The 135,432-nt window shown below is 38.8% G+C and overlaps 2 protein-coding genes across 2 annotated transcripts; one reads left to right on the top strand and one right to left on the bottom strand.

Annotated features, from left to right (window-relative positions):
- The first annotated feature begins 2,402 nt into the window (after nt 1-2,402).
- Nucleotides 2,403-16,955, top strand: LOC139722495 (tyrosine--tRNA ligase, mitochondrial-like). Its single transcript, XM_071633784.1, has 13 exons — nt 2,403-2,443; nt 3,634-3,789; nt 4,615-4,762; nt 5,748-5,923; nt 6,665-6,766; nt 7,561-7,675; nt 8,604-8,682; nt 9,854-9,963; nt 10,535-10,633; nt 11,973-12,039; nt 13,350-13,535; nt 14,229-14,354; nt 16,197-16,955. The coding sequence occupies exons 1-13, from the start codon at nt 2,403-2,405 to the stop codon at nt 16,229-16,231; spliced, it is 1,440 nt and encodes a 479-aa protein (XP_071489885.1). The 3' UTR covers nt 16,232-16,955.
- Nucleotides 16,956-22,837: 5,882 nt separating this feature from the next.
- LOC139722494 (sorting nexin-14-like) lies at nt 22,838-93,384 on the bottom strand. Its single transcript, XM_071633783.1, has 32 exons — nt 93,247-93,384; nt 89,815-90,018; nt 87,538-87,616; nt 86,498-86,541; nt 84,094-84,184; nt 82,191-82,275; nt 80,980-81,136; nt 80,283-80,358; nt 77,918-77,962; nt 76,618-76,701; nt 75,852-75,966; nt 74,039-74,194; nt 71,897-71,954; nt 70,913-70,979; nt 69,920-69,975; nt 67,169-67,234; nt 58,764-58,849; nt 58,299-58,351; nt 56,999-57,207; nt 55,130-55,179; nt 54,202-54,302; nt 53,512-53,614; nt 53,063-53,103; nt 38,360-38,430; nt 34,879-34,924; nt 33,570-33,699; nt 32,696-32,789; nt 31,823-31,893; nt 30,572-30,667; nt 29,929-30,020; nt 23,629-23,685; nt 22,838-22,882 (listed from the first exon to the last, which is right to left on the bottom strand). The coding sequence occupies exons 1-32, from the start codon at nt 93,354-93,356 to the stop codon at nt 22,838-22,840; spliced, it is 2,838 nt and encodes a 945-aa protein (XP_071489884.1). The 5' UTR covers nt 93,357-93,384.
- Between the last annotated feature and the right edge of the window lie 42,048 nt (nt 93,385-135,432).

Genomic DNA, 135,432 nt, shown 5'->3' with positions numbered 1-135,432 from the left:
TAAGCTTAGAGTAACGATTAGGGTTAGGGTTAGGGTAAGGGTTAGGAGTTTGAGTTAGGGATAGGATTAGGTTCAGGATTAGGATTAGGATTAGGGCCAGGGGAAGGGTGCGGGGTAATTGCCCAGGGGGTAATTGCCCTAGACCCGGCCTCCCCCCACCCCCACTTATTTTGAAAACTCTCCGCCGGCCCGGCCCTACTATACAAATGCCAAGAAGAATTTAATAGAAGCTTTGGATTTTCTAGAGGACAGGCTTACCGATATAGTTTATGGTGCAGTGTCTTGTAATAGTTTATGCATTCTCGGAATCGACATCTAAATAGTGATTACTCGGGTTTCTTCAGCTGACAAGCAGGACTGGTCAGCGCAAAAACAAAGCCTTACCGCGCTCACACTTCAAGGTCTCTAATCTATTTCTTTCTAGTGCCACTTACGCACTTCCGGGGGTTTAAAAAAAAAAGTGTGAGTGTGTGTGTGTGTGGGGGGGGGGGGGGAGGGGGCAAAGTGGTGACACCTTATGTATTCCTTTGTATGGTGTAAAAAAAGAAGGGGGGGTGGGGGAGGGAGCCCCCCGCCCCCAGTTCCGCCGGCCATGCATAAGTGTTGCTTTTGATCGTTTGAGATATGACTAAGTTAGAAAGGGATGGTAGTAAACATCGCACTGGTGTTTATAGGCCTGATTATTTAGAAAAAAACAAAAACAAAAAACAAAAACAGTAGGAATTACAGTAATAAATCGCACTCCGGCATAGCGTGGTGGGGAACATGAATAAAAATGGAAGTTTGATCTGCGATTTGATATCAAAATAAATGTTGCCATATCACACAGAAACTATCTGTCCTAAACTGCAGATTCTAATTACCTCTTTATCTCAGCAAATCATATAAAAAATGAAACCAAACAACATGCAGTGTTCGCTCAGTCAGCACCGAGGTCGCTGAGTTAGGAAGTTGGGGGGGGGGGGGGGGGAGGAGGCTGGAGGCTGCAGTCCGCTCGCCCATACCCCAACAACAACAACAACAAAGAAACGGAAAAAATCACAACAAATCATATTACTTTGTTCCGTCTGGAGATTCATTCCCACGGCAAACTTGGGTGGGCATAGCCATTTTTATAGTTGACCCTTTGGAAGAAGAAGAAGAAACAACAACAACAGCAACCAGGGGCGGATCGGAATTCGGGAAAGGGGCGGGGGCGCCAAAAATATTTCTGGTGCCACTTCCGGGGGTTTCATCGGCTGACAAGCAATAAAAAAAAAAAAGGGGGGGGGGAGCTTCAGCGCAATTTTCTGCTCCCACTACAATCGGCTGACAAAGATGGTATCTTAAAAGGTGATGGGGCGCCCACCCCTTTCATCTTTTTCTTTTTATTTCTTCTGTTTCAACAAAAAATATGGGGGCGCGCCCGCCCCCCCCCCCCCGTGGATCCTCTTCTGACAACAATAAGAGAGAATGAGGAGAAAAGGAAAAGACGGTGCCGTTGAGGAGTCACTAATGCAGTGTCACACGTGCTTTTAACGTGCAAAAGATGGTTTATTATAAAATTCAGTCAATGTGGCCTATTTTTCATTTCAGAAGAGATGGTTCCCTATCCTTTCCAGCATCTTGACTGCTATTCACTGATTGGATGGACATCAGTAAAATCAAGTCTTGACAGACCAAGAAGGTACTAGCAAAGAGGGTAGTATACTAGTACCTCCTTTGACAGACCTCCATGAATGTTTCTAATGCGTAGCGCCATGCAGATCCAGCAGGAGGACCCTTTCTCATTCTTCTTCTCCTTTATTTTCTTTGCTTGTCCAGGGATGTCGATACATATCGTTGTTATGCTTTTTGTTTTGTATCTGTAAATAGGAGTTTCTGCAATTTACAAGCTTTGCTTCTCAGCAGGACTCCTATCTTTTCCACCTCATGTACTAGTATAAAGTTAACTCTTTTTAGCTATCTGTCATGCTTGTGTAATCATTGATTTCTTGTCTTCACCCAATACCGAGGTATTACAATTTCTGTAATTTGTTTTCTTGGTGGAATTGAGCAAATAAATTGAATTGAATTGAAGTAGTAATACACTACTATTTTCGTCCAGTGATGGCTGCAACAAAACTTTAAAGATCATAACTTTTCAACGGAATGTCCGATTTTCCAGCGCTATAGACTTGCCGCATATAATAATAACTCTATCCACACTTCGGTTTCATTCCAAGCATTTTTTTTCGGGGGGGGGGGGGTCTTTATTTGGAATTAACTAATTGAAATTCAAAAAGAAATTTAAGAGGACTACGTTCTGGCTAGAGTTTCTTCACACAAAATATTACGGTATTCCTAAAACATTTTTTTTTTTTTTTTTTTTCAATGCAGACAACAAACCAAAGAGGGCGACATTTAGTTGTTGACTTGGAAAGATGTCAGCCTTCCTAGCACGAGAGTCGGCGGTCCTCAGCAGGTATCTAAATAGAATATACATATTTTATTTTCTTATTCGAATGACGCAAACTAACTAGTTTATGCTGCATCTATCCACTCTGATTCTGATCTAATAAACTGCATATTTTTGTGCTGTACTGGACCAGCAACGCTGTCCTTGTTCTGACACTCGTTGTGTCAGCCTCGGTTCGGACGACCTGCCCGCGAGCTACGGCGCTAGCTCTCGCCCGAGTTCTGGGGAAGAGAAGGGACCGAACGGGGTCTATGTATTGTACCAGTTGCACGTGGGCTGCCCACCCACACTGCACTGTGTGCGTGTGCACGGGATCACCCATTCATTCTGCAATGTTCTGTGCTCTCTGGTATAGTGTGCCCTCGTTATAAACGGTGAATGAAGGTGTGTGAGCCCAGTTTTCTCTGTAATAAATGATTAAGGAATTAGAAATAGATTCTTTTTGAACAGTGGTATTAGAGTCTGATGGGACACAGTGCAGTGTAGAATCTAATCATTTAGATGCGTTAGATCTAACGTTAGAATGAGAAATAGAATCTGTGCTAGATCTATAGAAAGTGGAAAAGATTTGAAAATTTCAAAGGAGTTCAGTTTTAGAGCGTATGACTGGGTTCTCTGTTTGTTTTGTTTAATGAGTGAAACATATTGAATGCATTGGCAATGAGGCTAGCCTTTTCATTTGGTGATGATTTTGATAACATTGCCATTTTGTTTCTTACAGGAAAGTCCTCACAAGTCATAGAATTACATCGTGTAGAATCTACACAATGTAGGCCCGAAGTCACTTCTTCGCTTCCGTCGATTTTGTCGACGAAATGTACATTTCGTTACGAAATGTTAACATTACGTTGACGAAATGGTCATTTTGTAGACGAATTGACTGATTTCGTAACGAAATAGGCCGTGTGACACTTGGCGCCCCATACAAAACTACGGTCTTTGTCCATGGTTTAAACCATATATATGATTTCAATTGGATTTGGACCACCTTTGTGAATTGGGGCCTATGTTTCAGGACTGTGCCATTCACTGTCAGTGAACTGACAACTGAGACTGGTGAGAGCAAAAATTTTAATCATCTTGTTTCTAAAGCAGAATATATTAAAAATACCAGGTATATTATTACCACCTGCGATTTGTAGGTTCACATTTATGATTGTTAATAAGCCTTTCATGGTATTTTCTCTTTTCTCCAGACTGATTTTAAGCAATTCTTGTGGCCATGCTCTGAGTTTGAGAGTTATCCCAAGATGCCATCTTCAGAGGAGACAAGCCTACAGTTCGACAGCAAGTAGCAACATACTGAGTCTCCATGAAAGAGGTATATTCAGTGATGTCTTTCCTTCACATAGGTGAGTTTATCAATAAAACTTGGACATCTTTTTGAAGCACAGTCCACTTTAAAAGTTTTGATAGTGTTTGCTGTAGATACGGAGCTGTCGTGAATCCCGTCATGTCTTTCGATATTTGTTAAATATGAATCATTGCAAAGTATTCATAATAAATCGGTATAATGTATTTTCAAGGCTTTTGTAATTTAACGTCAAGTTGGCATTTAGTACTCCTGAAGCTGAAATGTCATGTTCCTATAGAGATTAGTTAAATGTTGATAACAGATCTTTTACTGTGTGATTGTACAAAGACATGGTTTAAAGATATACAGGGTTTGTGTATTTACACTTGTTATGTGATTTCCTTTTTTTTTCATTTTGATGATTTGGCTTGATGCTGACACTCTGGTTTTGTTTTAACTGTAAAGTTTCTTAGTGCTGTCACAAGGTTTCATCAGGTGTGAAAAATTTGAATTCTGCTTACTGTATGAGAAAATTCGTAATTTCTTTTAGTAAAGCCAATATTTTTTCAGTGTTTTATCTTTGGTGTTTCTTCACAAGGAGTCACAGTTCTCTACACCTTATTCAGTTGTATTATCTTCTTCAGTGGTGGATCCAGGGGGCGCGCAACCGACGCACGCCCCCCTTTATTTTTCGCTAAAAACAAAAGAAATAAAAAGAAAAATAATGAAATGAAACCCGGAAGTGGCACCAGAAATATTAGTCACGCCCCCCCCCCCTTTACAGAATTCCTGGATCTGCCCCTGTTCTTCTTAATTTATCTTTTCCCATTATGTGTTGAGAAATGAGTACGTTGGATTACAATTGTACCTCCTGATCCTTTAGTGATGGTCTCCAGAAACTCCTGACGTCAAGCCCACAATGCATCTACTGCGGTGTGGACCCGACGGCTGATAGTCTCCACATTGGGAATCTACTGGCCCTTGTAGCTCTCCTTCACTGCCAGCGAGGCGGTCACAACTGCATAGCGCTGGTGAGCCCCAGACCTGGTTTGTCTTATTAATCTCTTCTGTCATGGTTTAATCTGTTCCTTTTTTGATCCGAATGATTTGATTCAAACTCTGTTTTATATTACTATTATATGGTGTTTGACCGAAAGAAAAAACAAATTTATTTAATAGCAAACAAACAAAACTTTGTTGCCATTAAATTTTTTTCAGTAGTCTAAGACACTTAAATATGATTTCTGACTATCAGGTTATAGACAATCAACTTCAAATATCATGAATCTAAATCTCTTTAAGAAGTGATGCACTTGTCACATCAAGCTCTGTGTCAATGATAGCATTAAATGACTACACAGATCTCTGATTTAGTATTACTTAACCCAGTGAGGATGTGCTGATTTTGCTGCAACATGCATTTCCCATAGACACTTGTGCGAGTATACTCGGGACTCGTCCTCAACGGGTTAATGTAATGCTGGCCACTGATATTACTGCTGTCGTCCTTATTTTTCATGTAATACCCATTGTTCACATTGATGAGGATGCAGCTGGGAATTATTGTATGCTGGATGTCAAATGACAAAATGCCTACAGGAAATTTTGTCAAGTAGAATTTGTGTGAGAAGAGAATCTTACCATGTTAAACAAATTTTTTTATTTGAATCTGTGTTTCCTTTGACTTTGTTGTGCGTTGCACTCCTTCTATAATGAACACAGTTATAACAAAATTCTGGATACAACACAGTGAAAATTCAGGTCCCAAAGTGATCATCTACATATCTTTACATACTTTGATGTATGGCCACGGCAAAACTTAATTTCAATATAATGAGAGGAAACTGGCAGTCCCGAGGACTTAATCACAACTTGAGTCCCCTGAAGTAGAAATTGATGATTCAAAGCCATGCTGTTGCCTATAAGTGATATTTGTTAGCAGGAGTTCTCATAATTTCATGACTGTCTGATCCTGCACATCATGTAATAGTTGTCATGGCAACCATTGCCCCCTAGATTGGTGGTGCCACTGCCCTGATTGGTGATCCCAGTGGCAAGGCTCAAGAGAGAGAAGCGCTGCAGTCCAGCACCGTAGAAGGGAATGCTGCCTCCATCCACCAGTCTCTTCAGAGGGTCTTCACCAACCACGAGAGGTTTTTATGGCGGCAGCAAAAGACATTGCCAGAGATTAGGTGTGTTTGCCTGTTAGGCCATCTCATGTATTTCCACGATGTCAGTGGAGTACTAAAGGATGGTCCCATAGCCGTTCATCGCCATAGAGCTTGTCCTTAACAATCTTACCTGGCTCAAATATCTGTGAATGCTATTGTTGCTATCCATGCTTGCACCTTTGTTCCAACCCGAGCTATAACAAAAGACTGTGATGTAATTACTTCTGTACTCTACATATGGAGAAATCTAACAACCATCCATTTCATGAATGATGCAAATATGAATTGCTGTTTTGCTTCAGAATACATCATCATATGCAAACTTATGAACCTTTTGCACATAATCACAGTGTAAATTACAAAGCTTTACAAAGAAGGAATTATCATGTGCTAGGCAGTTTCTTAGAAACCTCAAACAAGCTTTTATGTCGTCTATAGAAAAATTTCCAAGCATCATGTCATTGTTATGAATCTGTTGAAATCTGTACACCCTATATATATGAAGACTTTGTTCCACATGTTGAGGCATCAATTTGTAAAGTCCTGTTTTAATCCTTAAATAAGTTCATTTTGTGTTCCCAAATTTAAAGTAATATTTAACATGTCATGGCTGTTAGTGGTCATGCTGGATTCTTTGTAATTAAAGTTATGAAAAAAATGATGTAAATTGTGTTAGAGGTAGTAGCTTTCTTTGCACTTTCACCAAGTGCACCATACGAAGGGCTTATGCATAGTTATTTTTTTGCTCTTCCTTCAATTCAGAATCCTGAACAACCGTGATTGGTATCAGGACAAGAATGTTGTGCAGTTTCTTGGATCTTTTGGCAGATTTTTCAGGATGGGGACCATGCTGTCCAGACACAGGTATGCTACCATGGCAATATTCCAGCTGTGGAATCTGTCCATAACTTTACCATTTTGTTCATGACATATATCTATGTATATTTTCATATCTTGCATCGGTCATAAATTCTTTGAATCATCTTTGATCTCCAAAACATGCAGACATTATCTCTATCCGTGAACATCACTGTGAAAAACAAAAATTAAAGTTAGCCTAACATGAAATGATTCACAGAAAAGAAAAGTTCATTGTCATACCTAGTCGTCTTTTTTATGGAGGAGTGCTGGGATGTATGTATGTACTGTCTTGAGAGTCATCATACAATGTCACCAAATCTTCCATATTGCATGGGTGATGTTGCCTGACAAGCTGATGAAGCATTTTTTTTTTTCAAAGAAAGAAAGTAGAAAGGAAAGAAATAAAGAAAACAAGAAAACAAGGAAGGAAAAAGAAAAAAGGAGTAAAGAAAGAAAGAAAAAAAAAATGAAAGAAGGAGGATAGAAAGGAAGAAAGAAAAGAATATGAAAGGAGAAGAGGAAACTAAGAGAGAAGTACAATAAACCATGGAGATTTGTCCTTGAATATATGTGCAGCTTTTATGTAGTTTTCAATTTGTATTTTATCAATGATCTGTATACTTGTTTTATTGCATGGGTTAACAGAAGGCATTCATGTCTGATAATATACATGTACCTTGAATAGATAAAATGAATGAGTGAATGAAGGAATGAATGTGTATTATCCATCACACTGTGGACTTTTTGACCAGTCCAGACTTGTAAACCTTGACCTTTACTGGTTTAACCTCCCCCAGTGTCCAGACCAGACTGGCCAGTCCAGAGGGAATGAACTTCTCAGAATTTACCTACCAAGTCTTCCAGGCTTACGACTTCTTCCACCTCCACCAACAATACAAGTGCAATATTCAGGTCTGTCTCAGGATGCGGGGTTGTGTTGCCATGGAAACCTCAGATTAGGACGTGCAATCAAGAAAAAAACCCAAAAGCAAAGCAAGTTATTGTTTCTGTGAATATTATGGCCCAAAATCATGAGATATCTGACTTGTGTTTTCACCTAGAATATATTTTTAAAAAAAATTGCGTTTACAGAGAACATTGTGTAAGAAAGATAAGATCCAGTTGAGCCTTTGTCTAAGCATGAGAAGGGATTGATGTTGAAAATATGAATGATGGCATTTATTTGTATACAATATTGGGTCACTTTAAAATCACAAAGATAATCACAAAGTAGTCACAAAGATAATCAAGAATGGTATAATTGATTGATTCAATGATTGATTTGAACTCATTTCCACTTTATTTTCTTTTTTTTTAGTTTCTTCTTCACAAAGAAGAAACAGACATAACTGAATTATAGTGATTATTACAATCCAATGACATTTTGTGTTTTGTGATGTAAATGTAAATTGTCTTAATGTATACTTTAGCCGCAAATGGTAATACAAAATAGTGATAAGAACAAAAGTAGGGGACCTGGATTAAAAGCACAGCTTGAATTACTTAGATCCCCAATATGATGGATAGTCAGTGGACTCTACATGATCAAGGCTGTGTTAGACTGTTAGAATGTGCAATGACTTACCCTTCATGCGCATACACAGTGCACTCCCATAACAAACACTGTTAAAACAAAATTCTTGTTACAAATGAAGGAATAATCCAGGTTCCCAAATTATCAGCTATGTATATTCATATACTCTTCTGTTCAGCTCTAACAAAATTTCAATATAAGTTTATAAGGAAAGAAAACTGCCAGTCCTGAGGGCTTTGTTATGATGCGAGTTGCCTGTAGTAAGATACACTGTATTTTATTCATTGTTCTCTATGACTGACACAGGTAGGAGGGACGGACCAGTTAGGAAATATCATGTCTGGCCATGATGTCATCAAGAAGGTGACAGGGAAAGATGTCTATGGTAAGTAGGTCAGGTCAGGTCAGGTCAGGTCAGGTCAGGTCAGGTCAGGTTATATGTGTCTGTGTTACACTGTGTACAACACTGTTGAGTTTTTTTCAAAATTGATGAAATTTGTCAGGTTTTGTCGGGTTATTATTATTGCAACTGATTAACAAATTGCCCTCCATCGACGTAAATAAGCAGTGAATTGATCTGTGTTTTCAGTAGTAGCCACAACAAAAGAAATCATAGGCATACATACTTGAGCAAAATTCGAACCTACGAGGTCATGGGTTCAAATCTTGCTTGAGTATTGATTTCTTTTGTCAGGTCTGCTACTAAAACACTGATCAATTCAATGCTTATTTAAAGGGACGCAGTCCTCACGAAATCTAAAAAAATATGTTGTTTTTGGTACCTCCAATGAACTACTTTCATCAAAAACAAACTTTCAAATCACCAAATAAGCTCGTACATTTCGGTAAAAAAAGTGTGACTCTGCAAATGAGCAAGTCTTGGCGGAGAGTCATATGTCATCGATGCACAACTCTTTCCAGCGGTGTTCTGCTCGTCATCCCTAGTTATTTATAAATACATGTTTACTATTTATTTTTATATTAATTGTATATATAAATATGCTTGAAATATTTTGTTTGAAATAATAAAACCACATATTGTCACATTTTATGAAAAAATCAGATATGATCATTTTGAACACTTAAATTGGTTTTCTGAGGCACGGCTGTCAACTTGAGAGTAGGGCATCAATGACGTTGCACCTTTTGGCAGGCTCTTACACGATCGCTTGCAGGAATTATTTTTTAAAAATCGCGTACGGAGACAATTTTTGATGTCCACGCGTATAAATTGGTGAAAGGTTATATTTTTTACTCTTCTTAATTATCAGTACAGTGAAAATCTCAGGACTGCTTCCCTTTAAGTCGATGGAGGGCAATTTGTTAATCAGTTGCTACATAGGAGTTTTCTGTGCATGTTGCAATGCAGTCTGACTCTGATCCAGTTTCCATCATTTGTTTGTTGCTAGGCTGTACAAGGTGGGACAAGTCTTCTGGTTTCCTAGAAAGATCTGGCGTTTTCAGGTCATGCATGAGACTAGAATGCATTAGAATATCCCATGTTGTGTTTGCTCACTTTAATGATGTATTATTATGCTACATGCATCGATGCCCAGGTCTGACCATACCCCTGGTTACAAGTTCCTCTGGAGACAAGCTTGGCAAGTCAGCTGGGAACGCCATCTGGATCAACAGTAACAAGACCTCAGAGTTTGACCTGTACCAGGTTAGTCAAACTGCATCTTACTGATGACTAATCTTGGAATCACCTCAAGAATGCTACAGCTGAGACTTCAAATGGCCGGGGCAAATGATTACCACTTGTAGATATTGTTGAACATTTTTATGTGCAAACTAGAGAAGGCAGAGCTCGGAAAACAGAATGTAGGACCCCTGATGCTGCTGATTGATATGGTTCTGGCATCCAGATATTTCTCCTTTGTGTCATCATTTCTTACAGAAAGTGGCAACACTGAAGGAATGGAAACTTCTCTCAACATTTCTAGTTCTGATTGCTTCCAACCTGTAGTCAAATGTAGAATGGATAAGAAATGATAGATAGCACATGTGGGATTATCCCTAATGTTATTTCGTTGTAGTTTTGTCATTTGTGTTTTTTCTTTCGATGTGCTTACTTGTTTTCAAAATGTAGCAGAGATAGAAATGGTTGCATATGTTCCACCTAACCAAGATGCATAGTGAAAATTTGCACATATCCAATACGATATGTGAGTAAGAAGAGAGATGTATGCCAGATATTAACAGTTCACAACATGTGACCTTTGACCCCTGTGCAGTACTTCATCCGTCTGGCTGATGCTGATGTAGAGAGATACCTGAAGTTGTTCACCTTCCTGTCTCTACCGGAGATAGCTCAGCTGATGAAGGCTCATCAGGTAAGATAGACGAGTTTTCTTGCTGTACAAGGCCGACTCTCACCAAAGACTCTTATCAAAATTTGATGAATTTAAATGAAAATGTCTGATGCTTAGTCAAACTTACCCCTGGGGATTACTTTAAAAGTGGATATTTTCGTGTGACTTATTTTTCGCACTTGGCCAGGTAAGAAGAGTTTTGCGTGTTTTTAATTTCGCAGAATCAAGACATCACGCACAGGAATATATGGCAGGCAAAAATATTCGCATGCTTTTATTTTTGTGCTAGTTTCTGGTTGTGCGAAATGCGCAAAAATTTCAACACCACGAAAATTTCCACTTTTACAATATAATAACCTCTTCAAAGGTAGGTTGTGAAAACAGCTGCACCTTTGTCAGATTGAATTAGGGATCATTAAATGACAAGTCCACCTTCATATACATAAGGATTGAGAGAATGCAGCAATATAAGTAGAACACATCAGTGAAAGTTTGAGGAAAATTGGGCAATCTGTTCAAAAGTTCCGAATATTTTAAGTATCTGCGCAGTCACTGCTGGAAGAGAAGACTACTACAGTGTATGATGTCACATGCGTACAACTATATAAGGAAAATACAAGGAGAATTTCACAAAACTTTACTTTTTGAATAAAGTGCACATTTCTTCGACTTGCTACTGACGTATGTTAAGGGTAATATTATTCCCCCTGCCTTCTGAAAGAGAGAAGTCAAGTGTTCTTTTGTTATGTGAGAAAAATGGAAATATGTTGAATTTTATTTATTCTTTCTTTATATCGCTGTACTCATGTGACATCACAGGCTATAGTAGTCTTTTCATCTAGCCCTGACTGAGCAGAAATTTCAAAAATGCATAACTTTTTAAGGATTGTTCGATTTTGCTCAAGCTCTCACTGATGTGTTCTACTAATATTGCTGCATTCACTCAACCCACATGTCTATGAAGGTGAACTTGTCCTTTAATGGCCAGCTCAACCTTTCCTAGTTATGCAGCAAAAACAATGTCCAGGGCACCTTTTCATGAAAGTTGTCAGCCCTGACAAGTTGTCAGTTTCTGGCAATCATCATAGTAACAGTCAGTGACCAAAGCTTCTCAGCCAAGCAAAACCCAAGGATTTTACTGAAAATGACAGAGACTGACAACTTGTGCAGGCCAACATCTTTCATGAAATGGTGCACAGAGCACATGGATCAAGTAATATTGCATGCTTGTGTCGTCATTGAGTTGTCTCATATAAAACAAATTATTTCAAAATTACCCGAGTATGTTTGATGACATGTGTCTTGAGTTCCTGGTCCTAAGATGTAGTCCAATTTTGTTCTTACTGTTTGATTGGTACAGGCCAAGCCTGAGAAGAGGATGGCCCAAAGGAAACTGGCTGAACAGGTGCTTCTCTTGGTCCATGGAGGTAAACTTTCCTTCTTACTTCTTGATTAAGAGGTCATTGTTTCAGTTAAGAACGTTTTAATTTCTCAGTAACTGTTTATTGTAGCTGCTAGCCGGCTGTGGTTTGCTTTTTTTTTTGTCGTTGTTGTCTTTGTTGTCTAGCCCACTGGAGGTGAGGGGAGACTAAGGGATCGCCTGCGGCGTTTGTCCGTCCGTCCGTCCGTTGTCCGTCTGTAATGCTTATAAAACTTGAATAACTCTCTACTAAGGACTTCAATTTCACTCAAACTTGGAGGGAAGAGTGGCTATACAAAGTTACACATTTTACCAAACATAAAGGTCATCTCAAGGTTAAAGGTCACACACAGGGGTCAACGAACTTTTAGGGCCCAATGTTAAGTTTTTACGGCGCGTTTCGATTATGGCTCATAACTTTTGATGTACAATGTATATGTCCGTTTGTGACCAAACTTGGATGGTAAATGTGCCGTGGGAGTTGAAGGTCACCACAAGGTCAAAGGTCACAGACAGCGGTCAATGAACTTTTAGGGCCCAATGTTAAGTTTTTACACTGTGTTTTGATTATGGCTCATAACTTTTTGATCCCTATGTCCGTTTGTGACCAAACTTGGCTGGTAGATGTCCCTTGGGGAATTGAAGTTCATCACAAGGTCAAAGGTCACAGACAGGGGTCAACAAACTTTTTGGGAGCAATGTTATGTTTTTACGGCGTGTTTCAATTATGGCTCATAACTTTTGATCCATATGTTTGGTTGTGACCAAACTTGGCTGGTAAATGTCCCTTGGGGAGTTGAAGGTCACCACAAGGTCAAAGGTCATAGGTGGGGTCAATGAACTTCCGAGAGTTAGAAAAACATTAATTTCTTCTACGTGGATGGGCGAGACACATTTTGGCACTTGCCTTGTTTTGTTATGAAGAGCTATTCAAAAGAGAGTGTGTCATTTTGTAATCTAAATTGTGACTGTTGTAGATTATTTGTTGTGTATCTTTCAGTTCCTCATTCATTCACCCATATGATCTTAATATGTGGAAGAGCATTCATATTTTTCTCTTCTGCTTATCAAATTTATCATTATCATTGGAGAAATGTCATTATGATTGAAATGTTTGCACCTACTTATAAAGTTTAGTTTGGACAGATAAAGCATCATAGTGCAAGATTTGATGGAAAATGGTCACAAAGTCTGAGGGACTTCAAATGTAAAGTGTTCCTCTTTGAGGCCTTCTTGAAGAAGATGACCGACAGGTTGCATGACCCAAACTTCAAAACTATTCAAAGCTATTCAAACTTTCATATCAAATGCCAACAGAGGAAGGCTTGCTGAGAGCACAGAGGCAGACAGACGCCCTCTATAGTTCGGAGCCGGGTACACTGGACCAGCTGAGTGAGGAGGAGTTGATGCAGCTTTTCCAAGGGGCAGGGCTGGTAGAGATGATGCTGGAGCCAGGACTGACTGTGTATCAAGTGGGTGTGGCTGCAGGTGCCATACCAGAAGGTCAGTTACCATGGAAACTGACTTACAAGCTTGAATAGAGAAGATAAGGCACCTTTACCTGCTGGTGACAATAAATAAGCTCTGTATCTAGTGTACATGAAGAGTTCAGATATTTTTTTTTTTTAATTCAATAAATGAATGAAGTTTACCTTATATCAAGTGGACATTACCACGATATCCCTGCATATACTGACTGTATCTTTGCTTTGATTCACCTCTTTTTACCAATGAAGATTGTAGCAATACTTCCTTCTGAATTGCAATCTGTTGACTTTTTCCCCCTTCTCTTTACAGTAAATTCTTATTGTAAGTCCCATGTGGCTGACTGTGTTTGAACTATTCTCTTATGAAAATAAAATATCTAAATTTATCACATTTGAGCCATGATTTTTTGAATGAATTCAAGATGCAAAGTAAATGGGATTTTGGTTCTTTGTTTGAAAGGAATACAAGTTAAAGCTAGTCCTGAGAAGACAGAAAAGTGCCCCTCTGTTTCAAATATTAATGATGTAAAATCCCCTTCTCCCCTAAAAAAAAAGATAGAAAAGGAAACAGCAACACACTAAACAATTAAACAAAACTAGGTGGAGGGGTAGATATTTTACTGTAAGGCAAAATTTATTTGTGCTGTAGTGTTAGTGTTACAGATAAATTATAAGGAATCTTTACCAATTCTTTGCCAATGTCCTTCAGGTCGTGGTGTACGGATCATCGAGGAGGGAGGGTTCTATGTCAACCATGAGAGAATCACCAACCCAAGGGAGGTACTCCAGAGAGGAATCCATATCCTTGGCAACAACATCACTCTCATCAGGATAGGTGAGGGGGAGGAGGAGAAGTAATAGGAGGGAGGAGGAGGAGTAATAGGAGGGAGGAGGAGGAGGGGGAGGAGGGAGGAGGAGGTGGAAGAGGAGGAGGAGGAGGAGGAGGTGATGGTGGAAGAGGGGCAAGGGGAAGAAGAGGAGGAGGGGGAGGAGATGGAGGAGGTGGAAGAGGAGGAGGAGGAGGAGGAGGAGGAGGAGGAGGAGTAGACAATAGAACAGATGATGATGATAACAGCTTGAATTGTGTTTTTTCATTAAGAGACCTACCGTTGCAGATAACCATGATTATATCTACCACGTCACGAAATTATTAATACAGCTGATTGTCAGTGGCAATGGTCAGTGTGCAAAGCACATGTTTAGCATTTAAAACTGGGTTTGTTTGTTTTTTGTCAGTGAAAAGTTTGCTGTTGTTGCAGTGATGCTAAAAATAAAAATGCAAAATATCACTGACATGAAACTTGAGATAACATATTTGACACACAAACACAAAAGGCACAGATGTTGTGGTAATTTCCAAAATGCATTTTATGTCTAACAATGGAATTACAGTTCTATTTCATTTGTGAAATATGTATGCAATCTCTTCACAAAACAAAAAACTACTGTATAAGTTTTAATTTTATGGTAATGTTAGAATTGATGAAGGAGCTGGGATTATATGATTATAACTACAAAGCTGATTCAAGTTTACACCAGTTGCAGTCACAGGCAACTTTGCAATCCAGATACTAGACATTGATAGCTCAGCATCCTTTTGAAATGCAGCAAATAATTTTTTTTATTATGCCTCCGCAACGAAGTGGCCGGAGGCATTATGTTTTCGGGTCGTCCGTCCGTCCGTCCGTACGTCCGTACGTCCGTCCGTCCCGTTTTGTTTTTGTCGATATCTCAAGAACCGTGTGGTGGTTTTACATCAAACTTGGTATGAGGGTATATCCTTGGGGGATAATACTTTGTGTGGATTTTAGGGTCACAGGGTCAAAGGTCAAAGGTCACAGGTTATTTTGTGAAAAAAAAAATTGGAATTTCATGTTTTTCTCCATATCTCGCAAATGGTTCAAGGTATCTTCATGGAACTTAGTATATATGCTTGTACCGATGGGCAGTGATTATCTACGGAAGTTGGGGGTCATGGGTCAAAGGTCAGGGGTCAAAGGTCAAGGTCAACTCCTCAAAATATCACTACTTTCCTTATATTTATGCAATGAATGAAGGTTTTTTGTTTTTTTTAATTTGATGTATACATGTATTACCCAATATATATTCTGTGGGAAGTTTCTTGCCAAAAGGTCAAAGGTCAAAAGGTCAAAGGTCAAGTGAAAGTGCTGAATTGCACTTTTTCCTCCATATCTCAAAAGTAACTCACTTATAGGTATCATCATGAAACTTACATATTTATGCATGTTCAACCTAACAGTGATTCTCTTTGGAACTGTGAGGTCAAAGGTCAAAGGCCAGGTTTAGATAATGCTATTTTCCCATTTGATACTGAAATTATACTTTTTCTCAATACCTTGAAAACTTACTCAATGCATAAACTTATAAAAGGGTCAAAAGTCAAGTAAAAATCATCAGTTCCCCAAATACCTGCACTCTGACATTTTAATCATTCATCCAATTGAACCTAGTTCTAGTAAAGTGAACATTCAGCACATTTGTGTCAAACCTGTCATTTTAATATTTTGCCAATTGTTTGAAACTGTCATCACACATTGTCAAGACATTGTACTATAGACCTATTAGGAGAACCATGCATTATGGCGGAGGCATATCAGTCGCCGTAGCGATATATCTAGTTTTTTATTTTTTTGTGTCGTTTGATGTCACTTTTCAGGTAAACGCAACTACACTCTAGTAAGATGGGTATGACAGAATGCTGTATAATGTCTGGGACGTCAAAGATGGCAGACCCTACTCACAGCTGGTCCTATGATTGCAGAGCTGGAAGCTGGTGTCAAGTGGTTTTTGTCAAGAACTGGCCATGTGATCTGTCACATGATTCCATGTAACGAAGCTGACCACCTGATTGCACAGCGAGTGACAGCTGATTTCACTGATGGCAGACCAAGTTCAGATGTCGGGTCTTCAGATGAGCAGTATGCTCATCATTCTGCACATTGACCCTCAGTGAGCCAACAGCCTTGAACAGAGGCTACATCATAGAGTTGTTGTTTTATTAGAAAAGAAAAAGAAATGAAGAGAACAAAAATGGTACCTATTTAAAATATAAATTGCCCACAATACTGACATCAAATCAGACCATAATAAAAATCAAACATTCTTATTAGATAAGCATTGTTAGGATAATACAATTTCTCCACGAGGGATCAAAGCTCATACTAAATGTCTTCATGAGGGAGCTCATAATAAATGTCTTCACAAGGGAACTTATGATGAATGTCTTCACGAGGGAGCTCATAATAAATGTCTTCACGAGGGAGCTTATAATGAATGTCTCCACGAGGGAGCTCATAATAAATGTCTCCACGAGGGAGCTCATAATAAATGCTGCATGAGGGAGCTCATAATAAATGTCTCCACGAGGGAACTCATACTAAATGTCTCCACGAGGGAGCTCATAATAAATGTCTTCACGAGGGAGCACATAATAAATGTCTCCACGAGGGAACTCATACTAAATGTCTCCACGAGGGAGCTCATAATGAATGTCTCCACAAGGGAGCTCATAATAAATGTCTCCACGAGGGAGCTCATGATAAATGTCTCCACGAGGGAGCTCAAAATAAATGTCTCCACGAGGGAGCTCATAATAAATGTCTCCACGAGGGAGCTCATAATAAATGTCTCCACGAGGGAGCTCATAATAAATGTCTCCACAAGGGAACTCATACTAGATGTCTCCACGAGGGAGCTCATAATAAATGTCTCCATGAGGGAGCTCATTGTGAATGTCTCCATGAGGGAACTCATACTAAATGTCTCGAGGGAGCTCATAATAAATGTCTTCATGAGGGAGCTCATACTAAATGTCTCCACGAGGGAGCTCATAATGAATGTCTCCATGTCTCCATGAGGGAGCTCATGAATGTCTCCATGAGGGAGCTCGTAATGAATGTCTCCATGAGGGAGCTCGTAACGAATGTCTCCATGAGGGAGCTCCTAACGAATGTCTCCATGAGGGAGCTCGTAAAGAATGTCTCCATGAGGGAGCTCGTAACGAATGTCTCCATGAGGTAGCTCGTAATGAATGTCTCCATGAGGGAGCTCGTAACGAATGTCTCCATGAGGGAGCTCGTAATGAATGTCTCCATGATGGAGCTCGTAATGAATGTCTCCATGAGGGAGCTCGTAATGAATGTCTCCATGAGGGAGCTCATAATCGATGTCTCCACGAGGGAGCTCATAATAAATGTCTGCACGAGGGAACTCAAACTAAATGTCACCACGAGGGAGCTCATAATAAATGTCTCCACGAGGGAGCTCATTGTGAATGTCTCCATGAGGGAGCTCATAATGAATGTCTCCACGAGGGAGCTCATAATAAATGTCTCCACCATGGAGCTCATAATAAATGTCTCCATAAGGGAGCTCATAATAAATGTCTCCACGAGGGAGCTCATAATAAATGTCTCCACGAGGGAGCTCATGATAAATGTCTCCACGAGGGAGCTCATACTAAATGTCTCCACGAGGGAGCTCATACTGGATGTCTCCAGAAGGGAGCTCATAATGAATACATCAGAGCTTTAATGTTGTGAGGTTTGTGATGGGTGCTGTAAATAAGTAATAGAAATTTATCAAGATCTAATTCACATGCAAAGTGTACGTGATAAGATTCAGATCTAGGCCTTTCACTTATGATATAGTTCAGAGCATACCATTTTATGAGGAATTCAAAGTTTATTTGATGAAAATCGGGTTTGGAATGACTGAAACATCCAAAACCAAAGTAAAACAAAGCGATCGTAATAAAGTGTGGGTCCCACACTTTATTAGAATTGCTCTTTTTCGGATAGCTCAGCCATTTCAATATCAATTTTCATCAAATAAACGTTGAATTCCTCATAGACTTAATGTTCTTTGATATTTCATAAGAGGTTTTATCTCACCAAAAAATGTTAGAAATATGAAATTAGGTTTCAACCAAAACTATACGATCCCTTGAAGCATTAACCCATGCAGAGACGCTATACAGTATGTCCCAAAAAACATTACAACGGGGCCCTCCGCAATGATATCTGTAAAAGTAGCGAATCAATATATAAATACAAATTCAGGGTATGAAACTATAACTCATTGCCCACATCTTACAGAAAAACCCACTCGATTTGCTTCAATGGTCAAAGAGAAATACAGAATTTTGTAGAGGATATCGGGAATCTCTTCTGTCCAAATTCTGTCTATTATTCACACACAAGAGCATTGAATTGCTAAAATTGGAAGAATCTGATTCATGACATGCTTTACAACAATCCACTTTTCTCTGTGACCACTTAACCAAGTTGAATGGGGTTTTCTGCAAAATAGAGCTAAGATGTTATATTTTAAGACCCTGAAGTAGCACTTAGACAGGTTAATCATATTGGGTGTTATCAATTCGAATATCTGATTGTAATTTTGGGGGCGACTTACTGCACTTACTGCAGTATGTGGGCAACGAGTTATAGTTTCATACCCTGAATTTGTATTTAGATTGATTCACTATTTTTAAAGATATCACTACGGAGGGCCCCGTTGCAATTTTTTTTGGGACATACTGTATATGCTTGTTCCGCTACGTATTTTTGGAAGTGATCCGCATTTTGTTATAACGGAGCACATTTCTTTTGTTTTTCTTTGTCAGTGGCGCGCGGAAAAGACTTACAACGAAAATTTCGCTGTAACTGTGTTCGTTATAGCAAATTTTGTACCATAGACTTTAATGACGAAAATTTTGGGACCAGAAGTTTTGCTTCGTTATAACAAAATTTCGTTACAACCATGTTCGTTGTAATGGGAGTGCACTGTAATATGTTTACCGAGTACATGTATTAAATGATAAGCCAAATACCATGGTGACCTGGAACAACTTGAATAGGGCTTGTCATGACTTTATTGATTTATGAAAGCCACAGAAACAATCGGTGCACAGGTTGCATTACACACATTGTAAGAGCAAGTCTGTCATTATTAGAAACTACAAGACAAGTGTAATGGTGCTTGCAAATGTGTGTTCATCTGCATCTGCATGTACACAGGAATTCACACATTTTCACACACTTATATTGAACACATTTGTTGGCAGATGCTTAGAAAAGTGGTCCCTTGGTGTATATTTGTGCTACTCATTAATCAGGATGTGATGTATCGAAACATTAGGATTGTTTGTCATTGGTTAGTGTGCAGTACAGTATTGCTATCTTGCATGGAAATTGATCGTTGTATTGGCATCACTGTGCCCAGCCTCTTGCAATATATCTAACATCTACATTGAATGTGGAAAAAACCAACAACAAAAAGCACACAGAGATGTCGGATAAATGATTTACAGCCTATAAAATGTCAAAAATCCTTCATAAATTCCCCCAAAATTCTTGTATACCAAAAGTTAAATTCTCAACCTTTCCTGCAAGTATGATATAGTTATTTTGCACACGGACAAACTAACTAACGAACTAACGAACAAACCAACGGTAATGAAAACATAACCTCCTCTCTTGGCGGAGGTAAAAACAAACAACAAAAAGCCATATATTTCGTGAGGTCTTCATTTTCATGATCTTAATGAGTCAGGTGGCATTTGCAAATTTAACAACGTGCAAAAAATATCAACTCTGATTCTGACCATAGTGCAACATGCCTGCATACATTTCTCCGTTCATTCCGTACTCCTCGTTTGCGAGTTAACCACTCGCGAAATTGTCGGGAAGTCCCGATCTGCGAAAAATTAGACTCGCTAAATGTTTTATCAATTCAGAAAGTTTGATCCCGTAGGAATACAAAGCAATCAATGGGTAATACAGCCTGTAGTAACAGTTCTTCCTTGATGTACTGACAAATACACACTTTAAGTGGTAGATTCTCTGATCTTGTTTTCATTGTGCATGTAAAGACTATCCCAGCCTTTCTGTACTTGGCAAGAACAAAAGTTTATGATCATATCGTGACATTTTGTAACAAATTTGGTCTGTATGCTGAGGGATCTATATTAACAAAACTACATGGGAAATTATGAATGTCAATAAATGATCATCACTACTACCCAACATAATACTACATGTACATTGTATGTGTGATGCTTAATATGATTTTAAAATTGGTTTTTAAATGTTGGTTAATTGGTTGAATGGTTAAATGCTGCATGTGAAATACCACCATGAAAGCCAGATAAGATTGCTGATCATTGGTTACCCAATCAATAGGATTTCAATATTGTGTTTGTTTTTTGTTTTTAATTTAAGCTGTCACATTATTAGCTCCACTTTTACAAGAACTACTGTACCTATGATTTGCAGAGGAAAATATACTACACATACTTGTATATTAAAATAGTTTACAATTCTGCCAGCCTCTGTGTGTATTGAAAATGCATTATCTTGACTCACAGTGAAGTTCTTGATCTTATCTGTACCAAAGTGAACATATATTACTTTTATACTATAAAGTGAAGGACACTGCATTAATCCACTAAATGCCCTTTACATACATACCCGCACTAACAACACAAAGATTACCCATGATGCAATTCCCATGTGGGCAGCATCCAGGGACAAATATATTTCAGAACATCATATCTAATTTTTACTTGATAATATATGTACACAAATATATGACATTTCTTGGTCTCAAACCATGTACTAGATATCCATTTATCAATATACAAAAAGATACAACCTTAGGTCAAATGTCTTCAGTTTTCAATCATACTAATAAAGTAATACTCATAAAGTAGGTCAAATGTCTTCAGTTTTCAATCATACTAATAAAGTAATACTCATAAAGTAAATCACATGCAGTGACAAGCACACAATCTATCCAAAGTACAAATGTCTACATTTGATCTTGCACATATTTGAGAATTATCTGGTCCATTTTAATCACCGTTTGACACTAGAGTAACTTTGTTCAATATAATGATTCTCGCATCAAGCTGTTAATTGCAACTGATAGACAAATTGCCCCTCACAGACGTTAATCAATACATGTACAGACTATTCAGTGTTTTGAGTACAAATAGCCAGATGATAAAAATCGTGGGCATACATGTATACTTGGGTGGGACCCCATGGCCATTATTCAAAACGCTGAATAATTTGTGTTTTACGTCCATGAAGGGCAATCTGTCTATCACTTGCAAAAAGAGTAACTACAATAATGAGATACTGCAAGAGAAGTTATTTTCGTGCCAGTAATTATTCGCGCTCAGCTGGGTGAGATGAATTATGCGTGTATTCACTTCCACAGAATCAAGACATTTTATTACTGGAACATATGACCTGCAAAAATATTTGCATGTTTTAATCTTTATGCTGGCTTTTGGTCGTGCAAAATAAGTGAAAAAATTGACATCCCGAAGATTTCCACTTCTGCAGGAATTAATCCTACTGGACAGTAATGCTATACCATACAGTGTATAGCTGGCGATGTATATCCGTCTTTACCTTCTCTTTTCTAATTATCATAAAACAATACTCTCTCTCTCTCTCTCTCTCTCTCTCTCTGGACGGCTGGTAGAGGGATGACATGGCCAGACTCTTAGTGGCAGGTCTCAGGATATACCGTCAATATTTCACAAATTAGATTCATACATCAATTTGTGAGTGGTTGAATTCGCAATTGAGAACCACAGTAACTGAGTGTGAAATAAGTATTTTTCCCTTTTCAAAAGAAAACAAAGATTCATGAGATCAATTTTGGCAAGTTCAGATCATCTGTAAAAAAAATCAAAGCTTAACCCAGATCCATCATCACAAACCCTCACCAAACATTCCCATCTTTAAAAGAACAGAAGGAAAAAAGAAAAGAAAGGCGAGCCTAAAGGACCAAGTCTTTGGCTATGATGGGTTGAATTAGAGATTTGAGGATAAGCCCTGATATCATTCTGTGCATAATGGAGAGTGCCACAAAAAAATGTGAAGGGTTACAGTTCCGGAACCAAGTCTTGTCTATTAAGGTCCATCACAAATGATGCCAGTCCCAACTCCTCGGAACCAAAACTCATACAAACTAGGAGTTATCCAACCACAGGCCAAGCCCTGTGCTTTGAGGTATTCCAATGTGAGACACAAAGATTGTCGATCCCTGTAAATTAGCTCTTGTGAGAAATGAGATCCATCAGAGGTGGTAGATGTGCAAGAATCCCAGTGGGCCAGATCGTGGGTGCCAGGGTTTTTCAGACAGAATATGAGTGATGACCTTCTGGAATGGGTCTCCCGTATAATGAGTTCCAAGTCTAGTGGACCAAAGTCTGTGGCACAAGTTCCAACCGGCGATGGTCCTAGCTTGGGGCCTAGTCTTGTCTTCCAGCCTTTGGCATTAGTAGTGATCCTCCTGGTAGTCTTCCAGCCCGTCACTCTCAAACTGAAAAAAAACCCCCAGAAACATCAAAACATTGTGGCCAGACAGTTTTGATGATGATATTTCGCTTACCACTGATCGATTTAGATGCTAAGACACTTTGTATTAGGTGCGGTACAAATGTTAATTATTATTATTATTATAATCATCATTGAAAAAGTATTCTTGTCTCAATCTATACCTCTAGCACCATAATACATTAATACACCTCACCATCAAAAAAGTGAAAAATGGATATGAACACATAAGAACATAGCCTAATGCCTTTGAAATACAAAAAAAAAAAGAAGACTAGCAGACTTTTCTAATGATCTGCATGACACTATAGCATGTAAAATTTTTCAAACAGCAACAACAAAAGAACAAACAAAAACACACAAGAGCAACAGGCAGAAAGTGAAACTGTATGATCATTAACTATCATTAACATTGTAACATTGCCCTGCATATTACACTACAAGAAAATTCATTAAATGTAATTCAAATATACAATGCTTACCAAGTTTTGATAAATAATGGTCTAATGTATGACAAGGACTTACACTTGTACATAAAATTTGCCCCTTAATGTGAATAAAGAAGTTAATTATGCCCATACACACATACACTAGTCATAAACACAATTATTTGTTTGACAGAGGAATTGGTGAAAATTCAACTTTGATGCTTCATCATTTGGTTAAAAAGAAGCTTGAAACTTCAAATGGTACCACACGACACATATCTTACATAATATTGACATCACTTACATCTGATAACTCTGGAAAGACCTCTTTGATGATAATATCCAGTAGGGTGTAGGAAAGCTGAAGGGGAGGAGAAAAGGAAGTCACTAGACTGAACTCAGCTGATACGGTTGGCCTTTCCTGTCTTTTAAAATCATTTATGCCTCCGCCAACGAAGTAGATGGAGGCATTATGTTTTCGGGTCGTCCGTCCGTCCGTCCGTCCGTCCGTCCGTCCCGTTTTGTTTTTGTTGATATCTCAAGAACCGTGAGGTGGTTTTGCATCAAACTTGGTATGAGGGTATATCCTGGGGGGATAATACTTTGTTTGGATTTTAGGGTCACGGGGTCAAAGGTCAAAGGTCACGGGTTATTTTGTGAAAAAAAGGTTGAAATTTCATGTTTTTCTCCATATCTCGCAAGTGGTTCAAGGTATCTTCATGGAACTTAGTATATATGCATGTACCGATGGGCAGTGATTATCTAGGGAAGTTGGGGGTCATGGGTCAAAGGTCAGGGGGTCAAAGGTCAAGGTCAACTCCTCAAAATACATTGTATCACTGCTTTCCTTATATTTATGCAATGCCTGAAGGATTTTTTTAAAACTCGATGTATGCATGTATAACCCAATATATATTCTGTGGGAAGTTTCTTGCCAAAAGGTCAAAGGTCAAAAGGTCAAAGGTCAAGTGAAAGTGCTAAATTGCACTTCTTTCTCCATATCTCAAAAGTAACTCAAGGTATTATCATGAAACTTACATATTTATGCATGTTCAACCTAACAGTGATTCTCTTTGGAACTGTGAGGTCAAAGGTCAAAGGCCAGGTTTAGCTAATACTATTTTACCATTTGATACTGAAATTATACTTTTTCTCAATACCTTGAAAATTACTCAATGCATAAACTTATAAAAGGGTCAAAAGTTAAGTAAAAATCATCAGTTCCCCCAAATACCTGCACTCTGACGTTTTAATCATTCATCCAATTGAACCTAGTTCTAGGAAAGTGAACATTCAGCACATTTGTGGCAAACCTGTCATTTAAATATTTTGCCAATTGTGTGAAACTTTCATCACACATTGTCAAGACATTGTACTATAGACCTATTAGGAGAACCATGCATTATGGCGGAGGCATACACCAGTCGCCGTAGCGACATTTCTAGTTTTTCATAAATTGCCTTTGAACCGCGAAAATAATGCATGAATATAAAAAACATAACAGGCAAAAACAATGTACAGTGGAAACTCGATATAACGAGATGGTCGGGACCGAGTCATTTTCCTCGTTATAGCCGATATCTCGTTATATCAGTAGGCATAAAAGAAGGCATAAAATAATGACATTAATTTGCACATGTGGGACTACCCATCATATTTCAATCAATACTGAAAACTTGATATTGTGTGTGAGGGAATTACTCACCTTTATGGGTAAGAAGATGTTTTTGCACAGGAAATCCAATATGAAGAATGTGTTTCTTATTAATTGTAGATGTTTGAATTTGTGAATTTATATAGCTTGCGATTGTATCAAGATCGTCTGTGGATTGGTATGTGGTTATCGTATGGGTTTGTGTTGTGTGGAAAGCTTGAATATGGTCTGCACAATGCTGTGTGTGTGACACATTCTGTATGTACATTATGACTGTGTGTGTGTGAAGACGGGGAATTCCCTAAGTAGAAGGCCAATCACAGCATCAGATTGCCTCACACCTGCTAAACGTCATGATGATGTCATGTATGCATATGACCGTCCCACCACTATCTGCATGTACCAGTGTGCGTGCACACACACACTTCACACGTACAACATGCAGTGCTAGCTGGAGTGCATTGAAGAAAATGATTATGTGTGTACAAGACAGTTTTTGGCGCATCAAGCTTTACACTCTCGGAAGATGATAGCACATACAGGCGAAGTAAAGCTTTACCGAAGGCATTTTGCTTTACCTCGCTATAGCAGGTTTGATTTACTATGTTTTTCTTTGTTTGGAAGTCACAAAATTTATCTCGTTATAGCAGTTATTTCGTTATAGCCGATCTCGCTATAAGAGTAGCATTTTACATAGACTTGTGTGGAAGGAAATTTGGGACCGAGAAAATTTCCTCGTTATAACCGATATCTCGTTATAGCAGTGTTCGTTATACCGAGTTTCCCCTGTACCAAAATACTTCTCTCCAAAAAAAAAAAAAAAAAAAAAAAAAAAAAAAATCAAGCCATGCCAACATTGGATTGCATGCAACCAGTAATGATTGTAGGTCTAGCACGGGGTATAGGCCATAATGTAGTGATATCTGGGGCATGAAAACATGCTAGTATAGCACTTCAAATGCAAAACACACTACTTTTTGTCTCGCCCACCGGAGGTGAAGGCGAGACTAAGGGATCCAAATGGCGTCCGTCCGTCGTCCGTCACAAATGTTAAAGTTTACCTGCAAGACTCTCTTATGATGCATAACTTGGCAACTGTTACAGCAATGGCAGCCACACTTGGGTGATAGAAGCACTAGGGGTATCTTCATGTTATGGTGTTGTCGGAGGTCATGTGATGATGTCAAAGGTCATTTGAGGTCATATATTAAAGAGTATGTGCAAGACTCTCTTTTCTATGTTAAAGTTTACCTGCAAGACTCTCTTCTGACAAATAACTTCACATAAGTTACTTGGATTACAACCTAACTTGGGTCATAGATGCAATGGGGGTACCTTCATGTTATGGCGCCGTTGGAGGTCACAGGATAAGGTCAAAGGTCATTTGAGGTCATACGTTAAAGTTTATTTGCAAGACTCTCTTATCACACGTAGCTCGACACATGTTGCTACAATGGCAATCAAACTTGGGTGATGGATGCACTGGGGGTACCTTCATGTTATGGCGCCATAAGAGGTCACAGGATAAGGTCAAAGGTCATTTGAGGTCATACGTTAAAGTCTACTTGCAAGACTCTCTTATCACACGTAACTCAGCACATGTTGCTACAATGGCAATCAAACTTGGGTGATGGTAGATGTCTCTTGGGAAGTTGAAGGTAACCACAAGGTCAAAGGTTACAGACGGGGGTCAACGAACTTTTAGGGTCCAATGTTAAAGACCTAATAAAATGCTGGCAAAATGTTTTAATATGCAAAAGAAATGTAAAATATATGTCATGATTATCAATGTAAATATGTTGTCAGTGTCGTTCCGGTTTTTATCGCTTCTAGAAACTCCCCCAAATAACACATTTTTGGAGGACCCCGTTGCAGCTTTTGCGAAAAAGATAGTCACGTGACCAACACCCCTGAACCGATTGATGACGTATAAGCACGGAGTTGTGCTCAGTTAGCAGACGCCGCTCAGCACAAGCACTCAGATTACTAGCTTGGTACACGCGCGTACACGATAGCTAGCCCATCGTTTTTCCCATAGGTTTAACACGCGCCATGCCCCAATCTGTGCCGTCTTTAAAAAAAACGCCTCCCGGTCGACCCACTGACTGGTCGACATGTACGCATTACCACGTACATTATCACGAAGTTAGCTTGCACAGATACCTGGCACCTCGAGCATAATGTCTTCCCCTATATGGGTAAACTTCGACATTGATGATGATGATGAAGACTGCAGCTCTGACGATAGCGGAGAAGAAGAGGAGGCACATGAAGTTGAAGGGGAAGATGGGGAGGGAGAGGCAGCCGATGAACCAGAACGTTATCGTGGGGCTGCACCTTACCGATATGAACCAGCTGCATCTCCCCCGCTGCCAGTGCAAGAGCGTATGAACATGGCACCAAGCCCGAGAAGAGACCTCATTGAAACGATCGCCTGGGAAATACAGAGTGGTATGTCTGGTATGCCCCCATATAGTTTAACCTTAGAAAGGATAAACTGTATTCTACATGATTGACATTGTAAGTTGTAACTGTTTGTCTAGTAAGTAGATTAGAAGAACAGGCCCAGCTCGCTCACAAAGTGAGCGGCTACTTCGGCCGCAGCAAGCAAGCGGGAGCGTCCCGGCCGTGGCCTGGCCCGTCGGCCGGCGCTTACAAGTTGAATTACCAGTAGTAGTCTAGTAGTAGATCTAGTAGCAGTCTACTAGTAGTTATAGTAGTCTACTAGTAGTAGTAGTCTACTAGTACTACTACTAGTAGTAGTACTATTACCACTACGGCACTAGGTCTAGTAGACTAGTAAGTAGTAATAGCAGAATCTTTGGTAGTAGTACAGAGGCTACACTCTAACGCCTATAACGGTTAGGGGGATATGTTGTTACAGGGTGGGTCGTGGCTCAAAAAAAAAAAGGCCTAACCAGTTTCCCATAGTCAGTTTCTGCAATATTTGTTATCAGTAATTTAGATGCGCCATTTTCTAAGAAAAACGATACCAAGAATTATCGTCAATTTTGGTCGAGTAGTTTTTGTTTTATGCTAAAAATCATACTGTGGAAGGAAGCCCAAACGCCGTGCTTATATACCGATGAATGCCACGGTGGGGCTGGATTCACGAGTAGGTCTAGGCCTATAAGCAGGCGAGTCGCCGTAGTATAGTACAGACACGCAGTGGTGGTGGTGCTATCGTGAAATAGGCCCCACCGAAGTGCGCGTGCACCGTACCCGTGCATTTATAGCAAGCAAGGGTAGGTCCTCCTTGGGTTTAGGGTTAGGTAGGGTTGTATTTATGGTTGAATTGGCCGTTAAATTAGTCGAGGGCCATATTATGAAGTCATTTTCGCCGCATTCACGAGTATTCACTGTGGAAGGCAGCCCCACCGCCGTGCTTACCTACCGAGATGAACGCCACACGGTGGGGCTGAAACAGGCGAGTCGCCGTAGTATTACTATTAGTACAGACACGCAGTGGTGGGGCCTATTTCACGAGTTTGCCGAAAATAATGGATATCCAAGCGTACCACAGTTGTAATCTGTATTACTGGCAGTATCAAATCCGATACAGTTCATTAAATATTCTTTTGTCTAAAGGCTTAGCCAATGACAATAGTGCAGCGCAGCACCTGCTATGCGCTTGCTAGCTCGCTCCCCCGCCAGCGCTAGCCAGTGCAGTCGCCAGCCGGCTGTCGCTGCGCTGCGCTAGCATAGCCTTGCCAGCTCGCTGGCTACGGCTAGACTGGTCGTGAACGACTCCGTTCTTAGACGTCATCACAATTTAGAAGTGATAGTGCGCCGCATGCGGTGAAAGTATAGCAAGTTTTCCAAAACCGAGGAAATTGCATCCATTATGTTAACAAATATAGAACAAAATCCAGAACAGTAAAAAACCCCGCACAACCATAGAATTACTTAGAATTTGACATTTAATATTATTACATCATTGAGAAAAAAATGCCTAAATCATTTTATTAGGTCTTTAAGTTTTTAGGGCGCATTTCGTTTATGGCTCATAACTTTTGATTCCTTTGTTCGTTTGTGACCAAACTTGGATGGAAGATGTCCCTTGGGGAGGTGAAGGTCGTTACAAGGTCAAAGGTCACAGACAGGGGTCAACAAACTTTTAGGGCCCAATGTTATGTTTTTAGGGTGCGTTTTGATTTTTGCTCATAACTTTTGATCCCTATGTCCATTTGTGACCAAACTTGGACGGTAGATGTCCCTTGGGAAGTTAAAGGTCATCACAAGGTCAAAGGTCACAAAGGGGTCAACAAATTTTTAGGGCCCAATGTTAAGTTTTTATGGCACGTTTCGATTATGGCTCATTACTTTTGATCCCTTTGTCCGTTTGTGACCAAACTTGGATGGTAAATGTCCCTTAGGGTGTTGAAGGTCACCACAAGGTCAAAGGTCATAAGCAGGTCAATTAACTTCTGGGAGTTATAAAAAATATTAATTCCTTGTACGCGAATGGGCGAGACACAATTTGGCGATTGCCTTGTTTATGTACAGGTGAGAATCACCGAGTAAAAAACATTCACTACATATTAAGCAAAATGAACATCAGTAAAACTTTAACAAATGGAGAGTTTCTCAACTTTTAGGCCAAAAGTGTTGCCACTTTGTGGTACTCTCTTTCAAAACTTTTCAATACTACAACTTTTATTGTGTCTGATTTTTACCCCAAATTTTTACTGATCTACTCTGATTTTTTTTTCTCTGTTTTCATGCAATTCAACATGATAAGATGAAATTCCCCTTCCATATCAAATTATTATCATTACCCATTAATGCTTTTTTCTCATGATCTTGCTTGTTAAAGTGTCCAATATCATAGGGACTCCATAAGTTGTATGTACAATCACAAGAAACATAAAATTATTACAATTATCATTTCAATATCACTGACATCATCTATGTCATTTATCACGCAGACTGATGGACAGGTGAACTTACTTGTTTGTTGAGCTTTGGGTACTGCAGAGCATCAAACACCAGTTTGCAGCCATCATAGAATTTTTCCTCACCGAGGATCTTTGGTACCACGCCTGGAGTCAACCCGAAAGAACAGCATTTGACATAGCATGTATTTCAACTTAAAAATGACTTCTTCTTTTTTTTAATTCTCTTCACATTTTCCTAACCACTATGCGTGTGACATCACAAACTGTAGTAGTCTTCTCATCCATCCAGCAGTGACTGCACATAAACTTTACAAATTCATATCTTTTGAACGGATTGTCTGACTTTCCTCACAGTTTCCCCTGATTTGTTCTACTAACATTGCTGCATTCACTTAATCCATATGTACATGAAGATGAGCTCGTCCTTCAATGGCTGGTGAGCACTTCACAAATTATGCAGTCGTTACACTGTACGTCCAACACAGATAACCCTCTTGCTACAAACCCTGTTCCAAATGCTGTACAGAGTTATGATTATTGTCAAACTCTATACATCTCTGTGTCACATTACATTTCCAAGCTGTATCCTACTGAGTGTGAACACTGACATGAAGAAGCAATAGGGACATTGATGCAAAATAACTGAGGAGAGTTCACATCCGAATTTAGTTCCTCTATTCCTTTCTTGGTCTCACCTGGAAAGAATTTCAGCATCTCCTGGAAGGCAAAATCTTTCCGTTCCTGTTTCTGAGCGTCTGTCCTTGGAGGGTCCTCATCGAAGAAGAGAACATCTGGACAGAGAAGACATGTAGACTGGACATTAGGGGACTGACCAAACAGGACATCTAAAGTAATTCTATGAAACAATCAGCTTGGGATGATACACTATGTGTGTAGTATGTACAGTGTGGTACAATACTTCTCAGTGAATTTATAGCTGAATAACTATTTAAGGAATAACAGATTACTCTGACTTGGACTTCAATGTTGTATAATCAAATATGTATTTTATAGAAAGAAATATGATCTACATTATTCAAGTGAGGAGCTATTTCTGTAAGACATATTCATATATTATAATGCCTGTGTTACAGACTGTTGAAAATAACCCAAAACAATCATTTTATTTTTGCTATATGAACCATTTTTTTTTTTGAACAACACCATACTAAACTAAACTAAAATATGATATCAGATCTAACCAGCCAAGCTTTTCACACTCCTAAACTGAGCAATGAGATAATTTGCAGTAGAAAAGTGCTAAATAAAGACTTGAAGCAGGAAGGTAGGGAGGGTGCATTGGAGAGTTGTGTAGAGGACTGGAGATGAATAGGGAATGGAAGGCTGGATGGATGGATGGATGATGCATTGATACATAGATGGATGGATGGATGGATGGATGGATGGATGGATGGAGGGATGGAGGGATGGATGAAGGGCTGGACAGAGGACTGGACTAATGGATAGATAGTGGGATGGATGGATAGGGATGGAAAATGGGTGAAGGGTAGAATGGATGGTGGGTGGGCTGAATGGAGGAATGATGGAGGGATGATGAGTGGATGGACAGATAGATGAATAAAGGGATGGATGGATAAATGGATGTAAGGCTGGATATATGGAGATGGATGGTTGGATGGAGGGATGGCTGAAGGGAAGAATGGAAGGATGGATGGATAGATGGATGGATGGATGGATGGATGGATGGATGGATGGATGGACGGATGGATGGACAGATAGATGGATGGATGGGTGGATGGATAGAAGTAATGATGGAGGGATGGACGCATGCATGTATGGATGTAAAGATGTATGGAGGGAGGGCTTGAGGGCTGCTATGGATAGATTGATGGCTGAATGGAAGGATGTTGTGGTATTACAGGTGTGTTTTGGGGCAGGAAGGAGGCAAAGGATTTGACAGGGCAGGATGAGATGCAGTTTCTTACCTCTCAGGAGATGGATGAGGTGTTCCAGCATCTGTTCACTCTTCACCATGTTCACCTTGGTGTTCAGGTAGCTAGGAAAAAAAAACCACACCAAACAGGTAGAAAACAAGCTTGCAGATTTCTTATCCACTCATGTCAACTTTATTACATATACAAAATAAATCAAGAACTATCAGAGCAAGTTGTCTTTTACTGTGTCACTATGGGAACCTCACATCACCAGATTGAATTATTCAAAAGAATCAAAATACTTAAAAAGAGTATCGCTTTGTGGAGAAAGTGCTTCCATATTTATTTATACCTTTATTTATTTTTTGTCTGATTGTTATCGATGACTTTAGTTTGTGTTCTGTATTTTCTGCAGCAAGATATCCTGTTCAATCTTTATTTCAATAGGTCAAGCATGATCAAGGGCAGTTGGTGGTACCATTATGATAGCAGGTTACAGACTCAATACCATAGCAGGTTACAGACTCAAATTCCAGCCTGGTTCCTTCTTTCTCAGTTGTTTTATTGCATAAAGATCTGGCACATGACTTCACTTTGAATATGGAGAGAGGCAATAAAAACTCTAACATCTATAATCTGAATACACGTATATTTCACATTAAAAAGTCACTTTGTGTCCTTATCTGTTGGAGTAGAAAGGTAAGAGCACATGACTACTATTCTAGTCAACATAGATTTAATCAACTGCCTCATCATTATGGCTCCATTTATCAAAAGTCCCTACACCTTTAGCTAAACCATCTACCCACAATCCCTAATTGCTTCTGCTATACTACAAGGACCAAACACCATATTTGAATATCCACTTGCAAGTCCTTTACAAGCACTGGCCTGAGACTTTGACCCTGGCCTGATCTAACTCACTGGTCTAGATATGTTTCCAGAGTCTTTCCGAAGATCTTGGAGAAAGTCACGATGGCTTGATGGATCCAGACGGGAACCTCGAAAACAGAACGGGCTGAGGGAAAATTGTCATTAAAAACAGAACTTTATTAGCTTCCTATCGTCACAAACACATTCATTTCTGTACAATCATGGCAAAATGACATTTTATTATTATTATTTTTTTCAATCTGATCAAGACATTTTGCGTGCCTTCATAACAAGCCAGATCATTTCACACTGCCCAATCCTCCCAGTCATATATTCACAAAGAGAGGGATCACTGTCTAAAGATCTGTGATCATTGAGTGTTATTTCTTCAAACACACTATAGAAAAATTCTTAATAGTCATTATCAAGAACTACCACTCTCACATGAAAGTATACCTTCCGTTCTTTTAGCAACTACACTCCTGATGTACCACAGTAAATAATGTTCTAATCACAAAAGATTGGAATCATATCTGGGAAGTGAGTGGATGTGTCATGAGTGTTAAGTAGTTGGCAATAGGCTAATGAGAGACTGGAGACTTGGCAGGTTTTCCAATGGGTCAAACAGGACTACGGAGACTTATCCAAATAAAGGACAATTCCTGACCAATTAAAAGTCAGTCTAAAATGAGGAGAAAAATTGTATAAGCAAATTTGGATCAAAATCTGATAAAGATTATAATAAGAAATTAAAGATGAAATTGTGAAATTTTTTCCAACTTTTAAAATTGCGGAGTATTCTAACTTTTCACTGTTTTTACTTAATATCAAATATTACCCTTCCCTTTACAATTAACTTTGAACCGGCCCAGAAATTCCCCTTCAAGGGCAAACTCTGGAGGATTGGTTTTGAGTCAAGTCTTACCGATGTAAAGGATGTACTGGAGGATCCCACTGAGCTGTAGGTAGTGGGCCTCTGGGTTGGGCCAGGGCTCCTTGAGGCTAGGACGGTCCAGTTCCTGGCTTGCATTGTTCTCAAACAGTGGACTACCAAGCTGTGGGGGAAGGATGGCAGGAGAAACATAGGGTTAATATATTTGTGTAGGAAACTGAATAAGAATGGTAAAATTCAAAGATTAAAAAGATTTTTCTTTTTTTCATGAACCTTTTGTCTGTTTATTTGCCTTGTCTTCTTTCTTTTTTCTTTGTCAGTATTGCACTGTGTAAACATACAGGTGTATTTGTAATATTTCAATATTCTTAACAAAGTGTATACAGTGCACTCCCGTTACAACAAACACGGTAATAACGAAATTTTGTTATAACGAAGTAAAACTTATGGTCCTAAAATTATCGCCTAAAGTCTATGGTACAAAATTCGCTTATAACAAACACGGTTATAGCGAAATTTTCGTTATAACGAAGTCTTTTCTGAGCACCATTGACAAAGAAAAACAAAAGAAATATGCTCCACTATAATGAAATGCTAATAGCTATCAAAAATACGTAGCGGAACAAGGCATCTACAACGTCTCTGCATAGGCGAACACGTCACATCACTGTGTGTTCGCTTGGTGTGTCACGCACAGTTTCCGAGGGGAACTTGCGTTATTGAAATACAATAATCTGAAATTGATTAACTATTTGTTTTATTGTTCACATAGCTTTCCAGTGTATGACGAGTATTCAACAAACAGAATATCATATATGCGTGGCTTCCTTGTTTTCGTTATATATTGTATTTGTTCGGTTAATAATGAAATTTCGTTATAATGAAAGAAAACTGCCGGTCCCGAGCATTTCGTTATAACGGGAGTGCACTGTACATGTAAGTGTACTTTTTACTCATCACCATATCACTCTGGTTCTTGCTCATTGTTTTGCACATTTTGGTCACATGACTTATTCGGCCATGCATTTGATTATTTCTTACCGCTCTAATCTTTTATTTTAGTATCACTTTTTACTTATGTAGATATCACATCTTGTTTGTTTCTACATGTTCAATCACTTTCTCTTTTGTTGCTGTTGTATTATGTGATTTTTATTTGCAATATGTGCTATTTGTAACAGGGCTCACTTGAAAAGCAGGCCCTTGGACCATGAACGTGACTACACCTGTTCACTTTTTAAATAAAACTGAATCAATCAATCAATCAATCAATCAATCAATCAATCAATCCAATACAATAAATAAATAATTACCGCATGAACTGAGATATTGAATAGCTCACCATTTCAGTGACTGTTTGGTCTGGATCTTGATGCTCATCATCAGATCTGAAAATAAGCAAGTAAAGAAGGAATAGACCAGATATCTAATAGTGATAATGTTTTAAAACATAAGCAGAACATATGTGACCGGCGACAACGGTTTCAGGCAAAAGTCGGGAATTTTGAAAATTCATTTTTTCACTGAATCACATTGGCCATTTCCTAAGCTTTGCATTGATATAAAACACTTGTATTCTTCAGCACCATAAGTGGGCATACAAAGAGAAATAAAATGCACTTTTTAAGTTGTTAGCCTGACAAAATTGCGAGAAAACAGGCTTTGAAGATTCACCTCTTTCTCAAAGACAATGTCCGAGCGGCGATGCGAGGGGAGAATCACCCATCCGTACGATGGTGCCAATCGATGTTAAGCCCGGCCTCTAGCAACCACATCGCCTTCTGATTGGCTCACTGAGAGAGTCAAATTTCCCGGGCACCTTCCTCGGAGCTCAGCGTATGGAGCCGAAAAACAATGCATTTCGCTCGGTTTTGTTTACCAGTACGTCTTTCAAGATGGCGAATACGATAATTGCACATATGGTGTACATGTACATGACGTGCATGGTGCACGTATTACGCAATGGCATCCACACGCCATGACTGTGTGCATATGTAACAGGAGCGGTGGCGAATCCACACATTTACAAATCGCGTTTTCATTGTGGTTGATTTGTCTTTATCATTGGCGACCCTTTTGCTTAAATTAAAACAAAACAAAAAAAAACCAAACACGACTCGTTAGTTTGGTGCGATTTTGATGTGTAGTATTTGAATATACAATGTAATTGGTCACATGTGACCGCTCCTTTCCTCTTATCTGCCTTCCATTGAGTCAGTCTGCTGTCATAATCTTTACTACATGTACAAGTAGACAAATTGAGAATATTTAGTTTTCTTTTCACACGATTATGTCATGCTACACGATTTTTGTTTCACTTCCGTTGTCGAACATTGCGTTAGAATAGTTTGGACAGAAAGCCAAACGAAGAGCACGCACTACAGAGCGAGCGTATAAACCACTATAGCAAGAACAATGGAGCATGTAATCGTGCACGCGTGGACAAAGCATTCCCCACACGCTGCAACTGGTGTCTCCGAAAGCCGAATTATGTAAATGTATGCGACGCACCAGCCAATCGCATGCGAGACCATGCGCCGTAGCAACACTGGGGATATTGGCGCGGCATTCGAAAGAAGCTCAAAACTGACGAGTGTGATCCAACATAGGGTGCTTAAAATTCCATTTTTGATAGGAAAAACTTAGTCTTATGCTATGAAATTTAGTGTAGATGTAGAAAACATATCAAAGATTCGATTTCTGCAAAAAACCTAAATCGACAAAAACAATAGTCAAAATCTTTGTACCCCCTTAGAAGGGAATTCGCTCTTGCGACTTTTGCCTGAAACCGTTGTCGTGGGTCACATAGTGTAAATGTACAAATGTTTGTGGTGCATTAATTTTCACGCATTTCACGCTACTATTGGCTAGCACAAATTCTAAACCTGCGAAATTATCTCACAATTTCATCTGTACATTTTGAATGGGTTGACAACTGTGCAGTGCAAACTGGAGAACCTGCCAATATGTTGTTGTGCCACTCAGCGCAAAAAAAACCAAACAATCATTTGAAAATATGGATGTTTACAGTATCCAGAGTATTCACGCAAACAAAATAGCAAAGACTATGAAATGAGGGTAATATAATCTAAAATTCCCAATGCCCTTCTCAAGAGCCCTTACGATTATCAAAACAGTTGGTTTAAGTTGCTATGCAATGATGCTGGACTCATGTTTGCATCCAAATTTTCATCATTGTTTGGCTCATAAGGCCCACTAAACTTTCGACTACGTTTCTGTACACCCGAGGAAATATGAAGTAATGTTCAGGACAAGGAATGTAATGTCCACAATTTTTTTGTTAAATTTCCTTGCAGCTGTAAATGCTCATTAATGTAAACAAGAGACCCGGGGGTCACGCGCTCACCTGAGTATCGCAATTTCACCTTCCATGCATTCTTGCACACTCTTACCTGAGAACATTGGAAATCTAGGTCTGCATATGGATCCCCCCCCCCCCCCCTCAACTCCGGGGGGGGGGGGGGGAGGCAGCCCTGGATCTGCAATGAACAAACTTGGAACTAAAGTCATCAATGTACAAACTCATTGTATTAACTTTTCTTTATCATTTCTGGTTCTAGAGTAGAAAATTTTAAATATTCCTCAATGTGGGGGGGGGGGGGGGGCAGCCCTAGGGGCCCCCAAGAGGGACATGGTGCCCATTTGAAGGAATTGAGATTCTATTTCCCCTAGGGATGCTACCTGCTAAGTTTGGTCAAAGTTCATCATGAGGTTTTCAAGAAGAAGATGAACATGTACAATTCAAGCACCATTACAGCTGTAGGACTTCTCCCCATCCCCTCTCCTGGGTCCCAAGGGGGGGGGGGGGGGGGGGGGGGGCACCCCTGATTCCGCCAACCCCATGAACAAACTTAAAACTACAGTCATCAATGTACTAACTCATAGTATTATCTAAGCCCTATCACTTCTGGTTCTAGAGAAGATTTTCAAAGATTCCTTAATTTTAGGGGGTTTGGGCCCCCCTGGGGGGTCCCAGGTGGGCCATGGTGCCCATTTGAACAATTGAGATCCTATCCCCCTAGGGATGCTACCTACCAAGTTTGGTGAAAATCAGACATGGCGATCTCAAAGTGAAGATGAAAATGTACAATTTAGGCCCCATTAGGACCCCTCCCCACCCCCCTCCCCTGGGTCCCAAGGGGGGGGGGGCACCCCTGATTCCCCCATGAACAAACTTGAAACTACAGTCATCAATGTACTTACTCATAGTATCAACTAAGCCCTATCACTTCTGGTTCTAAAGAAGAAGATTTTTAAAGATTCCTTAATTTTAGGGTGTTTGGGGCCTCCTGGGGCCCCCCAGGTGGGCCATGGTGCCCATTTGAACAAATTGAGATCCTATCCCCCTAGGGATGCTACCTGCCAAGTTTGGTGAAAATCGGTCATGGGGTTCTCAAGAAGAAGATGAAAATGTAAAAAGTTTACGCACAACGCCCGACGGACGACGCATGACGGACGCCGGACAAAGAGCGATCGCAATAGCTCACTTGAGCCTTCGGCTCAGGTGAGCTAAAATCCTGCTATTTGGCAAACTTGCTACTAATTGCTGTGGAAAAAAAGGTCTTTTCATATTTTTTCCATAAATTCTAATTTTTTATCACATGACGGTGACTGCAATAACTGCGCATACAGCCTTTTCTTGTCTCCCCACTCCCCACTGAACTAGTGTTAGTATTACTGGCACATGAAGAACTTGCAGATGGTTTGTTCAACACCGTTTGACATGCACGCCATTGTAAAGTCCCTTGGCTCTTCAGAACGTCCAATTTTTTCTTGACACGATTTAAAGGCTAAAATCTCACCTGGGCTTTGGCTTTGGTGACTCCACTGAGGCAAGGAATGTGGCAAGGAAAGGTTCTAAATGCTGCCCTCTCTGTTGGGTGATGAACAGTAAAGGTAATAGAAATTGCAATGAATAAATCACAGCAGGAATCATGATCTTTACTCCCTGGAAAGTATGCAATAGTCTAGCGAAGAAGAAACATGCTTTTTCATCACACTTCATTTCAACAAGAAGCAAGCGATACATAAACCAGAGAGAGTCAATCTATTAAATACTCATGGACAAAGAGCATCACAATCCAACAATGAATTACTTCATAAAAGAACAAGCAGAACAGTTCTGTAATTACCCCACTGAGATGAGTCCAGAGAAGAGTATATGTGGGCAAGCATCTATGGGAAATGTGTGTTGTAGCAAAATCAAGCCACCCTCAATGGGTTAAACCTTATATTACAAATGCTCTGGGCCCTGTTTTATCAAAAGATAAATTTAACTTTAAGTCAAAATAATCTATAATTAACCTCTCAAATCAACTCTAAGTCCACTAATCTATGATTAACTTCCAAATCCACTTGAAGTCCGTCTTATCAAGACACCCAGAGTTGACATCAACTCCAACTTCTCAAAAAATCAACACATAAGTTTAGTAGGCCTGTAGGTCAATTCCAGCGTAACGGACATGACATTCAGACCACTTTTTTGTGATTCAAACCATCAGACAGTGAAATTGGGAGTCTCCAAAAGATTCTAATTGAGTTTATCAGACACATTTAAGTATATGTAATGTACACAGAAAATTTCATGGAAATTTATCAAGTGGTTGTTGAGAAATTGCATTTTTAGCGAGCGTAACGGACATGACACTAAATGGACAAGGCATTTTGATCTACTTACCATTATGAAAATTCCTGTGAATTTTTGGATAAGATGCAGCTGGTTTTGGTCTTGATTAAACCTTTAGGTCATGCTTTACTCATAAAGTCCTAATTTAGAGTAGTTTTACTGTTCATTCTTTTTTAATAGTTTAAAATATTGCGTAACGGACATGACACTTCGAGTGTAACGGACATGACAGTTTTGTCCACTTTTTGTAAGCTAAGAGAATTTTTTTATTACAAGGTATAGCATATATTCAATTGTTGGCATAGTAAGGTTAGAACATAGGGACACACATCATAACTGCAATCATGTAATATTTCTTATATTTATATCATTTTACGGGGGTTAGTCTTTGTATATATTTACAAAACAAAGAAATATAAAACAAATTCGCCCCTGCACCAGCTAGCTACAATTAGTGACAAATTTCCAGTTACTACCACCCACCATAGCAAAATAGGACATATTACTATCTTATACTATGGTTATTTTTTTCTTAGTGGCCTAATATTTGATACTTAGTATTATACACTAGCGTAACGGACATGACACTCTTGTAAGGTGAACCATATTTTCACTTCTTTGTTTCAAAATAAAAAGATTAAAATAATTGCACACTGCTAACTACATTATGTTCTTGAACAAAACATCAAAAAGTCCTTTTATTGCAGGTTTCAGTGATCTAACAGCTACTCTAAAGCACATGGAGTACAATGCCCAGAGTACCACAATGGCATACACAACAGAGAAGACCATGTCTCCATATCTGCGGATAGGCAAAGAAAACAGAACGAACCAGATCTGTATGAAATAAAAAGTTTGAATACAACATCATTAAAATGCACTCTGGATTGCATCAACTTTTATGCAATGAAACAGGACCACAAAACTGTTTGGTACCATTATCAAATTAGTGTTATCATCTGAAAGAAATAAGGTATGTAAATTTCATTTCTGCAAAGTTCTTTCATTTGGCATTAATGTCATCCTTGGAGTAGAATCATCCTCTGTTATCCAATCTTCAGTAGACTATTGTAAAAACTTCCACTGCTAGTACCAGTACTTGCTATCATTGTCAACAAATGCTTTCTTTTCTTGGCTAGAAGTGAATGATCAAGCCCCTTTTTTTCTGAGAATTTTCACAACATATAATCCATTTCCATGTAGAGTGGTCACCTGGGCAACAAAGTATTTCCTGTTTTCGTCACGGCAAATTCAACTCGTTCAAATTGTATAATCATCTTATTGCTTGCTTAGGCACTTCTTAGGCTTGCCAGAGTGGTGTACTGGTTACATTATTCTCATCAGCTTGTGAGTAGGACTTTTTGAAATACTGGATGCTTTCCATAACAACTGGTTGTAAATGATTATACAGTGTACCTTTCAGTGGATAAACATCTTCTCATAGCATCTCAAAATTGTGCTTTTTGTACGATGCTGTGTGCTGTCATATACACCGGTATATCCCTTGGCATAGAGGTACATCTAGTTTAGTTATTGATGAAATGTATAGGCAGCATTCAGACCGACTTTCTCTGACGATAGAGCTACATGTACTGTCAACACGCTTAATAAAGCAAACAATTCCATTCTCAGCCCTCTTGGCAAGTGATATCTCATTAACGTGCTACTGAAGGTGTGGATTTATAGAGTCATAGAGATGAGAGAGGTATGTATGGATGCAGCACAACCTTTAAAAAAAATTATGGGGCAACACCATCATTGAAGACATTGATGCTGGTGACATTTGGATTCTTTGCTGTTGTATCATCAGTGATCATGTTCATTGGATGCACGAGGATCCATTTGTGCAGGAGTTCCTAGCTGTTGTGTTGACTCCATGGCGGACAATGTACTTATAATGCAGAAAGTGCTCATTTTAAGTATTGAAGGGAAGGCCAACAGTGAAAACTTCATTGTCTAAATACTCCTTGGAATGACAGCTGCTGTTTATCAGTCAGGATTACAAGAGGTGGGAATGGATCAAACCAGTGTAACAGGGTAGCAAGATTATCTAAAATCAACAGTCTTCCAGTGGCAGAAAGCAAAGTCTGCTTGTTTTTGTTTTATTGAGTGATGTGCAGACTTAATTATTTACTCAAGTATAAAAATGTCCTACTATCCTCAAGCAATTAAAACTAATCACCACCCTGTTTCACTGGGCCACAGTGTTATTTCTGCCACTTGTCTAATATCAGGTGTCATGTCCGTTACGCAAAGTGTCATGTCCGTTACGTCATTTACAGGAAAACTAGAAGTGGTATAGAAAAGTGGTTTTCACACATGCAAGGGGATTCAATTCTAACATAGAAAATGAATTTGCAGCAACTTTACACTAATTTCCTCTTGGCTATGAAAACTTATAGTAAAAAACGTAACGGACATGACGCTTCAAATGTTATAGAAATCACACAACTTTGAGGATCGATGGGTCAAAAAATGATGAATGCTAAGGAAGTTGGTTGTGATTTTCCATTGATATATATACACTGGACTATAATTTAAAAGCTGAACAAGGCCTCTGGGACATATCTGGCCTTCTTGAGAGACAGGAACACTGAACTCTTTAAAAATAGCCAAATTTTTGCGTCATTGCAACACATCATACAGTATTTTCATTGACTGAGAAAAATACAAAATTTTGTAATGACAAAGATGCGACTAGTGAAAAATGAAAATATATATGTTACTTTCTTAGAATATTTGAGAACTAAAGTGAAACTCAAAACTTCATTTTTTCACCAAAGTGAACATTTCTCATGGAATTGCCCTGTACAGAAAATAAAGAGTTTAATTCTATAGCACCGAGTAAGACAGTAACTTGAGATCTATAAAGTTAGGCTAACCAGTAACAGGCCTATTCGTTCCGCGAGTCGATTGTACTTACCGTAAACACGTACTGCAGATTAGAGCGTCTATTAGAGTCTAGAATTTCGACATGTTGATGTATGCAGACTCGCGATCTATTCTTTACAAAGCCGATCTGCGCCGTAGAGGTAAAAACAAGCTACTGTAGTCACCACACTCTCACAAGTTTCCATAATCCTACACGTTAACACACAGGACTTCAGCCTATTGAATTAAGACTTGGACAGTCAGTTACTGTACGTTTGTAAATCCATGTCAATGAATACTCGAGTGTTTAATCGAATCCTAAGTAGTGTGCGGAAACTTTACGGTACGCGCATACACAGATTTTCGTTGAGCTCGAGATGTGCTAGATCTATCGACCTACTTTCTTCAATAACAATGCAAAACGGCGTATTTTGCGGTTCTGTTGCAAACTTAAATACTTCTAATTCAGCGGCTGTCTGTAGTGCTAATAATACTGCGTCGCACTAGCAGACTACGCTTCCGTGGCCATGGCAAACAATCATGTTTTTGTTGTTTGTTTTGCATAAAGTATTGTATTGTTTTTAAGCAGACAGTACCGGAAACCAGCCTCGTCCAGTGTTTTTTGTTTTGACTAAATCAATAAGTAAGTCATGGTGATCACCTATAACTGTAATCGACTGTTAAGTCTCTTCGTAAAACGGAAACTTGCAGTTGATTTAAAGTTATAGCGGACTTCAAGTTGGATAAAGTTAGCGTTGATTTCACAATCAACGCTAACTTTATCTTGATAAAACAGGGCCCTGGTCTGTCTACAAGTTACACAAAGCGAATATTCTTTCAGTTGGGAGTAGAAATTAACAACATGTATGTTTTCAATACCAATATGTTGACATTGATTCAAACTTGAAACATTTTGCTCTAATACTCGAAGGAGCAAATGCTGCTGTGCTTTTACCTTCTAGAGTGGAATTTAGAAACGTGACTTCAAGGATTTAAATGAGAATGAAACTTACATACATGTTTATGTGGATTGAAAGAATGCAGCAATGTTTATTACCCATTGAGTACAAGTCCCAAGTATACTCGGGAAGGTGTCTATGGGATATGTGTGTTGTAGCAAAATCAGTCTGTCCTCAACGAGTTAATGGTAAAACACATCCATGAAGTTTGAAGATAACTGGACACTCTGTTCAAAAGACATGAATTTTTAAAGTTCTTACCTCCTATGACGATAGGGAAACAATTATTCATTTGTCTCACGAAGAAGATCGTAGAAAGGTGTACGACGTTTCGCTCGCTACTGCTGAGCTTCGTCAGGTACAATAAGACACGTTGGTGCGTGCACGCAAGTTATAGCGTGTATGCGGACGTGGTAGTGGGCCCGTGGCCGCCGGAGCCGGGTCGGGCAGTGCGCCACACTGTGTCCGCTGTATGCTGCGTTCATGCGGACCTAGTTGGCAGCACGTTTCCTCCCCCAGCGGGGCGAGCAGTGCGCCATCCTGTGGCTGCTGTTTACAGTGTGTATGCGGACCTAGTTGGCAGCACGTCGCCCCCCGGGGCGGGCCGGGTAGTGAGTCCTCCTGCGTCCGTTGACTGCCGTCACGATTCGGTGGCTTTGGTTTGTGCATAGTGTGGTGGTGCATGCGAATGCAACGCATCCATGACTCGGGTAACTCTATGCCGACGTCCCTGTTGAGGTTGTCCTTACTGAGTCGTATATGGATGGCTTCCTTCACTCTACGAGTGTACCAGTGTCGTGCTGTGTCCATGCACTTCACGCCTTTCCAGTCTGGTTGGTGTTGGGCATTCCATGCATGCTCTGCTGCTGCAGATGCCTCTGTTTTGCAGTTAGTGACGTCTCGGCGGTGTCCGGATAACCTTTCCCCTACCGGTCTGCCGGTTTCCCCGATGTAGCTCATCCCACAGTCTCTGCAGCGTATACGGTAGATCACTCCGTCTTTCCTGAGGGGAGGTACCGGGTCTTTGGCTCGAACCAGGGGTAAATTGGCACCTCGTCTAAACCCACCCTGTCCACTGTCCACCTAGTCTAATGCCATCTCGTCTAAACCCACTTCGTCTACTACCAACTCGTCTACCAACCATTTTGTCTATATGCCAATTAGTCTAATTGTCATTTCGTCTACTAGCCATTTTATCTATAGTCCAATTTGTCTAAGTCACATTTCGTCTAACACCCATTATGTCTATTGACCATTTCGTCTATTAATCATTAGGTCTATGAATAAAATAGTCTACAGTTCATTTTGTCTAATAGCCAATTAGTCTACAACCACCTTGTCTAATAGTCAATTAGTCTAATAACCAGTCAGTCTACTCCCAACTCGTCTACTCCCAATTGGTCTACTCCCAACTCGTCTACACCCAACTCGTCTACTCCCAATTGGTCTACTCCCAACTCGTCTACTCCCAATTGGTCTACTCCCAACTCGTCTACTCCCAACTAGTCTACACCCAACTCGTCTACACCCAACTCGTCTACTGCCAACTCGTCTACTACCAACTAGTCTACTCCCAACTGGTCTACTACTAGTTATAGTTTTTTTTTTTTGTTATTTAAGTCTACTTCATCCAGTTTCTTTTTTCCCAGTGAAATAGGTTGAACACTCTTGGTGCCCCATTTGAATTTTAAATTTTTATGTTCTAATTATGACACTTTTTTTAGGAAAAAAGATAATGTCACAGTGTGAAAAACTTGCTGTGTTATTTTTGTGGTGGATGTGTAATTTATATCAGAAGCAATCATGCAGCATTTATATGTCCAAACTCCAACACTCCATCCATTCAACTTTGATACACAATCATAAGTATGGTAAAAATGAAAATGAACACTTTAGAAGTACATTATCAGTATTCTTTATTCTGTCTGCCACGTACTGATGTATGTAAACGGTTAAATGCACAAAAAAGGTTGAAACATATGCACAAAAATATGATTCATGTACAATATATAGCTACTACTGAGATGAATAATTTACTAGCCTGCAATGTACTCAATACACGTTTCGCGAGGAACCTAACGAAGTCCACGCGCATGCGTACAAAAACCAGCCAGCACACTGATAGTCTTTGCTCAAGTGACACAATTGGCAATTTAAAAAAAAAAAATCGCATCCCGCCAAGATCGCTGCATGCATGCATGCACGCGCATGGAGGTTAGTTTGCAGGCACAAACCCTTGTTGGTCGTAATAGGAGTCTGCATGTGCCAAGACTAATTATACACGTACCACTGCACTGCAGCCTCTCCCAACAAGGGTTTGTACAGACTTCTAAAATCAGTTTCTCACGGTGAAAATCAAACTCCACCCATGTGATTGGTTGCTTTCCAATGTCCATCACCATCTCTTGGGACTTGTCTGGCAGCACCCAGTAACTGGATAATTAGAAAGGCAGATTAGGCAGATATCACCAGTCCATGGGTGAAATAAAAACAACACTGGTCAGACCAGGGAGGTGACCTCCCTGGTCAGACAACCCTTATACCAGTGCACCAAATTCCAAGGGGTGTATCAGGTGACCTTTTCTTCCTACTCTGCACAGTAGTCCGTATTGTCATCTTTCCCCCTTAATCTGGCTCTTCTGTAAACCATGGAGTAACATATTATGCAGATATATGTGGATTCATTCACGTGTAAACCATGAAATGACTAAAATGTAATGAGATATTTTGGGGGCATTATTTACTATTCTGAACAAGATTTCAAGGCATGTTATAACTTTTTGCAACAATTCATGAGATTCCCCTTATCAAAAGAGCATACATATTATTCTAAGAGACGAAAATCAAATTTGAGATGGTCGAGATATCCCGAAACAGAGTGGTCCTAATGAAATGTGGGAAATTTCTTTTATATGGACCACCTTGCTTTACTTTGTTTTTGGATATTTCCAAATCCGACTTTCATCAAATAGAATTTTAACTTCTGTTTGATAATGATATCTCGACGACTCGAGTAGTTTCTATCTTGCAAAATGTCAAAAGCTGAATCATCATCTCAACCAAAATTACCATCCTTTAACATCTACTTGTTTTCTTTTTCTCGCTGGTATACTGTGTACTCATGGGCCCTAACACAAACCTAGGTTCATTGTAAGTGTATACCAACCTAGTGTATATGACAATCTAAAATTGATACCCTTGAATTTCATTATGTGTAGGTTCTGAATGAAACCTTAATTTTGAGAAAATCAATGCTGAAAAGCAAAGAACAGTTCTTGTGCCTATGCAGGAACCAGACCCAGAAAAACATTTTACTTCTAAGAGGTTTTCTACTTCCAGGAGGAATTTTTAATAAGTGGAGTCAGAGATGGTCTTCTGTATAACTTCTATCCCTAGTTTGATCTCTCTCCTAGTAAGTTCCGACAGTGTTTCAAATTCACTGTAAATTCCTCCCTATTCATTGGTCTGATAAAACAATACATTTCCAGAGTGAATGTATGTATCCATACATCTTTTAAAACTTGTGATACTGATAGATATCAATGTAAAATCTCCTGGATGCTGCAGTTGATCATAACTTGCAATTGATTGCAATTCTCTATTCTATACTAGTTAAAATCATTTGCTGGTTGCCATCAATTTTTTTCCATCTTTATTAATTGCAAAACACTGAAAGAGCTAATACTTAGTTGTTATGTGTTCACTCAAAATGAGTTGAATCTACTGTGTCATAGCTGTAATAATCTAATTAAGTGCTTTTTGGAAATGAACCTGCAGTATGTTGGCAACAACGTAATATTTGTCACTGTCGTCCAATGTTTTGCCATGATTTACAACATCACTCATATTTTTTTGAATCATTTACAATTTTGTGGATCAAACTTTTTGCTCAGTTGTATTTTTGGATTTGAGTTGCAATTTGGGAATTATGACCACTCTATAGTTGGCCTAATGTTATTTGTTTTGTTTGTTTGATAGATACTTTATTTTCTGCAAATCAATATACATAAACTGAATAATCGTGAACATGGGAAATATACAAAGTATATTTGAAACAGAGTCGTTTGACTTGCATAAACAATGATATAAAAGGAAATTAATGATATTACAGTATGCATGTCTATGCAGCTGGGATTACAATAACAATATTATATTTAGGAAATGATAATGCAGAGGGCCGCCATTGTAAGCATTGCTTGAAAAGATGGCCGGCCCGAGGAAAAGGTAGGTAGGTAAATTGGTAAACAATACAAATTCTGCTGCGAGGATAGCAGGGGAAAATAAACTCTGGTGTGTGAAGGTGGTGAATGTGCGTGCGAGTGCTTGAGAGTGCACAGGGGCAGATAGGCTGGGATTTGGAATGATAAAATTGGTTTGCTGGAAGAGGGAATGACTTACGATGTTGCTACTATCGGGAGACCAACATAAGTCATATAAATTATTCGGGCTTAATTCGTATTTGAAGTATACTGTGATAAAATATGCTTCTTTAAATTTGCTTTGAATGAAAACAAGGAGGCACACTGTTTCAACTCTTCAGGAAGAGTGTTCCATGTATCCGGACCGTGATGTCTAATCGACTTTTGACAACACTTAGATATGATACATATAGAATTTTCAATATGCCTCTTTCCATTAAACAATATTTTTATGGATAAATACAAAATCACATGAACTGACCTACACTTTGTATCTCCCTCGATTTTTGAGCATTAGACTTGAAATTTGGCACATGACATTGAGGCCGCCATTGTAGAATTTTAGCTTTTGTCATTGTCAACAGTGTTTGCCATGGTAGCAGCATTTTCATTAAAAAAAACATACAAAATTTTGTGGAACAAACTGCTCACTTTTTGAACAATTGATTTGCAAGTTGAGAGACTATAATGATCACTCTTGCTATTTCATTTTAGCAAGACAGTTGTGTGTGTGTGTGTGTGTGTGTGCGTGTGTGTGTGTGGTTTTCAGTCTGTCTGTTGCCATGACATGAGTATTATCTTACAATTACAGAATTATGTGGATTGATCTAACTCCCTCACTTATTGAGCATTAGAATTGAAATGTCGCATATATGTGGCCGCTACTGTAAAGTGAAGACATGCAAACTTCATCTCTTGTCATTGCTGGTCAATGTATTGACGTGATAACAGCATTTTTTTTAAATTAAACATCATACAAATTGTTAGTTGATTTTTAATAGCTAAACCCAGCAGTTTGTAGGATTTGACTTGAGATTTGACACATAATACCAATACAAATTCAATTGCTCAAAGTATTTCTTTCGTCAATATCAAACAATGGGATCCCATGGCAACATCCTTTTTCTATATCATAATTATATATAATTATATATATATATATAAAGAAAAGTAACAAAGCTGCAACAAAGTTCATGCTGTATTCACCAACGGTTTATTTCTTCACACAAATTTTCGAGCGTCTCGCCGCCCTTTCTCAAGTGTTGATACTGTTGAAGAAATAAACCGTTGGTGAATACAGCATGAACTTTGTTGCAGCTTTGTTACTTTTCTTTTTATCTTGCCAACACGTGGACTACCTTATCAACACACACACACATATATATATATATATATATATATATATATATATATATATATATATATATTAGAGCTTACTCCCTCAGTCTTTGAACATTTGATTTGATATTCGGTACATGTGACCACTATATAGCATGTTGATACTTAAATTCAATCTTTGGAGTATGGAAAATCCGTGTTGCCATTGTAACGGCATTTTTCATTAAAAAATATTCACTTCTTTCGTCAGGGACAGACAGTATTTGCCACAGAAATAATTAACTTTTTGAATAAAAATCAATCAAACAAAAACATTGCTTACGCTATTTTCCTCAGTTTTGAGAATGTTGTTATAGCTTTAGATTTAGCACATTTTGGTAAACCATTATAGATTTTAGATATGCATATTGAAAAACACATCTTTGTCAATGTTAAATAACGCATTGCCATGGTAGCAACTTTTTTATTTCTGATAAAAAGCATACAGAAGCATTGTGTATTGACCTAACTCCCTCAGTTTGAGGTCCATGGGGTATTAATCACATTTAGTGATAGTTCTAGTCTGTATTGCATGTATTGTTGCTGCCAGTCCTCTGTGGTACATTCTTATTATTTTCTGAGCAACACATTTTTGCTTGTTTGTTTACATTTCAATGAACTTCTGTTGTTGTTTTTGAAAGAAATGAAGGTAGGCTATTGTTCTTTAAACTGTAATATTCTCTGTTAAAAAAAAAAATGGGCGTATATTCCTTGGCAATGTAGCCCACATTATGTGTGGGACCTTGATATTTTGACCTGGCTATAGAAACTTCAAAAATTCATAACTTTTTCTTTTTCTAATTTTGCTCAAACTGTCACTGATATGTTCTAATAATGTTGCTGAATTCTCTCAATCCACATGATTTCAACGTGAACTTGCGCAGTACTTACTTTTACGATATCATCAAAACATATCTAATCTCTTTTCTGTTACTCCCCAAATTAGCCAAAAGCATTACAACATATATAATACTACAGTTATCAGGGTCATGGCTTTATGACAACATAAAACTGTTTAATTGAAATATCAAACAATCGCAAAAAATATTTTGATGATATCGTAAAAGTCAAGTTCACATTGAAATACATGTGGATTGAGAGAATTCAGCAACATTATTAGAACAATAAACACATCAGTGACCGTTTGAGGAAAGTTAGATAAAGAGCAAGTTATAACTTCAAAAATTCATAACTTTGTTATTAGGCTCTATAATATTATCCACATTATTCGTAAGATACATGAACGCGTATATTTATTGACTAATTCAGCTAAAACAGTTTGAATGCATGACAATTATAAATTTGACATTGGTGTCAGATTTTTACTTGAATGGATTGATCCAGGTTATAGCTAATCTTATATCTCAGCTCCTATGGGCCTATTGGCAAACTATTTCGTTGAGATTTTGCTTTGATACATGTACAACGCATTAGCAATAGCACGACAAGACATTACGTAGGCCTGAAGGGAAAAGTCACCAAATCATTAAGTATAGTAATCTATTACTGTAGATGAATAAGCCTTAGTAGATTTATCTCAAACTTCCAAGAAGGCGAATTTGATAAAATGCATGATAAGCAGGCACCATGCATAAATAGGTGAATTAACTTGGGTTTTTATATATATGTAAACTCGCATTCACAATTAAATCAGAATGTCACATACAATGTAAAAGCTTATTATAGCTATTATCTTTTTTTTTTTCTTAAACAGATAAAGGTTAGGCTCGTATAGACATATCAGTAGTTTTGTACAATCTTGTATAGCCCTTCATGAAATATTATAGAAATATGAAAGAAGGAGTTATATGACACATTGGATAAGTATGTCGGCCAGAGGCCAAGAAAACTATACATGTAAGGTAGACTGATATAAAAAAAAAACACAACAAAAACCTACAAACTTGTTCAGCTATTAATGCAAATGGGGAGTGAATTTTCAATGTACAAAAACAGAGAATGATTTAGGCCTTTTGTAGTATTTCTTTCATAAAGAGATTTATTGAGAGAAAGGTGAAAATAGAGGGAAAAATCATGTTGGTCTTGACATGATTCAGTAATTATGAAGAGTAGACAGACGGACAGAAAGAAAAAAGATCTAGTGAGAGCTTGAAAAGAGAGAAAAGAAGAAAACGAATAAACAGAAAGGGAATGGCTGGGATAGTTCCTTGGTTCCTCATGCAAGGAGGTCTCTCATTGCAGACAGAATGGAGCATTTCTTGCTCTAGAAAGTACATTCCGAGGTGTTACATAACAGTTCAAACCACCATCTGGCTTTCTACTCAGGTTGACCTTTATCTCAGTGGGGGTTAGCCAGACAGGCCCCCCATAGGACATGTCAATCACGGTTACCATGACAATCCTCTCAGAATGAAGCTCTGCCTAATAAACATGAAAAGGTGTTTCTGGACTCAAAGGCTGTTGGGAGAAGCTACAACACAGGGCCTATGGGACAGTGCCGAAGTGGTGCATATAGTAGTCTTGGCGCAGACTCCTCTACGACCAACAAGGGTTTGTGCCTGCAAACTACATGGAGGTACGGGTGGACTGGGGTGGTCGGTCGAAATGTAATTCTGTTACGTATGACTGACAATTCGTTTGTGATGGAGGATTGTAACTGAGCTAGTTTATCATTATTTAGTTATTTTACGGCCAGAATGTAGACTGGATAGTCATGTCTCACCATTGATTAGTATGTCTTTATATTCAGCATGTGCGGAATAATTAACAACTAGAATAGTCTAATAGTAATATTGATTTTTGTGCTAATCAAGGGCAGGTTTAATATGAATAGTTCATGACAGTGAGACGGTCTGGACACTAGACAAAGTGGTATATTCATTATAAGCATGACCAGATGGAAATGATCAGTTTGGGTAAATTGTTGAGAGTAAAACTATATCAGTTGGGAGTACACCAATTGGGAGTAGACGAGTTGCTGGGAGTAGACCAATTGGGAGGAGACGAGTTGGGAGTAGACGAGTTGGGAGTAGACCAATTGGGAGTAGACCAGTTGGGAGTAGACAAGTAGAGAGTAGACCAATTGGGAGTAGACCAGTTGGGAGTAGACCAATTGGGAGTAGACGAGTTGGGAGTAGACCAATTAGGAGTAGACCAGTTGGGAGTAGACCAGTTGGGAGTAGACCAGTTGGGAGTAGACCAATTGGGAGTAGACGAGTTAGGAGTAGACCAGATGGGTATAGACCATATTGGGTATGGACAAACTAGGGTTGGACGATATGATAACTAGACAAAGTGAATGTAGACTGAATGACTTGTAGACGAGGTGGGAGTAGACTAACTAGTAGTAGACAAAATAAATATTAGACGACATGGCAAATAGACATTGTGAGTGTAGACGATTTGGCTATTAGATCAATTGATTTGTAGACGAAATGCTCCTTAGACGAGTTGGGTATTAGACAATACGAGTAGTGGGCAAAGTGGCTATTAGACAATATGGGTACTGGACAAAACGAGATGCAGACCAAATGGGTATTAGACTAATCGGTAATAGACGATATGCCAGTAGACCAATTGGAAAATAGACAAAGTGGCTGTAGACGAGGTGACAATAAACCCGATCCAGGTGATTTCTGATAGTGGCGTCGGCTTTGTAGACGACTCGGATATTGTGTTTCGCCAGCCGGCGTCTCAGAACGGGAGCAATTGACTCCACATAGGGGAGGACAACCGTGGACTTGTATTCCTCCTTGTCCTGTTCAGGCTGAACTCTTACTGTTCGTGCCTTGTTGATGAAACACCTGGGATAGCCATTGGCCGACAATGCTGATCGCAAATGACGTTTCTCGCTTGCTGTGCCAGAGGGCTTGGTTATGATCTTGTTTGCTCGATCGTAGAGGCATCTGATCACTCCTCGTTTGGCGGAGGTAGGATGGTGTGAGTTGAAGGCCAGATATTGGTCTGTGTGTGTGGGCTTTCTGTATATGGTTGTGCTCAGTTTCCCCCCTGTGTCCCTGTGGACTAGGGTGTCCAGGAAGGCGATGCTTGCTTGTGTTTCTTGCTCTGAGGTGAACTTGATAGTAGGTTCTCTCGTATTCATGAATTCGAGTAGCTTGTCAGCGTGCCTCCTGTCGGCAACGATGAAGGTATCATCGACGTACCGCTTCCAAATCCTGGGTGCGGTTCCGGGGGGACACTCTTCCAAGGCTTGTTCTTCGAAGGCCTCCATATACATGTTGGCAACTACAGCAGACACAGGGCTGCCCATGGCGGCGCCCACATGCCGACAGGGACGTCGGCATAGAGTTACCCGAGTCATGGATGCGTTGCATTCGCATGCACCACCACACTATGCACAAACCAAAGCCACCGAATCGTGACGGCAGTCAACGGACGCAGGAGGACTCACTACCCGGCCCGCCCCGGGGGGCGACGTGCTGCCAACTAGGTCCGCATACACGCTGTAAACAGCGGCCACAGGATGGCGCACTGCCCGCCCCGCTTTCTTACCTCCTTTATGACTTTGGTGGAGACAGACCTCACAAATTTGCCTGTCAAAGAGAATGAAGTGAGAGAACAGATTGCATAAGAAGACTGCAACCATGGAAAAATAATAACTCCTTTATTCACAAGTTAGACTTTAAGATGTTGCTCAATGAAAATAAAGGCACTCATCTCACTGGTCAAATTAAACATTCCATAACCAGTCATGTCTTGCAAACAAGGTATAGACTAAATTCCATCTTGAGTTATCTTCTTCCTAAATAATACAATCAGATTTGTTAACACTTTGTATTAAATTATTATCATTACTAACATTATTTTTTAAACTCTTGTTTTTTTTCCTGGTAAGCTCAGTGCAAAGGCAAGTCATACGTAAATACAGAAGAAAAACTGCACATTTTCATCTGCTATCATGTGTTTCCAAAAGTTGTGACTGTCTTGTACAAAGTGCGCACCAATATTGACATCTCCAAGGAACTTGTTGACAAACTCTTCGCTGGTTGTCAGGAAGCTGTAGAGAAGTTGACTCCCTCGTAGGTTGGGTTTGGTCAGCAGAACCTGCAGTGATGAACCACAACAAGTAATGGACATTGATATAAACATGTAAATATTTCATCAGCAACTTGCATACACAAGTGATTAGACTTATAACTTTAGCTGAAAAAATGGGTCAGAAGAACCTGAAGTGATGAACCACAGCAAGTAATGGACGTTGATATAAATATGTAAATATTTCATCAGCAACTTGCATACACAAGTGATTAGACTTATAACTTTAGCTGAAAAAGAATGAAATTCTGCTGTTACTGATATAACATTCCTAAGTCTGAATGAAGAAAGTGTTAAATTCATGACATTTGTTCTTGTGACAATTACATATTGTACTCCCATGAAATATCTACACGATATCACCATAACCCTAACCGTAATCCTCATATCAAATAAACCTATAAAGACTCTATCAAAACCCTAACCTTAAGACCTTGCAGAAATAAGACCGAAGCATTGTCACAGGAGCAAATGTCATGTCAAAATTTCACACGGATGATGAAAATGAATTAGTGGTGCAATGTAATAGGATCCCTTTTACTCTTGAAAAAAAAAAAAAAAAAAAATATCGTATGATAGAACTGATTGTTACTTACACTGAGGTACTTCTCAAAGACCGGTCTCTTCTTCTCCATGTGGTCATGTGACTTGGACCCAAAGGGACGTCTGACGGGAAGCTGGGCATCCTCAAAACCACCTGGCAAAGACAGAAACACAAACTGGAGTTAAGAATAAGATGTGATCATCAGCCATCAATGACATTACAGAGATGTGGCTCAGTCTGTAGTACTTCTGCCTCGTAATCAAATAGCTCAGATTTCATTCTCATCGAGCATAGCTGAGCAATATTGTGTATAATCATGTCGTCCTCTCCAGTACTGAGGCAAAAACACGCAGATAGGATGTGCATTTACGGGGACCTGGTATACCAGGTTCCACAAGGTTCTCAAGGTGTCGACTCATAATTACACGGGAACCTGGTATACGGGAACCTGGTAAAAGTATGTTGTATACCAGAAAAATGTCACTTTGTTTGAACGCGTAGAGTTTCTTCTATCAATATCTCTTCCTTTCCTGTATCAAAACTGCATGCATTTTGTCTATTTTACCTTTGTTCACTGTAGTACCGTAGTTCTTTTTCTATAAAACTCATATGAAGACATATGTAGCTATCTAGGCTGAGCTCACTAGATTTTGACTTTTGCTGACCCCATATGGGTGCCCTTACAGTGTTTAAAGAGTTTGCAAGCCCATCAGCGCACTCTACTCATATCTCATGTCCGATCGATATTTCCCATTGTTGGATGGCACAAGTAGTTGACCATGGAAAGGCAAAACATTTATCACTTTAATTGCTTTCACACAGATGGACCAACCTGTCTGTTCTTTGTGAATGGGCAAAAAGAGTCTTGTTTGGGGGCATTCAATTGGAGGCTCTTGGAGAATTGCAGAATGAAAGGGTTAAGTGTTGTTGAATATGATAAAAGCCAATACATGGCACACACCTTTGAAACACATACTCACCATGGAATTCTTTCAGCTTTTGTTCCAGAGCATAGAATTCATGATACCGCCTGTAGTATGATAAAAATGCAAAGATATTGACTATATCAAGTGTCATCCCATTACTGGACAAACTCCAGTCTTTCTGCATGATTCTATATATCAAAATAGAAATGATCTATTCCCTCCATTGACTCATCACTCATCTTGTATCCAATTTTCATGACTGTAAAATGAAAGATTTGATAAAGATAAACTACACCTGACATTACAGAAAACGACAGGCTACATCCAACTTCATCGCAGTTTTCATGTAGCTGTTGTTAGATCAACATTTGCTGTGAAAAATGAATGCAGCAAAATAAATAGGATTTTTGCAGTAATATCAGGAGGGAAACAAAAGGCTGCACAGTCTTTAGAATTATTGCCTCCTGCCTCTTAACTTCTAATACCAAGTGTAACTAGAGAAGCACTCTGAGAGCGCAGACCTCCGCCAAGCATGCAGCCCATTTCCACCCGCACTGATCTTGTTCTTCCACAGAGATCAGTGATTTCCACCCATACGTACTGCATTGTGTGCTGAAAGCCGCCCGATTTCCCAATATAGAAGCCTTTGCTACGTCATAAACAATCAGCTGCACGGCGCGCCTCGCCCTAGCAGAAACTAGAGCACGGCGTCGCACTTTGGCGCGCGCATGGAAACCTCAAATACGCGCAGCCTGAACTCCCAAGTTTATTGACCCTACCTGCCAAAATATCAAAAATCCCTCATAAATTCCCCCAAAATTCTCGGATCACTACCAAAAGTTAATCATTTGTTACTTGTGTCATTCTCAACCTTTCCTGCAAGTTTCATCCCAATCCGTCAACTACTTTTTGAGTTATTTTGCACACGGACAAACTAATTAACTAACTAACTAACTAACTAACTAACTAACTAACAAACCAACGGTAACGAAAACATAACCTCCTCCCTTGGCGGAGGTAATAATGATAGATAAAAAAATTCCAACTTGACATGAAAGCAAAACAATTCACTTAAGTCCACAATTACATGTAGATGCAACTAACACCTGTTGTTGATGTGTGAAATCTACCGGAAGGAGGACATCTTTTTAGACACAGACTGCAGACATCACTCTACTATAATTCAATTCAGTCAAAATTTGAGCATGTGCAGAAGGTCATAGCAGACCTTCTCCTATTCTAATAAAAGAATAATCATCGTTCTGAAAATTCAATAGTTACATTCCCACGCAGTTGCCAAACTTGAAGTTTAGGCGGAAAACTTAACTGTTGATGATTAGCTCCACTCGTGAATTCACGACGTGCGTTCAAGCGTGCACCTAACTTTAAGTTACAACTTACGAGCCAGCCCCACTCGATGATTACAACGGAAGTGTAGAGTCTTTGCTAGATGACCTTGTGCCCATACAAAATAACGCAGCGAACGAGACTCGAGGTTCACGCTAACTCACAAGCTCATTGATTATTGTGTCCACACGGAGCGAAACTACGAGTGGGGACTCCCTGTGGCTCGTGGAGAGAACGTAAACCCTATTTAAATATGTCTCATGGTTCCAATCATCGACTAAACTTTACGATTGCTAACTTTTGAGTGCGTCTACACAATGCTAAACTACAAGCTAATCATAAAGAGTTAAGTTTTTGACTTAAACCTAGAGTTTAGGAACAGCGTGTGAACCTAACTAATGGTACAGAGGTAATTGCACACCACTGCTACTGTGAACTGGCTTATTCTGGAGCAAACATCACAAACTAACCCAATGTGGTATTTGTGAGTGACCCTCTTACAACACTACAAAACATCTGAATGATGGCCAAAGAGCAGAAGGAAGGAACATCTGGGTTCTTCAATTTTTTACCGACCTCTCCACCTGCCATGAGTTCTTCTCCCCATCTCCCTCCCGGACGTCGATGCGCTGGATGTTGATGACGAAGACGAAGCTCTCTTTCCCTCCCTCCTGCTTCTGCTGCACCGATGGGATACTGACCCGCCAGGCGCTGAGGTCATGCTGTGGGGACGCGATGCCAGCACGGTGGTGGTCGTCGTCATCTGATGCGATGTCCACGTCAGACTGACAGAAGAAAAAGGTCAATGTTAAGGTAAATACACAATGTGAAGTGTGGTGAAAATTGTTGAAGATAAAGGCTGTAGGAAATGGGGCTGGCTATTTTCTCTGGAGAAAACAAAGATCTTTGCAGAGATCTGCAAAATGCAATTTTCAAATCTTGCAACATATGACCTGTTAGAATGTAATACAACATGCATCCCAACAAATTTGGATGTTCTGTGGACATAGCATCACAGTTATTCAAATTCATTAAATTCTTCCGTCAAGATGTTTTTATGCAACTGATTGACAAATTGCACTACACCTACTATGTAATATATACTTAAAATTAGAACCAAAACTTGCTGTTGTGTGGAAGCTCAGAGGTCTGGTGGAGATGACGCCTGCCCGGAGATCAAGAGGTCATAGGTTCAAATTCTGCTTGAGTTCATACACACCTGATTTCTTTTATCATGGCCATTACTAAAACAGTAATCAATTCAGTGCTTATTTACATCGCTGTTACATTAGCATCACATTTCCATTGACAAAACAGTAAAGTGGATTCCAACATTTGAAACATAAACAATCAAATGAGGATTTCAAAACTGATATCATGCAATGAAATAATGAAGAAAACTGCCTTGTAAGTATCCCAAAGCTTGCAATCACTTGCCACATTCAAGGCTAGAAATGGAACTACATAAAAATAGGCATCCATTGGTATACAGGTAGGAATTTTCCCTTTTTTTGAGGGGGGGGGGGGATAGGACCCACCAGTAATTGAAAAATATACACACACAAAAAAAAAGTAGACTAAAAAAAAACAACAAACACACACACACAAATTTCCTCAGGTGAGGTCGAATAGGGTGCTGTCATTGCGTAAAGTACAACTCTGATTCATGATGCACCATAACTCTCATGGATTAAATTGCATCATATTAATTAAATGTTGATTTATAAAACACTTAACACCTTAGTCAACTTCTCTCTGACACATGCTTGCTGTGAAAAATTCTCTTGGGTGTGTTTCTATTAAAAAGTGGTACTGTACACAGGGCTACTTTAAAATTTACAATCGAGAATAAGGCAGCTCTGAATTCTATACTTACAGATGGTTGACTGGATTCTTCATACAGGTACAGGTGAGACAAACCTTCCCCATCTGTGGATTACCAAGTGAACATTAGATAAAACTTGATGACTGTTTCTGGCATTGCACGAGCAGGCTACATGTACATTGTAGTTGGACTAATTACCGGTACTGCATTAAAATATAATATTTCTAATAGTTTTTTTTTTTTTTTTTTTTTCTGAGGGCCTAGCAGCAAACTATGCTATCCACCCTTACATTAGCCAGCATTAGATCTGTGCTCTCTGACGACGCTAATTAGGACCAAAAAAAAAAAAAAGAAAAAAAAAAATGGTGTTCATGAGACGGCTGTTTCCATTGTCAAACTTAGGAGGAGCCGTCGGCTTTAATAGCATTTGCATTGTAGATCTAAAGCTCGCTTTTATTGAAGGTCTGAAGGACGGGAAAACACATAAATGGACAGGAGTCTTGGGATAAGACTAACCTGACTGTCCCTTGAAGACCTCTTTGATTCTACTCCCAAGCTTGCTCATGGCAGCAAATGTATCACTGGAACGCTTGCTGGCAACTCTGTCAACAAGAGAGGGCAGTATATAACATCATTAGTAGTCAGATATCAGGAAAAATAGCCATCACTCATCCAGTATTATATTAATCAAAGCTTTTCCAAACTCAATATTCTCTCCCCCCCCCCCCCCCCCCCAATGCTGTATTCCTTAGGTTTAGTACAATATGAAGATTTAACCCTATAAGAAAAATTTCTTCTCTGATATGCATGAACAGGAATGGTGTGTGTCTTTTGGCAATTCATGAGTCGATGAAATCAAAACATAGGTTGCAATCATACCCTCATTGTACATGCAAATCAATGCATAGGTATGCATCAATTTGGCTGTTGCGGATGCACTATTTTTATTTTTATTGTTTTTTTCATAGGATGAGTAAGAGCATTAACTGTACCCATTTTGCAAATGCCAGAAAAAGGTAAGTAACACTCTCCTCTGATCTTGTGTAGGAAGCCAACTTTGTGGTCCCTTATTCTTTTTCTTCTTTTTTTTTCACACGGGCATGAACTTAAGCCTTCATTTGATGTTTTCTTGTAATTGTTGTTAGCATACATCAGCCTCATCATCTTCATAGTAATAACCACTACACTAGCAATGGCAGCAGTGATAATTGAGAAAGTAATAATGATTATGATGATGATGATAATGATATGTATAATAACAACAATATCAATAATTATATCAATAATAATAATTAATAATCACAATTAGCAGATAATAATTGCCCTCTGGATAAGCTCCTCAAACTGCTTAAAAAATGCATTACAGAACAATCAGGATAAAATGGGGCTTTTTTAAAGCATTACATACACTAGTGTCCAGATATTAGGTATTTGTGAGTGTACACCACATGCACTGTAAATGACATCCCCTTTGATATGCCCTGGGTCCATGAATTGGACCCAGCAATAAAGTTGAGAACAGCAGAATCAAAGAGACATGAAGGAGATGATGATGATGATGATGATGATGATGATGATGATGATGATAATAATAGTAATAATAATAATGATAATGATGATGATGATGATAATGATAATAAATAATAATAATAATAATAATAATAATAATAATAATAATAATAACAATGATAATGATGATGATGATGATAATAATAATAATAATAATAATAATAATAATAATAATAATAATGAAATATAGTAATAATAACAACAACAATACAAGTAATAATGATAATAATGATAAAAAATAATAATAGAATAACAACAAAGGACTACAACATGTGAACTGTAACTTCCTGCTATAAAACAGACTATTCTAAGTGTGATAGCATTGTATACTCATGACAATGCAACTCTAAAATACTTCACAGGTCTCATACGCATACCACAACATATCATTACATTTAGCACCTCCAGAATGACATTTAACATAACCATCTACTTTTGATTGATCTACCACACTGTGTTACCACATGTACAAATCAATGAACAGAGTCACTTTTACCATGGTTACACACATAAATGTCCATGATGCTTTTTGCACAGAGCTCACACTGTAGGTACTACTCCACTATAACACTAAATCCTAGTGGGACATACTATAGTAATCACTATGACTTGCCTGATGTCTACAAGCACACTAGTGTGTATGTCAGTGTCATATTACTGTAAACGCCAATATTTTCGCGCGATTAATTTTTCGCGCTGAGCGGCTCGAAAACATATTCGCGGGTTCTTAAATTCGCGCTCCGCAGCGGGTTAATACACAGTCGCTGTTTTCATCCAGCGATGCCAGCGTATGAAAAGCGAGTGCGAGTACAAGCGCTCAACTACGTAGTACACTGTACATGTATTTTACTCGATACATGTACTGTAGTACTAGTACTGTAGTCGCGGGGATGTAGCACACAAATCGGCCGTGGGCTCGGTGCGTGCGGTGCGTGCGATGATACTGCTATATGCGTAAACATGTCTGTACTACGTAGCAGTATCATCGACGAAGCGCACACAATTCAGGCCGTTCAAAATGTGCGTAGAAAATTGCGAAGATATATTCGCGCGTTTTTGAATTCGCGCTAGCTGAACGTAGCGCGAAATCCGCGAAAATTAATGTACCGCGAAAATTTCCACGTTTACAGTAGTTGTCTAGTTCTATCTACAAATATACCATCTTCATATTTAAGGATGGCTTTAAAAATATACATGATTCTGTCTACACAGGATGTACAGTAAGCTGGAATACAAATTTATGTATACGATCCTACATCAGGCTCTCGATGATGATCAAATGTTTCTTGTATGAAAATGACATTGCATGATTGCACTGAAATAGAGGCAACAGACAGAAATAAAACTTAAAAGTGAATATGCATTTGACCATTTACATTTGACCATTTCATCACTACTACCATTAATAGATCCTTGAACGTGTGACATCCAAATCGTTGTATGATGATGTGAATTTGATGATTTTGCTGCAAACTGTTCTCATTTGTACTACTATTGAGAAGTAATTTCAGAGAAGGAAACAATGCACATGGGGTTTGGGATTACAATAACTGAGCGCTCATGAAAATAGGCAAACTATCCAATAATCAAGCAAATGCCATGCATTTGGTAACAGTTCATCTGACAGGAATGTCTTTATGCTCAATCAAATCTAAAATTATGAATGACTTTGGCATGCAAACGTGGACTGAAGTATCACTTAGAGAAAATGCATCAAAATGGGGTGGGGGGGTCCAGCAGCAATTTTCAACGCTGTTTAACACACAGCTACATAGGAAATCTAATGATATACTTAAGAATTAAAGATGCATCCATTCCTTGCTTTCTAGATGTATGATTTGATATGAGAGGACAACGGGGTGACACATTGATATTTCCTATCTTGTGTACAGTGTATGCTTGACTTCCACCTTCCATCATGATACTGATGACACTGCATCACAAAACCAACTAAAAGTCACACACACTGATTTGGAGTGAGGACTGAAAATAAGTGACATGGGTCAATGTAGCCAATGTTGAGTTCTTCTTATTTTCTAAAAGAGCTATTCTTCTTCTACATTATGCTAAAGCACTGCTTGAGATCATAAAACCAACAGGAAATTGTGTTTTCGCAGTTTTTCTCGAACACTTTTTTTGTGGGATGGTGTGATTAGGTGTGTCTTATGGAGTCCCCTTTTCATTTCTTAACCTGTTGGGATGGTTTGATTTTGCTACATCACGCATTTCCCATAGACATTAAGTCCTCAACGAGTTAAAAACCCTGTACACAGTTATTCTTTACTTTCAACTCTAACATCTTTAGAAAGGATGATGCCTTGGCTCTGAAAATTGGCATCAATCATGGAAAGAATGTGTGAATAGAGCATGCTTAATTCAGCCAAAGCTGATAATCCCTTCCTTGTTGTTGCTCTGATGGCTTGCATCATGTTTTTTGTCCCATTCATCACACAGCTAGCACGGATTGGTGAAGATTAAAGGCGCTTGAATAGACCCTTTACTTCAGAGCCTCTTTTCTCAATTCACACTATTCCAGCGTGTGTGCTTTCTGTCAAATATTTGGATAGATTAGGAGAGTCCATTTGAATTGAGTTACGCATCATTTTAAAGCTTACTAATAGAGTCTGCTCTTTCAGAATCTGCTCCAAGGACTAAAAATCCTTGTCTGGCGACTTTTTGTTGGTTTTGTGATGCAGGGTCACATATCCTATTTCTATAGATTAACCTTCTCCAGGCATGCACACAGCTAGTCTCATATCAAATACTTGTTCCTCTAGAACAGTCTTGCCTTCCTCTCCTCCCCTCCCCCCCCCCCAAAAAAAAAAACAAAAACAAAAACAAAAACAAAACAAACAAACAAAAAAACCCTGTAAAACCAGAAATGTTCATGTGCAGTTCAATTTTGGGAATATCACGAGAGACAAGATTTGCGAAATCAAAATGCACATGAAAGGTCTTGTCTACACTACACGTATATGTACTGAATGCCAGTGGCAATTCATGAAAAATTTCATGCTGTGAAAACAGCTGTTGGCTCTAATTTGCCAAATAGCTTGCATTACAGTACATTTATTTTTATTGCAGGTTCAAATAATCCACCCACATGAAAACAAAGCAACAACAACAACAACAACAACAACAACAACAACAACAACAACAACAACAACAACAACAACAACCTCCTAATACCAGACTGGCTATAGTATACAACTATAAACTGACATTGGGCTAAATATCAAATACACAATATAACCGTACTGTGAATCAATCACATACTACAAGTAGTGAACATACAACACACAACATACAACATAAGATTATATACACCGGACATTATGTTACATGATTACCATTCCAAGTAAGGTAGACATTTACACAATTTGACACCTACATGAATTTGGCACAACTAGGTGCTGTTATATTTAGCCACAGAACCCTGACCATATGAACCAAATGGAATGCCTTGAAATGAACACTTCATTCCTATCCAGGGAAATCACTCAACAACAGAAATGTACACCAGAAAGCGTTCAAATACACCTCGTGACAGATTCTACACATTAGCACTCATGGCACACAACACATATACTGTACACCACAGAATGTTCGCGTGCATTTTAATTTTGCGAATTACGCGAGAGCAAAGATTTAAGAGATTAAAATGCATGTGGAAGTTCTTGTCTACACTACGCGTTGAATGTCAGTGACAATTCCTGAAAATTTCATGCCGTACAAAATGTTGTCAGCTCCAATTTGCAAAAATGTCATGCCGCTAAAATATCTTGCTTTACTGTATGCAACATGATGTGAATAAATCTCTCACAAACCACTTTCTGATCTCAAAGAAATTATGACATCCTGCACAAATATTAACAAGAAGCTTAGTATCTCAGTGTTGTCCCATCTCCTTTATAGTAAAGTAAACAAAAACAAAAAAGGAAAGGTTACATGTACAAAACATAAACTAGAGAAGCACTCTGACAGCACAGTTCTCTGCCAAGCGGGATCATTTCTACCCATTATACTCGCATGCTGAAAATCGTCCACTTTCCCAACATAGAAGCCTTTTGTTTACATCATCAGCTTCCAGCTAGCAGCGCCTTGCCGAGCAAGAGCACATAAGGCTTTAAAGGGACTGTACAGTACTGGTTGATGTAGGGTTTCATGTTTTGAACATTCCTTAGCGAGATAATGAAAAGCCTCTTATGAAATATGAGAGAGCATGTAATTCTAAGAAGGATTCAACGTTTATTTGATGAAGATTGGTTTTCAAATGGCTGAGATTTCCAAAAAAGTGCTAATAATAAAAGGCAACATGCCACAACTTTATTAGAATCTCTTTGTTTCACCTTGTTTTTGGATATCTCAGCCATTTCAAAACCGATTTTCATCGAATAAACTTTTGATACCCATTAGAACTGCATGCTCTTTGACATCTCATAGAGTGGTTTCTAAAAGCTAAATCTTCACCTCAACCAGAACTGTACACACCCTTTAATACATACAACACAACTTCTTTAAAGGTCCACACCCATCGCCATACCTACACTATTAGGGGCAGATCCAAGAATTCCGTAAAGGGGAGGTGCCTTTACAAAATTAAAAGGGGGCACACGCGCTCCCCATTTTTTTTTTCCATTTCTTTTGTTTTATTATAACAAAAATAAAAAAAGGGGGCAAGGGCCAGGTGCACCCCCTCTGGATCCACGACTGACTATATCATTCTACAAAGAATCATTCTTAGTGGTGCCTACATTATAAAAGTTATGTGTTGTAGAACAAGACGAAGAAGAAAAAAATGTTAAAAATCCCCAAACCTTGCAAAGGTACAGTACGTACATTTATCTGTGGTATAATAGAGTCTGATCACAATAATTTGTGGTAAGTTATCCATACATTCATGCAACATACATGTAGGCCCCTACTATGATCACGATTTATAAACATAGATTAATTAGATGATAAAGAAAATATTATCCCAAATAATATACTTTAAGTTAATACACTGGAGTAAAATAAAGTAAAATGTTGTCATCGATATAAAATGGGTACATATGTAGACTGAATCAGAGATAAATTGCGTAGATAAGAGCCTAGAATTTGTTCTGATAGATTATGAATGATATATTGCCAATTTGAGGAATGTACACGAAGCATGCCTTTATACTCGTACACTGTACAATACAATGCAACTACTGATTCCACCACCAGCTTGCAGTAAAGGCCTTGATGATTGTACATGGCAAGAATATAGATCTCACATACTTGTAGGTTTCTTTTACCACTGCTTCTTATGTTTTTGAGTTAAATGATCAAATCAAATAGAATGTTTTCTTGAAGGTACAATTGTACGCCATTTAAAGCTTCAATCCAAATTGACTCTTTTTCCATTTATCTCAAGAGCTTCTGGTGTTACTCTATGGAAGTGTAATATATTTGTTTGAATTTATCTTCTGGGGTATTTTTATCTGGTATTTTTGTCTTTACCCAACTGATATTGCATTAAATAACACAGCATTATTTTACACATTTCTTATGCATAGGTCTTCATTTCAGAGCACATGATCTTACCTTAATGCCTTCATGAATACCACAGTGAAATATGAACTAAAGCATATAAAGCATACAGGGTACACACCCAGTACAAAAAAACTGTGGAATATTGCATTTGAGCTTAATGTACTCAGATATACACCAATATTCTCATTCCTTGAAATATCATATACCCATAGTTACATTCATATAGCTGTGTGACTACTGGTACTGCTGTGAATACCTAGTGCGCTATTGTGCATGCATACTGCTGTAATGAAGTACTAGGTAATACAAGGAGGGGAAAGGGGCAGGAAGGGGAAAGGGGCAGGGAGGGGGAAGGGGCAGGGCGGGGCGGGCAGGGCGGGGCGGGGCGGGAGAGGCAGAATTGCTCAGAGCAAAAGTTGAGCAATAGGGCCATAAATACCCTATACAGTCATACCCTATTATATGCAGGGTGGGAGAGCCTACTGCTATAATTTCTTGTGTTTTACAGGTTTTTGGGTGTGTGTAAGGTTTATTTTTTATTTCAAATCTAACTAGCAGCAAAGATTTCAGTGCAAGCAAGGAAAGCAAATACACAACTTGTCTGTTCATCGGTCAGCTATCTGTGAAGGTTGCTACCTCAATAAAAAACATAATTTACAGAGGGCAAATACCATCACACCTAATAGCTCATGTCATAAAAACCATCAGTGCATGGCACATAACAGTAAAAGCAATGCTACTGTAAAAGTGGTTTCTTTCGCGTACAGAAACTTCCGCGGTTTCCATTGGTGCCGACTTTTTCGTGTGTGTTTAAATTCGCGGTCGGTAATGATAGCGTTGTAACAAGCGATGAGTTCAAAACATTTTCGCGTGATGTTAAATTCGCGGTTCAACCTCAAAGCGCGAAAAGTGCAAAAATAAAATCACCGCGAAAGAAACCACTTTTACAGTAATAGAAGCTTAAACTTTGTCAAGATCATAATGCAGCTGCTGGACTGTCTAATGACATGACTATTGACTTACATTTTTTTTTTAAACTCAGTTGCTTGCAAGATATGGTAATTTTCCACATAATCAATACATGGTAAATCTAGCTAGATAAGACTATGACCTAAAATGCGTAATGTGTACACAGAGGGGTTATCATATAATGTGCTTGATTTCTTACGAGACCCAATCAAATCAAAGAGTCTATGTCCTGGATCCTGGGTATAACCAACTGAAGACCAGTCCCGAGCATACACGGGGTAGGGTGTATGGCAAATACATAGCAACATCAGCTCGTCTTCAATGGGCTAAAAATCACAAGCCCTTTTTTATGTAAATGACACACGCTCGATCGATCCTAAAACATATGTATACAGGCTCCTGGCTGCTTGCAAGGATTAGGCATTAAGCGGACAGTGTGTCTCAATGGAATCTAAGTCACACTTGAACACAAGCACATAGAATTGCCAGACATGATGATATCAATATGAATGGAAAAAGTGGAATTTACATTCTTGAAGGAGAAAAAATATTCTAGGAGCACTTCTAAGCTGCATGATAGAATCTTGGGGCATTCAATCTGTATTTTGATGTATTCTATCACAGGCTCGGATTCCACATCTCAACAGAACTACAAGATCTGCCGAGACAGTTGGTGAGGACTAGAACATTAAATGACACAGAAAAAGAAAACAACTAGCAGAAAGACAAAGATATACAAGCTAGATAACAGCCACCATCATACAATATTAGCAAAGTTTAATGTGGTACTAGTAACTGTGGGGTACAGGTGAATGGCCGACGGCTACAAGCACAGAGATATGGAGGTGGGGCAAGGTACTAACCGCTGGAGAACTGTGAGTGGTGGCGGGGTAGAGTTAACAGGTGAAGGTACTGGTTCAGGGGTAGATCTACTCATGATTAAAGTAAAGTGAGGTTTAGGGGGATGTGGATTTAATAGTCCACAAAAGGATGACAACAAACATATAACAAAGAAAAAAAGATTCGACAAGGGTGGGCGTGGATAATATTGATATATTGGACATAAATAAAACAGAATGACAAAGTCAGTGGTTTATGTAATCATGTAAAAACAAAACAAGGAGATGTAGACATGATTGGACAGAAGACAGGTCACTCCAGCGGAGAGAAACAAAGTGGTTTAGTCCAAATGAAGCCAAAGTGGGAAACACAAAAGAAACAAACAAAAACACAATAACAACATATTAGTAAGTATTTAAGAGTCTTTTTTTTTTGAATACCTACTGCAGCAAAATATTGACTGCCTCAATACAACACAATCAGTGACTCACAGATTCATAAAACTTTTCAGCAATCGATACATTTTGCTTCAAGCAGCAACTTTACAGATGATAGACAGAGTGTATCTGTGAGTTTACACAGATGTAAATATTTTGGCACACTTTCTAGTGTTAATAGCATAACAGATGCAAATATTATGACACCTACACGTAAAGGGCAGACAACATAACTAGAGTCACCTCAGCAAAGTAAGTACACATGAGGACTTATAATGGGACAAAGTTTTACGTGGACATAAAATCTGATCAGGAATTATCAATTATGTCTGATAAAACTTAAACAGCAGATGCACTGGAAGATATTGGTTATAAATGCTTTGTGCTTGGTTACCAGTACAAACACGCTAAGAGGAACTCACAACTGTGCATGGCATAGTAAGACAATATTTTGACATAAATAATGGGTATAGATCAGTATCTTAATAATTCAAAACTTCAAAAGGGAAAACATAACATCACAATGAAGTATTGAGTGAACTAAATGTCTTACCACTGACCACAATAACACTTGCATAAATAGAATCACATATATCTTTCTTTTCACACATACAGTACATCAAGACTTTACTATATTACTTTCAAATATATGAGGACCTTCCTTTAAAGACAATACGGTTATAAGGCATACAACATAATGTATATATATATATACATCTCAAACAAGATTTCGTTATTAACTTATGAATGATATACTGGGGGAGTGGCTTATACAAACAGCAGGAAACAGGAAAAAGAGTTTAAAACTTTTAAATTTTACTGATTTGCGGTCACTAGAGTCATGGTTCACTACTGCCAGGCTGGATAGAGACAGAACGTGACCTGAGTGCATATGTGACCCGCTACAACAAAAAGGTCCTAAAGTCGCGCACGGTCGAAGCCGTGAAAATCGAGTTTGAAGTCAGAGCATTAAAATTGGTCAAAACTTACGATTTTCTGATTTTGATATATCATTGGAGTCTAACATGTCTTCTTTCATCTGTTGAAATTTTGAAGCAAAATGATCAAAGGAAAGATAAAAAAATAGCGTTTTTCTGAGCCATGTTTTTGGGCATTTCAACGAAGCAGAAACTGGTTCGAAAATTTGGATTGAGCGCCACAGATAGGTTCCGCCCCTAACAACGACCAGAGTGATCTCATTGGTCAGTTTGCTGCTTGCTGCTAACCGAAGCGTGAAGCTCGCACACTGCCCAGTCGACTGGTGCGTGCAGGCGGGGTGCGCTATGCTCAGCCGCTTCTCACATCCTGGTCACTGATTGGTTGGTGAGGAGACCGTCGACGCTGATGTGCTTGAATTAACTCTTCGGGGGTTGCTAGGGCTTACCTTCTATTGTCCAGAGGTGAAAACTAACTTGTGTGTCCCTTGATCGCGATTGCGTCGAAAGGAAGACTTTTAGGGCGCTTTTCTCGAAACAGTGATTTTCCAGACGTCTCGACATGCTCTCTTTTAAACAATGATATCTTCGCAGCCGATTATTTTTATAAGATGTGTTATATATCAATTTAAAGCAGAAAGATTAGGGGATTATATCATGCAATTTTCAAATAATCGACCCCGCCCGACTTTAGGATCATTTTGTTGTAGCGGGTCACATATGCAGGCAAAACTGGGTGAAGTTTTGTCCCTTGAGCTATCCCATAATGCATCTTAATGCATCTTAAGTGATGCTCGTCGCAAGGCACCCAGGTAATGGCGATACCAAGAATTACTGATGTGCAATTCTGTTCTACCAGGCCTGCGCTAGTCATGGTTTTTAAAATGTACTGCGGTGGGCAGCAAATGAAGATTGATTCAATCGCCCTAACCTTTTCTTCCCATGTGACCAAGTCTTTAAAAAGAAATTCAATCCTGATAATGTACATGTATAGGCCGTTATTTTCACGAGGGTTTAATTTTCCCGAATTTCGCGAATCACAGTAGGATTGCGAATTTAACAACACGCGAAAATGCCTCGATTAACTTGGGTGATAGTGCATTTACACTTGCGTTGGCATCAATTCATGAAAAAACTTCTTCATTCACAAAAATATTTCTATGCTAAAATAACAGCGTATACATTATCAAGTTGCATTGTATGATAACACAAAATTTAGAGAAGTAATATTAGTAAAATATTTGTGTTGTCATATGAAGCTGCATGATATGAAGATGGGTCTCCTCTTTAATACTGATCTCAGGGAGTACTTCAAGATGAATAAGTCCTGCCCTCATCACACCTAATGCTTTCTATTTGGGTTACTCAGATAGAGGAGTCAGAATCACATGATCAGTCCTACCTGTTTGAAACCTTGGCCAGTGAGTGTGCCCTCTTCCCACACAGAAGGGTGAAGTACTGCCGGGAGGAGAGAACAGAGAGGGGCACTTATCAGTGGTCACACTGTGGATGACAGCAAAAACTCTGTCCACTGTCACTTGAGAGCAAGAAGAGTGCTAGTGCACAACTAGGATGGCATCTACACCCTTCTGTTTCTCAATCGGGAACAAGCAAATCTTACACTACCAGCTTTGGAGTCTGCACAACATAGGGAGACTAATTTACATCAGTACAAAGGAATAGAAGGTAAAAATATTACTCGTATAAAAGTTCAAAAGCGCCCTATACAACTTCTCCCTGCGCACGCAGAGCACTAGCATGCACAGCGAAGTCTGCCATTACTACAGTGTAAGTACTGCAAGTCCCTCCCTTCAACCAGAGACATTTTATTTAGTTCACCCTCTAAAGGCAGTGAGCACAAAACCTCTCTGACTATTCTACAAACCATGCAGCAACAATGAAGAGTTCCTATTACTTTTTCCTACACTTACAACAGTTTATATGATTCAGTGTTTTCCACATAATTTTCAAGGTACTTTTTTTAGCAATTCTTTGATGTGATAAATATGTGTTTAACCCGCTGAAGAGTCCTGAGAATACTCAGGCAGGTGTCTATGGGAAATGCATATCACAGCAATATCAGAACATCCTCAACGGGCTAAGGTGAACTTAACTAACCATGCTTAGAGACATACTCAAGGGTCTTATGGTGTGAGCTTGAATAATCACAAAAAAAAAATGATGGTTGCATCATATGGAAGAGCTTTCAAAACTCTGTCAAATTGTGTCACAAACAGAACTTTGATTTGGGGCAAAATTTCATGCTAGGGCCCTTCTGCCTGACAGGCCGCAAAATGACAATAGGTGTCAGGGGCCTCTAGCTTTCTCTAAACCTTGACATACTAATTACTATGTCACATGTGAACCTAACTTGGAGGCATCTTCTCCAACTCACCTCCTCTGAATGGTGAAACATCGGACAGTACATACTCTCTAAGAGACTGAAGACATACTCATAGGCTCTGTGAACAGGAATCAACAGACATGGCGATATGTTATATCAAAATCCAGGAACAGCCTTTTACCTGCCAAAGTCGACACAATTGCCTGTACATTTCATTTCTTTTCATTTATTTAATTTCCAGCAAAAAGGTAGATGCAAATAGACACTTAAATACACATAATTACACAAAATCAATACAACATTGGAATCATGCAAGATAAATGTACTGTGAAATGAAATGTTGTGACTTTTATGACAAATACCAAATCAAAATTGATTGGAAATTGAGGAGAGTATAAAAAGCAAAGCTTGGAGTTGGCAGCCTCCTCAAAAACAATATCTAATTACTCAATCTACTAGACTACCTGTAGGCAAATCTACTTAAATGAGAAAGGTACGACATACACAAACACACACACACACACACACACAAACACAATGCAACTCTCTTGTGGAAAAAAAAAAATTAATGTGAAAGGAATAACAGGAGGAAACTGAAGACAGGGAAAAACAGGGAAAATCGAAGACAAAACTTATTCCATTGCAAAAATAAAACAACATGAAAAGCTTATAAAATGTACACTGTAAATGTCAACATTTTTATGGATTATTATTTTTTTTTTTTCTGTGCAGCTAGAAAACAAATTTGCAATTGCTTGCTTGTATGTTTTCATTCAATTCAAAGAAAAGACAGAAGGTGATTTGACGTTTCCGTTCATGAAAATTGATATGCTGCCAAATCCATTTGAATGTGAGGTCTCCACATAAAATACTGCATACAATGTTCAGTACACCCATGCGCTCAATCAATACCCATGCTACTACTAGGGCACATGTGCACACACACACTCACTCAAACCGGGAGGTACCTCCGACAAAGCATGAAGTGCAACTTGAGTACATGTACATGAGTAAGTTTTCACGAGAAGAACTCACTCAAACAGTGACTTTGTCTTCCTCATCTCAACAATCTTCTCATAATGCCCAGTCACAACTGTGAACAGAGAGACAATATGTGGTTAACAAATCAAATTATAGCACAAATACTGTAAAAGTGGATATTGTCGCGTGACTAATTTTTCACGCTCGGCCCGCTGAGAGTTTTGCGTACTTTTAATTCTGCAGAATCAAGACAGTAAGTACAGGAACATACACAAGGCATGCAAATGTGCTTTTATCTTTGCGCTAGTTTCTGGTTGCGCGAAATGCGCGAAAATTTCAACACTGCAAAAATTTTCACTTTTACAGTAGAAGGGGTGCAGGATATGGAACCACTGAGGACATGAGTAACCATCTGTAGCCAAAGAAGTACACTTTGCGTAAAAAAAAAGAATGAATCAAATGACTACCCTAATTTTCCACAAGGACTGTAAAAATTCAAAAGAAGTACCACATTCTTTTATGCTGTGTACAAACTACATATATAGTGCCCTGGTTTGTTTTTTCATAAGCTCATCAACACATTGGTACATACAAGGGATTAAAATTGACAAAGTGATGTGTTTTCATAAATCTCCCATATTCCACTATCAAGAGATCGTCATAAAAATAGGAACACAACATTCTAAACTAGAAATATCACTGAAGGTGATTAATACCCCCGCCCCGTGACGACAGTCTTACCCAAGGAATGATCTTTCCTTGATCTTCTGCCATTTAAATGCTGTTACCATGGCAATGCAGCTTCCGACACGTCCGAAAAATATGTCTTGCACATCTTCCCACCAAGACTATTGTGTGTGCCACATTTCATAAGCTTTTGTCAAAAACTGAGGAAGTAGTTCAATCCACAAGATCTTTCCTTGATCTTCCGCCATTAATATGCCGTTACCATGGCAACGCAGCTTCCGACACGTCCAAAAAATATGTCTTGCACATCTTCCCACCAAGACCAATGTGTGTGCCACATTTCATGAGCTTCAGTCGAATACAGAGGAAGTAGTTCAATCCGCAAGATCTTTCCTTGATCTTCTGCCATTTATATGCCGTTACCATGGCAACGCAGCTTCCGACACGTCCGAAAAATATGTCTTCCACATCTTCCCACCAAGATCAAGGTGTGTGCCACATTTCATAAGCTTTGGTCAAAAAACTGAGGAAGTAGTTAAATCCGCAAGATCTTTCCTTGATCTTCTGCCATTAATATGCCGTTACCATGGCAACGTACTTTCGGGTACTGTCAAAAAATGCGTCTTGCACATCTATAACCAAAGGCACACATCTGTACCAAGTTTCATGGAAATTGGGCAAAAACTGAGGAAGTAGTTTGCAACACAAAATTTTCCATCATTTTGGCTCATAATATGTGAGCTGTTACCATGGCAACATACTTTTTGTCACTGTCAAGAAATGTGTCATGCTGACCTATATCCTAAGACAAACATTCAATATGAATTCCATGAGAATTGGAAGAACACTGATGAAGCAGTTTTGCCATGAAGCATTTTGCCCTATATTTTACCAATAACATGTCGTTACCATGGCAACGCACTTTTTGCCACTGCGGAAATATGTGTCTTGCACATTAACATATTCAGATGAACATCTGTACCTAATTTCATAGAAATTGATCAAAAACTGTGGGAGGAGTTCGCGACGCAAGATTTGTACCCATTTTTGCCCATAATATGCCATTACCATGGCAACGTACTTTTGGGTACTGTCAAAAAATACGTCTTGCACATCTACAACCCAAGGCACACATCTGTGCCAAGTTTTATGGGAATCGGTTGAAAACTGAGGAAGTAGTTCGCGACGCAAGATTTGCAACGGACCGACCGCCCGACCGCCCGACCGACCGCCCGCCCGACCGACCGCCCGCCCGACCGACCGCCCGACCGCCCGACCGCCCGACCGCCCAACCGTCCGCTGATTCCTATATACCCCCTTCAAACTTCGTTTGGCGGGGGTATAATTACTTCTTCTTTCCCCAAAAGGTTTATCACTATAAGAAACAGTTGTTTGGTATCCATTTCAAGTAACATTGAATAGAACCTACATTATAATTTGGGATGTGATTTTCCAAAACTGCGATGAGCTTAAATCAAACAGATACACGTGAAAAAGAGATAATCTTACTATTCCGGACAGCATCTACGATTTCTTTGTCAAAGTTGATGCTGTCCAAAGCATGTGGGTCAAAGTACAGATTGTAGAGTTCCTTGGCCTCAAGGTGAAGGTCTCTTTTCTGCTGGTCAGTCATGTCCGGCACAAGGCTTCTCCGGTTAAAGTCCTCTGGAATCAGTGATGATATTCAGAAAGAATCAAACTGAATGAAGATGAAAGAAAGATCTTGATCTCAAAAGGTTTTTCAAGAATGCCACTTGCATGGTTAGGTCTAACAAGGAAAAGTAGAAATTACGCGGTGCGTAAAATATGTCCCCGCCGGAAGTAGCATTTAGTATCAAAATGTACTATATAGGTCAAAAGATCAAGGTCAAAGGGCAAAGAAGTCAAAGGTCAACATTCTGTGTAGAAGTTTTGAAGCTCTCACCTAGTGCCATCACATAAAGCAAACGGAATCGAAATCCGGTTAGAAATAGCGAAGGAGTAGCATTTTGTAGCCAATGTACAATATAGGTAAAAAATCAAGGTCAAAGGTCAAAGAAGTCAAAGGTCAAAATTCTGTGTAGAAGTTTTGAAGCCCTCACCTAGTGCCATCACATAAAGCAAACGGAATTTCTGTGTACAAGTTTTGAAGCCCTCACCTAGTGCCATCACATAAAGCAAACGGAATCGAAATCCGGTGAGAAATGGCGAAGGAGTAGCATTTTGTAGCAAAATGTACAATATAGGTCAAAAAATCAAGGTCAAAGGTCAAAGAAGTCAAAGGTCAACATTCTGTGTAGAAGTTTTGAAGCCCTCACCTAGTGCCATCACATAAAGCAAACGGAATCGAAATCGGGTTAGAAATGGCGAAGGAGTAGCATTTTGTAGCAAAATGTACAATACAGGTCAAAAATCAAGGTCAAAGGTCAAAGAAGTCAAAGGTCAAAATTCTGTGTAGAAGTTTTGAAGCCCTCACCTAGTGCCATCACATAAAGCAAACGGAATCGAAATCGGGTTAGAAATGGCGAAGGAGTAGCATTTTGTAGCAAAATGTACAATATAGGTCAAAGGTCAAGGTCAAAGGTCACGACTGAAATTCTGTGTAGAAGTTTCAAAGCTCCCATGTAGTGCTATCATATAAAGCAAACAGAATCAAAATTGGCTCATAAATGACAGAGAAGTAGCAAATTGAAGATTTTGATCACACACGGACGCACACACGGACGCACACACGGACGCACGGACGGACACACGGACACACACACGTACGGAGCCCGTTTCATAGTCCCCTGCTCGAACTCGTTCGGCGGGGACAAAAAGCTTGCATCTGTTGAAAGGGATGGAATTTCTTGCTTGTTAAAGACTACTTTGATCCACTAATCCCTACTTATGCCACCATGGCCTTCCTGTTGAACTGAGGCACATTGTTATGCCAGAATAGGCTAACTTGCTGGATTAACTCAAAGCTTATGACAAAATTTGACAATTTGTATCTTTTTGACTTTGCACAGAAAAGATAAATATGCACATTTCGTATGAATCACTCATTTTCCTTTTTTAACTCCAAGGCTCACTACTGACATACTACGAAACCAAAAATATTCACAGCATGAAATTTTTATGAATTAAAGCTGACGTCTTTTTCCACAGCATGAAACTTTTGCAAGTTGCCACTGGCATCTTATGCATATAATGTAGACAAGAACTTTCATGTGCATTAATTTTCAAATTTCACAAATCTTGGTACTTGCAAATTTGCGAAATCATAATGCACACGAAAATGTCTGGTTTAACAGTACAGTAAGAGATATTCAATATATACCATATTTTTTAGGATACTAACCGACTGTCAAGCAAAACTGCAGGAGGTTGAGGGCTCCCTCTCTACGCATGAATTGTAGAAAGGGATACAGGAGGGTGCTGTTGCTCAAAATTTCCGATGTCTCGTAGTGGAGAGCCTGATATGAGAGAAGAGGGAAAAATGGTCTCATTCTGATCAAAACTCACATTTTCATATTTTTGAAAGTAATGCAAACATGGTAAAAGATGCTACGCTGTATACACCGCTTTAAACACAGCCTGTTAAATCAAACTCTTTCAAAACATACAAACATTATGGCCTGAATTCACGAAGGTGGTACAATCTTTGTCCATGGTTTAAATCATGGACAAAGACAGTAGTTTTGTATGGGGTGCCAAGTGTCGCACGTCCTATTTTGTTACAAAATCAGTCATTTTGTAGACGAAATGTTCATATCGTTATGAAATATTAACATTTCCTTGACGAAATGACTAATTTGTAACAAAGTGTTGCCAAAGGTCTCAGTCGAAAGGTTTTCCTTGTTTGTGAATGTGATCAACTGAGACTCACTCACTTTTCTCAATATACAAGCCCATTCTCTCAGATAGGCATGCGCCAGCTATGTCGACTAGTGGGAAATCAATTCTCTCACAGCAGTGATCGATCTCATTAAACAGGTAAACTGCAACTGATTGTGGCAAAATGAACTTTTATCCAACTGATAAGCTCATAGTTTAGTACTCTGTATCTGCACTCGAAAGTTATATAACAAAACAAAGAAACTAAAAAAGGAAAAGGTGTGACTCACATTGTTAGCATTGACAGTCCTTGCCTCAGAGAATGCCTTCAAGATGTTGACAGGTTCGGTGGCCGGGTCGTTTGATATAGCCATCTGTGTGTGGAGATTTATAATACAGTTTATCTCAAAACATCAGAATGGATCATTTCATGGATCAGGGGTGGATCCAGGAATTCCGGAAAGGGGAGGCACCTTTACAAAATTAAATGGGGGGCACACATGCCCCCTCCCCAGTTTTTCTTTTTATTTCTTTTGTTTTAACAAAAAAATAAAGAGTGGGCACACACTGTCAAATGAGCGAAACATATTTTTTTTTTTTATGTGCGAGATGTTTTTGGCACATTAGCCTGTTGCTTCAAGTAGAAATTGTGTGCCAATGCTGGAAACCCCCCCCCCCCAAAAAAAAGAAAAAAGAACATAAAATATGTTTATGACTGAAAAAAAAAATTGACCTTTGACATGGATTTGGTATTTTACCTCAGAGTTTAAGTTCCTTTTTCCCTACAGCTTCACCCAGAAGCTCCTATGAGCCCCCTGGAGTTTAATAGGAAGGTTCGAGGGTAAAATTTCTGAAAAGTTCACAGCCATTTCACGCGGGATTTCACCCCCAAAGACCTTTTACGCTAAATGATCTCCCGGGTTCATCAAGATACACGCGGCTATTTAAATTTGCCTCAATTTGCCGATTGTAGAAGGAGCATAAAGGAGAATAAAAATAGATGACCCCAGCCACAGAGGAGCCAAACAAGATGCTAGGGCACTCATGGACTACCAAACAATGGATGACAATGGATTCAGGCATGTGTGTAAAGATGAACAACATAGATCATGAACAACGACAATGACTGTAGGCCAACGTGTCTCAAAAGGTAAATATGCACACGGCTCTAAGTTGAATGTGATAAAATAATATGCTACAAGCTGAAGTTTGCATAAATGACATCAACAAATACCACACTTCAATCTCTATTCAAAGTAAGGTACAGTGTAATAGCAAAAAATTTCACAATTGCCATTTATTTGAATATCTGCCATGCAGACCTACAGTGCAAACTAGCATACTGTGTATTGACATGATTCTGCAACACTGCACATCATCGCAGGTTTTAAAAGCAGTTATTTTATTCTGAACTTTATACTAATAACACAATAATTTAAAAACACATTCCAAATTTAGCCATGATAATAACATTCTCCTGAATTGGAATACAATGTAAAAGAAAACAATTATATATGCAACAAGAGAGAGAGATCTTTCCTAGTAATCAAGGGGTGGAGTTGAATGTTGAATTTGAGTTTCATAACTTACTGGTTCTTTGTCAAAGAAAATCTCAAGAAGTTTGTTGACAACATCCTGTGTGAAAAGAGAGTGTTTGAGATTAAAAATGAATTAATATCATGTTGGCATAGACTATGAAGATGGAAGAATGAGTGGTTTTCTGCATTTGACCGCAGTAACCTTAATATCACTTTTGGGTAACTACAATGTTCAAATGGGAAAATTATCACTTGGAATGCGATAGCTTAAAGGCATAATTTACCATATGCAGATGAAATTAAAAATCAGCATCAGTGCTTCAAAATAGTTCTAAAATGTGAGTTAGGGATAGAAACAACCAATGTAAAAATTTGAATCAGTATAATCGATGTTAAGTATTGTTCAATATACAAAATGTGAACAATAGTTATAATAAAAATATTTCCAGACTAAACCGTCTACAGTCATGGTTTAATGAGAAAAATAGTGAAATCTCCGTATATTTTAAGCTTTATTGCAAACATTTTACATTGTAGGATTTTTTGTGATACAACAGGGCTACACATATGCATCAAAAGTGATATATTAAACATTTGTTATATCACGGCTCCAATAGGTAAACAAGACCTTTAATATCATTAAATCACAGAAAACATCAGCTGTATATAACAACAGAAATAGCAAGAAAGAGATATACTGATGATGATAAATATAATGATGGTAATGATGCTTGTAAAATTTTTCTAATAATAACTGCTATTTAGTTTATCACAAGGAACCAACTGCTTTCGTACAGAACACAGATTTCTCTTATAAGTCTACTCAAAGATAGTGATCCTGTATTCCAGTCAGCTCTCACAAATGAGAAATTATCAGCCCAAGCTCAGCATGGAAGAATACAGAGAGTTATGAATTCACCGTGTTATGAGAGTGGATTGTGGCAACACCTGCTGCATGGAATTTGAAGTTTATGGAATAAACTGAATTAAAATTCTATCAGGTGTAGCAACCTTTGGGCTCCTTGCCCATGACCTCCTACCCTCTCCTTTTGTTTTCTTTGTTCTGTGTCCTAACCCTCCCCTGACTGTTCTTGTTGTGTGTAGTCCTTATATGTGATTGCCTTCCCAGCCTGTTTGTCATTTTGCCTCTGAAGAAGATTCTGCTAGGCTTGAAAGCTCAGGCCCCTTTTGACTCTATACAATTTTATTACAAACAATAGGTAAAATAAGAATTGGTGTCTAGCGTGGGAAATGGTGTCTTCAATGAGGATTGGTGTCTGGGATGAAGAATGAGGTTTGGGCCCTGTTTTATCAAAGGATAAAATCGATTTTTAATTTCCATGACCACACAGGCTGCCATAGACTTACAGTTGAAATCAACTATATAATCAATTTTAACTCTTCATAAAACAGGGTCCTGGGCCCTGTTTTATGAAGAGTTAAAATTGATTATAAAGTGGATTTCTATAAGTCTATGGCAGCCTGTATGTTAAGGAAATTTAAAATTGATTTTATCTTTTGATATAACAGGGCCCTGGGAAGATAAAAGTTTTCTAGGAAGGATTGTTAATCCTACAACTCATTCCTCATCCCACACCACATCCTTCTTTTCACACATCATACCTCATTCTTATTATTAGTGCTTAAATCTCACAAACACATTCATAATTTGTGTAGTTTCAAGGACACTCTTCTCTTACAAATTCCAACATGTATGTAAAACAAAAGTAACACTGGGAGACACAAAGCATTTGCCTGTGCAGCTCCCAAACTCTGGAATGACCTACCATTAGAAGTCGGGAAATCCCCAACTGCAGCAGTCTTTAAATCACGACTCAAAACACATCTTTTCATTTAACTGTTTATTATCATCAAGTACATCAGAAGCTTTTGCAGCGCAGAAGAATATACATCTATAAGTTTTGTGCTGTATAAATTCATATCATTATTATTATAATTCCAGGCACCAATTTTCCATCGCATGCCCCACTGGTATACTCCCACCCTAGTCCTACTCTAAGATCATATTCCTCATTCCAGACCTTAATCCTCAACTCCACGCCCTCGCCACATCCTATCAAAATCCTGGGGTATAGGATCAGGGAAAGGATGCAAAATGAGTGGGATGAGGATTGAGGTCTAGGATGAGGAATAGCGCCTCAGAAGAATGCCTAACCCCCATTCCTCATCTCAAACAGTCATTCTCGTTTCAGAAACCATTTCTCGTTCTCAACCCCTCCCTTTTCCAAGGACACAGGGGCTCATTCAAACTCTCATTCTTGTTCGCAGACAGCATTCATCATACCAGACCCCATTTCTCATTTTCGGTAGGATGTGGAATAGGATCCGGAACGAGGAACGACATCTGGAATGAAGAATAGGGTCTTGGATAAGGAATGGGTACGAACAAAACTTACCGGATTAGCAATGACATCCATGGCAGGCATGATGACAGACCTAGACAGTAATTCCCTCAGAAATGATGTTGTGCACCTATCAAAGAAAACAATACATTATAGTAGCTGCAACAAACAACCAACTTAAAGGAAGAGGGGTCACAAACTAGGAATTCAGTATCGGTAGAACTATAAAAGCATGATTCACATATACGTGACTGTATGCTTTCAAATACACCATCATATAGGTACATCATTTTTTTTTTTTTAAATTATGCTGTAAAACCTCAAGATTTTCTATTTTGACATTCTAGAATATTTCATTACTTGATTGACCTCTCAATACCCTGCAAACCAATAAAGAATAAAAAAAAAATTCATATATACAATAATAGTATACAGGCTATTTGAAATGGGCTGTAGCCAGATACACTGGAGGTAATTGTTCACAGAGGACCAGCTATTCAAGACGCACATAACTTTCTTCACATGCGACTCTATGTACACATACTGTAAAAGTGGATATTTTCACATGAGTCATTTTTCGCGCTCTGGCCGGGTAAGATGGATTTCGTGTGTTTTTAATTCTACGGAATCAGGACATTAAGCACTGGAACATATGGCATGCAAAAATATTCAGGTGCTTTTATCTTCGCGCTAGCGTCTGGTTGCGCAAAATGCGCGAAAATTTCCACTTTACAGTAGTTGCCATACCTACCTGCTAGTTTGGGGCTGATTAGGAACGATGAATGGGAAGAGAAGTTCACATAGATGTCTGATGTACTCCAGCTCTGCGTGCCGGTTTCTAGCTGCCACATGGAGATGGCTGCCATATTGCTTCAAGGTCAGCTCCTGCATATCTTGGCCCCATCTCGCTGCAAAGACAAGTTGGACGCAGGTGAAACCTTTAACAGATGTCTGGAAGCTAATTGTCAACTAGAGCAGCACTCTGAGAGCGCAGTCCTCCGCCAAGCAGCTCATTTCCACCACTGGTCTTGTTCTTTCATACAGATTAGTGATTTCTATCCATACGTATGATGGGTGAAAGTTGCCCGATTCCCCAAAATAGAAGCCTTTTGTTATGTCATCAACTTCCAGCTGCGTGGCATGCCTCGCTTTAGCAAAAACTAGAGTACGCACTTAACTTAACTTAACTTAACAACACTTAAAATACGCAGCCTGAGCTCCCAAGTTCATTGACCCTACATGCAAAAATATCAAAAACCATTCATAAAACCCACAAAAATTTCTGGATCACTACCAAAATTAATCATCCGTTACTTGTGTCATTCTCAGTCATTATTGGAAGTTTCATATAAATCTGTTCACAACTTTTTGAGTTATTTTGCACACGGACAAACAAACAATAAATGAAAACATAACCTCCTCCCTTGGCGGAGGTAATTAATGGAGATTTACATGTCGTCTGTTGAGAATGAGAAGGGCTTTAAGTCTTCTCGAACACTATTGGTTTTGTGGTCACTTAACGCCCTTATCATTCTCAACCGACGATGTATACCTAATTCCCAGAATCCCTATTGCATCACCATGGCCGCAAAAAAGGCCATTGGCTCCAATTCGCAAAAATTTCATACTGCGAAAAAGGCCGTCGGCTCCAATTCGCAAAACTTTCATGTTGAGAAAATATCATGTTTTACAGTAATACTTCCACAAAATCGAGGTGGTTGGGCTTATAATCAATCTCGAGTGCACATAATATTCCTGAACGAACAGAGTGTACACCTTGTCACAGTAGACAGTATCTTTATATAAACATTGAAGTAACATGGGCATCCCAAAGGGAGAATATGTTGTTATTGTACATGATCTTGCACTTTAAAGAAAACAATAATTGCCGAATGCTGCCAATGTGATCAAGTCAAAACCATGTTGCAAATGCACACTTTGAAAAAAAACCACACACTTTACCTTTCTTTTTTGCTCTCAGGTAGACATCCAGGTGGCTTAAAGCTGCTTTTATCAGCTTGTCAAGAATGACAGTTGGCAGGTCAACCTAGCGGAAGGAAGAAACACACTTGCTTTTTACTTTTTTGAAGACTGGTCATGAGAATACTTGCACAGGTGTCTATGGGAAGCATGTGTTATAGCAAAATCATATTTCTCAATGGCCCGAATTCACGAAGGTGGTACAATTGAAACCATGGTTAAAACCATGGACAATTTGTATGGAGCACTAAGTGTCGCATGGCCTACTTTGTCCATGAAATGTTGACATCTTGGTACGAAATGATCATTTCGTCAACGTAATGACTGATTTCGTTATGAAATAGGCCATGCGACACTTGGCGCTCCATACAAATTGTCCATGGTTTCAATTGCACCACCTTCGTGAATTCAGGCCAATGGGTTTTAGATTTTAACAGTGTGCACTTTGATAATGGTCAATGTCTAAACCTATGTTCTCATTATGATTGCACATCAATTGTTTGATATGTGTGACCCGCCAAGACAAAAGGATCCTAAAGTCGCTGACAGCCGAGTTTAGAAAATCTAGTTAGAAGTCAGATCATCAAAATCGGTCAAAACCATCAAATTTCTGTTTTAGGCATAACGTTGTAGTCTAGTATTTCATCTATCATCTGCAAAAATTTCAAAGCCAAATGATCAAAGAAAATGCAAGAAATTAGCATTTTCTCTGGGCCATGATTTTCCGACTTTCAATGGAGAAGAAACATGTCCAAAGATTTGGAATTAGTGCCGCAGATAGACTCTGCCCCTAGCAACGAGGAAATGATCTTATTGGTCAGTGCATGGCTTTCTAGTTACTGATTGGTCGTGCGTACACCGCTGGCACTAAGCTTGAATGAACATTGCAAATGTTGCTACTTGTAGGAGCATACCTTCTATTTTTAAGAGGTGAAAACTGTTTTACCTCACCTTGATCACTATTGCGTAGGAAGGAAAACCTTGAAAGTGGTTTTCTTGAAATGCTGATTTCCTCAACCACTCAACATGCTCTCATAAAATCATTGATACAACATTTTTTCTGCTCAACCACATACTCTTATGAGTCATGTTTTATATCAAAATAAAGTGGAAGAGCATGGGAATAATACCATGTCATTTTCAGAAAATCGACTACCCCCGAATTTCGAACCCTTTTGTTGCACATTTTGCCCCTTATGACGATTCTGCTGGAGCAAAAACTCAGGCCCCTTTTGACTCAATTTTATGCTTTCACGGATAAGCAGTTTTTAGCAGTCTTTTCTTTTATATATACATTGGTTATTTTAAGCATAAAAAATCTAAAATATGACACAGAGTTGTCAATGCATTACAGCTCTCCCATTCGTTTAAATCAAAAACTTTGCATGTTTGGTTGATTACATAGTATGACCCCCATCCCCTCCCCCCATAAAAAAAACAGAAGAAATTTGCATCAAGTTTTTACTATACTATAAAAATGTAATCCACAAGATTCATTCTGTTTTCATCTGGCTTCAAAGTTGAAACAAAGTCAAGTAGAGATTCGTCTGCAGATCAGGAGGGGGACCTTCAGGATGATGTGTTGGCTCGATGTGTTGGCTCAGTGAGTAGAGCGGCTGCCCTCACAATCGGGAGGTCATGGGTTCAAACCCCGGCCGTGTCATACCAAAAGACGTTAAAAGATGGGAGTTGCTGCTACCTTGTTTGCCGTTCAACAGTTCAAAAGGTTAGAGCAACATCGATCTGGCGTTGCTCAGTGGCTGCCGGGCCCACGATCAATTGGGCAAAATGAATTTCCATTCTTGGACAATAAAATGTGGAGTTTTGGAGGAGTGATGACATCATCACTTTACACCAGTTGAATATTGACCTCCAGGAATCTCACCTGTTTTAGTCTTCTCAAGATGACGGACACAGTGTATCTCAGGGTGGTCCTAAGCTCTCTCACAAACTCCTCATCACTGCTGATTGACTCACTGCAGTCAGGAGAAATGAAAAGTTAGGATAACTCGTCTCTAATCTTAATCCCTCAAGTCATGGGATCACTTTGCTGCAGAAGTCACCATCCTGACATCACCAAATTGGCAACTCCTGAGATTTCCTGCAAATCTTATACTTGGGAAGAATCAGACGGAACTTCTCAAATCCGATAATTTAGCATTTAAAAGAATTGTCTTCTAAAAGAAAAACAGGAACTACTATCTTCTGAAATGTGTTGCCAATTTTTGGAATGAGTTGTAGATCTAGTACATTTGATGCAAATAAAACTGTACAATTATAACTGCATACATATAAATATTTGCATCAGGGAGCTCAATGTCATAACAATGTCAGGGACAGGGATGATGTCTTATATTAGTATAGAGTGACAACTGAAATATGACACCACAGGACATACATGTTACTGTTTAGTATAGGCCCTTTTACACGTATAAAGCTCTTGGGTCTTCGCCTTCAACAGACTGACTATAGAGATTGGCTATATAAAGCCCACCTTGGTTGCTGTAAATAAGGGGGAAGAATTCTTTTCTTGTATTGCCGTGAATAAGTTCATTGTTATGATGGTACTTTTTATCAAGCGATGCACATTGCTGCGGTTGCACACACTCAATTCCCACATCACGATGTTAGAATTGTTGAAGAGCAACTCAGTCCCAGCATATGAATGAATATCTATTAAAACTCATGACTGTAACACTTGGTAAACAAGCTGAAACTGTTCTTTGTTCTTCACAAAACATGTGAATAACAACCTAATCCTCATTTTCCTGAACAAAAGGCTGCAAAAAACAGACATTATAACACAACCTTCACAACCCCATATTCATTTCTCTAAAGGAGGGCCATTTATCATGATCTGGCCTACATTATCCCTCATAATTATTTAAAAACAGCAATTCAAGTCCTCTGAGATGCAGGCATCTGTACATCAGAAAAGATACATGATTATATTCTGATCACATATCAGTTGATTCAGCTTCGATGTTGCATGTAATTCAGAGTAGACAGTGCACTGGCTCACATGAAGTTAAAGAGCAGAAAATTAGCCAATTTCAACAACAAGAGTTTTTTTTTTTCCGATTTCGTGTTTGTTTGTTTTTTCCTTTTGAAAATGTATATGGCTAGGAATACTAGGATGTAGGTTATTTGACATACTTTGGTGGCATTCAAAGAAGAGCTACATGTAATCCTGCACAATACATGTAAATATGTTTATTCCATAGAATGACACTCTGTAAATACTGAATTGCATTATAACAGGGGCCACAGAACAATTTTCAAGGTGAGGGGGGGGGGGGGGGGGAGGTCCAAGAATTTAAGGACAGATCCTTTGGAAAGTGTGTGTAGTGATTTTTCTTTTAAAGACCTAAAAAAGTGCTCCCCCATTTAATCATGCAACCCCTGATTGATGTGTGATTCTACACAATAAACCTGCATTTTATATTGAAAAATGTCAAAAAATTACTAAAAAGTTAATCTCCATATGCCTTGGCCTCTCATGACGTACCAGCACAAAATTTGATACATTCCCTTTCTCTCTTAAATCTCCACATACATGTATATATTGTTTATTTGGGTAGCATTACACAAATATTACCGTTTCAGAGGTTTAACATAACTATTGACAACCCTATGGGAGTTATATTTTTTAAGAGATTATTTATTCTTGAAGCACACAGTGCCGAGGGAAAATGTACTCTCGAGGGGAAAACACAACTCCTAGGGGAGTAGATCAAGTGATAATGTACGAGGCAATACACATATCTTTTATATAATTTTGCCTTATATATATTATAACTAAATCTAATTATACATATTATCTTAATAACTGAATCATGCTGAATACATTATAATCTAAAAAATGTACATCACATCATTTTAACCCCTTCAGCAGCCAAATTCTTAATCTATTTCACCCGATACTGATCACAATATAATGATTCAGATCCTCCCTGCTTTAGTCATGTGACTGCATTATGACCAATTATCAGCCAATATTTACGTAGGCCATTAACTATTAAGACACTGTCCAGGGGTGGATCCAGGAATTCCGTAAAGGGGGGGGGGGGGGGGGGGGGGGAGGCACAAACAATATTTCTGGTGCTACTTCCAGGTATTTTTTTCTTTTTATTTCCTTTGTTTTAACAACAAAGAAAGAGGGGGTGCCCCCCGGAGCCGCCACTGCTGTCCCTACTCATTCAGTAAAAGCAAACATGGACACACAACATACATACAAACACACACACATACCGGTACACATATGATAAAAACAGGAAGGTTAAACTCACCTGTACCAGGAGTACACAAAGTCCCTGAAGACAAGTTCAAAGAACTTAGGGGGCACAAGGATAGAAAGAAACACACAAAAAGAAGTTTTAGTTACATTTCGGCATTTTGGTGGCGACATCAAGCCATGTCACTTACTTTCATGATCCATGAGACAAATTTAAGATTTGAGCACTGAAAGGCTGTGGTACAAAATGTAAATCATTTTGTGTTTCATGACACAGCTAATCCACTTCCTTCCCTGAATGTGACCCAAACATGTTTCTGCATTGCAACCCTATACATGAAGGGGAAAAAAAATTAATCTTGACTTGAAATCACTTATTTGTTGCGTTATACTTATATCGGATACAATGCTTGCAAAAGCCCTGAAAAATTTAAGAGCAACTTTGTACATTTTCATTAAGTGTATGCTATAGTTGCCTACTGTAACTCACTGCATAAATATTTGCTTTAGAAACTCACTTCTTATGCTCTGATCATCATCCCAAGAACAGCATATTGCACACATCATAATCTTACTGCATGATAATATGTTGGATAGAGTGCTAATTTTGGGGTTGATAAAAAGATGTAATAGCTTCATGAAAAAAAAAAGTTTACTTTCACCAATCTACTAATTCTGCATGACACTGAACTCATTAAATAATACAATAAGATATGTCAGAATCCTGCTGGCATTTAATCTAATGACAGTACAGAGTTGAAATACAGTGCACTCCCGTTATAATGAAAATGGTTATGATGAAATTCCGGTTATAACGAAGTAACAATTTTGGCTGCAATGTCATCCACTCTATGTATTCTATTGCTTATTTGTTCAGTTATAACGAAATTCCGATATAACGAAAGAAAACTGCAGGTCCCGAGGACTTCGTTACAACGGGAGTCCACTGCATAACAGCAGAAAGAATGGAAAGATCAGAGAAAAAAAAATCAGTCAGTCAATGCTTCTATAACTTGGAGCTACCGTGAGCCTTTGTAGACTGCATGCGAAGATGTAAAGAAAGGTAAAGAATTAAAATGAAGAAAATTCTTGTACCTCCGATAAAGCGTCATCCACTCGTTTCGGAATGTACAAGTCCATCCAGGGCTGGTAATTTGTGTGGTATAGCTCTCCCCTAGAAAAATCATTACAGCATAAAAGACCATTTATGAAGTTTATAGACTCTGAGGAGAAATCAGTGACTCACTGCATGTGGTCGCGACATAATGTGTCTTAGCATTCAATTGATAGAATTCATCCCACCTGCCTGTCCGAAAAAAGCACTATAAAGTGACTATTAAAAAGTCTAACCTCTGATGGTACAAATTTCATTTGTGACAAGACAGGGCTTTGAAGTTCAGTGTCTGTTGAAAGGCACTGACGTATTTCTTATCACATGTGGAAAAGGGAAAAGGGAAAAGGGAAAAGGGAAAAGGGAAAAGGGAAAAGGGAAAAGGGAAAAGGGAAAAGGGAAAAGGGAAAAGGGAAGGAAAAGAAAAGGACTGACAACTAAAGTGTAGTCATTCTTACTCATGATGAGATTATCCTAAAAATACCATAGTGTTCTCAAAATTAATCATAGTGGGTAATATATAAAACTGCTTCAATGTATCAATGCTACAGCATATCATTTGCTAAGATCTTTAAGGGCTGTCATGCACACAAATCTGAATCACTTGTTATGGGAAGAAACTGGGGAAATGTGAAGTCAAAAATAAAAAAAATGAATTGAGAAAAATTAAAAAATAACAACTCTTACACTTGATTTTGATATGATTCCAAGCTTCACATCCAGATGGAAGAAGGATAGGTGTCACAAATGATTACAACTGAAAATGCTGATTCAGAACAAAATAATCAATGTGTGTAAACTTTTTGTGGATTTTGTGATTTGTGGTTACGGCAAACATGTACATACTAAAGCCCCAGTCACATACATGTATGTATACGTGCTGGACCTGGGAAGAGATCCATGAAGATGTCAAAACATTGGGCGTGATCCATGGACTGCCATGTTGGCCGAGCAATCCAGGATGGTCTGTGTGGCTGTCGTGTAGTTGCTTTGAAGGTCCATGTAGCTGCCTGGAACGATCGTGTTGGCGCCGTGAGTATCCTTGGCAGTTCAAGGACGTGGACCATCAAGTAGGCAGCTACATAGACCTACAAGGTAGCCACACAGCAACTACATGGACTACATCATCACATTCAAACACACTATTTCAAGGATGAACATGGATCTACATGTACACGGTCCCTATGCGATGAGAACGAAATTAAGATTGATGAAAATCCAAAATTAGCTCGCTTTTATTAGTAGATTTTTGTCTGCCAGCGTGGTACCAGTAGCTGCTGTGTTGGTCTGTGCAGACGCCCTGATAATCCTGGTCCATGTAGACGCCTTGCTCTTCCGGCATGGACCATGTAGTTGCCCGGAGGGTCCGGCATGGTCTGTGTAAGCACCATGCAGATGCCGTGCTGTTCCAGCCTCATCCGTGTAGCTGCTATGTTGATTACCCTGCATACAGTCATCAACACTCATCAACGCTCCATCCGAGGCAAACCTATCCTGGACTTCCCAGATCATCGCCACCATGATCCGGGGATCGCCATGTAGATCCATCCATGTTTATACATGTATGTGACTGGGGCTTAAAAGATACACATGCAATTACAGGTTCCAAGTTTTGTTGTGCATTTGGTAAGAAGTCTTTTTCTTTTTTTGCAAACCTTTTGGCAATAAAGCTATATACAAAAAAAGCATGCAATCAAATTTGATAAATACAATTTATACAGAGAACACAACATAACGATACATTGTACATCAACATACATACGTGAGTCAACATAAATTGTGTGCCATTTCGTAATATGACTCAACAAAGTTTGAAAATACTTACCCATTAATCGTAATGAGGAACTGTGCCCCATCTGTTTGCTTTGTAACACTGCATGGTTTACATTTTTCAGCATACAGGACCCAAACTACACATCAAGCCTCTTTCATAGTTCTAGAAACTTATGAAAAACATAACCTTAAAACAAGAAATAAATATAACATTCAGTATCATTTGAGCTATAATGCCAATCTCTTTCTAGAAATAATGTCCCTAATTATTCTTTGGTTGAAGCAGGAAGCTCAGGTAGGTACTGGCATGTACAGCCTGGCATGTAGAGCATTTAGAGAATATACCACATATTTCAGGAAGGATATGTGGTTGACAAGTCGGCCAAATACTAACACAACACAGAGTCATCATTCATGCAGAAAAATGTTACTGAACGATGTTACTTAATGAAAGAAAAGTGCAAGGCCTTGTTTTGGATTTACTTTACCTGTGTCTGGTACAGTTATCATTGCCACATACAGGGCACACGCCATGGGAGGATTCCCTGCGAGACAACATTTTCACACCGGGCAGCCGCTTCCTCTCAAAAGTCCCCAGAAGGTTTGGAAGGGAATTCACTCGCTTGAAGATGACGTGAAATGTGCCCATACCAATCAGCAGTGCCCACAGAACCACTATCAGGGGCAGATACCTGAGAAGAATCATATTTGGTTTCAATTTTCACAATGTGGGATTCAGCTGTGGTCTTGGAGAAACTCATGCACCTCAAGAATAGCAGCCACACAGTGTAATCTCACAGTAAATAAAACTGATTCACTTATTTTGAATTGTACAAAACACAAAAAAGAGAAATGAAATAAGACTAATAATGAACAGGAAAAGGGGGGGGGGGGTAGGGGAGGGCACTTTTAAAATACCAATGTTGCCATGGAAATATAATCCTTACAGAGAATTATTTATTTTTTTGCAGTCCCATTTTGGTTATATAGACAAATATAGGAGTATCCTTTAAATTTACTTGTGGACCTACAGTTTGTAGATTCTACCTTAAAACAGTGTACAAAGAAAAGCACAGATGGGGGGTAAAATCCTCATTGAATTGAAGTCTGGACAGCGATATCAATGTCATTATGATCTATGTTGTACTACACATAAATACTGCTGGGGGAATGTAGAAATGGGTGTAATGTTCACCAATTGAAGTTTGCTCGTTGCTCATGCATGCATACAATTGTATGTATGGTAAGGGTACCACGTATCGGCAGGGTACCTTGACATTGGCACCCTGCGTATTATGGCTGTTAGCGTATAGAACGAAAAAGATACAGTGTGGCACCAGACTAGGTCTAACTCTAAGTGCCATGAGCTATGAAATAAATCAAAACAAAGAGATAAAAAAATACTCATAAACAAACTTACAAACTAAACACTGTTTACACCTTTGTTGCTCTGAGAGTATGATGTGACGACAGCGAGTAAAAAAGATCTAGGCCACGTTAGGTGAGGAGATTTTAGTTAAATTTTACACAACAATAACAACTCACTACACAGTAGTCTAAGTTCTAATACACTTACACAGACCTAGTTAGGAAATTCCCACATTTGTCCTATAGTGAGGAACTAGGGAATCAAGCTTTGCTGCACGCAGAGTGTAGAGCAATCATCGACCATATCATGACATACACTGTAAACTCAGCTTATTGCACTAAAACTGTCACCACGGCACTGGCAGTGACTGCTAGCTATGATGTAAGTAGCCTTAACCTACCTATACCAGATATCTGGACACTTTTACCCTATAAGGTAATCCTATTCTTATATGAACTTTTACATGGTATTCTATTCATGTGGAAGTCATATTCATTTTAATTCCACTGTTTATTTTTTCTCTTTCTTTCTTTCTCTTTTTCTTCCCCCTCTCTCCCCCCCTTTGGTTCTCACTTTAAATTTATTTCCTTTAGTCTATTTCTCTCGTTCTCTCCCTCTCTTTCTCATTCATGATTAGTAATACAAGTTACAACCTTTGAGATGTAAATATTATGATATGTAGTAGTACACGTTGTGTAAACATGTTTCAGAAGTCTGTAGGCTATGTTATATTCTCAATTAATTTACTCTGTATATAATTATGAATATTACTCGTCATGGGCGCCATGGCCTGGTGACCTACAAATTTTACAAGCTAACGTTAGATTAGATTTCTAGGTCTATGCTTTTAACGTTAGTTGGGTCACCCCATTTCCGTTTGTATGATGCTGATGGCGATGCTGAGTGATATATGGAGGTGTATCCTATTACCGAACGATTTTTGTGTTATTGCTCCAAACGGGCAACATTATGCAATAATTCAGCCAAAAATATCCTTATAGATAATTGAAATGCTGATGACTTTAGCTGTAACAAAAATACTTGAAAAATAAGCCAACTTCTAGAAAAAATCCGTATTTCAAATAACCCTTCCACAAAAGTTGTCTCTTTTTACCGACGCAAATCATATTGTATTACCGAACATATGCGCCCTCTGTACGGGGAAAATTGAACATTGTATTTTCGGTCAATGTTTATTAACGCAGGACAACGAACATCAAAATTTTAGCAATTATTACGTAAATTTGAGGTAAATTACATTTTGTTTTGTTTTTTTGCTGCAGTTTAGCAATTTTCGGCACTGGCTTCCCCTGTGAGATAACAGCGCGTAGTGCAATGAATGCGTATTCGAGTTGTTGTACGCGCTCCATTGACAAAGTACCCGTTCGGTAATAATAGGATACCGTTCGGTAATAGGTAACTATACACAGCCCAGTCGCTGTACATGGTACGTCGCGACAGCGTAACAGCGTCTGGTCGGGCTAGGTAATAGGTAACTACACGCAGCGCTGGCGACAGCGCTGCACCTCTATTCCTTCGCGGACGTTGTTATCGTTCACTGTTTCCTTCATGAATATCTTTATTAATCGTGGAAAACTAAAATATAAGGAATTATCGTAATCTATGACCATCATTCAATAACCGGTATGCGATTTTTTGTTTAATTACGTCTAAAACTTACCGAAATCTATGGCTGAAATCAGGTCTGTAAACGTCCTTACTGCTTCACTCCTCATCTGCGTGTTATATGAATGGCATTCACTCTCGTATACTACAACGTAGGTAGTCGGGGCGGAAGTGATGAGATAGTCGGATGACCCCGACTAAAAAAGTTCAAATCATTGCCGGTGCAGCACGCGCGGATCTACTACAAGCTTTACGTAACACATGAAACGCACGGGCGTACGTAAAAAGCAACCACTTCTGAATGCGCATGCGTGGTAGTTTGTTGCTTTTGTGAAGCTCTCGAAGGAAAAGATGCCACCGCACGATCTACTCCGAAAAATTCAACAATAACAATAAGGTCTGGATACCAACAAAACGCCGAATTCAACTCAACCATCAGGAAAATACGCTGTAGGTAAGTGTTGCAAATTATATTACTCTTAAAATCATACAAAATAAAAGGTATTTTATGTGATTTTGCTGTCAATAGTGACGGTCGTTTACAACGTTGAAACACTAACACATGTCAGACCCTGTGCGCAGCACAGTGTCTGGTCAGGCTAGGTAATAGGATACCTGACTATACATAAGGCCTAGTAGGCACCTAATGACACTGTAATATTATGTGTCAATATGTACACAACAACGCAATGTAAAAATGGAAATGAAACGAATAAATTCAATTCAATTCAATTCAATTCAATTCATTTAGCTGCTGCCTGTGCTGGCACTGCACTGTTGTCCAGAGAAACCCACGGACCACTAGCTAACACTATTATCAATATGTGGGGCCGCAGGAACAAGGATGTTGGTACAGTGGTGGGTAATTACGCCTTCATAGAAGACGTACACTGGTCACTGAACTGACTGAGGCATAAAATTTTACCTGTGAAACAAAACAGTTGCGACGAAAAATACTCCGAGCAATGAAGAATACTTCGTATTCTGTCGGAGGAGGAGTAAGACATCATCAACGAAAACCTGAAAGTCTGCCATCTCGGCCAACCATTACGTAACGTCAGACACACTACTGTATTGCATGCTGTGATTGCATGCAAAGTCGAGTCGCGCGCTGCTACTGAGTATATAGTAGCCCAAGATAGACTGTACGTGTGTGTAGTGTGTGTGTGTGTGCACCATTGACAAGGCGAGTTGCACCCTTTACGAATACGCCTTGGTTTCGGCCAAAAAAGCGACAAGGCGTCTTGCAACAAATCGCCAAGGCGCCTTGTTTAATGGAAGAAAAGGCGAGAAGACGACTTGCACAGACAGACTCGCCAAAGAGCTTTTGCTGCCGCCCTCCCCATTACATGTCTTTCGATAGTTACATTAGGCCTAATTGATAGGCCTATGACAGAAAAAAAGCAAGTTATGCTGGGTCGAAAGGAATTAAGGTGCATTCCAATGTCATTTGTTGACATGGTACTTTAGGAATGAAGCTCCTGTCCTTATCAAGCAATGTCAAACACCACCAAAGGTGGCAATTTTCCACTTGACTGATTTTTAATGATTTTTTTTTTTTGTAAAAAAATAACATTACACCATCTTTGTACTGCCTTCCCTGTAGGCAATGCGCGAGTTGAATTAGGAGCGTGAGGCCTCAAGCTGCAATGCCATTCAGATTCTGAATAATTCTGAGTGCACATGGTCAAGACTTATCACTTACATACAGTACCGAAAAATCATTAATTCCCTCATGTACAAGGGGAATATCTCTCAGTTCCCCTGATCAATTTTTTTTTTTAATTTCCGAAATATTCCATCAATATGCGTATACGAGATATCTCGATTTCAACTCTAACTAGAAATGTCGCTACAGCGACTGGTTATACCCCCGCCAAAGTAAACAACATTTTCATAAGCTTTGGTCAAAAAACTGAGGAAGTAGTTAAATCCGCAAGATCTTTCCTTGATCTTCTGCCATTAATATGCCGTTACCATGGCAACGTACTTTCGGGTACTGTCGAAAAATGCGTCTTGCACATCTACAACCAAAGGCACACATCTGTACCAAGTTTCATGGAAATTGGGCAAAAACTGAGAAAGTAGTTTGCAACACAAAATTTTCCATCATTTTGGCTCATTATATGTGAGCTGTTACCATGGCAACATACTTTTTGTCACTGTCAAGAAATGTGTCATGCTGACCTATATCCTAAGACAAACATTCAATATGAATTCCATGAGAATTGGAAGAACGCTGATGAAGCAGTTTTGCCATGAAGCATTTTGCCCTATATTTTACCAATAACATGCCGTTATCATGGCAACGCACTTTTTGCCACTGCGGAAATATGTGTCTTGCACATTAACATATTCAGATGAACATCTGTACCTAATTTCATAAACATTGATCAAAAACTGTGGGAGGAGTTCGCGACGCAAGATTTGTACCCATTTTTGCCCATAATATGCCGTTACCATGGCAACGTACTTTTGGGTACTGTCAAAAAATACGTCTTGCACATCTACAACCCAAGGCACACATCTGTGCCAAGTTTTATGGGAATCGGTTGAAAACCTCCAGCAGGATCTACCCCATCTTCGCACAAACCACGACCCATCATTGTGAAACTCACCTCGTACAGACAGCGCCAGAACCTGTTGGTAAACAGAAGGAAACTGAAAGAAAAGAAAACTGTAATCAGCATCTACGAGGACTTGACATCCACCAACAGAAATCTCCTCTGGGAAGCTATGAAAGAGAACAAAAAAGACGAAAGCAGAGTGCAATCAGCCTGGTCTACAGATGGTAGAATCATCGTCTCTGTGAAGTCTGGAAACAACAAAACTGTGAAGAGACAGATACACACAACGGAAGATCTCTTGAAACTCTACTGAACATGGGTTAATACTATGTACCTTGCTTAAATATTGATATTGTCACCTTTTCTACTTCATTATCTTGTTCTTTGCAACGAATAACAGTATCCAGGTAGTGTTCTTTTACTTCCACTCTTTGTTTTGTTACGATATCAACGTTCTAGTAGACTTAAATTATCATTTTTTTGTGACTTTTGAATAGTAACTGTGTCTGCTTGTGTGTGAATGTGTGAGTGTGAAAGTAGCAATGTTTCTTCTTCTACTCAGTCATGGCTTTGTGTAAACTGTGCTTCAGATGCACTGCCATTTAATCACATTTCAGATAATAATGAATTTCTGTTGACAATTTATAGTTATTTCAATTTAACAAAAGAAATCAATATAAATAAAATTGAATCATTAAAGATCAATCCCTTCGACATGAATTCAGTTAATCACCAATCACTCAATATTGATGATAGTCAAGAAATTATTTCAAATTTTCCTGAAGTTGATTGTAAGTATATGTTCAGTGAGTACTTTCATGTATTGACCTGTCTTTTTTTCATGTCAATGCAAGAAGTCTGCATAAAAAACTTTGATCAATTTAATACCCTTCTTGCTACATTTGACTTCAGTTTTAGCATTATGGCAGTATCTGAAACCTGGTTTTCTTCAAAAACAAACTATAATATGTATGATATTGATAATTATTCTTTTGTTTCTATGTGTAGACCTCCAGGTAAAGTTGGTGGTGGAGTTGCCTTGTATGTAAAAGATGAATATCAATATGTTAATACGAAATGATTTGTCATGTATTGCAGACAATTATGAAATGCTTTTTATTGAACTTACTCAACATAATAACTCCTTTATTGTAGCATGTATTTATCGTCCTCCAAGTACCGATATTGTGGACTTCACTTCTAAATTGAATGATATTGTAGAAAAATTGGAAAGTGAAAAAGAAGGAATTTTATTTGATGGGCGATTTTAATATTGATTTATTGAATTATGGAAGTCATAGCAAAACAAACAACTTTTTGGATATGTTGTTTTCTTTCAATGTGTTTCCTTTGATATCAAAACCAACTCGTATTTCATCAACCAGAGCTTCTCTAATTGATAACATTTATACTAACATTATTAATAAGAATATTTCTAATGGAATTATATATGATGATTTTTCTGATCACTTTCCAATATATGTCATATTGAAAGGTGGACAATGCAAGTATAAATCAGTAAAGAAAAAATGTGTGAAGAAAAGAATTATTAATGAAGAAAATTTGTTGTTGTTTAAAAATAGATTAAAGTGTATTGAATGGGGTTTTGTTAATGAGTGTTCAGATGTAAATGATAGTTATAGTAAGTTTACTGAAAAATTTGATATGATATATTGTGAATGTTTTCCTTTAAAGATTATTCGTGAAAAGAAAAACAAATGCAGGAAACCTTGGATTACTCAAGGCATACTTAAATCCATAAAACTTAAGAATAGATTATATAAGGCAAGTCTCAAATACCCTGATGCTAAACATATATCTAGTTATAAAAAGTATAAAAATAAACTCACAAATATTATTCGTTGTTCAAAATATAAGCATTACAATGAAATGTTTTTGTCAACGCAGGGTGATCTAAAAAAAAAAACATGGAGACAGATTAATGAAATCTTAGGTAGGAAAAAACTCAATGTTATGCCCAAAAGTATGTGCTTCGAAAATTCAAGGTTTTCTTCAAAACAGGAGATAGCAAATCAATTTAATTCTTATTTTATCAATATTGGCGAAAGACTGTCAAAGTCTATTTCTACACCATATCATTCATTTCAAGAGTTTATGTCATGTCAAAACGCTAAATCTTTTTTTTTTTTTGTAAAACCATCATCTCCTTATGAACTTATAAAAATATCTTCTTTAATTCAGACATCAAAAGCCAGTGGGCCAGATGATATATCTCCTCGAGTCATTAAAGATTGTATTCAGTATATTGCTGATCCATTATGTGGTATTTTTTAATATGTCATTGAGCACTGGTATTGTGCCAAATGAATTCAAAGTTGCTAAAATAGTTCCTTTGTTTAAAAAAGATAATCCGCAGAATATTGAAAATTATAGACCCGTTGCTCTCCTTTCTATCTTTGATAAGCTACTTGAAAGACTTATGTATAATAGGCTTTATGATTATCTTACCAAGGAGAATATTTTAATTCCTGAACAGTTTGGTTTTCGGAAAAATCATTCCACCTCATTGAATTTAATATATTTTATTGATTATATTTTACAAGAAATTGATAAAGGCAATATTTGTTGTGGAGTGTTCATGGATCTTTCAAAAGCTTTTGACACCATCAACCACCATATCCTTTTATCAACGCTTTGTTCACATGGAATAAGGGGTTTACCCCTACAATGGTTTTCTAATTACTTGTTAGATAGAAAACAATATGTGGTGGTTGATGGTGTCGAATCCATGCAAGGAGAGGTAAACATCGGTGTACCTCAGGGCTCTGTGCTGGGGCCACTGTTATTTTTGATATATGTTAATGATATTGTAAATTGTTCAGAAATATTGAAATTTTCTCTTTTTTCTGATGACACTGTAGTGTCATATTCTCACAGAAATGTAAACACACTTATATTTACCCTGAATAATGAATTACAAATGTTGAATGAATGGTTTAAATGTAATAAGTTGTTTTTGAATTTTACAAAAACAAAATATGTTTTATTTCATTCTAAGGGAAAGAAAATTTCTGTAAATTCTGATTTGATTAAGATTGAAAATGTAATTATTGAAAGAACTCAAATCATAAATTTTCTTGGTATTTCTATTCATGAATCTCTTGAGTGGAAGCACCACTTAGAAAACATATCTTCGAGAATATCAAAATGTGTTGGAGTGTTATCTAAATTGGTAAGTTTTGTACCTAGAAAAATTTTATTTTATATATACAATGCAATAATATTACCGCATTTTAATCATTGTAATGAAATATGGGGTAAGACATATAAAACTCATGTTGAGAAATTATATATGTTACAAAAGCGTGCGATCAGATTGATTTCTAAGAGCAATTCTCGCAGTTCAGGTTTACCAATTTTTGTCAAGTTAAAAATTCTACCCATTTATGAACTTGTTCGATTTAATATACTAGTATTAGTGTTTATGTTTAAGTATCATAAAGGTATTCTCCCAGTTTTGCTTCATGATATGTTTAAATCTAATTTGTGTTTTCATGATTATTCTACCGGTGAAAGATATAGCCTGAGAATGCCATTAGCCCGTTTAACAGTTAGAACCCATTCAATTCGTTTTACAGGTGTAAATGAATGGAATTCAATCAGTCCAGATCTCAAATCCAGCACTACACTTTCTCGCTTCAGAATATTATTCAAACAACATACTTTTAAGAAACTGTTATCCATGTCTGAGTAGACTGCTTGCTACCAAATTTCTTCTACTGTTCACTTCTTTGATCCTGACATTGCTACTGAATGAGTGTGTTGGGTGTGCGCTGCATGGGTGCGAGTGATAAGAATGTGGTGTGTGTGTGTGTGTGTGTGTGTGCATAGTATAGAGCTGATAAGTATTTTTTTTTATATATATATATATTTTTTTTTTCATTTTCGTTTTTGCACAATATGCTATTTAGCAACTGTATTTTGTATAATTTTGTTTTGGGCCCCGACAACAAGCACCAGATGCTTCAAAGGGGTCCCGGCATTAATTTCCAAATATGTGCATGTATGTTTATACACATTGTTTTTGTTTTTACTGTGTACATAATGTACTTTTGATTTATTTTGTGCCGAATAAATTGAATTGAATTGAATTGAATTGAATTGAAATGTGCGCCAGATTGCTTTATTTTAATTCTAAAAACGCAAAAGCTCCGTCGAGTTGGAGGGGACATCCCCTCCCACACCCTCCCCCTCTACCTCGTTAGACTTTGTACATACACACAGATGATGCGCACGCTTATTAACACTTCCCTAAAAAAAAAAATAAAAAAAATATTTCCATTACTTTTTTCGGGGGGGGGGGGGGTAGAAAAATTCCAAGTATTGCACCAAAAGTTTGCACCAGCTAGAACGCTGAATTTCAGGTCTGAAAATGCAAAAATCACCTTCATGTGGGAAGAGAAATATGCCTTATGTACACCCTCGCGTGCACGCCTTTTCTGTTTGATTGCTGAATATTGTCCATGAAATTCATTGTAAGAATTAATACAAGAAGTTTACTTAAAAGTTACCACTTTATAGGCAAATTGTTCAGTAATAATCCACATCAAAATATGCTGCACCTTAAACAAGTGGGGGCCGTTTCAAGTCGATAAAACACGCAAAAACATGCATCAAAGTCCACCATTTACAACATGAAAATGCAAAAAGTTCTCACCGTGGGAGGGGGACACCCCCACCCACACCCTTCCCCTCACGGTCGCTCCGATCGCTCGGGTTCGGTCGCTTCGCTCCCTCGCATAGTAACTGCTCCCCTCCCAAGATCATATTCTGGCTATATACGACATTGCGTCTAAACGGGGGAGGGGGCTTGACCTGGACACCCCTCTCCCCCCAGCCCCCACACTGAAAAAACGTTCCGCAGCCCCTGTTACATGTGAGATTTTATCAATATTATGCAGCAATGTCTTTGTCTTTTCATCTATTGAATTCATATGTTTAACTACAACAAAATACTGATAATGATTGATGCAGCCAATAGATTTGTAATAAGGTGTGTGATTATACAGTAGAAAGATTGTAATTAAGATTTTTATCACAAAATGAGTTAATTTCCATGTTGTTAAGTTAAAATATTTGCATTTTAAGCTGCCAAAAATGATGATAGTAGTCATGAAATGTTAAATTTAGTTCAATTATTAAAACGGCTTTTTAAAATCATTACCTCAAATATATACATTCATTTCTTTATGTGACAAGTAAGGCGACACTAACTTGAAATGCTTTTATTGCTCTATTTTTTATTATGGACTTTAATCAGGCAGTTTCATGCAGATTTTTCAAGCAAACTCTCCAAGCATAAAGTTCACTATAGAGAATCGAATGCGTTGCCAATTTTCAGTATTTTGACCATGTACCATTATTATGTTGTTGTAGACATTGTATGATAAAATTTCAGAAACGTTTCTTTTACATCTTGTTACCCAGTTTCTCTTTCTTTCATTATGTAGGTGTGGTCTTAGTGCATGCAAGTGCATTTTTAATACAAAAAACTTTCATCGGTTGGGGATGACAATAAATTTAAATGTTTAAGCTTCTACCACCCTTTAATTGTATTGGGCAAGCTTTCGTCCTACTCCTGAGGACTTTCTCAAGCATCATGCAGGGAAGTGTTGTCTTGCTGCCGTAGCCTGTCTTTTGTTGATCATTGGACCATTATTGTGGGTGAGAGGGTATAGCCAGAGTCTCTATTATAGAGCTGGATTAATCCTTCGGATCCAAAGTGATTCTTTTTTTCTTATCTTCCCCTCTGAAAAGAGCATTCCATAACAAGGACGTTGATATTGCATTCAAGAGCTCTAATACCCTTAGAAGCAGATTAGTCCACCAAAAGACAAAAAGTCTTTGATTCGAGGTACCTGGCGAGTTTGATGAACGGAGATTTCGTGGTGGTTGGTGAAGATGAAGAGTACTTTGAAAGTAGGCAGGGGCAGATTTGTGCAATGTACGGTAAACAAGAAGAAGAGTCTTGAAGCTAATACGATTTTCTACAGGGAGCCAGTGTAGGGACCAAAGTATTGGGGTAGTATGCACAGGGTTTTTTTTTTTTTTTTTTTCGTGCAAGTTATAAGTATTGAGTAATCTACAGCGGCACAATTCTGAAGAAGTTGCAGTTTACTGAGTTCTTTTCATGGAAGGCTGCGAAGCAGAGAATTTGCAGAAATCTAGACGAGACAAAATAAGAGCATGCATCAGTTTTTCTGCTACTGATCTAGTTAAATATCTCAGAATTGAGCCCAGGTTACGCAAATGAAATCTTACAGATTGGGATACATACGAAATGTGGTCTTTGAATGTCAGATTTGAATAAAAAACAACACCAATTTTACGATTACGAACGTTCTTCGAAGGCTTGATGTTACTACTGCCAATGCTAACATAACATGTATCAGAATTCACTTTAAACAACATCTGTTTGGATCCTATCAGAATAAATTCTGACTTACTGTCGTTAAATTTCAGACCATTTCTTTCAACCCATGCCTTAACATCATCAATACATAATTCTAATCGTTTTAAAGCTTCAGAGAGTCTAGTCCTGGTTGGTGAAAAAGATATAAATATTTGTTTATCATCTGCATAACAGTGATAATGAATGTTGTGTCTCTCAAAACTGTGCCTAATCCTTGAAAGATACACAGAGAACAGAAGTGGTCCACCTATTATACGGACCCTTGCGGGACACCGCAAGTAAGTGCAGTCGGATCAGAGTTACCAGCGGTTACTGTCATTGATCATAATTATTGTGAACACATTATTGTGAACGGCTGGTAAGGTAAGATTGAAACCACTCTAATGCAAATCCTGTGACACCAACAGATCTGAGAGTCTGGGTGACAATGGAATGGTCCGCAGTATCAAAATCTGCCGACATGATATCAAGCAAAACAACTGCAGTGATATTCCCAGCATCCATCTGTCTCAAACATTGATCAGTTAGGTCAGTAATAAGTAATGTCTCTACACTATGATCAGGGCGATATGCTGATTGGTGGCTATCAAGAAAATCATTCTCCTGCAAGTAGTCTCGTAGACGAGAGAAGGAAACACATTCCATAACTATACTAACAAATGGCAGAATTGGTCGATAATTGTGTAACATGTTCTTATATGAATGAGGTCTTTTGAGGGTTGGAAATATTACCGCTGTTTTCAATTGATTTGGCACAACACCTGCTGCAAAACTGCCATTTCTTTATTATGCTCGTAATGGCAGGGGCCGTCACTGATACACAGTTTTAAATCAGATTCGTACAAAAAGGGTCTAATTCACATGACTTATTTGGAGACTTCATAATCATATTCTTAACCTCAGTTACAGTGGCTGCATTTAGTGAGTCTAATTTTGAAGTATAGTTGCAACTTCAGCTTCAGTTTTAACCACATGGACACATGGTAAGGACAAGCGTATATTCGCTATCTTATCTAAGAAAAACTGATTAAACTTGTTTGCCAATTCTTTGTCAGAATCATGCTCAGGTAGAGGGGATGTCTGTTTTCTGTCAAGAAGCTCGCTTACAACTTGAAAGAGTTTCTTTGTGTCTCTTCCACAGTCATTAACTTGTTTGGAGTGATATTCAGTTTTCGCTTTCCTGAGTAGTGAACGGACATACTGACGTGGTTTACAATACAAATGCCTATCAATCTCTAACAACGATTTCCTCCATTTTCTTTCTAATTGCCTGCGACGCAGTTTCGCACTAGCAATTTCTTCATTATACCATTCAGTGTTTGGGACCTACATTATTACACAAGTGAGAAATTTTGCCTGTCACATTGGGACTATTTGCATCACTCAAAAGTAAAGCAACTCCCCCCCCCCCCTCTAAGAAATGGACCAGGCCAAGGGATTGGGAGACTGTACATGGGGTGGTGATAGCCTTATGAGGTGCCCACCTTCCTGGTCAAACCGGGTTAACCAACTCCATGCACGGCAACTCTATTATGTTTCTCCCCCTTCATTCATATCAGGTACGTAAGCAACTTTCTCATTTTATCCCATATTGTAATGTCACTTAACAGTAACAGATGTCCTATAACTGTGTGTGAAGAACGTAAGAGCCTGCAATTATCGCAGATCAAGTATTGATGAAAACACAGTTGCACTGGTACTGCATTTATATGTAGGCCTAGGCCTACTAGCTTTGTAGGCCCTAAATACTGGGAAGTTATATTTTTAATGTAACATGTTGAAGGAGCTTCACTGACGACTTGGAAAGTCCTTAAACCTACAATAAACTGTGGTATAGTAATTTTGCTTGGTAGATAATGGTTTTGTTATCACTTGTGGAAGGATTTGAGCACCAGGATTTGAAAGTTTCACTGTTTATAGATGATGCAATGAAAAAGATTATCCGGTATATCATGTACTTAAGTGAAAGTACATCTAAATAGGCTTATTCAGGTTGATGCGTGTGTGGGCACTATAGTGGCACAATCTTGTCCACTGTGATATGATCTTCATACTTCATCGTAATGTAGTCGAAATGTGAAGATCGAGTAAATACTGGCCAAGTGTCTCGTAGCTCAGTCTTGACCACGATACTGAAACATGCAGTCCCCCTGTTCAAACCCAAGCCAGTTTATACCAAAAGGCCATCTGCAGTACACATATATTTTGCTGTGGGTTATACAAAATACTCACCCAAAGCAGGCGCCTGCTTCTCATGCAGTGTTCAGTGTATACTGGATCTGTGAAAAGTATACAATAAGTTGGTAACCTTACAAGAATAGGAAACCTCAGCATGTCTTTTCAATGACATTAAATTGCCGATCCTGACGCCCCAACCATCGAAGATCTACACTGATATTGAGAGTGTTGCATATCAGTTGCATAAAAAAGAATTCAACTCTCGGCGCGGAAGAATTTCATGAATTTAGATGTTTAGGTTGATCTATTCGTACCCTATACTCGTATATGTAGACATTTCCACCTCTCGAATCCCAAAAAATAACTGTTAGTGACACACATGCAAATACATCAGACATTAGGGTCCGGATATTTGGAATAATCTTCCGGAAAAAAAAAAAGTCTTGCTCAACTATTTATTCTATGAAATTAAGCTAGTTCACTAGGGCGGTATTTGATACAATGATATGCTCCCCACTCATGACGTTATAGATAATATATATTTTTTATTTTTGGTGAATGATTGTTATTTCGTTTCAATCTCTTTTTTTTTTCTTCGTTTAACTACATTTTGCATCCACACCTGCAATTGCACCGCACCCACCTGATCATTTAATTTCCTCCGAGAGAGTTGTGTCACCGGATAGTCTTTTGATGAGGCCCCATCCCTTTCAAGCTTAATCGCTAAGGGTGGGATTTCACGGAGCACGCGAACGATTTACGAAGGACGCGAATGGCAAAATCCAGCATTCGCATTTTGGTCTGCAAAAGATCGCCAAACGAACGTGAGGGTTCGGAAGCGTCGTCAATTGTTCGCGAATGTCGTTTTTACTTCGGCGAGAATTTCAAAAAAGTTTGAAATTTTCTGCGAACCTTTTCCGCACACTTGGTCGTGATTTGCGCGTGAATTGTTCTCGAAAGTGTCTTTAAAGCCTCGTCATATGCGCAAGACCTTCGCAAGACACGCGCGATGTTCGCAAAATGTTCGTGAAACCCCAAACAGACTCCGAAACTTTGGAGAATGTCTCGCGAATGTTACGCGAAATCTGCGAAGTTTTTCCGATCATTTTACGACGTAATCGCAAACTGTTCGCGTACCTTTTGAGACATTCTCGCGAACGTTTAGCGCACGTTTGGGGGATGTATGACCTATACGTTTTCTACAAATAAAAATCGTAGCATACACCTAAACATCAAACAATTATTAACAACTATAGTAACAAAAGAAATTAAAGACTAGCAAAGAGAAAGAAATGTTTGATTATACAAAAAAAAATCGCAGAATACAATTAAAATTAATCTAAAGTATGTGCAATTTTATTTGAAGTATAAGAAGTATTTGGAGAAATAGAGGAAAAATGAATCAACTCAAGACAGCTTACACCTCTCCTTGGGTACACCTTTTCCCATGATTATTGAAAATGTTTCGTTGTTCGCATTTCCGTCGCGTGTTCTTCGTGTACGTAACATGCTGTACTTTAGCAATGATACACGCGACATTCGCACATACGTTGTGGAAACTTCGCACAAATTGCGCAAGAGTAGTTTTCGGCTTCTTTGTCGGAACACATTCGGAGAAAATCTTTTCCGAATGTTGGATTTTGTCATTCGCATCCTTCGCAAATCGTTCGCGTGCTCCGTGAAATCACACCCTACCCATGGCGGTCTCCTGCATTCACTTATCATTGTTATCTACTGAAGAATACTGTATTTTTTATTTTATGTTTCTACGTATGTATACCGGTCATTGCAATTGTTTAGGTGTACCTATTTGAGTACTATTATCGTTTTATTTCACTGCACTTGTTATTTTTTGTCTTTATGCTTTTGAAGTGTTTATTCAATTTATATTTGACTGAATGCGTAAAAAGATCAAATCAAATCACACGTAGGAAAAACGGACATTTTCCCTTCTTAATGGCAAAAAAAAAAAAAAAATCGAAGAAGCAGAAGCAGAATCTGGCTGATGCAACTCTTGCATTTGTTAGGGATTTGAGTTATTCAAGATGACTGTCCAAAAGGCTACCAAAATTTAAATTCTATATAAACATTTCCTCAGAAAATGACGAAAATTGATAATAAATTGATAATAAATTATTGGTCTTATCTTACTAGGGTGATAAACCCAACCTGAAGCATGTTTTATAAAACTTGTTATCAGTGATAAGTTGTCATTGTTGTTATAAGCTACGGAAATTCTTGCATCTGATTGGCTAAGAGCCAATTTGTCACAGAAATGTGGCCGTTGTTACTGATTATAAGTTTTATGAACAGGATCCAGGTTGATGCAACTCTTGCATCTTTTAAAGTTTTGAGATATTTAGATTCATCCACTATTGAAAAGCGAGACCCTTTACATAAAAAAAAAAAATGATTGTGATCTGGAGTGAAGCAGGGGATTAAAACCAGGGCGAAAAGCAATAATTCGTATTTCTAGATACAAGTCAGTTGAGCAAATTTGTCAAATCAGCCAAATCTCAATGGCATCCAAAATGACAGCATGTTGCGTTAATATACATGTACTGAAAGGACTGATATTAAGATTATTCTAATAAGACATCACTGATATTTTAAAAAAGAAATACAAAATGGCTTTAAGGCCGCCAAGTATGGATCGAAAGATGTGAAATAACTCAATTTCGGCTGGAGTAAATAGTGTGCCCTGCTGAAGTGTCGAAAGTTGTCATGTATTCTTATGAATCACGTCTCATATTCTGATTACAGTCATTACAGTTTGCTTCATCCACGACCACTATGATTCCTAAAGCATTCTGCGTAACTATAATAGGGGAACCTATTCGTTCATGAGTGCTGGACTTTTGATGCGTTGTCGGGTTTGTTTGTTGTTGCTTTTTTGTTAACGATACGTTACATGTGATTTTGCCAACCACTCTTGCAAAAGTATATAGTTTGCAGGGAGGTGAGTCTCATCTCCCTGATATATGTCATGTTATTTGTTTATAAGGAGGGCGTATATAAGTATGAAAATATCCAACTCGTGTCTTAAACATTGTCTTCAAGACAACATATACAAATCAATAAACCAATGTGAGTGTTCATGAATTAAGACGAGTAATCCTCGGTAATCTCAGTAACCTTATCCAGGAATTCCGTTAAAGGGGGGGGGGGAGGCGGCTTTACAAAAGTAAAGGGGTGCACACACACCCCATTTTTTTCGTTTTATTCCTTTTATTCTAACCAAAAAAAAAAAAAAAGAATTAAGGGGCGTGCCCGGTGCACCCCCGCCTGGATCCGCCACTGATTACTGTAAGATTGAGACGGGCATGTCTGTCCACTAATCAGCTGGTAGGCTTACAAATTACAGACTTCGGCCCAGAACTGTCGGACTTCATAACCAGGTAATAATAATAACCCATTTTCTCTCTGCGCACTGAGTATATAACATGGACCGCCAGATACGAGTCTGTAACCTAATATCCAGTGTGAAAACTTTGGCATTTAAACTATTTTTAAAGTGAAACAACAATCATGATGTCTATGTTTGTCTATATGCCTTTGGAAAATAGAATTGAAGCAAGCCGAAAAAAAAATGAAATTATTAAAAAGCCTTTTGAGGTGAAGAGCTATCTTTTCCGGCAACTTTGTGAGTAATATTGTGACACATTGTGGGAGCCAAATAGGCGCCTTTAGACGTTTCTACAGATAGTGCTTCTAATTCTGGAGTACATAATTTTGACTGTTTGGAGACTGTACTGCAGAAGGCAGACGGTTTAAATCTAGATTATGTTGTTGTTGTTGTTTTAGATTTGATGGAACTCTCTGCCGGGTGGGCAATTTGCTCCAAAAAATATAATTATTCAAATATACCTTTAAATTCAATTACAAAACCTATACTACTTCAAATTATTTACAAAAAAACTAATCACATTTATTTCAATATTTACAAGAGATATATTTACAAAGGAAGGAAAAGGGGACAGGGTTCCGGAAATGATGTCATCTGCCTACTCCTGCATCGAGAGAGATGCGATGCAGGGTTAAAATTAGATTATGATGCAGGGTTAAAATTAGATTATGATATAATTGGAGACATAAATTGTATATGTTTGGGGATGTAGTCTCAGTTAATGACAATCAAAACATCTTTTAGAGATCATCGTGAATTAATATTGACTCAGCTTGTAAACTCTTCTACGAGGGTTACGAAAAATACTGAAACTATTTGGGATTTGAAATAATGACGAACAATGAAGATAAAGTTAATGACCGTGGAGCAAAACCCATCAGATATATAGAGTGATCATTTACGTATTTATGGTTTATTGTACCGGGGGCAAAAAATCGAATTCGCAATGTGAATCATTGTCACAATTATAAAGTTTTGCGTTATAAATATGATAATTCCTATACACCAATGACGTCAATCAGATCATATGGGAAAAGATGGAAAGTTGTAAAGATGTGAAGAACGCATATTGTTTCTTTGAAGAGAAACTGATTGAGGTGACTGACAATCACTCTTATTCACAAGAAAAATTTTAAAGAAGAGAATTGCAGTAAAAACGAATTTAGATACTCGGATTGGAAGGAATACCATCTGCTGAGAAATCAAGCTAGTACAAAGATCCGTCAAGCAAAGGCTGATTATATAACAAAAAGTGTAATAATAAGCAAAAATAGCAATCAGCTTTTTTTTTGGAAGTTTTTGAGAACTCTCATGCCAAGCAAAAAGTAATAAAGACGGAGTAATTTCTATTTAAGGTGAAAACGGTCTCCCCACGACAGACAAAAAATTGCTAATGAATTTAATAATTTCTTTGTTGATATTGGAGTAAAATTAATCAATTCAACAGCAGACATCACAGCGTGTCAATATCAGCACGTCAGCCAAAGAATATCCGAAATTTGTTAAACGCAAATTGGCAACATTTAGTCTATAAACCGTGCTTGAATAATGTTCGAGATATATTGATGAAGTATCCGATAAACACACACAGACACACAGACACACACACACACACAAACATGCTGTAGGGACAACATACATGTATCCTTCATATTCTTAATTCACAAAAGTGGCAATCGGTCAGAAATGTCGAATTTCCGATCAATATCTGTATTGCCGCTCACAGCTAAAATTTTAGAGAAGTGTGTATTTAACCAGTTATATACTTACCTTAGCGACAATAATATTATAAACGTGAATCAGTGCGGGCTCAGACCTGGTCACTCAACCTTAACTACGCTACTAAAAGTTACAGTTCTAAGACTGGTTACATAACATGGAATGGAATGATTGGTATGGTCACAATAGATCTCAGAAAGGCCTTTGATACTGTACGTCAGTCTATGCTCGTTGATAAATAAGGCTGAATGGATTCTGACGATCATGCCTGTAATAGGGCGGACGTCCACTTGGGCGCGGACAAGCCCCGGAAGGGTTGCGGAAGCAAATTTTGTTATTTCGGCATCCTGTCCGCGACAGACGCGGAATAACTTTGTGAATCGGCTTGTCCTGGGACATTCCTAGGACTGTCCGCGGACTGTCCGCGGACTGTCCGCGGACTGACTGCGGACAAACCTAGGAATCACTCCGGAAGAGCGCGAAATACCTCGAAATATGCTAATCGTATCCGGGCAGCGCGGAAACATCTAGGATTACACCAGGAATGAACGCGGACAATCAGGATGCCTTCCGGACAACACAGGTTAGGCATGCGGACAAACTGCGGACAATACCAGGAAAATGGAAAGGTATAAATTTGGTGCTGACTTTGACTTTTCCTCATTTGACTGCTAGCCGTCATTGATGCTCCTTGTTGTGCTTCCGCAGTAGCGGCTGATATTATATTGATATGATTGGTTAATATTATTTGATAATAGAATGTGACCACCAAAAGTCGAAGAATAGGATTGTCTGCATGTCGGCTGACGACTCATTTTTTTTTTTGATTTGTCTCATCTGGGAGAACAATTTTTTCTCTGCCTACAGTCACATGGACGATATTCGCAAACTTTTTGAACCATATATATATATATATATATATATATATATCATATACATAAAAATGTAAATGTATATACATATATATATGTATATATAATCATTTTGATAAGGTAGTCCACGTTTGGGCAAGGTAAAAAGATAAGTACCAAAACTGCAACAAAGTTCATGCTGTATTCACCAACGGTTTATTTCTTCACAAGAAATAAACCGTTGGTGAATACAGCATGAACTTTGTTGCAGTTTTGTTACTTATGTGTATATATATATATATTCTTTATTCCCTTTTTTTTAGAACTGTGCTTTATCCATCGTGAAGTATATACATGTTTTGTCTGATACTTCTGTAGAGCATGCCAAAATGATCCTAATTATTAAATTTGTTTTTCTTTCTCTGATTTTTACCCTTGTGCATCTCCAACCCTCTCTTATTTTGATCACTTTTGAACATTTTCAAGTCCGAGATTTTTTTTTTTTCATGCTTAGAGCTTACTAGCCTATTGTCAATGAAGTGTAAAAATGGGGAAACATTTTTAACCTACTTTAATTTACTTTTTTTTGGGGGGGGGGTTCAGCTGGGCTGTCAAATTGGACAATCGAGTTTATTTGCAACCAAAACAAAAAGAGAAGAAAAAATTATTAGGTAATAACAACTACGAAAATCATTCAGGTAAAGAATATTTCTGAAATGATTTGTGATGCTTAATGTGTACTTTTAACACTCAGCAAAAAAACAAAACAAAAGAAAGACAGAAATTTAACACTGATTTATTGCTGTTTCTCTCATTTCACTTGAATTTTGAAGTGACAGAAAATGCTTCATTTTCCTCCATCATCTTTAGCTTTCATTGTTATATTACATTGTAATGAGACCACAAGTATATCTTTGCAATTGAATTCATGCTTTTTAGTGTGATGAATTTGTCTTTTGTTCTAATATGTTGTATCATTAGAAAGCATTTACGTATGAATAACAACTTGTTCATGCGTTCATGTTTATATAATACATTAACATTTAGCCAAAAATTCTATGCTTTTTTTTTCTGAGTGTACTTCCACCTACTTTTGTGATTTTTCAGCTGGGCTGTCACATGGGACAACATAGTTTGTTTGCAAATAAAATACGAAAACAACATAAAGGAAAATGTATTATAGTAAGTAATAGGAACCAGGAAAGTCACTCAGATGAAAAATAATTTCTGAAAAGATCAAATCAAAACAAACTTACTAGGAAGTTAGGGGGCTGATTTTACTTCTGTCTGGTTGCTTTTGGCACAGTCTCTACTACCTTCTTCTTTGCCTTCTGGGACCGGAAATTCCTTAGATTTACCTGTTCTTCATCACTAGACGAAAGGTGTGCCTGTGATGGAGATATTTGCATGGGGGCCTCGCCTCCCTTCTTGCTAATTTTGCGTTTCATTGGCATGACGCTCGCGGAAATTGTCGACATTTTCGTGTCTGGATCACAAAATTTCCGCATAGGTTCCGGACACTTGCATATATAGATCCGCATCGGCTCCGCGCTGTCCTAAAACATTCCTGGTGTCTTCCGCTTTCATTCGGGAAGCTTCCCCACACCGCGGGATTCTTTCCGGAGCGTGTGCGGAAGGAGCGGAAGGGTTCCGGACAAGCGGGACATCGTCAGGACATCGTCAGGACAAGTCGCCGAAGGTGCCAGGAAGTTCATTTCCGCGTCCAAATTTCGGTCTCGATCAAAATTTGGACGCGGAAATTTTTCTCTCTCCCGAAGGTGCGGAAACGCCCGGACATGTTTAGGACAGTGAGCGGACACGTTCAGGAACGTGCGGACAGGTTCCCGAAGGAGTGCGGAATACCAAATTTGCATTCCGGGGCTTGTCCGCGTCTTGTCCGCGCCCTAGTGGACGCCTGGTCTCAAGGGTTCGAAAGTTACTTAAGCATGCGGGAATAATACACAGCAGTGAATGATGTCGAGTCTTTAACTCAACATATTAAGTTCGGTGTGCCACAGGGGTCTAATGTAGGCCATCTTTTATTCATGTTATTATTTTATCATAATGGCCTTCCCATGTCTCAACCACTGTAGTGTTGCATATATGCAGATGAAACGTGTATTATTGTCCTTGTGAAAAAACCTGTGGACATTGAGTTCAAATTGAATAGGGATTTACAGAATATTTCAGACTGGCTTTCATGTAATCGCCTTGCATTAAATGAGAAGAAAAGTGAAGGTATGTTGATTGGGTCACACAAGAGAATCAAAGGCAAGATGTTGAATCTTTGTATAGATAACACAAATATAAATCAGGTCATTAGGCCTACATGTAAATACCTCGGAGCATGTTTTGATAGCTGTCTCAGTTGGGACAAACATGTTGAATATCTTTGTAAATCAACAGTAAGAAATTTGTATTTACTAAAACGTATCATAGGCATTGCCTTTCCCAAGAGACAACACTACTTTTTCTTGAAACCATAGCACAGAGCAAATTAGATTATTGTGATGTAGTCTGGAATTACATAAAGAAAAAGAATGTTCAAAAGCTACAAATCTTACAGAACAGATTGCTCAAGACTGTCACTGACTAATCTGCGCGTTGAAAATAGGTATTCAACTCCCCTACTTATGATTCGTTGTCACCTGATATGTTAAAACAAAGACGAGCAAAGCATACTTTATGTATGATGTATAGAATGGTCGCAAATTTAGCACCGGAGTATCTTTCTAGTAAATTTGAGCTGAAACGTTCCCCATTATGAAACATGAGAAACAATTTGCACATCCTGTCGTTACCTCGGTTTAATACATACATATTTTAAGAAGAATAGTTTGAGTTGTTATGGGGCAAAATTATTTACGAACTGATCTTAAACTGAAACCCATTTAGGACAGCTTTAAACAGAATGTAAACCGTTATGTTGTTTGATTACAAAAGTATTTTTCTGGCACTTACCCGCCGTTCTCGGGGTTTATGGCGGATGAGTGACGGATGACCAGGGTTTGTGTACGGTGTGAACACAGTCTTTGACGGAGCACGGCGAATTGCCGAACAGCCATCTAAACCGACGATGTGTGATCACCCCTTAAAGGGTCCTCATGATTTTCAGACTTTTACATTTGATCAACTTTAAATCAGTTAAACCAGGTACAGAGTTTCAGAACTTATAGTGATTGGGATGAGGAATGAGAATGTTTTCAAAATTTATAACAAATTGCAATGAACAAGGATGATGACATGGCAGGCTCACCTAAAGAATGCATGAGTTGGGGCTCAAGGAAGCAGAACAAAATAAGAATAAGGCATGCATAGGTTCTTCACAGGTAAACTTGTTAAGCAATCGGTATTGTAATTGATTTACACTGCTAAATTTCTGAAATATGAGAGGCTCTGAAGTCATCGACACTGTTCAGGGTATAATTTGTTTGACATTTTCAGTTTATTGATTTCTCTGCTCAAGGACCACAATAAATTCCACGAATCCATACATGGAGCTGTCGATTTATGTATTACATGGTGTGAAATTATAAAAATCGGTTGGAATGCCCCTTTAAGAGGGAAGCATGGGAGTCCTTCGTCATGTTTGTCACTCTTTCTCGACAGACGACAGATGAATGGAAAGCTCGATTACGTAATAGCAGACCTCTCTGCATTCAAGCACGAATTGTCCCTATATCATAACAAAGCTTGAAAAAAAGCATACGCCTCTATAGCAGAAAAGAGGATAGGCCTCTAAAGCGGGGTTCCCACTATCACGATTGGCGCCACGATTGAAATCGTGGTCTTAATCGTGCAGCAAGCGTGATGGTCTTATCAGATTGTATCAGATCTTAAGGTCAATCGTGGCAATCGCGTTAATCGTAGGAAAATTTTGGACGATTCAAAAATTTTCTACGATTAACACGATTAGTTTTTGATCGTGATCATCGCATCAGATCGTCTAGGATCGTATCCAAACGCAGCAAATCTCTTCTAATCGTGCTTCTTAATCGTGTTGATCGGGATCGACTTTTTCACTTCACTTCCGCTTATAATAATTATTATTTTTTGCCCATTTGCCCTTATTTTACTCATAAATTGATTTATTTTGTATTCTGATAGGTGGTAGCCTGCATCTTTAGATTATTATTTCCAAACGGTAAATTGTATGACGGTGTGGGGTTTAATTGTCGTAATTTTTAAGGTACATTATCAAAATCATTTTTTTTTAATGATTTCATAAAATGAAAGCTGTATTACAGATTTTCAGAAATTGTCATACGTTATGTTAATGATGTTTTCATTAATGAGTTGCTATAACCATTATACAGACACACAAAACAGGATATGGGATAACTTTTGTAACGAAAACAAAAAATGAGCAAAAATAAAATGGCAACTGTATGTCTGCACGTATTGACTAACGTCAGTACAAAGATGAAAATAATTTAATGAATCGTGCTTGAATGGGTACATATCAAAGGCGAATGGTTAATTTTTTAAAGTTTATTACAGAGTATTTTTTTTTTGGGGGGGGGGTGCAGTATCCTGATATTTGTGTATTGTTCATAGTAATTAAGAGTTGTTGTTTCATCAGCCATCGTTTGACCCCTTTACATCTATTTTGACACTTTTCAATGTCTTTTTTTGTATGTTTGATAGAGCACAGTTTTAGAGGAAAATGATTATTTTCAACCCTCATTATTACTGCAAATGTAAAAGTGACCATTGTCGTGGATGTGAGATCACTCGTATGATTATGACAATGAAGATCACTCTTATTATTTTTCACAGTTAGTTATTCAATAAGCGTAGCAATATACCCCTGCGTAATAATTTTGCGTAAAACCTCCTTTTTTTGTTAAAAAGTGACATCGTTTTGATTAGGGAGTCACTTTTCTGTTATGTGTGTGTATCAGTTATGTTAAACATTGTTAAGTGAAACACTAACTCAAGCCGAATAAACCAAACTTTTAATAACCCATGAGATAAGGACATTTTGAAATAAAAAGGCATATGATACATACACTTTGCGAATATGAAACCACATAAGCAACACTATCCATTCGGCCAACTTTGTTACATCGAGCGTATATAACACATAATACTATAACATTCAAAATGATCCCATCCTCTTTCTTATAGCTTCCATTTCATCATATAATTATTTTCTTCATGTATTGGAGAGAAAGGTCATTTTGTCTTGCTGGTTTTTTTTCTGGGGAAGAGGGGCAATCATCTGATCTTATGTATTTGGGTTCGTTATTTCATTTTTTTTTTTTTTTGTGAGGGGGAAGGGTGATCATATTGTTTTAATAATCTATTAATTTCTTTACGTTTAATATTAGAAGAGGGAATATCTGAGGTTATGGCTGGCCTGGGTGCTGCTTTCTTTCTGATAACATAATCGTCATTAGCAATACTGCAAAGGTTACGTTGTCATCATCGTCAACCTGTCAAGCCTTGCCATCATCAATGGTTGTGGATAAAATTAATAGGCCTAATCACTCTGCATAATTTAAGGGAAACAATGAAATCCATCGTCAGCCGGACTATAATATTCCCATTCGGGTCCAATCGCGCCTTAAATGGGGGTCGCTTCTGATCCCGATCGTAAAAGATATCGTATCTTATCTCAGCAGCCCGCATTGGTTCGCGGTATTCGTATTGGAACGTATCAGTACGTTGCTGCACGTACCAGATCGGGGATCCTGATCGTAATGGTCATGTTAAATCGGTACCAATCGTGAACTCAATCAGGACAATCCTGTCGGATCGTATATGAACGGCAGACCAGATCGTGACAGATCGTATCGCTTGAAATAGACCAATCGTGACCATATCGCATCCAAGCGTACCAACACGTATTGACTCGCATAACCTCGTATCCAAACGTGAAATTTCAGACGAGTTCAGCAAATTTTCCACGATCAGTTACGAATGTCCAATCGTGGCGTTCGCAATGGATCGCACGATAGTGGGAACCCCGCTTAAAGCAGAATTGATGATATACAAAGAGCTTAACTGTGGACATAACATTAGAAAGTCATTAATTTCAAAGAAAGCGGACCGATAAAAAAGAGAAGCTGGAAAACAAGCTTGTGCTGTTTGTTGTTCACAGGAGCCTCCTTATCTACGGAGCCCACCAGAAGGCCAATGAAAACTCGTATACCGGTGCCGCCGAGGTGTTTGCGAAGCTTCTCGCTATTCCTCAGGAAACCGCTGCTAGAATTCCTCTAGTCAACGCTCACCTGGTCTGCGTCCTATAGGTATAGAGATGATGCATGTGGGACCAATGATTGTGCAGGTGCTGGGAAATATTTGGATCCTATCATCATCCGATTCGCGTGCATGATCAACAGAGATCGCGTACTTCGCGCATATGAGTATCCAACGAAGTCGACTTTGGGCAGAGACGGCCCACCTAGCGAGCAAGAACTCGATCCCGGTAAGCGAATCTCTATCCGTACCGTTCCTCCAGCTTGCAAAAAACGTCAATCGCTTATGATCTCCGAAAGAAGCAACACCTCCCTACTAGTCTAGAATCAAGATAATTGCTCCAAGATAATTCTACAAACTCGCCCGAAATCTACTGGTAATGCCCCCAAGCAGTTGCTCAAACTGGTCTCATTCTCAGGCGTAAGCATGTCACCCAATTTTTATTCATGATTTTTTTCTTATTCCTGACAAAACGAATGCGATATTTTTGACGAAAATATCAAAATCATTCATTTTTTTTTCTGATCTTGTATCCCTGGTTTCTATTATACACTGTTCCATGAATGTAGTTATGCCATAATAATATGCTTGTCCACATTACAAGTAGGAATCATACTGTGTTATTCTATTACTTATCATTATTTCATTATACTGGAACTTCAACGCGCATCCAAAAGTCTTGGGTGATGATCCTCAACTCTTCAACCGACCTGTGAGGGAGATCACCCGGACGAGCTCCTCAACCCTCGCAGACTGCATTGTGTGAGAAGGCGTGCAGTACTCCAACAAGGAAATCCTGAAGGGACGGGAGAAATACTTTTCTTCACTCTCCAACCCTCAAACTGATCATACCATGGCAGAGGGTGAAGCTGGGACACTTGACAGTGATGCTGATCAATGATCACCTTCACTTCAAGAGATCTCCACACTGCTATGTAAGGTCTCAAACCCAGAAGGTTGGTAGGCTTGGGCCAAGTGGCGTCAGAACACTTTCTTCACTCAACCCCTGCTTACTACCATGATTACCTTCCTCAGATGTGCAGACCTCGGAGCTTCAAGAGAGGTGTTTTTACACCTATCAACAAGGGAAAGGGTTAACCCTTCACAGATCCTTGGAACTATATCGAGGCATGGGGGCACTTGGAACAGTCTTTTGCAAGGTGTTTAAGCTGCTGTTGAAACCCAGTCTCGATCAATTACTGCTCCAACACGTCCAAAGAGGCATGCATCTCAGATAACCTTCAATCAGGCTTTGAAACAGACCACTCGTGTATCATGACAGCTCTCTTCCTTAACTTAACCATGGAGATGAGCACTGCAAAGCAACATGACCAACATTGCCCTGCTGGATGCTACCAAGGCATTCGATACTGTCGGGCATGATGGACTCTTCTCCAAGCTCCACAAGGCTGGCATCCAAGGAAACCTCTGGAAAATCCTAAGAAACCTGTGCCGAGGACTAGAGAGCACGGTCCTATGGAATGGAATCCTCAGTTAACCCTTTTCTGTCACTCAAAGCATGAGACGTCCAGGTGGGGTTTTATCCCCCTGCCTGTGCCTGGTGTATATAGATGGTCTCCTTAAGGCCCTGAGATCTACGAGCGTGGGATGTTTCCTAGGCCAGAAATTCCTCAGTACCCTAGTCCTTGGTGATGATGTAGCACTTAACAGTTCAACGCCAGAAGAAGTACAAACTATGTTGGATGTAACGCACAAATACTCCTCCGAGTAGAAGTACAAGATCAATCCCTCAAAGAGTGCTATCCTCTATTCTACACACATCCCGTCAAACCATTGTCATCTTGGTGGAGACACTATTGCACTAGTGGAGGCACACCCCCATCTGGGCATCAACCGCACTTTCTCCTTCTGTCACCCTACTCCAATGATGACATCAAGAGGTAGGAAAACATTGTACATGTATGCCCTGGTGCTGGGGCTCACCGGTGCGGATTGACACCCAGTACAGTCACTGCCCTCTGGAAGCGTTTCTGTCTTCCACACATGCTCTATGGAGTGAAGGTTTGCCATCTGAGCAAACGAATGCTTGTTGACCTTGACAGAACGCAGTGCAATCTGTTCAAAGCTTCCATGGCCTCCCCGCAGAACGGTAGGTGAGGCGGTCTCCATACTTGCCAAGCTTCCCTCAATCAGTGATGAAGCTGACACGTAGTTTCTCAGACTCCTTGGAAATGTCCTCCTGCTCCCTCATGATAGAATCGAAAGGAGATTGCTTGTGAATGCCATTAGCCAGGTACGTACTAGTCATACCGTGAAGGATCTCAAAACCAAGCTTGCTTTTTACGTACTCTCTTCTATTGACGAGCTCGTCACTTCACCACCCCCCCCCCCCCCCCCCCCACACACACACACCTGGAAGTTGATGATGAGGTGTACCGTGGAAGAACATCGCACGGACATCACCAAGAAGGCAGTCAGCACAAAGCTATCACTGCACCTACTTAATTTCCACCGTCCTGGGTCATGGACATAAAATCCTTAGAAACAGCTTCCTCACCAAGTGGCCGAAGCGATGGAAACACATCTCACCATAACTGCAACACCACCCGAAGGCTTTACCAGACTCACTCTTCTTGGATCTTGCTGCAACTCCACTATTTCCCTCTCTGACTGGAGAAACACCTATTTGTTTCAAAGTCTATCTCTGAGCTTTCGTCTTGACGTACATGCCGAACTGTTATCTCGTGATTTTGTATACTATTCATTCATAAACCTCACGTTTTAGACAACTCTGCAACTTTGACAGTTCTCCTGACTGGAGGAATTCAAGCAAAGAAGAAAGAAGAAGTAAATCAATACTGATATGTCGGTCAGTGTGTCAGTATGTGCACATACATGTATGTTTCAATGTGTATGGTACGACGTGTGTATTGTATGTATATTATGTTGATATGCGTACACATGTGTCAGTGTATAAGTGTCTATATGCATATAAATGTACTTAAATATATACACTCAGCAAAAATGTAAGTATACACTTTTTCATTCCACATTTTTCATTGAAGATATTGGTCAAAATCTTTGTGTAATATACCATATTAGAGGTCATTTCATTAGCTATCAATCCAGTAGGTTAGTACAAAGTGACATTTTACGTATGATTGAGCACATTCATTTTTGTCTTCGAAGGCACGAAAGTAAAAATTGCAGAACTTGACAATTGGTCATTCATGTGCAAATGCCCTTCATGGTAGCACTGATAACAAAAAAATAGTTTAAGACAATGAGAGATATGAATGAATACCAAAAGTAAGCTTTTGTTCCCTTGCATCTCTTTATATCCTCAAACACAAAGGAAGTGGGAAAATTAAAGGACAAGTCCACCTTCATATACATGTGGATTGAGTGAATGCAACAATATAAGTAGAACACATCAGTGAAAGTTTGAGGAAAATCCGACAATCCGTTCAAAAGTTATGAATTTCTTAAGTATCTGCGCAATTACTGCTGAATGAGAAGACTACTACAGTGTGTGATGTCACATGCGTACAACAATATAATGAAAATAAAAAGAGAATTTCACAAAATTTTACTTTTTGAATGAAGTGCACATTTCTTGAACTTGTTACTGATGTATGTTAAGGATAATATTATTCCCCTTGCCTTCTGAAAGAGAGAAATCGAGTGTTCTTTTGTTATGCGAGAAAAGTGAAAATAAGGTGAATTTTCTTTATACTTTCTTTGTACCGTTGTACTCATGTGACATCACAAGCTATAGTAGTCTTCTCATCCAGCCATGGCTGAGCAGAAACTTTAAAAATTCATAACTTTTGAACGGATTGTCGGATTTTCCTCAAACTCTCACTGATGTGTTATACTAATATTGCTGCATTCACTCAACCCACATGTCTATGAAGGTGAACTTGTCCTTTAAGGGGGAAAGTAAGATCTTTTTGTCAACTCAAATTTCTACTATTTTTGTAGATACTTTCTCTTCTCTAATGTCATTCGAATTTGGATATGACAAAAAATTCTTCATTTTCTAAGGTTTTTTTTTTCGTTTTGCCTTGCTTTTTCTTTGGATGCTACAGAGACATTATAGAGATCAGTTGGTGATTCTGTTAATTAATTTGTGGATCTAATCGTGTCAAATTTGTCTTTTGCTCTCATTGTTGCGTGGACGAGCACATACGCATGACTGAGAACTTGTCCATTTTTGCAATTTTTACTTTTGTGCCTAGGAAGAGAAAAACACATGTTTTTACTCCTGCGTAAAGTTTTCCTTTGTACTAACCTACCAGGGTGATAGCCAATTGAATTACTTTTAACATGGTATAATTATAAAAGATAAATATTTAGCCAAATATTCTATGAAAAATATGAGCTTGAAAAAGTGTTTACTTTCTTTTCCTTCTTTTTTTTTTTGCTGAGTGTACATATCGATATGATGTGCATATCAATGTATACCTTCATAAAGACTACTTTTATCTAATGCAAGAACTTTCTTACCGTCACTTGACTTCACATCCTCCCTCTTTCTCCATTGCCCTTTAACTTTGTCGTTTACTTTCTCCCTCTCTCACATCTAATCACCCTATCTGTTAACATTTATCCACTTCGTCATCACTTTGTCGATTTGGTACGATGTGCTTTTCGTCGCAATGGATACCAAATTCAGAGCTATATCTTATTTATGACTTTTTAATTGCAATCTTATAATTCTACTGAATTGAATAAGCAAGCTGTTATAACTCCTTATCCAAGAACCTACGTTATCTGCTATTGATTACTGGTGTTGTTCGTCATTGTTTCATTTTGTCTCGTGTCAGAGTCAACTCTCCGTTGTACTGGTCCTCCTATATTTCAGTACCGTTTCATGTTCAAAACTCGTCTATGTGTGTGTGTCTTTTTTTGTTGTTGATATTGCTTTTTAGTGGTCTTCCAGACTTTTTCCTTGTTTTTGATGTTTGTCTTTCATCCATAGTTTTACGCACCTTATTTGCCGTTACCAAAAAGTGATGTCTATGTTCTTGGCGAAAAATGAAATAAAAATTGAAATGAATTGAATTGAATTGAATTGAATTTGTTGCATCAATCTCGTCTATATATACGAAGTAGTCTGTTACTGCTGTATTTGAGATGCATTATCACAAACACAATCACTGTGCTCACTTCTAAAAAAGCTTCCTACCAGTATACTTTCCTTCCAAACAATGTTCTTCTTTCTTATATCTCACTCAAGTTTGCTGATAAATCAGAGGACCCTGTTTCATCTAACTTCATCTAAAGATGGCATCAGGTTCCGTCAAGTTGTGCACACTTGTCAGCATGATACTGACGATAACTCATTGCCATGGCAACGCTGACAGAGACCCCATCGTCACAGGCACGTACATTAGAGATGAAATCAATCCAAGGATCCTGTCACCACAGCTTCATGCTAAACAACCAGCTTTACATGAAGTATCTCCAAACTGTTCGCAGGGCCTACGAGACCTCCTCGTCCAGAAAGAAGGTTTGATACCTGGTAGGTTGTGCTTGGGGCGAGTTCAGTAGTGACCAGAGTTTTTCGCTCGTGGTCTTACTCCAGATTCACTTCTGCTTTATTGTCAGATCATCTACTACTAATAGTTTCCTCATCATTCAATCATAAATATACTTGATCAGGGAAGTGTTTCGTCTCACCTACCTGCAATGGCCTGATTTATTATGGGGTCATCCCACAAGACTGACACCCATGAGTCCTACAGCCCACGAGTTCGACACTCGGCAAATAAAGCCCCTGAGACCGACACTTATAGGGTAAAAACAGCCCACGAGTTCGACAGACATACAACACGGGATTCAATGTGTCGGTCTCGTGGGCCTTATTTGCTTAGTGTCGAACTCATGGGCTGTATGCCTCGTGGACTGCATAACTTGTAGGCTGTATGACTCGTGGGTGTCGGTCTCGTGACGTGTACCCTGATTTATAACCACTCTCCTTCTTTGCACTCATGGCATTCTAACCAGTAATACCGTGGCCGTGATACACGTATGAGGTATAAAGGTTATGCCATGGTATTACCATGTGTTCTCTGCAGTGCTATTTGTAGTTCCATGGGAATGAAATACTAGGTGTTTCAAAAAACATTTCCCACTTTTGATCATTAATAGCTCAGAAACTATTCATCCGATAAAATTGTCATAGATATAAATAATAGCTGAATAGTGTACAATTTGGTTGAAGGTAATTTAAATGTGAAAGCATAAATCAGTTTCATTAAATCTAAGATTGATTTTGAAGTAAGGTTTCAGATTTTGGTCAATTTTTAACCCTCTGTACAAAAATTGAACCTTGCACAGGAACCAATGATGTGTATGTGAGTGTGTGCTGACAATGGCCCTTAACAATGGACATGCCTGAACCACCTGTTGACTAGGCGTCAGTCTCGTGCTCCCAGGCACATGAATGATTAATCAATAATTCATGTGGATCGCCCTGGGCACTGCTAGTCTGGATTCATGCACGGTAAAGGGTAAACTGCATGCGCATGGAAAAAGGAAGCACACTTTTCCATGTGCTTGCAAACACCACATTCCATTCCAGCTGGCAATCATTTTCAATTTTTGCTTCACATAATTTTTAATCACTAAATTTGGGATATAAATAAGCATAAATGATCTAAAGTTCCTCATTTTAATACAACTGTCTACTAATTAAATAGTCTGACAAATATTTCGCTTTTTGATAAAAAGAAATCATTTTTGGTTAAGAGTTCAGCATTTAGCATTGGGGCGATATGTTTCACAGTAGATTTATTTAAGGCTCCATTTACACAAGTGTATACTCTAATTGATTTTCTTTGCTTCCTGTCACCATGTTTACGATAGAACAGAAGGTATTCATTGTAATTTCGTTTTTCAGAAGTAGGGAGAGCACTGTCGAGACCCAACGACAGTATCGGCAGGCGTTTGACTTTACACAGATACTGCCAGAGGCTGAATAAAGACTAGTTGTGATAGTGGAATTTCTCATGAATGAATAATGAAGCATTCAAATCCTAACCATTGTTTAGGACCATTGTCAGGGTGTTAACCACACACTCCCATACACCAGGGGCGTCACCAGCTTTTTTTCAAGGGGGTGCGTTTTGACCCTAATGTAACGAGATTTTTTTTTTTTTTTGACTGACATTTGGAATATAGGAAGCTCTCAATCCCTAGACTTTTACTGTTGTTGAGGGAAACCAAGAGGGGAAAGGGCACCGGCGTATAGCTAGGATTTCATCTTTTACAGTAAAAAAAACAAACAAACTACCACTTGGAGCTATATTTTTTCGCTTTGGAAATAAAGGGGGAGGGCGCATCGGGCGCAACTGCCGGCAATTACTGGCAGCAACATCAGGAGCGAGCGAGCGAGCGGAGCGTGCGAGCTTGAATATTTTGACATTTTACAGTAAAAAAAAAAAAGCCGTTTGCTGCTCTATTATTTCGCTTTGGAAATAAAGGGAGGGGGCGGAACTGCTGGCAATTACTGGCAGTAACATCAGGTGAATTGCATAACGATTAAATGCGAGCGAGCGAAGAGAGCGAGCTTGAAAATTTTACATTTTACAGTCCAAAAGCTGCCGTTCTTAGCCATATTTTTCGCTTTGGAAATCAAGGGAGGGGGCGCACCGGGCGGAACTGCTGGCAATTACTGGCAGCAACATCAGGTGAATAATATTACATAACGATTAAATGCGAGCGAGCGAAGAGAGCGAGCTTGGAAATTTTACATTTTACAGTCCAAAAACTGCCGTTCTTAGCCATATTTTTTCGCTTTGGAAATTAAGGGAGGGGGCGCACCAGGCGGAACTGCTGGCAATTACTGGCAGCAACATCAGGTGAATTGCATAACAATTAAAATGCGAGCGAGCTTGAAAATTTTACATTTTACAGTCCAAAAACTGCCGTTCTTAGCCATAGTTTTTCGCTTTGGAAATTAAGTGGGGTGGAGCGCATGCCACCGGCGCAACTGCTGGCAATTACTGGCAGCAACATCAGGTGAATTGCATGACGATTCAATGCGAGCGAGCGAAGAGAGCGAGCTTGAAAATGTTGACATTTTACAGTCCAAAAGCTGCCGTTTGTAGCTATATTTTTTCGCTTTGGAAATTAAGGGGGGGGGGGCACCGAGCGCAACTGCAGACAATTACTGGCAGTAACATCAGGGGAATTGCATAAAGATTAAATGCGAGCGAGCGAAGAGAGCGAGCTTGAAAATTTTGCATTTCACAGTCCAAAAAATCCCATTCTTAGCCATATTTTTTCGCTTTGGAAATTAAGGGAGGGGGGGGGGGGGGCGCACCGGGCGGAACTGCTGGCAATTACTGGCAGCAACATCAGGTGAATTGCATAACGATTAAATGCGAGCGAGCTTGAAAATTTACATTTTACAGTCCAAAAACTGCCGTTCTTAGCCATATTTTTTCGCTTTGGAAATTAAGGGGGGTGGAGCGCATGCCACCGGGCGCAACTGCTGGCAATTACTGGCAGCAACATCAGGTGAATTGCATAACGATTCAATGCGAGCGAGCGAAGAGAGCGAGCTTGAAATTTTTGACATTTTACAGTAGAAAAACTGGCGTTTGTAACCATATTTTTCACTTTGGAAATTAAGGGGGGGGGGTGTGCGCCGGGCGCAACTGCAGACAATTACTGGCAGTAACATCAGGGGAATTGCATAAAGATTATATGCGAGCGAGCGAAGAGAGCGAGCTTGAAAATTTTACATTTTACAGTCCCAAAAACTCCCGTTCTTCAAGCGAGCTTGAAAATTTACATTTTACAGTCCAAAAACTGCCGTTCTTAGCCATATTTTTTCGCTTTGGAAATTAAGGGGGGTGGAGCGCATGCCACCGGGCGCAACTGCTGGCAATTACTGGCAGCAACATCAGGTGAATTGCATAACGATTCAATGCGAGCGAGCGAAGAGAGCGAGCTTGAAATTTTCGACATTTTACAGTAGAAAAACTGGCGTTTGTAACCATATTTTTCACTTTGGAAATTAAGGGGGGGGGGTGTGCGCCGGGCGCAACTGCAGACAATTACTGGCAGTAACATCAGGGGAATTGCATAAAGATTATATGCGAGCGAGCGAAGAGAGCGAGCTTGAAAATTTTACATTTTACAGTCCCAAAAACTCCCGTTCTTATCCATATTTTTTCGCTTTGAAATTAAGGGAGGGGGGCGCACCGGGCGGAACTGCTGGCAATTACTGGCAGCAACATCAGGTGAATTGCATGACGATTAAATGCGAGCGAGCTTGAAAATTTTACATTTTACAGTCCAAAAACTGCCGTTCTTAGCCATATTTTTTCGCTTTGGAAATTAAGGGGGGGGAGGGTGGAGCGCATGCCACCGGGCGCAACTGCTGGCAATTACTGACAGCAACATCAGGTGAATTGCATAACGATTCAATGCGAGCGAGCGAAGAGAGCGAGCTTGAAATTTTTGACATTTTACAGTCCAAAAACTGCCATTCTTAGCCATATTTTTCTCTTTGGAAATAAACATAAAGGGAGGGGGCGCACCGGGCGGAACTGCTGGCAATTACTGGTAGCAACATCAGGTGAATTACATAACGATTAAATGCGAGCGAGCTTGAAAATTTTACATTTTACAGTCCAAAAACTGCCGTTCTCAGCCATATTTTTTCGCTTTGGAAATTAAGGGGGGGTGGAGCGCATGCCACCGGGCGCAACTGCTGGCAATTACTGGCAGTAACATCAGGTGAATTGCATAACGATTCAATGCGAGCGAGCGAAGAGAGCGAGCTTGAAAATTTTGACATTTTACAGTAGAAAATCTGCCGTTTGTAGCTATATTTTTTCGCTTTGGAAATTAAGGGGGGGGGGGGAGCGCACCGGGCGCAACCGCAGACAATTACTGGCAGTAACATCAGGGGAATTGCATAAAGATTAAATGCAAGCGAGCTTGAAAATTTTGACATTTTACAGTCCCAAAACTGCCGTTTGATGCTATATCTTTTTTTGCTTTCGAAATTGAGGGGGCGCACCGGGCACAACTGTTGTACTGGCAGCATAGGAGAATTTAAATGCGAGCGAGCGGAGGGAGCGAGCTTGAAAATTGTGACATTTTACAGTCCCAAAACTGCCGTTTGTAGCTATATTTTTTGCAGTAAGGGGGGGGGGCGCACCGGCTGGAACTGCCGGCAATTACTGGCAGCAACTTCAGGAGAATGGCATTACGACTAAATGCCAGCGAGCGAGATTGAAAATTTTGACATTTTACAGTCCCAAAATTGCCGTTTGTAGCTATACTTTTTCGCTTTGGAAATTAAGAGGGGGCGGGGGGACGCCCGGTGCGCCCCTCCTCCTGGATCCGCCACTGGTAGTCAAGGGTGTCGCTTTATGTTCATGACTGGGGTAGATATGACCAGCGAGGTGGCGTCGAAGTGACCAAGTATGGGAATAGAAGGATGTCCGAAATCTATGTATATAGTCAACACTGTATAGAATACACTTGTACTAGTAGATAATTATGTATAAAATCAGTGCTGCCAGAACCAGGGGTGCGAATTGCTTTTGCCCGCGATTTTTTTTTTTTGTTGTTGTTTTTTTGTCCCCGATGCAAAATTCCAAAAAAATTAAAAATAGATAAAAAATAATAATCATTTAGTGTCCGGCGTTGAGGTCGCTCGCAGACTGAAGTTTTTTTTTTTTTTTTTTTTTTTTTTTAGTCTGAAGGGGGGTGCGTTCGCACCCAACGCACCCCCCCTGGTGACGCCCATGTACACACCCATTGACCCCTGTGCAAAGTGAAATTTTGTACAGAGGGTTGAAAATAGAGCAAAATCTGGAACCTAACTGTGAAATTAATCATGGATTTCATGAAACTGATTTATGTTTTCATATTCAAACCACCTTCAACCAAATTGTACACTATTCAGCTATTACTCACATCAATTACGGTGTTATCTGATATATAGTTTATGAATTATTAAGAATCAAAAGTGGGAAATGTTTTTTGAAACACCTAGTAACATTTTATGGTACAGGTAGTAGTACCGTGGATGGTCGTGCTGTAGTAATAAAAGGAACTTGATCAACATGGTTATTCTGATACCATGGTTATACGGGTTCATCCCACTAGACCGATACCCACGAGTCATACAGCCCATGAGTTCGACACTAGGTAAAAACGGGTGCGCGTCACGAGACCGACACCCACGAGTCATACAGCCCACGAGTTATACAGCTCACAAGTCATACAGCCCACGAGTCATACAGCTCACAAGTCATACAGCCCACCAGTTATACAGCCCACGAGTTCGACACTGAGTAAATAAAGCCCACGAGTTCGACATCAAGTAAAATAAGCCCAGGAGTTATACGGCTCACGAGACCGACACTACGCACAAAAGGCTCATGAGACCGACAGTAAGCAAACAAAGCCCACGAGACCGACACTACACTTAAAAGGTCCACGAGACCGACGCTACACATACAAGGCTCACGAGACCGACATTACGCAAAAGAGATTCACGAGACCGACACTAAGCAAAGAAGGCCCACGAGACCGACAGGATGAACAGCGCCACCTATAGACCAATCAATTGTATAGGGTGTCCTGATAATAGCATAGGAAGATATGAGACATGGAAAAGAAGAGTTGCCATCTCCGGCAGGGTGTTACCCAATCAGTTGCCCCCCCCCCCCCCCCCCCCGAAATGATCAGGATCTTTAATTGTGTTTGCATGGGTGTTTGTTTGTGAAAAAAATGAACAAAGTACAGTAAAAGTGTGTAACAGATCTTTCCACAGTAAACCTGCGAGGGTGTTTAATTAGTATTAATCAAAAATAAAACATAACGTAATCGTCTATTAGGGTAGCGTAAGGGATTCGGAAACAAAATTAGATGGATCCATGAAAACAGCTATTGTATTTCACGAAAAAATGTACTGTTTGGAGGAGAATAACAGAAGCCACAAATTGAGGTGAATCCGTGCGATATAAAACGTTTTAATCAGTAGCATTACATTATAGTTACAGAGAAAATTACAAATAGATCTTACTGCAAAACTTCCAAGCAGGAGGGTAGAATATCTAAAATAGAATGAGTAACTAGTGAATCGGGAAAGAGAAGAGGCAAAAATTATATCCTGTCCATCTTCTAGCTAAAAACTGGGAAAGCCTATTAAATTGCACGATGGCATTATCAAAGCTCTAAAATTAATCCATACATCGTAATTGAATTCTTGCCCTCTTTTTAATTCATTTGTGGGGGGGGGGTTCTCTTTTTTTAGGGGGAATGAAGAATACTTATTCTTCTATTTTTTTTGGGGGGGGGGGGGGCATGAAGAATACAATTCTATTTTTCTACTTGATAACAATGTCGCTCCCTAACACACTTGCCCCCCCCCCAAGTATGTAGAAATACATGTTTGATGTCGTTCATAATTATGTAGATGGTCACCATCTTTCAATTGATAACGTGACGAAATTACAACCGCCAGTATGTTATTTTTCCGTTCATGGAACACCCTGTACAGGTGATTGACATGTAGATGGCGCTGTTTATCCTGTCGGTCTCGTGGGCCTTCTTTGCCTACTGTCGGTCTCGTGGGCTTTCTTTTCTTAGTGTCGGTCTCGTGAGCCTTTTTAGCTTAGTGTCGGTCTCGTGGGTCTTTTTTGCCTACTGTCGGTCTCATGGGCTTTCTATGCTTAGTGTCGGTCTTATGAGCCTTTATTGCTTAGTGTCGGTCTCGTGGGCTATGTTTGCTTAGTGTCGGTCTCATGAGTCTTTTGTGCGTAGTGTCGAACTCATGGGCTGTATGACTCCTGAGCCGTATAACTCGTGGGCTGTATGACTCATGGACCTATTATTGATGTCGGTCTCGTGGACCGTATGACTCGTGGGTGTCGGTCTCGTGGGATGCCCCCGGTAAAAACAGCCCACGATTTCGACAAATACAACATGGCGCGTAATGTGCCGGTCTCGTGGGCTTTGTTGGCTTAGTATCGAACTCATAGGCTGTATGACTTGTGGGCTGTATGACTCGTGGGTGTCGGTCTCGTGACGTGCACCCGGTTATACGGGGTCATCCCACTAGACCGACACCCACGGGTAACACAGCCCACGAGTTCGACATTGAAAACAGGTCCATCAGTCATACAGCTCATGAGTCATACAGCCCATGAGTAATGAGTTTGAGTTATACTACATGGTAAATGTGGTTTTACAATGGTAATGTGTATTTTTGAAAGGGAAATTTAAGTTAAAAAGCTACTCTGCATCATTCTGCCCATACCCAATGGCATCTTTGCGTAGACATATCCATTCTTTGCTCAATCAGCAATGAATTATGCGATTCATATTCATGGTGGCATGTTTTAGTGCACTTCCGAGAATTGAGCAAAATCAGTTTAACTTTGACTTTATCACAATCGAACCTAGCAGGCCCATATGACACGAAATGTATGGACGCACTGGTTCTAGATTTTCATTAATCATTGAAATTAGTCACAAGCATAATGATAATCAAATTGGCCCGCTTAAGACTATGATGTCTAACCTCGCAAATCTCGATTTATGACATCGTATATGGTTTAAAGGCATAAGCATTTGAAGTGTGCATGATGTATCTGTCGAATTAAATTATTGTAACTTTACAATAATCTAGCAATCGCAGTTGATTAATCACATACGAAGAACAGATATTGGCAAGTCTAAATGATTAGGATGAAGACGGAGAGGAAGACTGTGTATACAAGAAAATACGATAGATAATTTGTTTTAAAAAGATTAAAGATATGTCGATATATACACCGAATATTATGTGATAGAATATTTCAACCACCTTAATCAGAAAGGAAATGGGAAGAAATATTTAACCAAAACTTAGATTGGACTGAAATATATAGTTTTCCCTACACATCTACTCTGAATCAAGGACTTCGTTATTTTAACTTTAAAATTTAAATTACGTTTTGCAATGAGACTATCTGACACACACCTGTGTACGCTTTGTTCGAGCTCCACAGAAACAATTGCACATCTGTTTTGGGAATGTGATGCTACCCAAAGGTTTATGGCTCAAATAAAAGAAATTATGTTATGGAATAAAACTCAAATTACTAAAAGTTCCTTTCTACTTGGTTGGAAAGAAATACTTCATATTTTCACTAAGAAATCAAAAGAAATCGTTACATTTTAGCCAATTTTGTCAATTTTTCAAGCACGCAAAGAAAGTAGACGAATGTATGTCTGAGAAAACTAAAGGTTTTATATCTAATGTTAATTGAATCGCATTTATATCATTTAGTTGTTTCGCAGTTGCCTGTCAAATTTGGATCATTTGTCTCTATGTATTGTATGCGGCATTTATTTTGTACCTGAATGTTTATATGAATAAAATTTCTTTGTGGAAAAAGACTATATATACTTACGTGTATTTAGAATAAAAACAGACCAAAAAAAAAATGCTATTGTTTTTCATTGTTCAGCTTTAGATGCCTTTGGAAGACCAACTCCTGGTATGCTTGTTGGAAATACAGCATGGATTGGCCATTTTGACGAGTGCATGGGTATCACAAATTTTAAATATTGCCTGGTAGATCTTGACGCCAACATTACCGTAGACTCCAATTCATCAAAGGTATGATTTTTGTTGTTCTAAAACCGAGCCGTGAAAAGTATTCGACAGAACTTGATTATTCTACCATCCGTCAAAGTAAGACCAAACCTAATCATCCTATCGCAGTCTTTGATACAGAATGACAAATTTTACCCAACCATTATTTTATTTTGTTTGGTTATTACAGTGTGTTCTTCTGGTCATTAGACCTTAAAGGTCCTGTTACCCTTTGGGAACAGTGATTTAAAGATGTTCAAGATATCACATTTGATGCATATGTGTAAGTATGTTGTATCACAAAACATCCTACCATATAAAATGTGCCGACTAAAGCCTAAAATATAAGGAGATATCAGGATTCTTCTCATTAAACCATAACTGTAGACGGTTACGTCTGTCAAAATTTTTGTTGTAACTATTTTTCACATTTTGTCTACTTAACAATACTTCACATTGGTTATACGGATTCAAATTTTTACAGTGGTTGTTTCTATCCCAATTCACACTTTGGAACTATTTTAAAGCACTACTGCTGGGTTTTTGTTTCATGTGCAAATGGTAAATTATGCTTTTTAAGATCCTAAAAGAGGTTTGCCTTGAATTCTAGACATAAGGTTGTGCTGTTCTGTTGGCTGCGCAGTAAGCTTTGACAACAGCGAATTCATACAGCCACGAAGTTACCAATAAAGAACACAAAACACTTTTTAACTGTCTCCCTTCATGTTCTGAAATGACTCGCGCAGGCACTGACTGTGAACTGGGGGGTATGTGTTCCCGTTAGCTGCAGCGAGGCTGATGTCGAAAATGAACTTGATTTGTTGCTGGGTAAGGAACATTCCTTGTTTGTCCTAAAGTTGGAACCATGAGATGAACTATAAAAGAATTGTCGTTCATGACACTGCTTATTCACCGTTATAACGTTTAGAAGGAACTGCATTACCAAAGTTCGAAAATAGTTTTAACAAGTAAATCCCAGTATAAGACCAAACATAAGAGGCATGCTTTCTATGGGAGTAACGTGCATCATGACCAGAAGGTGATAGGTTGAGGATAATCCAGATAACGCTGATGAGTTCAAAGATCGGAGCTGAGCAGTTTTGGGCAGTTTCATTTCAACGACTGGAAGTCCAATTAATTATGGTATGAATGCTACTATAACTTGAGAAAAACTCGAGAAATGACAAAATAGGCCTATATGGCATTTGTCCCCGTTTTAACTGCAGAGAGGTTCATGTCCAAAATGGAATCCACTTATTACTCAGAAAGGAAACTTCCTTGTTTGTCCAATAATCTGAACCACCTGATGAATAGTTGCTATTAACACTGCTGATCCAACGTTCTATGCCAGAGTTAACATGGTTAAAAAAGTAGAACGGTTGCTATGGCGTCTGGTATGCCTCGCTATGGCGTCTGGTATGCCTCGCTATGACGTCTGGTATGCCTCTGCCATAATGCATGATTCTCTCAATAGGTCTATAGTACGTTAATGTGTGGCATTAGTTATACCAAGGAGGCTTAAGAGATGGAGTTCCAACTGGCTGTAATTATTCAAACAGCTGCCATTTTTCTATTGATGCACAAAAGAATTCCACAGGTGCACTTCTGCCTTTGATGATCAGGGTTCCATGCCGCTGTCTTTTTGAGCAATCTGAAGATTCATTTCAAACTTCAACATTACATCGTCTATATTCTGCTTGTTTATTTGTCAAATAGAATGTATGTTCTCTTAATGATAAAGCATATGAAACAGAAGTAAATCCCGTCCAAGATTATGTGCAAAAATGTAAACCTGAGCTGTATGTCGTGAAAATGTTTGAAACTGTACTCTCACTACAAAGCCGATTTTATCATCTTTCCGATCGCTTCCGACAAATAAAACTGATATGGTATGATTTTCGAGTATAGTTCTTTATTCATTTATATCTTAGATTAGTGTAAAGTCATGTAAAAACGAGTAATTTTGATTTTCATTTCATAATTTTTTGTACAATTTTTATTCGCACATCCCCATGCCTGCACTATTAAGTGTGCCGCTTGTTTTCTAAGAAGGGACGGCGAAAAGCAATTACCATCATAAAGACATATCATCCTTTGAGAGAGACGAGTCATGATGCAATGCCACATGAATCAATTGTCTTCCTATATAGGCGTTTTCACATCAGCCCGATGTTTCGAAATAGCGCGCTATTTTCTGACTTTGGAAGTTAAAAAATATCTCGAGCTTGGATTTTTTTCGGGCTGATGTGAAAACGCCTTATGTGAGGCAGCTCCAGTTTAACACATACTTCAAATATTTCTGAGTGGCGGCATGAAACATGGGATCAAAGGGAATGAGACAGTTGCTACTCCGTTTCTCAAACCTCCTTAGTTTTACACAATTGGCAAAAGAATAAATGACACGTTTGTCACAACAGTGACAAGTGTTCCCCTCCTTGAACCAGGTATAATTGGATGAATTGCAATATTGTCTAAGAGAGCAGGTATTAAGGATTTGAGGATTTTTACTTGACCTTTCACCCTTTTGCAGGTGTATGCATTGACTGATTTCCCAGGCAATAATGGTAATACGACATATTTGTATCGCGCTTAATATAAAACAAGGAGAAAAAGTGTAATTTCATCGTTAAACAGTAAAATTTAAGCATCTTAACCTTACCATTGACCCTTTACCTTTGACCCCATGACCCTAAAGTTCCCATAAGAGCCATTTCAGAGATATGGCATGCAGTAAGGAGGGAAATTTAGCATTTTTACTAATACCTTTTGACCTTTTTGTCCAAAAACTTTTCCAGAGAATGTCTATTGAGTAGTATACATGTATACACTTGTACTATACTCAATATACTACATGTATACATTTCAAGAAAAAATTCGGGCATGGCATAGATACAATGCACCTGCATGAGGGAAATAGTGAAATTTTACGGAATTGACCTTGACCTTTACATAATTACAAAACATAATGCCTCAAACTTCGTGGTGGAGGCATAGGAATAGTTTTAACTAGTTAATTTTGGTATGTACGATAGGATAAAGTGATTTTTTTCTAAAGGTGTTAAATAATTCATGACCAGAAGGTGGGAGGCTGGAAGATTACACACGTCCGATACACAGATCAAACACAGAGGTATAAAAGACTTTAAAGTTCGAAGGTGAACATTTTTGGGCGGTTTCGAAAGGCGGTCTGAATTTATTTTACTACTTGAGAAAAACTGGAGAAATAACAAGATATATGGCCATTAGAAAATCATTGAACTTTGAACAGTGCATTTTACTGGAACAGTAACAAAAGTATTTTCATCAAGTATCTGTCAGTCTATGGCAGTGTGTCTTTTTTATCCCTTGGCCAAAAAGCATGAGGTTATTCTAACTTAAACTAATGAGTTTTCTTTAATTCAGTGCGAAATAGGAGTTTGCCCACTGTACCATACACATGTAATGTAACTATCTCGACCATTATTTTGTGCGCAGACTGAAATAATATTAACAAATATTCTTGACTAGATTTAAACTATTTAGAGCCTACGTGAATTTTGGCGGTTATTGTGTCCTTCGTGTGGGACGTCATCAATATCATGAATGCTTTCTCAATTTGTTTCAGTTTCTTCAAAGAGTAATTAATTGTGTTATCAGATTCGAGCGACAATGATGTCACATACATTTTGTGCTTTTTGTAGAAACAAAACTGCAATAACCAGGACTACTAAAAATTATTACTGATGAAGACAGATTTTGACATGCTTCCTCCCTTTTCAGTTTTATAACACTATCTCTGAACTGCCATAGTGACTATGATGCTCACAGCTGTAGATTTAACATACAGTCGCCTGCAATTGAAGAGCTATAGTTAACAAAGTGCCTTATTTCTAACAAACTTTCTGAATATTCCATTTCGTGTGATAGAAGTCTTGACCTTGAAATGGATCACTGTTGGTGATTTATCTGGCTCCGCTGCCCATTGCACCGAGAAGAACGTCGCGTTCAGTGCAGGATTCACTGGCACCTGGTGAGCAGCAAAAAACGTTCTCCTCCATTCACTGCTTTTAGCAGCTTCATATCATCCTGTGACAATGATGTTTGCTCAAAGGTCATCACAAAACGATGGCATCTCGAACCCTATCTATACATAAACTATATTGTAAGATATACTAAAAATGCTTACAGTTTGCTTCATTATATGCATGCCTTAATGATCATATAGAAATGGATGCTAGAGTTTTGTGTAGACGAATAGAAGCTAGGTGCAAAGATTTTTTTTTTTTTTTTTTAATATGGTGGTGCTCTGCGTTTTCGGTGTATATGTCTCAGAGGTTTCAGTGTTTCCATGCTTTGTTTCATATGTTCACATGAACATTGATTTGAATGTTCCTTGACAGCTTTGTTGCCTCAAAATGTTGTGCAATATGTAGTCGATTATGTGTTTCTATGTTTCATATCAGGATGTTATGATGTTTGACAGAATTTATCGGTATGTTTAGTTCATAATGTTATTATTTGTGTGCAGGGTCCTTATTGGATTTCTCTTCGTGCTGTCATTAATTGGAACCGTCGCAGACAAATATCTTAAACGCAAGGAAGTATCTGAGGCTGATCTCCTATCTAAACCCATCTCAAACCGTCTGACCCTCGATGAAAAGCCACGTGCCACACTGAACAACTATGGTAGCACAGACATTATCAATACTTTGGCTGAGGGAAGCCAAGGGTCAAAGGTCGGCAATGGAACAAGCGGAGATGATGGCAAATCTGATCTGTGTGTCACTGTGGAAGTCAGAAAGGAAGTGACAACGGTAAGCTGCCTCATGAGGCAAATAAAAGGGAGCTGAAAGGGATGTTATGAAAATATAGTTTTGGTTGAGATGACGATTAAGATTGTAACTTCTTGAGAGATAATTAGAAACTGATCCTGTATATGAAATATCAGAGAGTAAATGATTCTGGAAGAATTACAAATTTGATAAAAATTAACTTTGAAATGGGTAATATAAAAAACAAAACAAAGTAAAACAAAGTGGCCCTAATGAAGGGTGTATTCCGCCTTTTATTAGAACCTCTTTGTTTTTGAAAAATCTCAGCCATTTCGAACTCCATTTTCATCAAGGAAACTTTTCTGAGAAGTGTAAGACCTCTATAAATTTCTTAGGAAACTTTTCATTATCTCACAGAAAG

This window comes from Diadema antillarum, unplaced genomic scaffold (genome assembly GCF_040938485.1).
Source record: "Diadema antillarum isolate AM-2024a unplaced genomic scaffold, OU_Dant_1.0 scf00000166, whole genome shotgun sequence".
Classification (NCBI taxonomy): Eukaryota; Metazoa; Echinodermata; class Echinoidea; order Diadematoida; family Diadematidae; genus Diadema; species Diadema antillarum.
This window is presented reverse-complemented; position numbering and strand designations above follow the sequence as displayed.

Excerpts from the sequence above, each read along its gene's own strand:
- LOC139722495 (XM_071633784.1), top strand. The coding sequence starts at position 2,403 with ATGTCAGCCTTCCTAGCACGAGAGTCGGCGGTCCTCAGCAG. Across the intron at positions 4,763-5,747 it reads GTCACAACTGCATAGCGCTG|ATTGGTGGTGCCACTGCCCT; the intron begins GTGAGCCCCAGA and ends ATTGCCCCCTAG. Across the intron at positions 10,634-11,972 it reads AGCTGATGAAGGCTCATCAG|GCCAAGCCTGAGAAGAGGAT; the intron begins GTAAGATAGACG and ends TGATTGGTACAG.
- LOC139722494 (XM_071633783.1), bottom strand. The coding sequence starts at position 93,356 with ATGGCAGACTTTCAGGTTTTCGTTGATGATGTCTTACTCCTCCTCCGA. Across the intron at positions 81,137-82,190 it reads CCTGAGAGCAAAAAAGAAAG|CGAGATGGGGCCAAGATATG; the intron begins GTAAAGTGTGTG and ends TTGTCTTTGCAG. Across the intron at positions 69,976-70,912 it reads TGTTTCACCATTCAGAGGAG|TACTTCACCCTTCTGTGTGG; the intron begins GTGAGTTGGAGA and ends TCCTCCCGGCAG.